Source organism: Amphiura filiformis, chromosome 6, assembly GCF_039555335.1.
Source record: "Amphiura filiformis chromosome 6, Afil_fr2py, whole genome shotgun sequence".
Taxonomy (NCBI): domain Eukaryota; kingdom Metazoa; phylum Echinodermata; class Ophiuroidea; order Amphilepidida; family Amphiuridae; genus Amphiura; species Amphiura filiformis.
The window spans coordinates 32,177,175-32,308,214 of NC_092633.1; the positions used below are offsets into that span (position 1 = coordinate 32,177,175).

Here is a 131,040-nt window from a genome sequence, read left to right on the forward strand (position 1 = left end):
TTGTTTTTACCTACTGCTATATAGTATTAATCCGATTATTACATATTACTTTGCCAGCGTATTCAAGACATAGGTTATGTGGGATAAACTGTACATGGGTATAGAAGCCCTGCATGCTTTTATCGATTGGCTCCAAACAAAGGATTTGAACCGGTGTCCTTCACCGTAATCACGGCGCAGTAGCCTACAGTCCATTCAATCAAATGTTGTCAGTGTGCGAGACGAACGATGTATAAATCTGGAGGTCACATCATCACTTACCATGCTTATTGTAAAAAGTTTGTCCAATGCATATACTGTGTGTATTGTTCCCGGTGCTGCGTGCAAAACCACATACCTTTGCAAAATATGATATTTTGCATATGCAAAATTACATACTTTCCAAAAGTATGTAGTTTTGCATATGCAAAATTACATACTTTCCAAAAGTATGTAGTTTTGCACAACTACATACTTCGGCAAACTATGTAGTTTTGCATATGCAAAATATCATACTTTACGGTCACTATGAAAAAATACAAGTTTTGCTGGGAAACCCCGTGCAGTTCGTGTTTGTGAATAAGGGCGCATGTCACAATGATTGGTAACTTATATTTTAAAAGGCAAAATATAGCGGACTGTGTATGTAACAAATGAATTAGCAATATCTGTATCTGTCTCCACAATCCTAAAGTATTAGGCTACATATAATATAAATTATTCTTTGAAAGTAGAGAATATTAGAACAGTGACCGTATGGATCCATTCTGCCCCTAAAGCGGCCGATACCGAACAACACATAGGGCCTACACGGCCTTGACCTGCGGTTGTTCTAAATTCTGAGGGATTTGCATGCTGGTCATCAGGTAGAAGATAAATAACAGAGTGGGCATAGTGACCTTCAGCTTCTCCGTGTTTGATCAGACCTACTGTATAGGCGTAGGCTGCATGGGGTGTATCCTGCATAAATTAGTGTTCTTGGTCAAACCTGAGAGTAGTAGGCCTATACCTCAGGTTCAAACACATGTTTCACACTTACGCTGCATGACTGTATGTTTCTGTTTTCAGGGATGATTATCCTAATGTCTAATAAATGATGAGGGACATTAATTTGGTGGTATGCATCCTTACAACACACATCGCGCGGTGTTTCTTTATTCAAAATAAAAGTTATGCAAAACATCATACTTTGTTAGTATGTAGATATGAATGCTATACCGGGTATTGTCAATACAGTCAAGCAAACAGGGATTATATTTTGAAAAGGCCGCTATAGTATATTCACAGGGGTGTCTTGAATGGCCAATCATATGGGACATAATCAAATTGCAGTGACTGCTTCCTTTGTTACCACATGTCAGTCATCTTGTGATTATTGGACCATGTAAACCTGCAAAAAACGAGCCAAAGTGCAGGCCCTATGACTATCCAAACGTTCATACCCCACCCCTTCAAGACCCCAATGAATGCCCCTTATTGCAAAGGTCTCAGCTTTACAATATATAGTCACGTCAATATTTGGGATACGTACCACTTGGACAAAATCTTAAGATTTACTCCGGAGAAAAGTAAGTTACTATTCCATGGAGCAGCTATTTGTTTCTTGCACAAGTTTGGCAATTTACGCTGACGAAGACTGGTGAAGGTGCTGATTGGAAACTTTCATCAGCTGTTCCTATTTTATCGACTTTCATTACATAAAATTACAAGAGTTATGAAAGGTATCTTTCCTTAGGAGTATTACTATACAGGGTTGTACTGATTGACGAAGGCAAAAAAGTCTTTATCGAACACTAGCAAAGTGGTCATGCTTTACCAGCTGTCTCCAGCAATGCAGGTGTTAGGGCGGTAGGAGACAGAATGGTGCCGGGCCGGGTGCCCCAGAATATGTGGTGAAATTTCTACATAATATTAGTGATTTTTCACTTCTTTAAATATTTCATCATACCTAGGGTATGAATCTTGGCAATAAGATATCATGTACAGTCAGCTCAATAACTGAGGTAGCAGTTCATGAAATATAACTATAGGCCTAGGAACCAGACGGGCTTGGGGGGCTCAGCCCCCTCAATAATTTTGATGCGGGGCTGGAATACCTTTAAGCCCAGCTTCCCCCAATAATCCTAGATGAAGTTAAAAAATTGTGATAAAATAGAGGGGAAATGGGTATTTGTGACCTATATTAATTTGCAAAATTTTCTTACTTCGAGGGGGGAACCTCCCTCAGCTACCCCAGGGTGACCTACCAAGAATTTTTCAATTTTCCGCACCCCATGTTGAAAATCTTCCTAAGCCAATGATAACCTTATAGCTAAAGTAAGGATTGATTACGAAAATCAAGGTGACAATAATGACAGGATGTTTTCTTTTATTTGGGATTTTTTTAATAAAAACTCGATATTTTTTTCATATCTTTTATGCTCTATTTAAATGATAATCTTATTCTTCACGGCTTTGTTCTTTATCTTTTTATATTATATAATTCAATTTTAGCATTTTCATCTCTATACTATAACAAAATCATCACGGTCTTTATCCTTCACACTTTTATAAAACAAATTTACAACTTCACCTGTAACTTAGTCTGTTCATCACAGCCTTGATCTTTGCTTTTGTTTTAATCATACTTGATCTTCGAGGGTTTTTTTATAGAATATCAATAAAAAATAAATGATAATGTCATCCGTCACAGCCTTGATCTGCCATCTTTTTATAAAATACAGTTCACATACAGCAATTTCATCTCCACGCTATAATATTCCCATCACATTGTTGATCTTTGAGTTTTTATAGAATATCGATGATAAATAAATGATAATCCGATCCGTCACAGCCTTGATCTTCATCTTTTTATAAAATACATTTCACTTTTAGCAATTTCATCTCTACACTATAATATTCCCATTCCCATCACATCCTTGATCTTCGAGTTTTTATAGAATATCAATGATAAATAAATGATAATCCCATCCGTCACAGCCACAGCCTTGATCTTCATCTCTTTATAAAATACAATTCACTTTTAGCAAATTCATTTTTACACTATAACATTCCCATCACATCCTTGATCTTCGAGTCTTTATAGAACATCAATGATAAATAAATGATAATCTCATCGGTCACAGCTTTGATCTTCAAATTTTTTTATTAAATACAAATCACTTTTAGCAATTTCATCTCTACACTATAATATTCCCATCACATCCTTGATCTTTCAGTTTTTATAGAACATCAATGATAAATAAATGATAATCTCATCGGTCACAGCCTTGATCTTCATCTCTTTATAAAATACAATTCACTTTTAGCAATTTCATTTCTACACTATAACATATATATTCCCATCACATCCCTGATCTTCGAGTCTTTATAGAACATCAATAATAAATAAATGATAATGTCATCGGTCACAGCCTTGATCTTCATCTTATTATATAATACAATTCACTTTTAGCAATTTCATTTCTACACTATAACATTCCCATCACATCCTTGATCTTCGAGTCTTTATAGAACATCAATGATAAATAAATGATAATCTCATCGGTCTCAGCCTTGATCTTCATCTCTTTATAAAATACAATTCACTTTTAGCAATTTCATTTCTACACTATAACATTCCCATCACATCCCTGATCTTCGAGTCTTTATAGAACAAAAATAATAAATAAATGATAATGTCATCGGTCACAGCCTTGATCTTCATCTTATTATATAATACAATTCACTTTTAGCAATTTCATCTCTACACTATAATATTCCAATCGCATCCTTGATCTTCGAGTCTTTATAGAACATCAATGATAAATAAATGATAATCTCATCGGTCACAACCTTGATCTTCATCTTTTATATAATGCAAATCACTAAGTAGCTATTGCATCTCTGCACTATGATATTCCCATCACATCCTTGATCTTCGAGTTTATAAAGAACATCAATAATAAATAACTGGTAATCTCATCCGTCACAGACTTTATCTTAATCCTTTTATATAATATGACTCACTTTTAGCAATTTCATCCCTACACTATAATATTCCCATCACATCCTTGATCTTCGAGTCTTTATAGAATATCTTAGAATATTAATGATAAATAAATGCTAATCTCATCCGTCATAGCCTTGATCTTCATCTTTTTATATAATACAATTCACTTTTAGCAATTTCATCTCTACATTATAATATTCCCATCACATCCTTGATCTTCGAGTCTTTATAGAACACAAATGATACATAAATGATAATCTCATCGGTCACAGCCTTGATCTTCATCTATTTATATAATACAATTCACTTTTAGCAATTTCATCCCTACACTATAATATTCCCATCACATCCTTGATCTTCGAGTTTTTAATATCAATGATAAATAGATGACAATCTCGTTCGTCACAGCCTTGATCTTCATCTTTTTACATAATACAATTCACTTTCAGCAATTTCATCTCTACACTATAATATTCCCATCGCATCCTTGATCTTAGAGTTAATATAACAACAATGATAAATAAATGATAATCTGATCCGTCACAGCCTTGATCCTCGTCTATTTATATAATACAATTTTCATTTAGCAATTTTATCTCTACACTATATTATTCCCATCACATCCTTGATCTTCGAGTCTTTCTAGAACATAAAATGATAAATAAATGATAATCTCATCATAGCCTTGGTCTTCATCTTTTGATATAAAACATTTTACTTTTAGCAATTTTATCTCTACACTATAATATTCCCATCACATCCTTGAGCTTCGAGTCTTTATAGAATATCTTAGAATATTAATGATAAATAAATGCTAATCTCATCCGTCATAGCCTTGATCTTCATCTTTTTATATAATACAATTCACTTTTAGCAATTTCATCTCTACACTATAATATTCCCATCACATCCTTGATCTTCGAGTCTTTATAGAACACAAATGATACATAAATGATAATCTCATCGGTCACAGCCTTGATCTTCATCTATTTATATAATACAATTCACTTTTAGCAATTTCATCCCTACACTATAATATTCCCATCACATCCTTGATCTTCGAGTTTTAATATCAATGATAAATAGATGACAATCTCGTTCGTCACAGCCTTGATCTTCATCTTTTTACATAATACAATTCACTTTCAGCAATTTCATCTCTACACTATAATATTCCCATCGCATCCTTGATCTTAGAGTTAATATAACAACAATGATAAATAAATGATAATCTGATCCGTCACAGCCTTGATCCTCGTCTATTTATATAATACAATTTTCATTTAGCAATTTTATCTCTACACTATAATATTCCCATCACATCCTTGATCTTCGAGTCTTTCTAGAACATAAAATGATAAATAAATGATAATCTCATCATAGCCTTGGTCTTCATCTTTTGATATAAAACATTTTACTTTTAGCAATTTTATCTCTACACTATAATATTCCCATCACATCCTTGAGCTTCGAGTCTTTATAGAACATAAAATGATAAATAAATGATAATCTCATCATAGCCTTGGTCTTCATCTTTTGATATAAAACATTTTACTTTTAGCAATTTTATCTCTACACTATAATATTCCCATCACATCCTTGATCTTCGAGTCTTTCTAGAACATAAAATGATAAATAAATGATAATCTCATCATAGCCTTGGTCTTCATCTTTTGATATAAAACATTTTACTTTTAGCAATTTTATCTCTACACTATAATATTCCCATCACATCCTTGATCTTCGAGTCTTTCTAGAACATAAATGATAAATAAATGATAATCTCATCGGTCACAGCCTTGGTCTTCATCTTTTTATATAAAACATTTTACTTTTAGCAATTTTATCTCTACACTATAATATTCCCATCACATCCTTGATCTTCGAGTCTTTATAGAACATAAAATGATAAATAAATGATAATCTCATCATAGCCTTGGTCTTCATCTTTTGATATAAAACATTTTACTTTTAGCAATTTTATCTCTACACTATAATATTCCCATCACATCCTTGATCTTCGAGTCTTTATAGAACATAAAATGATAAATAAATGATAATCTCATCATAGCCTTGGTCTTCATCTTTTGATATAAAACATTTTACTTTTAGCAATTTTATCTCTACACTATAATATTCCCATCACATCCTTGATCTTCGAGTCTTTATAGAACATAAAATGATAAATAAATGATAATCTCATCATAGCCTTGGTCTTCATCTTTTTATATAAAACATTTTACTTTTAGCAATTTTATCTCTACACTATAATATTCCCATCACATCCTTGATCTTCGAGTCTTTATAGAACATAAAATGATAAATAAATGATAATCTCATCATAGCCTTGGTCTTCATCTTTTGATATAAAACATTTTACTTTTAGCAATTTCATCTCTACACTATAATATTCCCATCACATCCTTGATCTTCGAGTCTTTCTAGAACATAAAATGATAAATAAATGATAATCTCATCATAGCCTTGGTCTTCATCTTTTGATATAAAACATTTTACTTTTAGCAATTTTATCTCTACACTATAATATTCCCATAACATCCTTGATCTTCGAGTCTTTATAGAACATAAAATGATAAATAAATGATAATCTCATCATAGCCTTGGTCTTCATCTTTTGATATAAAACATTTTACTTTTAGCAATTTTATCTCTACACTATAATATTCCCATCACATCCTTGATCTTCGAGTCTTTATAGAACATAAAATGATAAATAAATGATAATCTCATCATAGCCTTGGTCTTCATCTTTTGATATAAAACATTTTACTTTTAGCAATTTTATCTCTACACTATAATATTCCCATCACATCCTTGATCTTCGAGTCTTTATAGAACATAAAATGATAAATAAATGATAATCTCATCATAGCCTTGGTCTTCATCTTTTGATATAAAACATTTTACTTTTAGCAATTTTATCTCTACACTATAATATTCCCATCACATCCTTGATCTTCGAGTCTTTATAGAACATAAAATGATAAATAAATGATAATCTCATCATAGCCTTGGTCTTCATCTTTTGATATAAAACATTTTACTTTTAGCAATTTTATCTCTACACTATAATATTCCCATAACATCCTTGATCTTCGAGTCTTTATAGAACATAAAATGATAAATAAATGATAATCTCATCATAGCCTTGGTCTTCATCTTTTGATATAAAACATTTTACTTTCAGCAATTTTATCTCTACACTATAATATTCCCATCACATCCTTGATCTTCGAGTCTTTATAGAACATAAAATGATAAATAAATAATAATCTCATCGGTCACAGCCTTGGTCTTCATCTTTTTATATAAAACATTTTACTTTTAGCAATTTTATCTCTACACTATAATATTCCCATAACATCCTTGATCTTCGAGTCTTTATAGAACATAAAATGATAAATAAATGATAATCTCATCATAGCCTTGGTCTTCATCTTTTGATATAAAACATTTTACTTTTAGCAATTTTATCTCTACACTATAATATTCCCATCACATCCTTGATCTTCGAGTCTTTATAGAACATAAAATGATAAATAAATGATAATCTCATCATAGCCTTGGTCTTCATCTTTTGATATAAAACATTTTACTTTTAGCAATTTTATCTCTACACTATAATATTCCCATCACATCCTTGATCTTCGAGTCTTTCTAGAACATAAATGATAAATAAATGATAATCTCATCGGTCACAGCCTTGGTCTTCATCTTTTTATATAAAACATTTTACTTTTAGCAATTTTATCTCTACACTATAATATTCCCATCACATCCTTGATCTTCGAGTCTTTATAGAACATAAAATGATAAATAAATGATAATCTCATCATAGCCTTGGTCTTCATCTTTTGATATAAAACATTTTACTTTTAGCAATTTTATCTCTACACTATAATATTCTCATCACATCCTTGATCTTCGAGTCTTTATAGAACATAAAATGATAAATAAATGATAATCTCATCATAGCCTTGGTCTTCATCTTTTGATATAAAACATTTTACTTTTAGCAATTTTATCTCTACACTATAATATTCCCATCACATCCTTGATCTTCGAATCTTTCTAGAACATAAAATGATAAATAAATGATAATCTCATCATAGCCTTGGTCTTCATCTTTTGATATAAAACATTTTACTTTTAGCAATTTTATCTCTACACTATAATATTCCCATCACATCCTTGATCTTCGAGTCTTTCTAGAACATAAAATGATAAATAAATGATAATCTCATCATAGCCTTGGTCTTCATCTTTTGATATAAAACATTTTACTTTTAGCAATTTTATCTCTACACTATAATATTCCCATCACATCCTTGATCTTCGAGTCTTTATAGAACATAAAATGATAAATAAATGATAATCTCATCATAGCCTTGGTCTTCATCTTTTGATATAAAACATTTTACTTTTAGCAATTTTATCTCTACACTATAATATTCCCATCACATCCTTGATCTTCGAGTCTTTATAGAACATAAAATGATAAATAAATGATAATCTCATCATAGCCTTGGTCTTCATCTTTTGATATAAAACATTTTACTTTTTAGCAATTTTATCTCTACACTATAATATTCCCATCACATCCTTGATCTTCGAGTCTTTATAGAACATAAAATGATAAATAAATGATAATCTCATCATAGCCTTGGTCTTCATCTTTTGATATAAAACATTTTACTTTTAGCAATTTCATCTCTACACTATAATATTCCCATCACATCCTTGATCTTCGAGTCTTTATAGAACATAAAATGATAAATAAATGATAATCTCATCATAGCCTTGGTCTTCATCTTTTGATATAAAGCATTTTACTTTTAGCAATTTTATCTCTACACTATAATATTCCCATCACATCCTTGATCTTCGAATCTTTCTAGAACATAAAATGATAAATAAATGATAATCTCATCATAGCCTTGGTCTTCATCTTTTGATATAAAACATTTTACTTTTAGCAATTTTATCTCTACACTATAATATTCCCATAACATCCTTGATCTTCGAGTCTTTATAGAACATAAAATGATAAATAAATGATAATCTCATCATAGCCTTGGTCTTCATCTTTTGATATAAAACATTTTACTTTTAGCAATTTTATCTCTACACTATAATATTCCCATCACATCCTTGATCTTCGAGTCTTTATAGAACATAAAATGATAAATAAATGATAATCTCATCATAGCCTTGGTCTTCATCTTTTGATATAAAACATTTTACTTTTAGCAATTTTATCTCTACACTATAATATTCCCATCACATCCTTGATCTTCGAGTCTTTATAGAACATAAAATGATAAATAAATGATAATCTCATCATAGCCTTGGTCTTCATCTTTTGATATAAAACATTTTACTTTTAGCAATTTTATCTCTACACTATAATATTCCCATCACATCCTTGATCTTCGAGTCTTTATAGAACATAAAATGATAAATAAATGATAATCTCATCATAGCCTTGGTCTTCATCTTTTGATATAAAACATTTTACTTTTAGCAATTTTATCTCTACACTATAATATTCCCATAACATCCTTGATCTTCGAGTCTTTATAGAACATAAAATGATAAATAAATGATAATCTCATCATAGCCTTGGTCTTCATCTTTTGATATAAAACATTTTACTTTTAGCAATTTTATCTCTACACTATAATATTCCCATCACATCCTTGATCTTCGAGTCTTTATAGAACATAAAATGATAAATAAATAATAATCTCATCGGTCACAGCCTTGGTCTTCATCTTTTTATATAAAACATTTTACTTTTAGCAATTTTATCTCTACACTATAATATTCCCATAACATCCTTGATCTTCGAGTCTTTATAGAACATAAAATGATAAATAAATGATAATCTCATCATAGCCTTGGTCTTCATCTTTTGATATAAAACATTTTACTTTTAGCAATTTTATCTCTACACTATAATATTCCCATCACATCCTTGATCTTCGAGTCTTTATAGAACATAAAATGATAAATAAATGATAATCTCATCATAGCCTTGGTCTTCATCTTTTGATATAAAACATTTTACTTTTAGCAATTTTATCTCTACACTATAATATTCCCATAACATACTACTATACTATACTATACTATGCAAGCATTTATATAGCGCTCTTACAAAGAAAACCATGTATCACAGCGCTTTACAAGAGAAAATAAAGAAGAAAAAACATACAAGAACAAACAACAAATCAAATATCAAATAAATGAGTCTTTAGATTAGACCGGAAGCTTGCCAGCGTTGGAGAGTGGCGGATATGGCGAGGGAGTTTGTTCCAAAGAAAAGGTCCTGCAACAAAGAAGGCTTTATCGCCAGTTAGAGTGCGTGTATGTGGAACAATGAGAAGCCTGGTGTCCTGCGCAGAGCGTAAACCACTTCTACTGGGAATGTAAAGCTGAATTAGTTCAGTGATGTATGATGGAGATGTTGTTGAGTCCATGAAACATTTGTAGACAATGGTTAACAGTTTGAAATGGATGCGACTAGGTATTGGTAACCAGTGGAGTTCGCGAAGGAGAGGTGTGGCATGATCATACTTTTTTGCCTTGAAGATGAGCTTGGCAGCACGGTTCTGTAGACGTTGGAGTCTGTTTGAGTCTTTCGATGTAATACCATAAAGCAGGGAGTTGGCATAATCAAGCCTAGATGTTATAATGGCTCGAACTGCATCTTGACAGGCAGCTTGGTCTAGAAACATTCGGATACGCGCTAAGTTGCGAAGGTGGAAGCTTATTGAACTGCATATCGAAGAGACCTGGTTTGACATTGATAACGTTTTGTCAAACACAACACCAAGGTTCTTTATGGTAGTAGATGGAACAATAACATCAGGTCCAATATTCAGCCTCACCTCTGATATAGAGTGCTCGAATCGTGGGCTGGATATGACAAAGAACTCAGTTTTGTTTCATTTAATTGAAGCATGTTGCGGTCCATCCAAAGTTTGATATCCATGATGCAATTAGTGAGAGTGCTCAGTGCATTGTCCAGTTCAGATTTATTGCGTGGACTGAATGGAATGTACAGTTGTATGTCGTCGGCATAGAAGTGGTATTTTACATCCTTATGAACGCTGATGATGTTGGCAATGGGATGAGTGTAGAACGAGAATGACTGTGGGCCGATTACAGAGCCTTGTGGCAGGCCGAAGTTCAAAGTTTGCGAATCAGATAGTACACCGGCAACCTTCACTCTGTTTGTGCGATTACTCAGGTATGACTTAAACCAGTCACAAACATTACCACAAATACCAAAAACACTAGTCAACCTGTTTAACAGAACATCATGATCAATGGTGTCAAAAGCCGCCGACAGGTCGAGCAACACCAGGAAGACAGCCTGTTGATTGTCAATATAACTCATGATGTCGCTCTTGACTCTCAGCAAGGCTGTCTCCGTGCTGTGGCCCGGCCTGTAGGCCTTGATCTTCGAGTCTTTATAGAACATAAAATGATAAATAAATGATAATCTCATCATAGCCTTGGTCTTCATCTTTTGATATAAAACATTTTACTTTTAGCAATTTTATCTCTACACTATAATATTCCCATCACATCCTTGATCTTCGAGTCTTTATAGAACATAAAATGATAAATAAATGATAATCTCATCATAGCCTTGGTCTTCATCTTTTGATATAAAACATTTTACTTTTAGCAATTTTATCTCTACACTATAATATTCCCATCACATCCTTGATCTTCGAGTCTTTATAGAACATAAAATGATAAATAAATAATAATCTCATCGGTCACAGCCTTGGTCTTCATCTTTTTATATAAAACATTTTACTTTTAGCAATTTTATCTCTACACTATAATATTCCCATAACATCCTTGATCTTCGAGTCTTTATAGAACATAAAATGATAAATAAATGATAATCTCATCATAGCCTTGGTCTTCATCTTTTGATATAAAACATTTTACTTTTAGCAATTTTATCTCTACACTATAATATTCCCATCACATCCTTGATCTTCGAGTCTTTATAGAACATAAAATGATAAATAAATGATAATCTCATCATAGCCTTGGTCTTCATCTTTTGATATAAAACATTTTACTTTTAGCAATTTTATCTCTACACTATAATATTCCCATAACATCCTTGATCTTCGAGTCTTTATAGAACATAAAATGATAAATAAATGATAATCTCATCATAGCCTTGGTCTTCATCTTTTGATATAAAACATTTTACTTTTAGCAATTTTATCTCTACACTATAATATTCCCATCACATCCTTGATCTTCGAGTCTTTATAGAACATAAAATGATAAATAAATGATAATCTCATCATAGCCTTGGTCTTCATCTTTTGATATAAAACATTTTACTTTTAGCAATTTTATCTCTACACTATAATATTCCCATCACATCCTTGATCTTCGAGTCTTTCTAGAACATAAAATGATAAATAAATGATAATCTCATCATAGCCTTGGTCTTCATCTTTTGATATAAAACATTTTACTTTTAGCAATTTTATCTCTACACTATAATATTCCCACCACATCCTTGATCTTCGAGTCTTTATAGAACATAAATGATACATAAATGATAATCTCACAGCCACAGGTCACATCCTTGATCTTCATCTATTTATATAATACAATTCACTTTTAGCAATTTCATCCCTACACTATAATATTCCCATCACATCCTTGATCTTCGAGTTTTTAATATCAATGATAAATAGATGATAATCTCGTTCGTCACAGCCTTGATCTTCATCTTTTTATATAATACAATTCTCTTTTAGCTATTTCATCCCTACACTATAATATTCCTATCACATTCTTGATTTTCTAGTCTTTATAGAATATCAATGACACATCATCGGTCACAGCCTTGATCTTCATCTTTTTACATAATACAATTCACTTTCAGCAATTTAATCTCTACATTGTAATATTCCCATCGCATCCTTGATCTTAGAGTTAGAACATCAATAACAACAATGATAAATAAATAAATCTATTTAGGTAATACAATTTTATTTAGCAATTTTATCTCTACACTATAATATTCCCATCACATCCTTGATCTTCGAGTTTTTAATATCTTGACTTACTTGACTTATCTGCTCAGGCCGGTGTGGCCCTTTGCACTCTGCCGAGTAAGCCTCCTCCACTCAGTTCTGTCTGTTGCTTGTGTCTTTGCTTCAAGTGGGGTCATTCCCAAGTCCCTCTGAATTTGGTCCTTCCATCTGGTTGGTGGACGACCTAGTGGTCTTTTCTTGCTGAAGTCATTAATGTAGGCTTGGTAGGGAAGCCGATGTAGAGGCATTCTGAAGATATGCCCAGCCCATTTCAAACGTCTCCGGCAGATAACATCATTGATGGAGCTAGTGATGTTGAGACTCTGTCTGATGGAATTGTTGCGGATTTTGTCAAGTAGTGAAACTCCAAGCATTGCCCTAAGGCATCGCATTTCAAAAACATCCAATCTGTGTCGATCAGATTCACGTAACGCCCAGGATTCTGACCCATAGGTGGCAATAGGGAGGATGAGCGCCTGGTAGATCCTTACTTTCAACGATCTGGTGATGTCATGGTTAGACCAGATGGTATTTTTCAATCTACCAAATGCCCAGGCTGCCAACTTTGTGCGACGTTTAATATCCTCTTCTACTGAGGGCACACTACTACCCAGAAAGACAAAGTTATTTACTTTGTCAATGGGCATTTGGTTCAGCATGATATCTCTTGGATCGTCAGCCATGATCTTGCATTTTGTTGGGTTAATTTTCATTCCCCAGCTGCTGCATGCTTTTTCCAATTCATTCGTGGAGATTTGCTGGTTCTCAAAGTCATTATCCATGAGTGTGGTGTCATCTGCATATCGGATGTTGTTAATGCACATGTCACCCATCTGCACACCGGAGCCAAGATTTTGGATGTCCTTCATGACAAACTCCAGATATAGATTGAAGAGGCATGGTGAGAGAAGACATCCCTGTCTAACACCAACTAGGACTTCAAACCAATCGGTGATCTTTCCATTTACCACGACTGAGCATTTGGTTTGCTCATACATTTTTGCAATGAGGTTCACCAGTTTGGCGTCTACTCCTACTGATCGCAGACATTTCCAAAGGGCCTCCCTCCATATGGTGTCAAATGCTGCTTTGAAGTCTACAAAGTTCCAGTGTATTGGAATGCGTCTTTCTTTAGCCTTTTCAAAGATTTGGCGTACTGTAAATACCGCATCTGGAACTCCTGAACCCACACTGTTCCTCTCTCAGATGGTTATCTACAGTCTGTTGAATTCGGTTAAGAACCATCCTACAGAATACTTTTCCCGGGATTGACAGGAGGGTAATAGCTCTGTAGTTGGCTGGGTCCAGTTTGTCGCCCTTTTTGTACACAGGGGTTATTAGACCTTTACTCCAGTCTTCAGGGATTTTTCCTTCAGCCCAGGCAGTGCTGATGATCTTCAACAACATTTGTTTCAACATGGGTCCTCCTGCTTTCAACACTTCTGCTGAGATCTTATCCCAACCACACGCTTTGTTGTTTTTAAGCTTCTTGATGGCCTCTTCAACTTCACCTATTGAAAAGGGCAAACTTGCTGTAGTAGGGTTAACAGGCTCCGGGATGGAGTTAAGTATATTACAGTCTCTGGGGAATTCTGTATTCAGATGTTTACTGAAGTATTCCTCCCAGCACTTCATTACTTCCTCTGGGGCTGTTTTCAATGATAAATAAATGATAATCTCGTTCGTCACAGCCTTGATCTTCATCTTTTTATATAATACACTTCACTTTTAGCAATTTTATCTCTACACTATAATATTCACATCACATCCTTGATCGCCAAGTCTTTATAGAACATCAATGATTAAAAAAATTGCTTATCTCATCGGTCACAGCCTTGAACTTCATCTTTTTATATAATACAAATCACTTTTAGCAATTTCATCCCTACACTAAAATATTCCCATCACATCCTTGATCTTAGAGTTTTTAATTTCAATAATAAATATATGATAATCTCGTCCGTCACAACCTTGATCTCCATCTTCTTATATAATATAATTCTCTTTTAGCAATTTCATTATCTACACTATAATATTCCCATCACATCCTTGATCTTCGAGTCTTTCTAGAACATAAATGATAAATAATGATAATCTCATCGGTCACAGCCTTGGTCTTCATCTTTTTATATAAAACATTTTACTTTTAGCAATTTTATCTCTACACTATAATATTCCCATCACATCCTTGATCTTCGAGTCTTTCTAGAACATAAATGATAAATAATGATAATCTCATCGGTCACAGCCTTGGTCTTCATCTTTTTATATAAAACATTTTACTTTTAGCAATTTTATCTCTACACTATAATATTCCCATCACATCCTTGATCTTCGAGTCTTTCTAGAACATAAATGATAAATAAATGATAATCTCCTCTGTCACAGCCTTGATCTTCATCTTTTATATAATGCAAATCACTAAGTAGCTATTGCATCTCCACACTATGATATTCCCATCACATCCTTGATCTTCGAGTTTATAAAGAACATCATTAATATATAACTGGTAATCTCATCTGTCACAGCCTTTATCTTAATCCTTTTATATAATATAACTCACTTTTAGCAATTTCATCCCTACACTATAATATTCCCATCACATCCTTGATCTTCGAGTCTTTATAGAATATCTTAGAATGTTAATGATAAATAAATGCTAATCTCATCCGTCATAGCCTTGGTCTTCATCTTTTTATATAATATAATTCTCTTTTAGCAATTTCATTATCTACACTATAATATTCCCATCACATCCTTGATCTTCGAGTCTTTCTAGAACATAAATGATAAATAATGATAATCTCATCGGTCACAGCCTTGGTCTTCATCTTTTTATATAAAACATTTTACTTTTAGCAATTTCATCTCGACACTATAATATTCCCATCACATCCTTGATCTTCGAGTCTTTATAGAACATCAATAATAAATAAAATGATAATCTCATCGGTCACAGCCTTGATCTTCATATTTTTAGCTGCGGGTAGCAGCTCTATAAGTTACCATGTCTCTCCGTTAGTCCGTTAGTCCGTCCGTTAGTAACAAACGCTAAAAAATGTAACAAACGCTAAAAAATGCTGTTACGTCAACATCGTTTGTCGCATGGCTATGGTACTTGGTGAGGGGGAGGGCCTATACCGGCCCCATACTATGCTACAAGAATTAAGGGAAATTTGGGAAAATAGAGGGAAGTTAAGGGAAATTTGGGAACATTGAGGGAAGTTAAGGGAAATTGAAGAGAATTAAGGGAAATTGAGGGAAATTCAGGTGAATTAAGGGAAATTGACAAGAATTAAGGGAAATTTGGGAAAATAGAGGGAAGTTAAGGGAAATTTGGGAAAATAGAGGGAAGTTAAGGGAAATTTGGGAACATTGAGGGAAGTTAAGGGAAATTGAAGAAAATTAAGGGAAATTCAGGGAAATTCAGGTGAATTAAGGGAAATTGACAAGAATTAAGGGAAATTGACAAGAATTAAGGGAAATTTGGGAAAATAGAGGGAAGTTAAGGGAAATTTGGGAAAATGAGGGGAAATTGAGGGAAAATTGGGAACATTGAGGGAAGTTAAGGGAAATTGAAGAGAATTAAGGAAATTCAGGGAAATTCAGGTGAATTGAAAAGAATTAAGAAATTGACAAGAATTAAGGGAAATTTGGGGATTTAACACTTTTGATGTCAAGGCGCTTTTTTCCTGAAAATCGTTTGGACATCAAAAGTGTCCGAAATCGGTTTCCGAACACTTTCGATGTCAAGACGCTTTTTTCCGAAAATCGTTTGGACATCAAAAGTGTCCAAAATCGGTTTCCGAACACTTTTGATGTCAAGACGCTTTTTTCCCGAAAATCGTTTGGACATCAAAAGTGTCCAAAATCGGTTTCCGAACACTTTTGATGTCAAGACGCTTTTTTCCCGAAAATCGTTTGGACATCAAAAGTGTCCGAAATCGGTTTCCGAACACTTTTGATGTCAAGGCGCTTTTTTCCCGAAAACCGTTTGGACATCAAAAGTGTCCGGAATCGGTGTCCGAACACTTTTGATGTCAAGACGCTTTTTCCCTGAAAATCGTTTGGACATCAAATGTGTCCGAAATCGGCTTCCGAACACTTTTGATGTCAAGACGCTTTTCCCCCGAAAATCGTTTGGACATCAAAAGTGTCCGAAATCGGTTTCCGAACACTTTTGATGTCAAGACGCTTTTTCCCCGAATATTGTTTGGACATCAAAAGTGTCCGGAATCGGTGTCCGAACACTTTCGATGTCAAGACGCTTTTTCCCCGAAAATTGTTTGGAAATCAAAAGTGTCCGAAATCGGTTTCCGAACACTTTTGATGTCAAGGCGCTTTTTTCCCGAAAACCGTTTGGACATCAAAAGTGTCCGGAATCGGTGTCCGAACACTTTTGATGTCAAGACGCTTTTTCCCTGAAAATCGTTTGGACATCAAATGTGTCCGAAATCGGCTTCCGAACACTTTTGATGTCAAGACGCTTTTTCCCGGAAAATCGTTTGGACATCAAAAGTGTCCGAAATCGGTTTCCGAACACTTTTGATGTCAAGACGCTTTTTCCCCGAATATTGTTTGGACATCAAAAGTGTCCGGAATCGGTGTCCGAACACTTTCGATGTCAAGACGCTTTTTCCCCGAAAATTGTTTGGAAATCAAAAGTGTCCGAAATCGGTTTCCGAACACTTTTGATGTCATGACGCTTTTTCCCGAAAATCGTTTGGACATCAAAAGTGTCCGAAATCGGTTTCGAACACTTTTGATGTCAAGACGCTTTTCCCTGAAAATCGTTTGGACATCAAAAGTGTCCGAAATTGGTTTCCGAACACTTTTGATGTCAAGACGCCTTTTCCCCGAAAACTGTTTGGACAACACTACTGCAAAATTGAATTCCTTGTCCCGCAGCGACCGCTACGGTTACCAACGGTCCTTGTTATATAATACAATTCACTTTTAGCAATTGAATACATGAATTCAAAACCCACCCATGTCCATGGGAAGTGATTTGGGAAAAAACCTGTGTATCATTTTAATTCCTTCAGTTAGATTTACACCTGGTCAATATGGTAAGTTTTACGTGCAAATAAGTGGGTTAAACTGTATTAGGTATGACGGTTAGCATTTCAGGGACTTCGTGGGGGTTCATTTTAAATGCTGGACTTGGCTGGTTTTTTAAATCATATACAAAGACAACAGTGTTGGAATGAGATTACCACTAGTAAGATAATACAAAATAAAGCACACAGGTATGTATAATGTTGATAAGCATACTGCCATGTAATATAAACCACACACTTTCCTTGATTAAAGCCGGTTTTTTCAAAAGTCACTCTCCATGGGGGTAAATGGCTGCATGATGCGCACTTCCAACCTTTGCTTTGCTCTCCTTACCTAACCCCTCTTTCTCCCTGCATGCCCTTGCCTTTTTCCCGCATGCTGCTTACCCTTTGCTTTACTTTGATTTGCTATTCTTACTATACTTAAGGTTGTAGACGCAGGAGGCAATTCCATCAGCCCTCCTGTTCCTAATCGCCTCTCTGTAGTTACCAACCTCCACGTTCTCGAAGATTGCATGTCAATCGCGGACCACCTGTTACGGCTTTGCCTTGCGGCATAGTTAACAGACGGGGCTCTGGGGGGGGCAATAGCCTATGGCTTGAAAGGCTGCTGGAGCAGTCTGGAAGGCTATAGAATATTGCTTACGGGAAGGAAAACCGAACAAACCCATGGGGCCCTTACGTGTATATTTAAAGAGGAATCCAGTTGACCAGGCAAACTTTCAAGGGTAACCCAATTAAGTAGGCTTAAAATATAATCAAGCCAATGTTTAGTTATTGTTCACCTCTATACCAACAAACTTTACACAGCTCCTAACTTAATGTGTTTTCCAGATATTTATAGCGGCCTTTAATGCAAGTGGCTGGTGGCCCGCCCCTATGTAAGTAATGCAACAACTCACCCGACTGGGAAGTCATTGGCCGTGTGCCCGGTATGTAAAGCAGGTCAATATACGAGTAAAACCCCTATCATGAAAGTCGACCCCCCGTTAAGGCCCCGAGTCCCGGTGGCTGCTCGTCGGCAACAGAGTGGCAGGGGAGCTAAGAATCCGCCGGATGATTGGTTGCCATCTCCACAGGTACAGCCAGAGGAAGAAACAAGGAAGACAACCAGGATCAGCGTAAGTAGCCTGAGGTCGACAAAATGCCAAAATGTGACGAAAGCCTCAGCTGAGCAGGCCTCAAATACAAGAAGCCGCACTATGACAAATAAGCCAATAGTGACAAAACAGCCAACTCTAACAAAGACTGATGTAGAGGAACCTACAAAGAAAAGGAGCTCCAGTGGTATTAATATAGGAACCTGGAATGTCAGGACGCTTAGGACGGAAGGTCATTGGGAAATCATCCTTGATGAGGTTAGAAGATTGTGTCTTGACATTCTTGGACTCTGCGAAACACACCTGACAGAATCCGAGACACTCATCAACAAAGATGAATACACCATCCTTCTAGCATGTAGGAAAGATGGCATTGGAAGAGAAGGTGTTGGCTTCTAATATCACAGCCACTTCTTGAATGCCTTGTCAGCTATGAATCTGTCTCTTCTTGAATCCTAACAGCAAAGTTCAAAATGAAGGATGGAATACTCAACATCATTAATGTTTACGCCCCCACCACTACGCACAGTGATGCAGAGAGTGATGAATTTTATGATGGGCTACAACATCACCTTCAGAAAGTCAATAAGAAGGAGAAACTTATCCTGATGGGGGATTTCAACGCCAAAATAGGCTCTGACAGTAAAGCTTGGACCCCCGCAATGGGCAAGTATGGTATTGGTAAGATCAACAGCAGAGGGGAGACACTGTTGGAATTCTGCATGCTCCACAAGTTGACAGTTTGTAACACCCACTTCCAGCATAAAGCCTGTAGAAAGGTAATATGGCTTCATCATAACTCAACAGGAGAACCTAAGTACCATCCAGAATTGCCGATCATACTGCTCAGCTGATGTGGGCTCAGATCACAATCTAGTGATCGCTAAAATGGTGTCAGCACCAGTCAGAACCAAACGCCTGAAAACAACTCCAAAAAGCTATGACGTCAGTAGACTTACCAACCCCCTGATTGCAGAAGAGATCAGAGCCAAGATTGGTGGTACTTTTGAACCCCTGCTTCAACTGGAGGATACTGATGTAGAAGACCTGTGGGCTAAGTTCAGAGACACCACAAACAAAATTACTGAAGAATCAGTTGGTATTAGGAGGGCTCGCCAAGTGAAGGGATTGCCTGAAGAAGTCAGGAAAATGTGCCACTTGAGAAGAAAAGCCAGAGTCTTGATGTTAAACAACCCCTCAGCTCCAAACAAGAACTGCAATCGGAAGCTGAACAAAGGGGTCAAATATCAAGTGAAGCAGTGGAAAAGAAAACTTCTGGAAAAAGACGTTCAAGAAATGGAAGAAGCCCATGCAAAGAACATAAGCCATGATCTCTTCAAGAAAGTCACAAAACTAGCAGGTGATAAAACCAAAGTTCAAACTGTAGCCAAAGACAAACATGGTTCACTGAAATCAGCCCAGAGGAAGTAATGAAGTGCTGGGAGGAATACTTCAGTACACATCTGAATTCCCCAGAGACTGTAATATACTTAACTCCATCCCGGAGCCTGTCAACCCCGCTACAGCAAGTTTGCCCTTTTCAATAGATGAAGTTGAAGAGGCCATCAAGAAACTTAAAAACAACAAAGCGTGTGGTTGGGATAAGATCTCAGCAGAAGTGTTGAAAGCAGCAGGACCCATGTTGAAACAAATGTTGTTGAAGATCATCAACTCTGCCCTGAAGACTGGAGTAAAGGTCTAATAACCCCTGTGTACAAAAAGGGCGACAAATTGGACTCAGCCAACTACAGACCTTTGAAAAGGCTAAAGAAAGACGCATTCGAATACACTGGAACTTTGTAGACTTCAAAGCAGCATTTGACACCATATGGAGGGAGGCCCTTTGGAAATGTCTGCGATCAGTAGGAGTAGACACCAAACTGGTGAACCTCATTGCAAAAATGTATGAGCAAACCAAATGCTCAATCGTGGTAAATGGAAAGATCACCGATTGGTTTGAAGTCCTAGTTGGTGTTAGACATGATAGACAGAGATGTCTTCTCTCACCATGCCTCTTCAATCTATATCTGGAGTTTGTCATGAAGTAATTCCAAAATCTAGGCTCAGGTGTGCAGATGGGTGACATGTGCATTAACAACATCCGATATGCAGATGACACCACGCTCATGGATATGGACTTTGAGAACCTGCAAATCTGCACTAATGAATTAGAAAAGGCATGCAGCAGCTGGGGAATGAAAATTAACCCAACAGAATGCAAGATCATGTCTGACGATCCAAGAGATATCATGCTGAACCAAATGCCCATTGACAAAGTAAATAACTTTGTCTTTCTGGGTAGTAGTGTGCCCTCAGTAGAAGAGGATATTAAACGTCGCACAAAGTTGGCAGCCTGGGCATTTGGTAGATTGAAAAATACCATCTGGTCTAACCATGACATCACTAGATCGCTGAAAGTAAGGATCTACCAGTCGCTCATCCTCCCTATTGCCACCTATGGATCAGAATCCTGTGCGTTACGTGAATCCGATCGACACAGACTGGATGTTTTTGAAATGCGTTGCCTTAGGGCGATGCTTGGAGTTTCACTACTTGACAAAATCCGCAACAATTCCATCAGACAGAGTCTCAACATCACTATAGCTCCATCAATGATGTTATCTGCCGGAGACGTTTGAAATGGGCTGGGCATATCTTCAGGATGCCTCTACATAGGCTTCCCCACCAAGCCTACATTAATGACTTCAGCAAGAAAAGACCACCAGGTCGTCCACCAGCCAGATGGAAGGACCAAATTCAGAGGGACTTGGGAATGACCCCACATGAAGCAAAGACACAAGCAACAGACAGAACTGAATGGAGGAGGCTTACTCGGCAGAGGGCAATAGCCACACCGGCCTGAGCAGATAAGTCAAGTCAAGTATAAAGTCAAGTCACTCTCCAGCAATGAATGTGTTACAAGTGGACTTTTTATACATACTGGATTTCAATCAATGTGTTACAAGACTCATATCCTGGATTTGGGCCCATACATGCTATTATTTTTCACATGTTCAATAGACACAGAGGATGAATTTGACTTGGTCTTTCATACATATGACAGGCCTATGTATTGCAACAATTTCCCATGCTTAACTCAATTTGGCCAAAGTATGGACTTGGGTGGGTTTTGTATTCATATATTCAATTTTATCTCTTCACTATAATATCCCAATCACATCCTTGATCTTCGAGTCTTTAAAGAACATCAATGATAAATAAAATTATAATCTCATCGGTCACAGCCTTGATCTTCATCTATTTATATAATAGGCCTACAATTTACATTTAGCAATTTTATCTCTACACTATAATATTCACATACTATATCCTTGATCTCCGAGTTTTTAATATCAATGATAAATAGATGATAATCTCGTTCGTCACAGCCTTGATCTTCATCTTTTTCTGCCGAAAGCAGTATGTATTGGAATTGGAACATGAAACACGACTATTGGGCGAAATAATAGCCGGATTGCCATGACAAATCATTCTGTCAAGTACATTTGGGCTACGTTTTCCATGTTGCCACGAAGTTCTTACGGTACAAAATGCTCAATAAGTCTGCATTTCGGGCTAATGAATTATGCATTAGAAAAAAAAAATGGCAGGGACGGTCATAAATTCTTTATACGGGGTTGTAGTAAAATGTTTGCCTTGAAGAGTGATTATAAAAATGTTTGACTTGATTCTGGACTTTGAAAAGAATATAAAGCTTTGAATGTGTAAAGTTTTTATTGTTTTAAAGAAGTTAATCTGAAATAAGGTATCTGTGAAGGATTTTACGGATATTTAGAGGGCCTGCACAAAAATGTCGAATTATTTTGTGAACGGCACCTAAATAGTTCAGCCTGATGCGAATATTTAGGGGAGACCGGGGGAAAGTGGAACACGGGGCAAAGCGGAATCATCAGTCGGCTGCGGAGCAGGTGACTACAAGCTCCTATCTTTGGCTGCAACCTTTTTTTACTTTGTGTACTTAACCCTCTATCTTTTTAACCAAATATCCCACAGAGTCGTGCGATATGTCAAACTTTTCCTCTGGTCATACGGAACAAAAAAGTCAGTGGTCACATCTATGTAGGATCATTGGTTAATGAGATATAGTCACTTTTTGTACTTTGTGTACTTAACCCTCTATCTTTTTAACCAAATATCCCACAGAGTCGAGCGATATGTCAAACTTTTCCTCTGGTCATAAGGAACAAAAAAGTCAGTAGTCACATCTCTGTAGGATCATTGGTTAATGAGATATAGTCACTTTTTTCTACTTTCTGTACTTAACCCTCTATCTTTTTAACCAAATATCCCACAGAGTCGTGCGATATGTCAAACTTTTCCTCTGGTCATAAGGAACAAAAAAGTCAGTGGTCACATCTCTGTAGGATCATTGGTTAATGAGATATAGTCACTTTTTTGTACTTTGTGTACTTAACCCTCTATCTTTTTAACCAAATATCCCACAGAGTCGTGCGATATGTCACACTTTTCCTCTGGTCATAAGGAACAAAAAAGTCAGTGATCACATCTCTGTAGGATCATTGGTTAATGAGATATAGTCACTTTTTTACAATCGCAAATTTCCAATTTGCGAGTGTTCTGTTTTTGGTCAGTTCTTAAGTTAGGCGTGCAGCCTAACTTATTTTTTTCTTGCTGTTTGTTTCTTTCTTTCTTTCTTTCTCACAATTGACTACTAGTGCTACATCCGTGATCGGATGTAGACCAAACGCATAGCCAAGCCGTATTGGGTAAGTGGCTACAAAAGTCTTAAAATGTTTTAATATCGGAGGTCATCCAGGGGGTCACAGGGGTCAAAAATGGTCATTTTCGCCTCATATGTGCCGCACCCCCCATTATAATTAGGGGCAAAACATGGAGACATCTAGTCTAGTGTTTTGATAAACAAGAGATAACCACAGGCAATGGTTCTGCTGTCTGTGCTTCAAAACGTGTAAAATTTCGCCTGGATTCGTCTACTGCCAGGTGGTGAGTGCCGTGCATTCTCTAAATTCAGTACATTTCCATCGTCAACCGTGTGGAAAATGTCATACGGCCGGGCGGTTTCACAAGTTGCCGGCTCTATCATACCAGTCGCTGCCTGGCTATTGCAGCTACAATCCATACATCAAAACGTGTAAATTTTGGCTATTCCAACTGCAATCCATACACACTTCATGCAAGACATGACTGGAATCGTCCACACAGGGAGTGAATATTACAAACGGAGTCATCCATTGAGGTAGGCCCATTCGAAATTCACACGCCCTGTGTGGGAGATTAAGATAATGTCTTCCGGAGAGGTTGTATGAATTTCAACTGAACAGCCCAGTTGGGGTGTATGAAACCCCAAGTGGGCGATTCACACGAAACAAACTGAGGTATGTTCAGATGCCAATTTTGTTACATATCTTGAGTGTAACTTGTGATGTGATGCCTGTATGCTAGATATAAACAGCTACATCATTTCCACTGATGGCTATAGGGTGTGGGGGTGTGTGTGTGGGTGATATCTTGGCTAAAACTGCATCACGCCTTCCCATGATGCATTTATGAAAATCAATAATCCCACTATATAGTTTCTACAGATGACGCAATAATGGTGAATAAGGGGTGAGGGTAAGTAAAATGTTGAAATATGACCGCATTAAACCACAAAGGTCATGTGAGGTCAAAGGTCAGGTCAAATTTAAAGTTGCTCCGATTGGGCTGTAACTCGGGGAAAATGATCCCTGACACTTGGGGAGTATGAAACCGCAAAGGTCATGTGAGGTCAAAGGTCAGGTCAAATTACAAGTTGCTCCGATTGGGCTGTAACTCGGGGAAAATGATCCCTGACACTTAGGGAGTATAAAACCGCAAAGGTCAAGTGAGGTCAAAGGTCAGGTCAAATTTGAAGTTGCTCCAATTAGGCTGTAAGTCGGGGAAAATGATCCCTGACACTTTGGGAGTATAAAACCACAAAGGTCATGTGAGGTCAAAGGTCAGGTCAAATTTAAAGTTGCTCCAATGAGGCTGTAAGTCGGGGAAAATGATCCCTGACACTTTGGGAGTATAAAACCACAAAGGTCATGTGAGGTCAAAGGTCAGGTCAAATTTAAAGTTGCTCCAATTGGGCTGTAAGTCGGGGAAATGATCCCTGACACCTGGGGAGTATAAAACCACAAAGGTCAAGTGAGGTCAAAGGTCAGGTCAAATTTGAAGTTGCTCCAATTAGGCTGTAAGTCGGGGAAAATGATCCCTGACACTTGGGGAGTATAAAACCACAAAGGTCATGTGAGGTCAAAGGTCAGGTCAAATTTAAAGTTGCTCCAATTGGGCTGTAAGTCGGGGAAATGATCCTGACACTTGGGAAGTATTAAACCGCAAAGGTCATCCGAGGTCAAAGGTCAGGTAAAATTTAAAGTTGCTCTGATTGGGCTGCAATTCGGGGAAAATAATCCCTGACACTTGAGAAGTATGAAACTGGAAAGGTCATCCAAGTTCAAAGGTCAGGTCAAATTTAAAGTTGCTCCGATCAGGCTGCAACTTGCGGCAAATGATCCCTAACACTTGGGGAGTGTAAAACCGAAAAGGTCATCCGAGGTCAAATTTAACGTTGCTCAGAATATGAAACCGAAAAGGTCAACCGAAGACAAAGGTCGGGTCAAATTTAACGTTGCACAGTATTGCTGCGTGATGATGTCATCACAGTCATACGCCTAACTTACCTCGTGCCCTTGCAAAGGGCACAGTTGCTCTAGTTCTTTCTTTCTTTCTTTCTTCTGTCAAACTTTTAACGAGCCATCGTAGCCATATGCTTTAAGCCAATATGACCATATTTGGTCACAAGGACCATTGGGTGGGGGCACAAATGTTACATGACCAACTCGGGGTCAAAGGTCATCCAAAGGTCATTATGTCAAACTTTTCCTCTGGTCATAAGGAACAAAAAAGTCAGTGGTCACATCTCTCATTGGTTAATGAGATATAGTCACTTTTTTGTACTTTGTGCACCAAACCCTCTATCTTTTTAACCAAATATCCCACAGAGTCGTGCGATATGTCAAACTTTTCCTCTGGCCATAAGGAACAAAGAAGTCAGCGGTGGCATATCTGTAGGATCATTGGTTAATGAGATAGAGTTACTTTTTCAATTTTGTGCATTTAACCCTCTATCTTTTTAACCAAATATTCTAGAGAGTCGTGCGATATGTCAAACTTTTCGTCTGGTCATAAGGAACAAAAAATTCAGTGGTCGCGTATCTGTACGATCATTGGTTAATGAGATATAGTCACTTATTGTACTTTGTGCATTTAACTCTGTATCTTTTTAATCAAATATCCTACAGAGTCGTGCGATATGTCGAACTTTTCCTCCGGTCGTAAGGAACAAAAAGGTTGATTGGCGCGAGGTTCATATTGGTGCGTATGCACCAAATATGTATCTTGTAAACCTTACGTTTTGCCTTGCTTGCTTCGTAATCCTGTTTGGGCTGGACAAAAAAATGTTCCACTTTCCCCCGATCTCCCCTAGGTATATTCGTCTTAAGCTTACTGATTTTCTTTATTTTATTACTAGTATATTGTGAAAAACCAAGTAGCTGTGGTGTTAGCTCAATATGCTAGGAAAATATTATAACCGATGACCCCATGTTGACTTTGGCTAAATCAGCTGTATTTTTGCTGATAAAATAGCACGTACTCGATCGACATCCGCCATCTTTGTCAGGGGGCCGGCCAAGATTGGCTCAATTTTGACGTTGTCATTGGTTTTACACGTAAACACAAAAATGTCTCAAATTATTCCAAAACTGTACGTATGTTATTAAGCACTATTTTATCAGTCTAAATCCGTTGAGGTTCGCCAGTGAACCTCATTGTAAGTACTGTTTTTTTTTTTTTTTTTGTATGAATAACGCACGATATGTTTATACGATATATACTGAAAATTTCCCCTGCGTGTACAAATGAGTTTACGTGGTGTAGTGGTTACGGATCTCGCCGCCCACGCACAGGGTCCCGAGATCGATTCCCATCCCCTGCGATGATTAAAAAATTTTCTTCTTCTTTTTTCTTTGAATTTAAAATTATTTATTTTCATGTGAAAATGTATAGGGCCCCCTATATTGCACTGGGAAATATATTTTGTGCATTTTTTTTCTGTAATGGGGCCACCCGGCCAATAGAGCTAAGCACGGATCTTGGCTCCGGGAAAAAATAATTGCGTCCATCGTGCAGGCAGTGTTGCCGTCATATTGTCTGTTTTGTTTACGCTTTTGGCTGTTGCCACATTGAATAATGTAGTCCACCATCGTCTGATCTTTGTTGAATGTTTGGTGCAATCAAATATGGAATTGTCAATACGGGGATAAGTCTGTTTCACTATTGAAGTAGTACGCAATACGTTCGTCGTACATACGTACGTACATTTTAGGCTAAGTGTTACTATGTGTATTTAAAATGCCTAGCAACTGTCACTCAAACTTACGATGTGTCAACTGCCGAAAAGTGAATTCACTTTTATACAGGGATTGAATACGAGTCACGGCCCGGGGTTTAGTGTGCATTCAAATCCTTACTAGCCGTCGGAAATGATTGCAAATTACACATTTGTAATCATTTTGACCACAAAATATGATGTGAAACACAGGTAAGCAATGAGAACAAGTCCTCCAACATTTGAAATTTGTAGCTGCATGTACTCATCTGAATTCCTACTGACTGAAGACAGCCTGAAGACATAATCATAATTCATATACCATGTACATGTCAGATGTACTATAATTGTATTGGCAAATATCCACAAAAGCGTTCATTATCAATTTATTTTGATAAATTGTCACATTTTATGCCATGTATTATATTCTTAAAACTAACCGGTGGATTTGCGAACAATTTGTCGCAATAAATGACGTTCGCGGTGAAACGGTGGGCCAAAATGGGTTATATTTGGTAATATGTAGACGAATGGTCAAATTAATAGAAAAATACCTGTGATAAATTTATCTGTACACATTGTCGCACTCCGAGTGACGTATGGTATATTTGCAACCCTGGGGTGGATTTGCGAACAATTTGTCGACATAAATGACGCTTGCGGAGAAATTATTAGAAAAAAAGGGTTTATTTTGCCTAGGCCTGTCCTCCATGCTAGGCAGGGTCTTATGCAGGATCAGAAGGTTTAAGTGTGTAAATTTAAAAAACTGGGTGTGTAAATTTAAAATTTATGTACAAAGTGGGCAAAAACTGGGTGTGTATTTACAAATTTGGGTGTGTAAAACACTCCCTACACGGCTGGCTGCCTAAGCCCTTGATGCTAGGTATGATCATCAAATTTCCAAGTAGCCTTTTTAGTACTTTTTTGGTCCTGGTGACAACCCTGCAAGTAGGATATTTCACATTGAGGTGATTATTTAACTTGAAAAATGAAGGGTCAACCATATCTGTAGGAAAAAAATTAGCAAAGTTATGGACAAATGTATTTTTCCGAATTCTGTGACCATCATTAATGGTACCTTACAATGAATTACTGTACAAAAAAGCAAGTACCCATTATATGCAACATTTTTCAGCACAGCAATCAATTTTACAGAAAAGAGATTTTATTTGAAAAAATCTTACTATCACTGTATGATAACTTCTGTATCAAGGTGTACCAATTGACACTTTTTGACTTTCAACCTGAAGTTTCTGGTGTCCAAATTTCAAATTTCCTACACAGTTATTAAGCTACAGCATCAATGTATTGAAAAATGCAGGGTCCATCGATCATGTCAGTAAATGAATATTTTGTTTTGGGACTGATTATTCGGATTACCGGCATGCAAGTATTCCTGCATTAAATACATCAGAATTATTACCATTGCAAGATGGCTTAAATAAAGCTAGTTCACCACGTAAACTTGTATGGCTCAAAATTCGGACCGCTATTTTGAAACTGTTGACGTTTTAATGATCCCCGATTTCCGGTCGATTATTTTAGCTGTGTCGCGTCACGTGCATGACGCTGGTGGTAACCAGCCTAGCCTAACTTCAGTAAAAACAAGTATTCCTGAAAAAAATTGGTGTCAGTTCCCATTTAAAATGTAACTATTATTTTAATGTAATGTTAAAGAGAAGTTTTGCACTGCAGCACTGACAAGAACATTTAGTGGTAGTTCATTTTATCATTAAATAGGCCTAATTATACACTTACATAGGCCTGCGTGTTTTGGCGCAACGTCAGCCTTCTATTCTTCAAATTTTTTCACAGGAGGAAGATGGCGAATTTCATCATTCGATATCAGCAAAATATCAGGCCCTTGCAACTCCTATACCAGCGCAATACAAAAAGATTTTTGTTTAATTAACACTGGACATGCTGGATGTTTTTATGAAAATATTGTATGTGATGAAGAAGGGGCTGGTGGTTTATTTGTGTAAAGGTCAAAATAGGATTCGGATAGGGTCAGGCCTCTGTTTTGTCATCTTCCTTCTGTGGGTCTTTGAACCTGCTCATTGTCTGGTGTGTTTTTTGTGTGTGTGTGTTTTTTTTTTTTTTTGTAATTTTGATTTTGAAATGGAGCCTTCATCTTTGGTTCGAGTTGTATTTTTTCCTGAATGTATTTTAATGCTTTCTCTCCCCCACCAGCTCCAAGTACTGATAAAATACACAAAACTGAAAAAGAAAGAAAGAAAGAAAGAAAGAAAGAAAAAAAGATGTGGACACCGTCAGTTCCCCCCGTGTATTATCCGCCGGCGCCATTATCACGTGACTGTAGAAAAATGCTGCTGACACCAGATATAGGCTAAGTAAAACAGCGTATTACTATCAAGACTTATGTTTGAAAGCTGTCCTCGACCTGGAACATGACTTGCAAAACTCAGCGGTAAACCGGGCCATGATTTTAAGCTTATTGTTAATTTTGCACCTTCAAACATACAAACCATCTCAAAAGTTTTCATAAGGGTAGGTTACTTTCTCTGGCTAAATGCACTTTTAATTTCTTTAGAACAAAAACAGTGATATTGAATTAGTTTTCCAAGTGCATTTTAAAAGGTTAAAGATTTCAAAATGGCCGCTTTTTAGCTACTAGGCCTATACTTTACACCGTACAACTCATAAAACTGGTAACATTTGCACTTGATTTTACTTACGGCTAATTGTTCCCGTTAGTATCTTGCAACTATTTGATTCTTTCTATCTGACCTTTCACTTCGTAGTACAGTGATTCCAAACTCTGATTAATGGCTTTAGCCTCTTCTGTTTTTGCACTCTTGTTGGCTGTTAAATGTGCTTAGCCTTTTTGCAACAGCAATTGCCATTTATACATGCATGAAACTATCTCGCGACATGCTTTGGGAATTGGAGGTAGTGTCATCAGTTGTGGAGACAGGTTCTATCTATGTAGGTCCATCCCATGTCAGTTACTTTGGGGGAGAATTGGAGAAATGGTGACTGCTTGTTTCCAAATACAAGCCTGGTAATGTGCATACTTTGTATGAAGCCTTACTGCATCAGATGTTGGTGGTAGATTCTCCTGTGGACAACCCTTGAAATAATAGTATCACCCGTGCCTTATCGCATCTGTCCACATCATCTGGCAATATATGGACATGGTGAGCATTCTCTTGCTTTCATCAGAGCACACCGTGATGGTGTCTGGGATCTCCACTTGTATGCCTTCAGTAGGATGCTAACTTTCTTTTTTAGGTATGATCACACCACTATGCCAAATGGGGTACCACTTATATGGCAGAAATGAGCTACCTTCCACCATATCCACCAAAAGTCCTCCTTGAATTCCAGGCAGGAAATTTCGTTGTAAAGGAGTACGGGCGGAAATTCAACCAAGTATCCCCTGATTATAGCCAAGAATGGTTGAATGGTACTGGGAAGAGGAGCGGTGGGATTGTAGGTATCACAAGAAGTATCACTGCATTAGGCAGATGGGTACTCTCTTATATAACATGAGAACTTGCATATCAAGTAAATTAGGCAAGTGCTGATGATGGAACACTCCCAATTGGAAAGTTAGTATGTGTACAACAAGATTACACCATCCAGCGTGACAACCTCGATGAGGAGAAGTCGTCTCAGCTTTCGGATGATTCAATGTTTTCAGCAAGGGGTACCATCTCCTGTACTGTAGAACATTGCAACCAAAGATTTGGCCAGTGCTAGTGGCATAGATTTCTTTTTGACGACATGGTGGGGGGGGGGGTCGAAAAATTTCTTGAAGTATAGTGAATCCAGCACCTTTTGGCAACAGAATAAGATGATGGTACAAATGCACGCAAAAATTTGCACTTTTTACAGTTTTAGGCTAAAATGGCAAAATATCATGTTAATTTGGCTGGAAACACACATATACAGGCGTCAACATTGGGAGGGGGATTATGGTATGGACCACCCCCTGGCAAAATAATTGGGGGATTTATCCCCCCCTATCCCCCAATGGATGATTTAGGGTCATCCCAGGTCAATCGATGAGGAAGTTGCTTGATGACCTGATCCCAACCATGTGACAGATTCACTCTAAAGCCCCCGCTCCTGTTGAGGGACGGTTGTTCGGCTTGTAGTTGTACCCACACTTCTATGACTCACTGCTCGAACCAACATAGTTCACGGTCCAAAATGACAACTTTGTCAATGTCAAAGCTGTGACCGCTGCCGTCAAGATGTTTGTAGACTGCTGAATCGTTGCCACTTGAACTAGCGCGTCTAAGTTGAGATATATGCGACTCTGCAGGGATTGGTTGGTTATCCAATGTAAAGTGCTCGGCACTCCTGATCTTCAGCGCACTTGACACCATAAACAACACCACTAATACGGCAGATAGAAACATTCTACAGCGATTTGTGACAGCCTCTAAGGCAGGACGTACATCAACTTGGACCAGATTCTGTGATCTGCAGCATGAACTTATGCCTGTTCAAATTTCACTTGCTTCCATGAATGGGAGTCTGCATATATATAAGCAGTGGCGGCTGAGTTTCAGAGGATTGAGGTAACTTTTGACAGATACTAGCATGATTCCATCAAGACTGGAACCAGAACCAAACGAACCCGGGCTATCGACCAGTATGCCGGGTAATAGAAAACCACAACGTTCTCTACCGAATAACTGGACTAACTTTCTCTCATTTGGAGAGAATAAAGCAAATCTTGCCGCTCCTATCTCAACAGCTTATGACAAATGCTGTATCAATTGCACCCACAACACTTGTGGCTGGAGGATTTGCACATATAACAGAAGTTAGATCTTCAGATTCAGGTATGGACACAACAGCCCTAGAGGCCATTATGAGGCGGATACTCACTTTGTACTTCATTGCATTAACACAAATGCTGAAGCTGTAGTGGTTTCAGTACGTGACACTGACATACTTGTCTTGCTGGCTGCTTATTTTGACAAGATGCTATGCACTCAGCTGTGGATGAAGGCAGGATTTGTAAGAAGCCCAAATACATCCCAATCCACAAAATCCATCAGGAACTGCTGCCAATTACTAAGTGGAAGCTCTTAGCACAATTCATTTGCAAGGTGCATGCCAGATGATGTGCACAGATGCGATAAGGCACGTGTGATACGATTCTCAAAGGGTTGTCCACAGGAGAATCTACCACCAACATGCAAATGTACCAATGGATGTATAAACAATTGCAGCTGCATGAAAGCTAAGCTAACATGTACAGATGGTTGTGCATACGTGTGCATTTAACAGCCAACAAGAGTGCAGAAACAGAAGAGACTTTCAAGTCTCTTCTGTTTCTGCTCTCTTGCCTTAAAAGGCATCAATTAAAGTTAGGAATCACTGAACTACAAAGTGAAAGGTCAAATAGAAAGAATCAAATAGTTACAAGATCCTAACGGGAACAATTAGCCGTAAGTAACATTACGTGCCAATGTTGACAGTTTCATGAGTTGTACGGTGTAAAGTATAATAAGTAATTTGGAAATCTTTAACCTTTTTAAATGCACTTGGAAAACTAATTTCATACTAAATTAAAATTAAAAGTGCATTTAGCCACAGAACGTAATGTACCCTTTATATGAAAACGATGACAATTTTGTTTTTTGAAATACACCCAGAAATTGCCAAATGAATGGCAGCCATCTTAGAATTCTAAATGGTGGCAACCTTAACTAGTTACAGCAGGTAGTAGGTAGATAATTTGTAATCCATGGTATCAAAATGATGGGTACTGCCATCATTTTTTAAACTTCTATGTTGCCTACTATCCAAGTTATAACATGAAATGCAAATGGCGGCCATCTTGGAATTCTAGATGGTGGCAACCGTGACTAGTTACAACATATAGTAGGTAACAGATAATTTGGAATCCTTGGTATTAAAAACATGGGTACTGCCATCATTTTTAAACTTGTAAAGTATAATAGGTAATTTGGAAATCTTTAACCTTTTTAAATGCACTTGGAAAACTAATTTCATACTAAATTAAAATTAAAAGTGCATTTAGCCACAGAACGTAATGTACCCTTTATATGAAAACGATGACAATTTTGTTTTTTGAAATACACCCAGAAATGATTGCCAAATGAATGGCAGCCATCTTAGAATTCTAAATGGTGGCAACGTTAACTAGTTACAGCAGGTAGTAGGTAGATAATTTGTAATCCATGGTATCAAAATGATGGGTACTGCCATCATTTTTTAAACTTCTATGTTGCCTACTATCCAAGTTATAACATGAAATGCAAATGGCGGCCATCTTGGAATTCTAGATGGTGGCAACCGTGACTAGTTACAACATATAGTAGGTAACAGATAATTTGGAATCCTTGGTATAAAAACATGGGTACTGCCATCATTTTTAAACTTCTATGCTGCCTACTATCAAGTTATAGCAGGAAATGCATAAACTTGATGAAAATGGCGGCCATTTTGGAATTCAACATGGCGGCAAAACCATACCACTTGAAACTTCAGTAACAATCAATTTGGGTTCCTCTGCATCATAAACATGAATATTGCCACCATTTTTAACCTCCTATGCTGTTTAAAATTAAAGTTATTATTAAAAATATCTTGAAAATGTCGGCCATTTTGTTTTTTGAATTTTGAGGGCTAAGACTCCAAAACTGAACTGGTTAAACAGCATTTACAAATTCAGCACCCTCGAATTATCTTAAAAAGCTTGTTTAACCACTTTTAACACGAAATGCCTCCAGTAAGCACAAATTCTCAAATTTTGACTTGTCTATCACAGAAATGTGACAGAATTGACCGTGTTTCCAGCGCTGCAGTGTTGGTATTGTAACGGGATTTCCCCTCTATAAATAGCTTGTTGTGGGGATTTGGGCTCCTTGCACAAAGTCCACACAAACAGATGTCTCATGTGTTTCTTGTATACAAAAAAGCAGACAAACGAAGTATTTTTTTTCAGTGACACTTTCAGGATATGTCAAGTGTGTGCTAATGATGAAACCTATTAAATTTGAATGGTAGTCGACATCTACAAAAAGAATAACGAAGTATTCAGAATTGTACTAATTTAGTTGGACGTTCACAAAGTCACCCAATATTATACCTTATTAATCTGCATTGGCAACTCGTATTCTGTGCGATCCAACCAGAGGTTGGTCCATATAGTCGTGCACATAGTCGTGCATAGCCGGTTTTGCCTACCGTTGCCATTGGTTACGAATTTATACTTCTATCTCAGACTGGCTGAGGGCCAATCAAGTGGAAGTTGCCCAATAGTCATGATAGTATATCCCCATTGACTCGGTCGCTTTTAGAGTCGTAACGATGTGGTATAGACTTGCCAGTCTCGTGTACGCCGTTTGTACACAGAGACTGGCTTATGCCACTGTGTGTGTCATTGGGATCTATACAAACGTAGCAACATTTTTTTTTTTTGCAATTGAGTCAATTTATATAAAATTGGTACTCACATATCTGATTTCTAAATCATAATTATCCTGTTTAATGTATCCAAGTACCTTACACTTGGAATTTGTGATACTTCAAAGATAATTTTTGAGCCATCGACCTTACGAGATGAAACAATGCAAGTCACAAGATCTCGCGAGATGACCCACCTCTTTTACAGCCGGTTTCTGTCTTCAAGTCATGTTCGCGATACAGCCACGTTGCACTCTGGGGTCGAGACTAATCAGTTACGTCGTTAACAACGAGTAAACAAAATGGCTGGGAAAACGGAGAAAATTGTGTCCTTAAAAGTGTTTCAGCGTGACGATCAGAAACCTCAAAAAACTATTTTTGTTGGGCCGCGCTTGATATGCTAATGATATACAGGTACATTGTAGGATATAAATTGGATGGTAAATAAGCCAAATATTGCAAGAAATCTACTCGCTAGAATCCTAGCGACCCCAAAAAAAAAATGACCGTCCATGCGAATGTAATATTGAAATCGTAAAATCCCTACTAGTAATAGACCTACTTGTCACTAATCGTGGCGCGTGATCAAGTCGTGATAAAAAGGTCATAGTGGCTGATCAATGTGTGGGCAAATGTTCAAGTGGCTTTTTGACCAATCGGCTTTCTAGCAGTAAAATATGGGGACCAATCAGGTTGTATCAATGTGATACCAATAAACTATGATGTATGACTCATCTTGTTAGGCCTACTAAAAATAAAATTCGGTTTCCCCTTCCAGTAACCCGCCCGCCCTCTTTTTTGGTGCCGCAAAAAAATAATTTATGCCACTTTTGGAAAAAATAAAAATTTTCAAGAGTCGTCCGTGTCGAAATTCTGACATGAAATAATTTATGCCACTTTTGGAAAAAATAAACATTTTCAAGAGTCGTCCGTGTCGAAATTCTGATATGAAGTTGTTGGAAATCACATTATTTTATTTTCCCCCGACTTTCTGCCATTCAATGATTAAAGAAATACAGTTGAATTGATAGATAATATTTATCGCGATATAGGCCTAGGCCTATGCACAACTATTTTATTTATGAAAACAGCGTGCAGCAGGACTCGTAATATTAAGTAGGCCTACAACTATTGAAAAACTATTGAACTACCCAGCAAACACAAAAACGTTTTAAAAACGTTTTAAATAAGTTAGGCCTATATTTTGGCTTTTGGTTTAGCTAAAAACGTTTTAATAACATTAAAATGTCGGGTTATATAAAGGTCATGATAACGTTTTAAAACGTTTTGTATGAAAACACAATACAACAATATTTTTCAATGTTTTCAAAAATGTTATTGTAAACTATTTTACAAACATTTTTGCCAAATATTGTGTCAATACTTAAATAACATTATGTTAAAATGTTTGAACCCAGCAAACACAGAAATGTTCTTAAAATGTTTTTTCAAAACCTTTTAATAACATTTAAATGTCGGGTTATATAAAGGTCATGAAAACGTTTTAAAACGTTATTGAAAATATTTTGGGCAAACATTTTTTCGCAAATATTTTTTCAACCCCAAAATAACATTCTGTTTAGAATGTTTTGTATCAAGTTTTCAAGAATGTTTTTGGAATGTTATTAAAACGTTTTTATACCCTTTATATAACCCGACATTTAAACGTTTTCTGTAAAACATTTTTGTTTGCTGAGCAGTAGATTATCAAAAAAATGTTTTTTAAGGTTATGAAAATGTGTTATACTCTTAATATACCCTTTATATAACCCGACATTTAAACGTTTTCTGACAACCTTTTATAACCTTTTGCGAATGATGTCGAAAACGTTTTGTGTTTGCTGGGTATTTTGTCTGTGTCCGCAAAAATTTGATAAAAACGGTAATAGTAGGCCTAACACTATAAGACAAAGGCCTAACGCTCATTAAATCGGTGTTGTTGTCGAACTAATTCCCATAAAGCTCGTATTAAAAAGAGCAAGTAATAAAAAAGTTAAAATGCTAAAAATGATATAGGCCGAAAAATTGTGTAATCTTGTCCTAGACACTCAACGATAAACCCCTATCAAGTATGAATAAAAGACTGTTCATTTCAATTTATAAACGTTGAGGAAGTTGTGCATTTTGTCAGCACCGATATAATAAAAATTAAAATAACTAACCTGGCAGATTTCAGGATTAACCAACATTTATTTTCTCATGCCGCTCGCCCAGGCCTGCATATTATCCCGTCAAGAAACTCAACCCTAGGCCTACCTTTTTCAACATGTAAATATAATTCCATAGCGATAAATAGTGAACGTTGCATTGAAGATGAGGATACTTGGATGATACAGATATTAAGCACATGTTAAATGGGGGGTATGGGGATGTCCCAGTTTGTTTTACAAGGGCAATTATTATTTGACCCAAACTTTTTGGTGGGTGGGTTCATCATGACCCGAGACAGAACAAGTTTGTATTGGTTAATGGGTCAAGGTCATCCAGGGGTCATCTGAGGTCAAATTAGTAAAAACTATCATATGGGCATGAAACTTGATAGGGTAGATTCAATATTTAGAGCCAAATTTGTGGAGGGTAATTTCGGGGTCACCAAAGGTCAAATTAGAAAAAACGGTCACATCACATGGGCATGATACTTGGTGGGTACAGTCAATATTTAGAGCCAAAATTTTGGAAGGTCATTTTGGGGTCACCAGAGGTCATCTGAGGTCAAATTATTAAAAACTGACATATGGGCATGACAATTGGTTAGTACAGTCAACATTTAGAGCCAAATTTTTGAAGGTCATTTGGGGTCACCAGAGGTCATCTGAGGTCAAATTAGTTAAAACTGTCATATGGGCATGAAACTTGGTTAATACAGTCAACATTTAGAGCCAAATTTTTTGAAGGTCATTTCGGGGTCAACAGAGGTCATCTGAGGTCAAATTAGGTTAAACTGTCATATGGGCATGAAACTTGGTTAATACAGTCAACATTTAGAGCCACATTTTTTGAAGGTCATTTCGGGGTCAACAGAGATCATCTGAGGTCAATTAGGTTAAACTGTCATATGGGCATGAAACTTGGTTAATACAGTCAACATTTAGAGCCAAATTTGTTGAAGGTAATTTTGAGGTCACCAGAGGTCATCTGAGGTCAAATTAGTTAAAACTGTCATATGGACATGAATCTTGGTTAGTACAGTCAACATTTAGAGCCAATTCTTTTAAGGTCATTTCGGGTCACCAGAGGTCATTTGAGGTCAAATTAGTTAAAACTGTTATATGGGCATGAAACTTGGTTAATACAGTGAACATTTAGAGCCAAATTTTTTAAGGTCATTTTGGGGTCACCATATGTCATCCGAGGTCAAATTAGTTAAAACTGTCATATGGACATGAAACTTAGTAAGTACAGTTTACATTTGAGCCAAATTTTTTGAAGATCATTTGGGGTCACCAGAGGTCATCTGAGGTCAAATTCGTTAAAACTGTCATATGGGCATGAAACTTGGTCAATACAGTCTACATTTAGAGCCAAATTTTTGAAGGTCATTTGGGGTCACCAGAGATCATCTGAGGTCAAATTAGTTAAAACTGTCATATGGGCATGAAACATGGTTAGTACAGTCAACATTTAGAGCCAAATTTTTTGAAGGTCATTTTGGGGTCACCAGAGGTCATATTAGTAAAAACTGTCATATGGGCATGAAACTTGGTGGATACAGTCCATTTAGAGCCATATTTTGGTAAGGTCATTTGGGGGTCACCAGGGGTCATCTGAGGTCAAATTAGTAAAATGTTGTATTGGCAAGAAACCTCTGTCGAGATTTGATCCCCAAGTCAGGTAAACTTAAAAAATTGGTTTGATTTACACTTATTGATTTCACGTTCAAGTCATTAACTGTTTACAAGTTAATATTATATTTGACTATTTTTGGATCCCAAAAGTTTGGTTATGGACCCCTATTTTTTTGATTTAAGATAAGAGGGTCCATTTGGAGTTTGGACTCCTTACTTTTTTCTACCCCTAATTATGGTCATTTCAAAATATTATTTTATCTGTTTAGTGTTTTGTATTGCATAAATTTCCAAATTGTATGTAGCAGTTTTCTATAATTGCACAAACAGAAAAAGCTTTTATATATAGACAAGAACAGTGAATGACAGAGAGTAGGTAAATGATATTGGACAGTACGACACACTTGTGTAGTATGAGAAGAGCTTTTTGCGATTGAGACCCGAGTCATACTGTTTTTCTATTGGCTAGCCTTCAAGTGTTAAATTGGGTCGAAATTTCAGTATGTGTACAGTGTAAATATTTTTTTTTCCTTCCTTCCGTCCCAATTTTTTCAGAGCATGTTACCGGAAACATCATTTTATTTTTATTTAGCCTTATTTATATTATGGCGTAGTACGTTTTGTGCATTGCCGTCCACGGGATATTATAAAAGAAAAATCGATTTTGCCCAAACCTGTATAATAAACACATCAAGGAAATTGGTACTTGACTTGATGAATGACTCATCGTGTTGAGCGAATTGATGATGATGATAGCGATTACGTAACGCTATGACACAAGTTTTTGTACATTGAAACGCCTACAATGTTGTATCGGTAAATAATTAATTTAAATGATGTTGCGCACGCCTATGCTATATTCCATGTTTTTGTTTACACCACGCCAAAGAAAGCGTCACATGCGCCCGTCAGTGAGTGAGGATTGCCAAACCCGCGATTTGGTAGCCCAATTGGGCGACGTTGGAAGATTTGCCCCGCGACTTTTGACAATTTCCTGTCCCATAGAAACCAATGGTTAAGAAAAAAATTGGGCGACTTTTCAACATTGGCTCCCGCGACTTCCGATCATTTCATGTCCCATAGAAACCAATGGTAAAGAGAAAAATTGGGCGACTTTTTGATTATTTGACCCGCAATTCGGGCTGAAATCTTTTGGCAACCCGGGCCGTCACTTCCCTTCAAAGTATCCACTGCAGACAGACGTGTAATTAATTCGGTCAAATCGGTCTCATTCATCAACAAACATTATACATTCAACTTCTATTCAACAACTATTTCACCAGGCCAAGTGTCCATGCTCCTATGTTTTCCCTTCAACCTTTACAAACCTCTACCGTCTACCTCATTTTAACTCTCTAACCTCTCATTTTCCCTTCTTACAAACATTTAACTAATTACCCCCACCCATCGACTCGCCAAATCCCCACAAGGTTCTGAACAGAAACAAAACATACATCACCCAACCTAAACCAATCAATCACAAACACCATCAATGATCACCCAAACACATGTACCATTCAGTACCAAAACAAACCACCAAAGCAGAGAACCGCGAAGCCCGAGAACCGCTCTAGTTTTTCCATTATTTTGCAAGCCAAATGATCACGTGTTTTGCGGCCACATCAAGGTATTTTTTGTACCACACTTAAGTTGTTATTGTAAAGTTCTCCATTGTGTTCAGCGCATATGGCAACATCAGTCAGGAAGCGGCTTCGCCCTTTGTGAGGATTTGGAAATCGCGGACGCTGATTGGATGGAGGTCAGCTGATCCAAATTTTGGCGTGGGTTTTCAGCTGGGCGATTTAAGAAACTTCTCAGACCAAGACGAGAGACTGATTTAGGCAGACTGACGACGACTGTGTGCGGACCGTGTTACGTGATGATGGATAGGCGAGTAGAAAGCGACGAGAGAAGACAATATTTCGACAAATGGACGGATAATATTACTTTTGTATGTTTTTCTGGAGGAGTAAGACGAGAGTTTGGAAGATATGGAAATTACCGTGACAATATTTTCGTGTGTAAAAGACCGAGCAATGGACGACACAAATTACCCAATTGACGAGTTTTAATTGCGACGACACTTTAATGCTTCAAAGTATGCTGAGAAATGGGGACAGATTCGCATTATTTGAGTGGATATTATCGCCTGGATTGAGGTTATGTCTTCAATGGAGTTTTGGCAGCTCATGACGTACGCAATGGACATGGTATTTTAACGAAGTGATTAGCAATTAGGGAAGACGTCATTTTCTTGCATCGCAATGGACATTTCGCAGTTAAAAAGCTGGCCAGCAAATTATCGGATTTATTAATTTCTTCGAAAGTGCACTCGCGACAACGGCAGACAAGCATGATCAACAGGCGACGACATCATGGACATTGTGTGTATATTTTTGATGTGAGTTTATGATTTTGATATGCATATTTAAATGTAAACAAACAATTTGTGCTTCTGTGGGGGGATGAGTAAAACAAATGTTTGCCAAATTGGGATGTGTTTGTTTTGAGCAATGTTTTGGGTTGTATTTGTTTTGGACATTGTTTTGATGAGTAAAAATATCTGAAATTGGGTCAGAGTTCAAGTTCAGGTCATTGTTTGGCAGGGATTGGGACAAAACCTTGTGGAAAGTAAATTGGGTTAAAATATTATGTTTTGCAGAACAAGCAGCACAGATGATTGGAAATTGTCATGACATTTTGTGTACAGAAAGTCAAAGTTTGTGTAAATAAATATTTGAAGCTATTTCATCATGTTGATTGACATTTTGTGGCTAAAGTATGGTGCGCCAAAAGCGTCATAATTGCGATTGTGAGCATGGTTCAGATATTGTGCACTTTGCGTAAAAGTAGGTCAGGTTGAAATAATGTGTGACTTTAAATAACATGTAGTTGCATAATTTACCAAATTTGTGCATGCTGATTGCGTAATCATATTTCAGGTTTGGCTAAATGCTTTGTGTAGAGGTATATTAGTGCACCATTTGATTCAAGATTTGTAGGCCTATAAAAATGTGTTGATAAAAATGTGTATTCATGCTTTGTAAATAACTTGTGTACAAGTAAGAAACCATGTTGTGTACTTTGGCAAAACACTGGTAAATACAATTGTGTATTTATAACTTGGTCATGGCAAGCCATTGCTGACAAAATTAGCATTGAAATTGATGATTGGTGTGTGACAAAATTAGATCATTAAAAATGTGATGAATGATGCAGCCATTGTTGAAATATTGTACAAGTGTGTATAAAAAGCTTGTTTTTGTATAAAAAGATTGTCTTTCAAGTGGAAATCTGCGCAGTGGTGCAGAATGTGTTGATGTGGCTCCCAGCATTAACTCCCGAAGGTTGTGCGCAACATATATTTCCATGAGGACATTCACTAAACATGTTCAGTGTGTAGGCGTAATATGATTTCAAAAATAATGCTTACAGTGTGCATTCATAACATCATTTGTGAAATAATTGTAAATGTAATATTAATGTTGGCAATTGCGCTTTTGTGGTTTATGCATTAAGGAGTTGCAGATTAGGCGAGTTGTGAGAGAGCTTTAGTAAGAGTTTAGGGACGTGAAGGCTTGAGTTCAAGAAGTGCGAGTTACCATGTACGTGAAAGAGTCGTAATGTATTGCATGGATTGTGTGGTATGAAAAGATTTTACATGTACGTGAAAGAGTCGTAGTGTAAATGTATTGCATGGGATTGTGGATTAAAACAGTTATCGCGGGTACGGATTTAATAATGAAAAATGGTTTGATTCATGTGTTTGGTAAACTTTCGGGTCATGTGACCATTAAAAATGATTCAACCTACGTGTTTTAATTAACTTTCAGGTGTGACATTAAACATGGTTCGACCCACGCATTTTTGCCAACTCCCGGGTGAGACCATTAAAATAGTTTAGGCCCAGGTGTTGCGGGTAAAATTATTAAAGGAAAGAAAGGTGATGAAGTTTCGAAACAAGGGTTTCGGGCGAGAATATTGGGAAACGAGAAGTACAGTTGTAGTGAAGCCATATTGAGTATAGGAGTAAGGTAAAAATCAATTGTTGGAGGTTTGGCATTTTAAATAGACAGGTGCATGAAGTTAATAGTGCAGTGACCTTTGTTTATGTATTTACTTGTGTAAGATGCTTTGAAAAAAAAAAAAAAAAGTATTCTTTGTTTATGTAAATTGTGAAACTTTATGTAAAATGATGTAATGCGTTTAATCATAAAAAGGTATGGCAGGCCATTTGGGTCATAATACAGGTATGGTATGCCATTTGCGTCATAACACAGCAGATAAAACACACTGTTGCTAATTGTTTAATTAAACAGCTGTGCATTTTAAAATCAAATCATTTCTTTCAGCCAGGTATGGTAAGCCATTTGTGACATAAACTGTTATTCATGTAGTAGAGTAAGATGCATTTTGTAGAGTAAGAACTTTAATAAAACTTGTTAACAAATTAATAATATTCATTGTTATTGTGTTTTTAAGCCTGACCAGGATTCCTTTGACGGATACCTCGGTGTGTTCTGCCACACCAACTTACCCTGATGGTGGCAGTATTTCTGTTCGCATAAAATCTGCGCTTTTAGAAACCAGTCTTCGCTACTTTTATATTTTACCCTAAAAGGAGGGGTGGCGCTGCTCCAATTAATTTGGCAAAACCGCTCGGCCATTCAATAAAAATAGGGTAAGCCAGCGACCGCCCCCATCCCTTTTACAGTATTAACTTTGGGCTTCTTATGAATTGATTGTCAATACATTACAGGTATATACATTAAAACTCAAACGGGAGAAAGAATCGCGCATACGCACGTTAGAATATTTTAAACATTGTTTTAAAATTGTATTATTACAATTTATTTACATTAACATTGTACCCTAAATAACATGGACATTTGGGTGATATATTGATGTAGTTACGGGCCATATTTAGTGCCGATTTGTCCCAATTTGCTTTTGACTTGCCTGGCAACACATGGCTTGTCGTGTGAAGAAGCTTGAAGACAAAGTTGGAGACCCATAAGGAATTATATTTGTTCTCAAACGGAATCATGATAAAAATCGTAAGTAAAAGTAATTAAATAACATAGCGCTATTAGCTCGCCTATGAACCATGGTATTCGTTAGTTAACCGGATAAATAACTTTGGCAAAACTGACAAATTTGTACCAAAATTGGTGTTAACTCGTTACTGTCGAAAATGCACAAAATATGGCTTCCGTGAATCTAAACAAATTGATATTTAAAAATTGGTTAATTGTATTACCATAAATCGAACATGGACATGCAGGATGGTATCTCTAGAAGTCTTTTTGCCTAAAAAATGGGAATTTTGTTGAATTTAAAGTAACAAAATAACATGCGCCAGACAGTGGTCGACGAGAGTGTAAAATCAGGTAGTATTTTGTGTATTGACGAGCTTCGAACATGCCTTCGTTGCATTCCGAAGTCGCAAATATCTATCATAATTCTTATTTCAAGGTCCTGTAAATACCTCAGCAAAAAGATAGGGTCATCGTCCAACACGGACTGCTCGAAAAGAGTTCACCTAATAATATTAAGATTGCTAAAATATTAATCTTTTAATTAATTAAAGACTTCAATCTTAAATGTGCACCATAAATTTTGCACCTGAGATAGATATTGCTAGGCAAAATTTCACAGCAAACATGGCAGTTTTCTCCCATTTCGGAGATATTTGAGACAATACAGCTCGACCCCTTAATACAGAGAGAGCAGCTGGTGGCTCTCTCGCACCCTGTTGGTGTAGGACTCATTCTCTCCGTAGCATTGTACATAAATGAACCAAAAGAGCATAAACTATACGCCATGGCGCATAAATAACGTACAGGAGAGAAAACATAATCGTGTTATCCCGTTAATTTTAGAAGTGTATTATATCGCTCCTCTGTTAAAGGGGCATATCGTGATCCACAGCCTCATCCCCCAAAAAAAAAAAAAAAAAGTTGAGATTTTTATATCACTGGAAACCTCTGGCTACATATTAATGTTTATGTACAAAATATTTCTTGCAGATTAATTCGTTTTGCAAAGATATCGTAAAATTTGAATTTCGTTCTGGTGCACCAGAACGACTTGAAATTACAACGCATTGTCTATGGAGCAGTGTAATACACATAATCATGCATAACTCGCAAACGCAAAATCGGAATCAACTGAAATTTTGGGAATAGGCTTTTTTCGTGGATATGTACTGAAAAATGTCATAAAAGAGGATGCTAGGATCATGAAATCCTCCTTTAAGAATGTAAAATGTTCAATATTTATACGTCACAATCTGACATCTTGTAATTGAAGACATTGTTTGGATTTTCATGTGCTGATACGAAATCACACTTAAATACATTTTACATGTTTACCTTTCTTATATTATAACTTGATACTGAGTATTGCATAAAAGCAGATTTAATTGGAACAACCGCGAAATACAAGCTATGGCGTATAAAGTAGTCGTGTACATGTAACTCAGGGAGAGCAGCCAATTGTGTTTTTGGTCACTCTCTCTCTCATGACCTGTTCATTCATTCTCTCATACGTATGCGTAGTTATTCTCAGAGAAAGCAACTCAATTTCTTTGGTTTTTCAGGGGTAATAATGAGGAAAATATTTCAATATAATAATGAAAAACAAGTATTATGATTAGGGGGCCTACATTTCATGAACAGACCATGAAACATGATGACAATTCTGACAATCAAATCGGAACTATGGTGATGTTGCACCTTCCTTGTGAATGCGAGCTAATGCGTACCCCTCTTACAGTTTTACACTTCAGTTTATACGTCACAATCTGATATCTGGTCAATGAAGGCATGCATAATAAGCCAAATCGCTATTGTAACTTCCGGTTTTTTTAGGACACTTTGCCCTTTGACCTATCTGGAAAATTCGGGTTTTGTGCGTACAAAATATAATTTAAAACTTGTTACTAGAATAAAAACAAACTTAAAAACCTTATTATTAAATTAATTAATTATTTAAATATTTTTAATGATAACATTATGACAATAATAAATAAATTATTAATAATTACAGCAATTTTCCCGATAGGTCAAAGGACAAAGTGTCCTAAAACTGCAAAAACTGTCCCACAATGCATTGCAAACTTCCAATGCCGATTGGGCTTATTGCTCTCCACTATGTTATCATCAAAACATGTTAATATTCCATTTACAGTTTCACCCACTTTCTTTTAACATTGCATGATTTTCAGGTGCTCTTTTGAAATCAGACTTCAATGCATTTTACATTTCATCTTAATTCTATCATGATAAAACTTGATACCACTGCTTTAATAGGGTATATTGCTGATCCATTGATTATCCTTTTCTGGTGCATTGTGGGATAGAAAAGGGGGCAAATCGATCGCTAATTTGCTCCCTTTTCTATCCCACAATGCACCAGAAAAGGATAATTAATGGATCAGCAATATACCCTATTGAAACCATATAGGGTATAATCTTCTTCCACGGTAAACCAAACAGCTTCCGTGGTAAACCTTATAGCGCCATCGCTTGATGAAAGTACGTTATTAATAGGCGTGAGTTAAAAGCTATCTGGGCTAGAACTATTTCGACTGTAGGGGTGAGCTTGCCTACAGGTAAATACTCGTGGCGGTTACATTTAGACTGCTGCCCTCAGTCGTCAACCGTCTGGATTGACGACTGAGAAAACTACATGGAAAAAAGTGACGGATTTTGCAACAGGATTCCTGTGGCATAGAGCGTGCGCAGTTGTGTCCAAATTGACCTTTTGACCGAGTTTGTTGTTTTTAGAAGTTCTGAGCGCGATCTTGTCACAGCGGCGCGGTAAAGCGACGCGGTACACGGGCGCCGCTAGTCAGTCGCGCTACGGCGCATAACCAAAGTCGCATTGAATAGTTTTCAGAAGTCCGTCATGATTTTGGCTGTAAGATAATCAGTCGTCACTACGAAGCATGACAGTACATGCGAAGTGTAGACGGCTGATTGGAATTAGTCTAGGTTACATTATACACGTATAGTTTAGGGCAACGGGGGGGGGGTGGAAAGGAGGGTATGCCTACTACGGGGATGTGCGACAGAATCGGGGTGCATTTTGGTTTCTTGATGGCCCTCAATTTCATGAAAATTTGGTTATTTTTTTCAGCCCTCAAATGAACAAAATCTCAAAAATTTTACAGATTAGACACTAACAGTGACCACCTAAATAACATATTTGAACTCCCATGGCCACCAAACACAACCCTCTCCTGTATAGTTTAAATAGGCCTATTAATATAATTTTAAATGCTATTTTATTATTTTGTTACTAATTGAAAATCTAGAATAGTATAACATTGTATATGATGCCTTAAATTAAAGTTTAAAACGTTCTTCCAATATTAAAAACTATTATTAAATAATCCCTAACATCTCAGACAACACCCCCCTCTCCAACACACACACCTACACACCCCTACACCAACAACCACATGCCAAGTACATCGTGCAACCGCGCGTGCACCCAGCATTGCCCCGCTAAATACACTACCCTATTACGAGCAATGGAATAGCCCGTCAATCATACACAGTGGTTGCTCCTGGAAGGAAGATTATACCCGATATGACGCGGTTGCTCATGGAAGACAAGAAGGATTATACCCCTTTTCATTGAAACAGGTCTATAATTCCAGAAAGCACGAAAATACAATCGGCGACGTATAAAAAAAGTCGTTTAATACAGAGAGAGCAGCTGGTGGCTCTCTCGCACCCTGTTGGTGTAGGACTCATTCTCTCCGTAGCATTGTACATATAATGAACCAAAAGAGCATAAAATATACGCCATGGCGCATAAATAACGTACAGGAGAGAAAATAAGTTTCGTGTCACCCCGCACACCGACACCGCCTGGCTAATAATTATTTGGTGCAGAAGGGACACTAAAATGAATACACGGGATCGATACACGTGAATTGCTATGCACGATTTTGATATCAGACGAAAATCTTCTGATACCGGGTTAGAAAATGATGAATATCTCCGTCATGATTTTTTCTCAAGAAACCAGATTTGGTCTCATAAACTTGGAAATACGTGTTGAACAGATATGATAGTCGCTAGAATGCGCTTTGAAAATTGGCCGTGCGCTTTGAACTCAAAATTTGACCATTTTATATTGCGTTGGTCCTGTTATGGACTACAGCGTGCAGCGTGTAGTACAGCTGCACTCACTGTAGGCAGTATAAAAGTCGATGACCATTGACCTCAATGGGGTATACAAGCTTAATCACGCACAACCAAGATCGATTACCCGGCTATTGTGAGTAGCCTTAGTTATGTCCCTCGACTAATTATTAGTTTAAAAGAGCTTTAAAGGTTTGAACCAAATGGCTAATCGTGGCTGTGGATTTAACCTACCATGGCGATTCCTGCCATGAAGATATAGGGTCGAAGACACTGTGCCCCGTTAATTTTAGAAGTGTATATATATATCGCTCCTCTGTTAAGAATGTAAAATGTTCAATATTTATACGTCACAATCTGACATCTTGTAATTGAAGACATTGTTTGGATTTTCATGTGCTGATACGAAATCACACTTAAATACATTTTACATGTTTACCTTTCTAATATTATAACTTGATAGTATTGCATAAAAGCAGATTTAATTGGAACAAACGCGAAATACAAGCTATGGCGTATAAAGTAGTCGTGTAGGCCTACATGTAATTCAGGGAGAGCAGCCAATTGTGTTTTTGGTCACTCTCTGTCTCTCATGACCTGTTCATTCATTCTCTCATAGAGAAAGCAACTCAATTTCTTTGGTTTTTCAGGGGTAATATGAGGAATAATGTAGGTGTTGGTGTAGGACTCATTCTCTCCGTAGCATTGTAGGCCTACATATAATGAACCAAAAGAGCATAAAATCACAGCCTTGATCTTAATCTTTTTACATAACACAATAATTCACTTTTAGCAGCAATTTCATCTCTACACTATAATATTCCCATCACCCGGGCCCATCACATCCTTGATCTTCGAGTCGAGTCCGGGCTTCGAGTCTCAGAACATCAATAGACGGATCACTACTCAAAATATTGGCCAGCCCATCCATTAGGCCTATGACACGATATTGTATAGGCAAAAGACAAAATCCTATCTTCGGAGTATTCTCTAAATATCATTCATAATGTTCACCATCCCCGTCACCATCTGGCTGTGATTTCAGGTAGGCCTAGTTTATCCTACCACGCAATCTCAATTTACAATAGGCCCCTACTCAAATTTCAAACTTGATAGGATGAGTAGGCCTAGGCCTACTACTGATATTGTTCAAGCCAAACCGGTCCAGTGCTTATTAGTTTTTCTATAGAGCAAGGCCTAAACTTTTCTCAGATATTAAACATAGGCCTATTACTTGGAGCTTTTCAGTCATTTGATAAACCATAGACCATTTTTTTAAATGGTCTATGGATAAACTAAGTTGATAAAAATCCTGTAGTGTCATTAATGGTTGACTTCAGTTGCAAAAGGAGTTGCTGTTGGTATATTGGTTAAGAGCCAATCTCCCTTATTATGTACGGATTTGCGATACAAAAAAAATAGAATTGTCTCTAAAAAATAATTTTGGTACATATTAGCACCAACAACTCACATGTAAAATATGAGCGTGCACAGCGCCCTCGTTCAGCTTGAAAAAATTCTTGAAATTTCAGCTTCTCTGAGCCTTACTTGCAAATGGTAAACTTTGGAGGTGCATAACATCGTGCGCCATCATCATCCCAACCTGCATTTTGCATTTTTTTAAAGTACCAAATGGTTACATTACAAAACCAAGAAAAAAAATTGGGATCTTGATGGCGCACAAAATCAACAAATCCAATGATTTGATAAAAAGCGCCCTCGTGCAAACTTCAAAGCATCATAACGGGCTGCGCCATCAAGATCCCAAGTCCGAACAAGTTTGAAATTAAAGACCTCCATGGCAAGTTTCATTTTTCAGTAAAAATTTTTTGGGATTTCGTTGGCGCACAGAGTTAACAGAGGTCAAAGGTCAAAATTTCCTATTTTCGCACATTTTTGCACGCCTGTATTATTGCGCGCCAACGTCACCTGACTCTCCGAATAGGATTTCATCAAAGAAGAGGTAATTCTCTGCAAGAACTGAAAAAATTAGCTTGGGATCTCTTGATCTTCATATTTTTCTGATTTTTTGAAAATAGACTTAGCCTCATTTTGGAGGTCAATTTGACCTCTTTTTCCCACTCGCTGCATGCACAATGTGGGCTTTTTACTGCATCACAAAAAGATGCGCCAACAAGATCCCAATTTTATTTTTCATCGTCTAGCTTCTTTGGCGACCAGTAGACAAAAAAACAAGCAACAGCTAATTGGGATCATGTGGGCGCACTAATATAAAAGAGGTCGAAGGTCACGCTTTGTGCCAAAGTGATGCATATTCCCCTATGTGCAGCACGAAAGTGGAACTTTGACCCGCAATAAAATTGTGCGCCAACAAGATCCCATCTTACTTTTTGGATGATTGGATAAAGGGGCTTATGTATAACTGATAACAAGTAAAAAAAGTGGGATCATGTGGGCGCACTAATTCAATAGAGGTCAAAGTTCATACTTTGTGCCGAATTGGCATTACTTTGCCTATGTGCAGCACAAAAGTAGAACTTTGACCCGCAATAAAAATTTGCGCCAACAAGATCCCATCTTACTTTTTGGATGATTGGATATAGGGGCTATGTATAGCTGATAACAAGTTTAAAAAAAGTGGGATCATGTGGGCGCACTAATTCAATAGAGGTCAAAGTTCATACTTCATACAAAATTAACCGATTTTTAGCCTAAAGTTGCCGAATTCAGCAACCTTTCACTCAAATTTTGCAAAATATGACTAAGTATTTTGACAAATTTTTTTTTTACTCTCACCAACTACCATGATGGAATCAGCATCATCTGAAATGCACTCACACAAGTTTCTATGAGACATGTCTGGTGGTGATCCCCATTGAAAAAAAAATTCGGCACAAAGTATGAACTTTGACCTCTATTGAATTAGTGCGCCCACATGATCCCACTTTTTTTTTACTTGTTATTAGTTATACATAAGCCCCTTTATCCAATCATCCAAAAAGTAAGATGGGATCTTGTTGGCGCACATTTTATTGCGGGTCAAAGTTCCACTTTTGTGCTGCACATAGGCAAAATAATGCCAATTCGGCACAAAGTATGAACTTTGACCTCTATTGAATTAGTGCGCCCACATGATCCCACTTTTTTTTTACTTGTTATTAGTTATACATAAGCCCCTTTATCCAATCATCCAAAAAGTAAGATGGGATCTTGTTGGCGCACATTTTTATTGCGGGTCAAAGTTCCACTTTTGTGCTGCACATAGGCAAAATAATGCCAATTCGGCACAAAGTATGAACTTTGACCTCTATTGAATTAGTGCGCCCACATGATCCCAACTTTTTTTTTACTTGTTATCAGTTATACATAAGCCCCTTGATCCAATCATCCAAAAAGTAAGATGGGATCTTGTTGGCGCATTTTTATTGCGGGTCAAAGTTCCACTTTCGTGCTGCACATAGGCAAATATGCATCACTTTGGCACAAAGCTTGACCTTTGACCTCTTTTATATTAGTGCGCCCACATGATCCCAATTAGCTGTTGCTTGTGTTTTATCTACTGGTCGCCAAAGAAGCTAGACGATGACTAATAAAATTGGGATCTTGTTGGCGCATCTTTTTGTGATGCAGTAAAAAGCCCACATTGTGCAGCGAGTGGGAAAAGAGGTCAAATTGACCTCCAAAATGAGGCTAAGTCCATTTTCAAAAAATCAGAAAAATATGAAGATCAAGAGATCCCAAGCTAATTTTTTTCAGTTCTTGCAGAGAATTACCTCTTCTTTGATGAAATGCTATTCGGAGAGTCAGGTGACGTTGGCGCGATAATACAGGCGTGCAAATATGTGCGAAAATAGGAAATTTTGACCTTTGACCTCTGTTAACTCGGTGCGCCAACGAAATCCCAAAAAATTTTTGCTGAAAAATGAAACTTGCCATGGAGGTCTTTAATTTCAAACTTGTTCGGACTTGGGATCTTGATGGCGCAGCCCGTTATTATGCTTTGAAGTTTGCACGAGGGCTCTTTTCATTAAATCATTGGATTTGTTGATTTTGTGCGCCATCAAGATCCCAATTTGTTTTCTTGGTTTTTGTAATGTAACCATTTGGTACTTTAAAAAAATGCAAAATGCAGGTTGGGATGATGATGGCGCACGATGTTATGCACCTCCAAAGTTTACCATTTGCAAGTAAGGCTCAGAGAGGCTGAAATTTCAAGAATTTTTTAAGCTGAACGAGGGCGCTGTGCACGCTCATATTTTACATGTGAGTTGTTGGTGCTAATATGTACCAAAATTTTTTTTTAGAGACAATTCTATTTTTTTTTGTATCACAACCCCCCTTATTCATGTACATAATAAGGGAGACTGGCTCTTAATAAGTTCTAATTCTGTAGGCTTACTTCTCCCTCCCGATCTGATACTAACTATATGCCATGGGGCAGGGGGAAGAGCTGGGAAGAAACGCCACGTAAACCTACATCAAGCTGATGTTACGATTATTTCGATTATAAATGCTGTCGGCTGCTAACAAGACCTAAACAAGACCGTTCAAAAAGTAGTCATAGCGCCATCTGCTGGTTTATAATTGACTTCTTTGCACTTTGCTTTCAATACTTCACAGTGTAATTGTACATCGTAAATCGTTGTTCAGTATACACTAATATCTATACCAATGTAATAGACGATGCTTAGCATCTGTCTATATGCCACGTAAGAGGCCATCTTGAATTTACCGTATCGAAGTGTACATTGAACTCTACGGTGGCCCAAAATCAACACAGATTGTGGCTATTTTTGGTCTTTCCTTACTCAGTGTAAACTTTTTGATCATCTTGATGCAAAAATAACCGTGTCACGATAGAGTTCTTTGAGCTAACTGATCTCAGCGATTGCATTTGGAGCTCATTGCAGCCCGAAGATTACGCCAGTACCAGCAGCGATAGCGACAGTGATTCCAACATGGGAGGCAATCAGAGTGTAGAAGTACCAGGGGGAGGAACGGAGGGGTACCACGTCCTCAGAGTGAGTCTAGCCTAGGGTCTAAAGTACTTCAGTTAACAATCATGAAAATGATATGATATCAGATATCTATATTTAATTATATCGCACAGGTAAAGTTTGATCAGATGTCCTGATCATGTCATCAATGTCCCAATGGATGATACATACTATATTCAATATTATATCCTTCATTAATATATTCTCGTTCGTTAATTGGTTAAACGAGTATCATGTGACCAAAAATAGTTTTGCTATTTTACAAAACAGTCAAAAAGCCGATTGATGAGGGAACGAGGTACTATTCAAAGTACTATTTCCCGGAAATAGTTTTACTATCTCCCTCTGAGCGCGATGACCTCATATCCGCGTGCAGCCGACCTAGTGGTCCGTGCAACTCGCCACATACGCGGGATCACAGCCGGTTCTGGGGTATTAATGTGTCGCAAGTCATGTTGTCTTACGTAGCACACAAGCAGCACAAAAGTGCAACTAAAATACGGCGGTTTCATGCCATAATCTGAGTTACACGTCCAGGATTAGTATCTTAATATTGACGGCAAAATACTGACAGAGAACATGGTTACTCGTTTCACGGAGATATATATGAAGTGTGAAATTGTGACAGCAGGCACATGTACAATGTACAGTACACTACTGTATGTGACCCCCAGATGACCTCCTATTCTTTACTGTAAGAAAGCTGTTTTTGATGGTCTTGATTTACACACAAATTGCTTTTGCGCTTTAACAAGTGTCGACTTGGTGGAACATAGATTGCACTATGTGATAGTTTATGAATCCAGTAGGGCCTATTGCCAGTACCAACGTAAGTCAACATCACTAGGGTTTTGGTTGTCAAAATTAATTTTTAGTGATTTTTTCCATTGAGCCCCACAGTAAAGCCATTTTTGGACCGTACATGTACATTCCACTTCCCTATGGACAAATAGCGCCACCTATAGTGTGTGATGTGAGCCTGCCTACCAAGGGGCCGCTTGTGGCCCGAGGGCATAAACAACCATTTAGTCATGAAAATATATATAAATGGACCCCGTTCATACATACCAGGACATTTTGTGATTCTTTGGTGCTTTTAGCATGTTTAGCTTTTACTTTTAGGGGCCATTTTATGAATGATTCCGCTATTTCACAAAGCGTGTTTGCCTGGCATGTTCCGGGAATTATAAACAAAATTAAACACATACTGGGGTAATTTTATCCCAAATTTGTAAAGGTACAGGGTGGTACCTTTAAGATAAAATCCTGCTTAGAGGTAGGCCTATCTCTCAGGTAAAATCCTGTTTAGGGGGTAAAATTTGTTGTTCACCACCATGGCCATGCTAAATTCCTGTTTAGGTGTGTATTTTGCTCAAAAATCTCTGGACGCATGTGTACACTGCGAAATTTGAGTGGCATGGCCCTGGGTGGCCGAGCAAATGAAATCTATGGGGCGCATGCCAAATTGCCAACCCACCCCAAAAGCTCCAAAAAAATAAATAAATAAACTGAGAGAAGAGGGGGCGAAAGGAAAAAAGGAGAGCAACAGGTGGGGAAGGGGTGGTACGTAACCAAGGCATTAGCCAGAGAGGTGTCCAGGTGTCATTTGGACACCCTGTTTTAAATTTGGACACCCTAAAATTCTGATTTTTATAATGGAGTGAATAGGAAGTGGACGCCCTGATTTTGTAGAATAAGGTATTTTTGACCATTTTGGACACCCTAAAGACACCCCTCTGGCTAATGCCTTGTACGTAACTATGGTTCGCCTTTGAAAAATATAGATTTTTTTTCTTCCAAGGATCTACATCTGCATCTATGACATCACTGCCATACATTTCCTTTGGCTTTGTTTAATACCTCTATAGAACATGAGAAATTGCAGGGCATATATGATAAAGTAAAAGTTATACATGTACTTATACATTGGACCAATGCAGAGATGGGTCTGCTTTGAAAAAGTGTCCATGCTGCATTTGCGGAAATATTGCACAGTTTTTGAATAAAACTATTTTTTAAACCTAAAAATCAGGCTTAGATCAGGGGGAGGTCATCACCCATTGTATAATGTATCACATAAATATTACAATGTTTTTCCAAAATAATTTTGACCATTATATATTTACACTAGCTTCAAAAATGGCAAATTTTGTGCATTCAATATACATATTTGAACATCATTATGTAGGCCTACCTGCAAGCCTGTTGATAAGTGGTTTTTTTAAAGTTTTTTTTTAGGTGAGATGATTTTCATGTTAAAAGGTTTTTGAGGAGTTTTAACTATTTTGTCCCTAGCTACTGATATCAATGTACCTCATTTTTGGAAAGATTTTATGTTTTCTTAAATTCAGAAAATCTTTACTTTTGCTATTAGTTGTAAATTCTGAGTGATTCAGTGTAAAGTGATGCGCGATCCTTGAAATTTACTGACGAAACGCAAATTTAATGAGTCTTGGACTTCTCAGCAACAATTGGTATCAGTGTGCCAATTAAGGGGGTACTACACCCTCGATAAATTTGTGTCTATTTTTGCATTTTCTCAAAAACTAATAACACAGTGGTAACAAAAGTTATGTATATTATAGGGGCAAGGAATCCAATTACTACACTGGAATTTCAGTGACCCAAGTCAAGCGGTTTGTCATTTATGGTAAGAAATAAGGTACCGCTAGGATGTACCTCGTTTCCTATCATAATATATACTGAACCGCTTGTCTTGAGTCACTGACATTTCAGTGTAGTAATTGGATTCCTTGCCCCAATAATATACATAACTTTTCTTACCACAGGGGTGTAGTACCCCCTTAAGAAAAAATATCAGGTCATCCGGTGGATGCCCAGGTCATGAAATCTGTTCATTCCCCAAATATTTTACTGTAATTAAAAGCACTTCAGGTTTAGGCTTTCACAGGGTATTTACATTTGTAACTATACCAAAAAGTAGAAATTCACAAAATCATTGAGGGTGTCCTTGTGAGCAAATTATACATTATTCCTTTAACAGCTGATTTTTTATTATTTGTGGGTGACAACTATAAACAAATTGTAAACAGGTATCACAAGGGTAAATTTTAAAAAGTACTGGCAACAAAATTATTCTTGGGGTCCAGAAGTGGTATTGTCAGGGTGCAGTCTCAAAAGCAGTTTTATTAACATGAAACTTGCAAGCAGGATAGAAAGCATCCATGGAATCTAAATGTGAACTTTTTCTCTATTTCACAGTCATTGGAAGAGTAAAAAGGTTGCTTCATTATCAAATGTATTAGCTTCCATTCACAGGTTCAAAAATTCTCAGTTACCGGTACTGAACATACATTTACTTGAGACCTGAAAATACATGTATGATAAATAAATGGTTAATATTTTCCAAATTTCATTGTACAAGAAACAAGGCTGTCAGAGTGATAATATGGAGTGAAACTGGTATTGAAACCAGTCAGCCAGTTGTGAATATGTTTTGGTTAATACTGGCAGACCTACTACTTTTTTTTTATCAGATCGCAAATATGATGATGAAACAGGAATTGTAATTCACAAACTCATGATTTGAAAAATTATACTTGCAGAAAAACTAAAATGCTATTAAGGTTGTACTGCAATTTAATACCAAACTTACTTGAAGTTGCATAACCTCAATGTCCTACTGTACTATGGACCTTGAATTGTCCTGCAGTTTGAAAAACCAAAATGTGTCAATATATTATTGCTGATTGGAATTTTTGTGTAAACTATAAAGCTAGAGGTTTGAACAGGGTAATATTGCAGTAGTTATCAAAGGTCAAGTAGGTTGGTTTACAATTATATTATATATTCCAAGCAAAAGTGGACATGACTCAAAAAAATGAAATTGCCAATATATATTTCTTTTAACTTTTATATTATTCCAAACAGATGTAAGGTTCAAGTTATAAACTTTTTTCGGCATTTTTCTAACATTTTGGTGGTTTTTTTAAAGTTTCTTTGGAGAGTGTATTTTAAGTGAAAAACTCCTGTTCAACTTAGATATTTTCCAAGTGGGCCTATTTTATTAAACATGGGCACTTTTCTTTTAAATTTGATACATTTTATATCTCTGAAATATGGTCTTCAAGAAACATCCAACACATTTTAAATAATCCCCACTAATTTTTTTTCTTTCATTGCGTTTTCATAGCACTAAATATGGCGTAGTACGAGTTACCGAAAAGATGCATTTTTTTATGTATTTTCAAAATGTTGGCAATGTAATTGATGCCACTTATTATTTTCCTTCTACTAGTAGTGCCTTGAGTAAAAATAAGAAATTAATATACAAAACACTATCCATCACATAATAATGACCCATTAAAAACTGTAGCACGAGTTACCAGTAGCACGAGTTACCGATGTAGCACGAGTTACATAGCCCACTTCCCCCTGTACCAGCAAAGGTAATGCAAAATCTACCACTTGGCAGCAATAGAGGATCTCCCAACTACATGAATATGCATTTATATGTGACCATGGTATTGGTAACTATTTTTTTTTTTTTTTTTTGTTTTCATAGCACTAAATATGTTGTAGCACGAGTTACCGAAAGATGCATTTTTTATATATTTTTAAAATGTTGGCAATTTAATTGATGCCACTTATTATTTTCCTTCTACTAGTAGTGCCTTGAGTAAAAATAAGAAATTAATATACAAAACACTATCCATCACATAATAATGACCCATTTAAAACTGTAGCACGAGTTACCAGTAGCACGAGTTACCGATGTAGCACGAGTTACCATAGCCCACTTCCCCCTGTACCAGCAAAGGTAATGCAAAATCTACCACTTGGCAGCAATAGAGGATCTCCCAACTACATGAATATGCATTTATATGTGACCATGATATTGGTAACAGCTTTCTAGCAGCAGTGTAGCCAGTGTGGGGGGGGGGGAAGGGGCAGCCTGCCCCATGACAAACTAGAATTATGCAGTTCGTAATTAAGGAAAAGAAACTGTTCAATGTCATTGACAGACTTCTTCAAAAATCTAAAATAACTGTGCTACCGTCTTCTGATTCTGATGAATCACTTGCAATTAAATTTGCTGATTTTTTCCGTGAGAAGATAGAAACCATTCGGATAACATTCATTATCAAACCTATCTGTGCTACATCAAATCCATGCTCGTCTGTACCAAAATTGAATTCTTTCGCACCCACTGATTGTGATGAGGTTAGAAAAGTCATCATGAAATCACCATCGAAATCATGTGAATTAGATCCTCTACCTACATCTCTAATTAAGGACAACATTGATATTTTTGTGCCATATATTACTGACATTGTCAACAAATCGCTTCTTACAGGAATTTTTCCACAAAGTCAAAAAACTGCTTATGTCCGTCCTCTTATTAAAAAACCTACTTTGGATAAAGAAATCTTCAAAACTACCGACCTATATCCAATCTCAAATTTCTTGGAAAGACAATTGAAAGAATTGTTTCTAACAGAATTTCAAACCATATCAATAAATTTTCCCTATCAGATCCCTATCAATCAGCTTATAAACACTACCATGGAACAGAAACTGCTCTTCTTCGAGTTAATAATGACATTCTCACATCACTTGACAATGGCCAAATCACAGCTTTGATTCTTCTCGATTTAAGTGCTGCATTTGACACTGTTGACCACAATATTCTTCTTTCCCGTCTTCACTATTATCTTGGCATTCAAGATCTTGCCCTGGACTGGTGTAAATCATACCTTACAAATAGGCAATATGTTCGCATTGGCAATGCTACTTCTCATTCTACCATTCTTGATTATTCTGTGCCTCAAGGCTCTGTACTTGGACCTCAGTGGTTTACCATTTACACCTACCCTGTACGGAATATCATTCTTCGCCATCAATTGAATTATCATGTTTATGCGGACGACACACAACTTTATTTTATCATTTGAATCTTCTCAACATAGTGCTAATTCTGCAATTGCTTCTCTTGAAATTTGTATTGATCAGTGAAATCCGTAATTGGATGAAATCAAACTTCTTGAAATTAAATGATGATAAAACAGAATTTCTTCTGTTTGGATCCCACCAACAGCTCTCTAAAATCAACATTGAAAATGTTTGCATCGGTGACTCTGCAATTGCCTTATCTTCCAAAGCACGCAATTTAGGTGCATTTTTTGACACTCACATGACCATGCAACCTCATATCTCTAATGTCATTCGTTGTTCAGCGCTTCAACTACGTAACATCAGCCGGATCCATAAATACCTAAGTCGCGATGCTACTGAACAAATTATTCACTCATTCATCTCTTCTCGTTTGGATAACAACAATGCACTTCTTTATGGATTACCAGCAAACCAACTCTATCGCCTTCAGAAAATTCAAAACACTGCCGTCAATTCTTACTTTCACCAGAAAATATTGCCATATCACGCCAATCCTAAAGGAACTGCATTGGCTTCCTGTCACACAAAGAATTGTTTTTAAACTTATGTTGATTGTATATAAATGTATTAATGATATTGCTCCGTTATATTTATCTGAACTCCTTTTACATTATGTTCCCACCCGCACGCTTCGATCTGGAAACATGCAACTTCTTCAAGAAAGAAAATCCAACCGCACATGGGGTGACAGATCATTTGCAACCGCAGCTCCACGTCTATGGAATGAACTGCCTATTTATATCAGAACTGCTAAAAATGTAACTGTGTTTAAAAAGTTGTTAAAAACTCATCTTATGTCAGAGACATTCTGTAATTCTTAAGTTATGTTTCTTAATTTAGTTCCAGTTTTCTTTGTCTTGTTAGTTTTTGTTTGTTTGTTTTGTTTTAGTGCCTTGAGCGCTCTTAATTGAGTGGATATGTGCCTTGTCGCTATTATTATTATTATTATTATTAAGGTGCCCATACACACACACACAAAAGTGTGTAAATAACAAAGGTTTGTAAATATAATAATAATATGCAATATGCAAATAAGCTCATTAATATTCATAAATATGCAAATAACATGACACAAAATTATACAGCACATCAGGCCACCATATCCAACCAAACCAAGTTTGAAGTTGATTGGTTATTGTGTTTATAATGCTGCAAAGTGGATTAATGAAAATGTAGGCAAAATTTGTAAATAAGCTCATTAATATTCATAAATATGCAAATAACATAACACAAAACTACACAGCACATCAAGCCACCATTATTCTATCACCATACCGGTACCAAGTTTGTAGTTATTGTGTTGGAGCTGTACAGTGGATTAATGAATTTGCTTCCGCCCGGACAGCCAAAGAAAGAAAGAAACAAACAAACAACCAGGCAACCACACATGTGTGAAAAAAAAAAATTAAAGAGAAAAGTGACGTCCTGTCGCAGGGAAAATTAAAGTAAAAATATGGAAGGCAAAGATAGAGATAAGATTCAAGGAGCCAGTTTCCACCCGATCATGTGCCAAAATAGTGTAAATTTATTTATACCAAATTTTTGCACACACCAATAAAGTCCTTTTTTAAGCTCAAAGACTTTACATTGTACAGTCTCTCTAAAAAACATGCTATTTAGCATATATCCCACGATCAATACCTGGTCAAAATGATGCAACCAAAATTTTTAGCCCTCCACCCCCCTAGGATCTAGCCTAAGAACCAACGCAATCAATTAATATGGGCCTCGTGGAAGAACAGAGGATACCTTAAAACATCCACTGAATGAGTAACCCAGGCAAAAAAAAAAAAAAAAAAAAAAAATAGATACTGGAAATCCTGAGATTAACTGCCACAGTGACATTGTTGATACTGAGATTTGTATAGTTCTGAGATTTGTATTGGAAATTGGTTTGTTGTTGAGTGTAATGAGGCTCATTTTCCAGCTTAGTGAAGTGATTGAAATCGGGCAAACTATAGAGTATTTGCACCAAGCAGGAAATGGTCTCAACCAAAAGATGACCAAACATTCTATAAACTCAGAAAGTAATTTTTAAAAAACTTACAGAGCAAATAACCATGAACATTACAAGTTTTGTGAGGGAATTTAGAGTCAAATAACATGGAAGTAAAAGTTTTATCAATTGTTGACTGTTCAATTTAACTGTTTAAATTTAAGCCCTAGAATAAAATATCCAAACAGGATCAAGCAAGGCGTATGTAAGGCTGGGATGTTTGTATGTAATGTGATTGTGTGTGGTACATTGTATGCTGGTACATACACTGAATAGTGTTATTTGTACATAGATGGGTTATTTGGGGGGTTATTGTACATAGATTGAGTTATTTGATCATTACACCAGTTGTTGAGGAATTGTTATCAAAAAAATTTGACATTTAGATGAACAATACCATTTTATATATGGCCGGACAAACTGTAGCACGAGTTACCGTAGCACGAGTTACCATGTTTTTTGCCAGTCAATGTAAAACTCTGAGGGGCACAACTTTTTAAGGTATACCAAAACAAACCTTATTATAGCAATTACTTATCATATAATCAATAAGGCTTTAGTGTTTTTTGTTTTAGCACACCATCAAAATAAAAATGAGTGATTTTTAAGCATGTCCTCTGCTCAGTAGCACGAAGTTACCGATTTTACAGCTGTCCCATACATACAAAAGTTGATATCCTGAATTAGCAATACTATGAGGATCTAGCCTTGAATGTTGGGTATTAAAATACAAAAAATATAGATTCCAATCAAATCAATTTAAAAGCTGGAGCACAAAGTATGTAAAAGGACGCCATAAAGTGTAGCACGAGTTACCGTGGAATTGCCCATTATATTGAATATATATATTTGAATCAGGGACAGTGGATTCTATTTAACAGTCACTCATTGAACCTTTTGTGATCTAAACTTGCAAAGAAAGGATATTTAAAAAAAGAACTTCATTATTTATATTGTCTAAATATAAATTGCACAGTATATCTACTTAGGCCTAAAATAAATTGTTTAATTGGCGTAACCTGACCTACCCTAAAATTAGGCCAGACCCTAGACTTTTTTCTTTTATTTTTGCAAAATAATTAATTAGTTAAAAAAAAGGAAATAAAAAATTTGATTTTACAAAAGGTTCCTAGGCCTTTGTCAAATGCAATTTACAGAGCTCTTTAATTTTGCATTGGTAACTTTTTATCACAGAGAATGTCCTTGAATATACTTTACAATTTTTTTTAAAATCCCTACCTACTGTACCTACCCTAATTTCTTTCTAATGTTACACCAATCAAATAATTTTTTGTAGGCCTTAGTGGGATTTGCAGTTGGGCAAAAGTGTAATATGAGCTATCTGCAAAAGATGTAGATTTGTAACTGAGTCTTTTTATATAAATCAAGTTGTCGAATATTTTGTCACATCCATATATTAATCTGGAAAATCTTAATTTTTTCCCATTATAACAGGTGCAAGAGAATTCTCCAGGGCATAAAGCAGGACTGGAAGCTTTCTTTGACTTTATCATAGCAATTGGAAACTCAAGATTGGTGAGAATTAGTTGAATATTTAAATGATTAGGCTTGTTCAGACGATCGCTTGTAAAGTTGCTTGTAACTACATTCGAATGTACACTTGCATGCAGTACCCGTCTAAACGCACTCACATGTAGCTACATGCAAGTTACAAGTGACGATTTTACATGCAAGATACATGTATCTTACATGTAGCGAGCTACATTCGAATGTAAGGCCAGTGTGAACAAGACTTGCATGTAAACTCGCATGTAAGCATGACCTTGATGACCCAATCCTATTCTGATTGTGCATCATGGCATAATTTACCAGTGAAGGTCACTCTTACTTTTGAGTTGGCTTACAAGTAAGTCCTGTGTGGACACACACTCGCTTGTAGCATAATTTAATTGCTGGCTCGCTTGTACATGTAAGTTACATTCAAAAGTAGGCTACCGTCTAAACACACCTATTGTAAAGTATACTAATGTAATTACATCAGAGGTCACGATTTGTTAATCTTAAGTTATCATCCAATGTTTGGTTCTGATATTTGAGTTTATGTGCCCTACTTTTAAATATAACTTGAAAATAATTAATCCACATGTAATGAGTTTGTCAAATAAAAGGCTGATTTAGTTGTGCATGGTTGGTGGTTATCAGTAAAACCTGTTTCTAAAAGCATCCTTCAAATCATAATCCCGAGAAGTTTTTATTAAGTGTGTGACTGGCGTGCTATTTAAAGAAAATTAAGTAAGCACAAGTTGTGACTTTATTCATGTGCACACACATTTAAACAAACTGAATGATTTTCACATACTTGCAAGTTGTACAAAGTATTGCCACTTCTTAGAAGCTTAAAATTGGTCATCTAGCTGTAATACATTAATTATGTTTTGATTGTTTATTTCACAGGACAAAGATGATGAAACATTGAAGAGATTATTAAAAGAAAACGAAGGGCGTCCAATACGGATGTTAGTGTACAGCAGCAAATCTCTCAAAGTTCGTGAGCTGACGTTAACACCTAACAACCAGTGGGGAGGTCAGGGGCTACTGGGGGTTAGCATTAGATTCTGTTCATTTGAAGGAGCCAACGAGAATGTCTGGCATGTATTGGTAAGTTTGAACGTATTGTAATTTATCAATTTTGAATTCATGTGAACAGGGATATACATGGTGGGTTTGGGTCAAATACTTTGAAATATGAATGAGGCCTGCAGATTATTTCAATTTTAGCCGTATTACTCATTGATTTACACAGTGTATTTCATCCAGTCACATTTTATCATTTGCAAACTAAACTGAGCTCAAAAAGAAACTTATAATTTTTCACAAGGTCATATCTTGAAATCCTGTCCATCAAATTGAACCAAAATTACACACAGATTTATTTCAATACTCTACTCTTAACACATGTCAGTAACCAAGCAGTTATCCAACTGACACAACAGCAAAATGCACTGACATGGGACAGCTTCCTGGACCACATTCACAGCCCAGCCCTGTTTCATGAAAAAAGTGTATGAAAAGCAGAAAGCAGCACCGCTTTTATCATCTGTGCAAGGATCTTGTGTGCATTCTCACAGATTTTTTGTCCTGGGTGCCAAATGTTGGGCTGTGAAAGTAAAGGAAGTCCAGGAAGCTGTCCCATGACAGTGCATTTTGCTGTTGTGTCAGTTGGACAACTGCTTGGTTACTGACATGTGTTTTGAGTAGAGTATTAAGGTAATCCTGTGTGTAATTTTGGTTCATTTTGATTGACAGTATTTTAAGATATGACCTTGTGATTCACAAGTTGTAAAAAATTATAAGTTTCTTTTTGAGCTGGCCATGCGTTTTGAGTTGGGCCAGTAAATAGGTGGAGATGTTACATGCGCGCGACATTTTGGGGTTCATCTTTTTAATTTTCTCAGTTAATATGCAGCCTATGTAGTTAAATTTGGTGTCAAATTAAAGCTTGTGATGAGACCAATACAGTAAACCTTTAAAAGTTGTAAAAGTTATTAACATTTGAATAATTTGCATCTAATTAGCATAATGTGAGGGGTGGAGGAGGATCAGGAGGAGGAGGATCAGGAGGAGCAAATTTAATAAAAGTGACCCCCAGGGGTCATATGATGCAAGAGGTCCATTTCTTTTTTCACATTTTTACAATTCACTTTAAACTGCATACTATAACACCATACAATCATATTCCAGGTAATTTAATTTGCTTTGAGAAGCAATTTTGCATATTTTATTTTCCGTTCGGGTTACACATTGAAATCAATGGGAAAATATGCCTTGAAAGAGGCTGGCGCAAAATCATTTTAATTTTATTGAACCCTATGATGTTATATATGTATTTAAAGCTCTGACTGAGAGGAATTCAAATATGATACTTTTAAATATGTGGGGTGAAGCTAACTTTTTTTTTTTACTTTGTCAAATTTTACATTTTTTCCCTAAAATATTTGGTATTTTCAGTTTCATAACTCCTTAGTGTTACACTCTATGTCGTTTTAAAGTGCATTTTTGGATTCCTTGGTTCATTTGCAGCCAGAAAATGTATACTTTTATATATGTTGGGTATAATATGTGAAAGATATTCATATCTAAACGAAAAACATGCAATTTTCATCTTGCGAAAACATGTAACGCATTACCGGCCCAACTCAAAACGCATGGCCAGCTCAGTTTACATTGTGTGCATCTTTCTAGATGTTTTAAGTGCCAGATGAAATAGTAGTTTCGGAAGTGTTTAGTAAAGCATAGACAAGGCCACATAAAATTAAAAGATATTTCGATTAGGTACAAGTATGGTCAAGATAATCTGGATGAAATTTTTTGATCCTTTAATTAATTACTTTGAGGAGTGTACATTGAACCCATGACTGATCCTATGTTATAATCCTTTTCAGGCTTTCTCAGTTTCTAGTTCTCGGAACTAATTTTGAACGTTTTTATTTTACAGGATGTGCAACCCAATTCCCCAGCTTCAGCAGCAAACTTCAGATCAAACACAGACTACATCATAGGTGCTGATTCAGTTCTTCATGAGGTTTGTATCACATTCATTTAAATATGGTGGCCCTAAATGTTAAGGGTGCATGCCACCTTAGGCTAATGCAATGAAATGATTAGTTTCCCATCACATTTTTTTTTCAGTGAAATATGAGGTCATGATTTCATTATTCATTATTTTGAAAAATTTCATTATTGTCAATAATGTCTAAACTTTCATTTATATGGCTATTACCTATATTGTTGATGAAACACCATCTCAAAACAGGTATTAATGCTCAGATCATCATTACAGACATTTTGCAACAGATTGAGAAAAGATTTGAATTCGTTTTTATTAAAATGAAAAGAAATTTGCAATTTTTGTAATCACTAGAAACATGATGAGGTAATCTTTAAATTTCCATTATTTACTACAGAGTGTCCCAGAATGATTTATACCGTACTTGAACAAAATATCAAAAATATATAGTCAACAGTGTGTCTAATCTTAATAAGTGCAATACAATGCCACACATGTCTCCTACTAATTCTGTGACTTGCATGGAAATAGCTCGTTTTGGCGTGACATTGCTATTAGTATTACTGAAAATGGACGAAAACTGCATGTGTGTAATTTACAGTGCAAAGGCATCGTAACACATGGATCCTTTATCACCATTGCCCAGCCGCACTGGGCAATTGGAGAAATCCTGCATTCTTTTATAGGAAATACACCAAATTTGGCACAGATGTAGAGCTTACTTTATTGTAATTTTATAGAGTTGTATTTGTATTATCTTGTAAAGCGCCTTGTGGTTGCGTGCAATATAAGGCGCCTAATAAATTGTATGTATTATTATTATTAGCTTACAATGCTAAATAATTCTTAATATAAGGCTAATGAAAGTTGACTCCCAGTTTCCCGTTACCCGACTCCGGTCAGAAAAAAATGCCGATCAAATATTTCATTATTTTCCATTATTTCATTATTTCACATTTTTCAAGTTTTTAAGAAAAAAGGATAGTTTTAATGTCATCTTTCACGTCCGACACGTATTTTAAGCACTTTTACGCCGACCCTGACCGGCCCGAATAGTCTTTGTAAACGCTGGGTTAAACTACGTGGTAAAATGGCAATATCGAGGCGCATTTACTGGAGACTAAAAATTCCCTGCATCTAAGTTTCTCCTACCACTAAATGGATAGACCGAACACAAAGAGAGGCAGCCAAGTTTGCGGGAACCAGCGTATGAACAAATATGAAAGCATTTCTACCGTGCACTATGTAGCTGGCGCTATATATAGACAACATCAAAATAAATAAAATAAATAAAGTTTGAAGTCAAATTTATTCTGCTTTTCTTACAAATATATGTATTTAATAAAATAAACTTATAAATAAAATGATTTATTTGTCAATTTCTTGCATGGTTGTTTTATTATTAACACGTGTACCCTGTGATGATTTTTACCAGCAACCTCCATGCGAACGTTCGAACTTTCATTTGTTGTGCAACCTAAATTGGAAAACAATACAATTTCCATGTATAAAAGTTTACTTTCAAAGATCTGCTTTAGGACCTGTGTCAAGTATTAAAGTTTTGACAGAACAGCTACAATATTTTATTGTGCAACCTAAATGATCAAAAACAGTTTGTGCAAGTAGACAAACTAATTTCCGTATAAATATTGCTTCCAAAGATGTGCTAGTGGAGAGTAAGTTTGGTTTGTAAAAAGTAGTGTGCAATAGAACACACAGACACAGTGTATTTATATGGAAAAGTGGTTCTCCAAAGACTATCATGGACTTCTGGTGCTTTCATATGTTGCACAACCTATAGGTTACAAAGAAGATTCCAAAGAAGATGTGCTTAATTAAAACTTGTTTTGAAGACTAAGTTGGTAAAATATTTGAGTGAAGCATGGTCATTACTATACTTTATTATTTTATTTGGGCCTCAAAACATAGCATTCCGTAATTAACTTTGCACCGATAATGAAAGTTTGAAAATAATGAATAATGAATAATGAAACAGTCACCTACCCAGTCATGAAAAACTATGTAACGGGAAACTGGGGGTCAACTTTCATTAGCCTAAGATTAAGTGAAACATTTCAATATGACATCAGATATTTAGGTTGAAAAACATACTTTTTATGTGATTTTTACCACAATTTTTACCCAAAAATGTCATTATTACAGAGGATATAACTTCCTCAAGGATCCTCCGCAGTAAATTTTAATCTTCTTCATTACGTAGCCGTGGGCTTGCCCATATACTGTGGACATAAATGCATGATGTGACACTAAAGACGAACTTCTCTACACTTTTATGAAAAATCCATCTCTGTCGGCATTTCAAATGATGAAACTCACACACCGCAATAATTGTCTTCAAAACTGCCACCAAAGAAAGAATAGTTTAAGGTCACTCAAGCGTAGCAAATCCTTTATTCCATACAAGGATTGCTTTGTAACATCATAAATAAACGATAGATATCGACTATTTAATAGAATAGGACACAGAAAATATACTGCATAACATTTTTCAAATAACTTTGTGCTGAACGGTTAGTAATTTTACAGATTTTCAACATAGGTTGCTTTGTCAAAACTTGGAATTCACCATTTTTACGCAATCCTCTCTAACTTCTACTAGAAACGTCCAATTTTTGAAATCTAAAAAATCTGAGAAAGCTAAATATATGTAGCACTTAAAATGCAAAACAATATGACCAATAGAACTGTTGTTCATACCTAAAAAAAATCCATCTTTTCCGGTATAAATCATTCTGGGACACCCTGTACATCATCTACCCCTACAACTAAGACAAACTGCTGATTATGATCAGCAGGGGATGTCAGACATTTTGAGAGTTTCAATTTTCATTATTCACATCTCAATTTTCAGATAATTGACTTTTATATGAAAATAATGAAAGTTTTGGTCAAATTGAAAAGGTTATGCGGGCGGGTGACGGTAAACTAATCATTTCATTTCATTAGCCTTATCTATGGGCATTTGTTTAAAACAAATCTTGGTTAAATCCAAATAATTTGGCTATTATTAATTAATTGCTTGTTTTCATCACAATGTGGTGCAATTTTGTACAGTTAGCAACATTTCTCTCAAGGCAGTGATTAACTGTTTCAACTGGAATACTATTCAACCAGCAAACATCATTAAAAACACAACAAGACTAATTGAATTACCACAACACAGATATTAGCCCTAAAATAAACCCGGCGAGATATTGCAAACTTTTATTTCCCAGAATCCATCATTCTAATACAAAATGACACTCTTGTTTTGATTTCAGTCGGAAGATTTATTTTCGTTAATCGAATCCCATGAAGGGAGGCCGTTGAAGTTATATATGTATAATGTGGAAACAGATGGGTGCAGGGAGGTAACAATCACACCAAGTAGAACGTGGGGAGGAGAAGGCAGGTAAGTCAGGATACGATAAAACTATAGTCTGTCCCATCTGAAGTAGAGAGTAACGCCATGTTGGATTTTGAAGTGGTAGATTCGAATCGTGGGCACTAACCTAATCCTTCGGGTATATATACACATGCGTAGGAGGGGGATTTGTCCATATGTTGGCGGCAAAATCCAACATGGCGTTACTCTCAACTTGAGATGAGATACACTATAGTATTGTTTTTCGTCTCATTATAATTGCTTAGGTAGGTCAAGAGATACTTACAAAAAACAGTAAATAGACCAAAATCAAAGTTTTATATCTCATTAATTAGAAAGAATTGAGTTCTGTAGGTTGGTGGATTTGAAGAGCTCCAAAAGGTATTGCTATACACCAATTTTATCAAAAATTTAAAAAATCGCAAATAGAACAGTATGTGATGCAACGATTTGTCATAAATGTATTTTTATTTTCTTATAAAAGTGTTCGTCTATATACAAGAATTCACTTCTTTATTTTAATCTTCTTTCTGCATCAGTTTTCTTTTTAAACATCTGACAAGTAAATATTGTTATGAAATTTCAATTTTTTTCAGCCTTGGATGTGGAATAGGTTATGGTTATTTGCATAGAATTCCGACGAGATCATTCCCTGAGGGTCGTAGATTAACCTTTTCAGAACATCTCAACAAACCTCCATCAGAGAGTGACTTGACTCAAATTGTATCAACGACGGGCCCCATACCAGATGGTTTTTCAGAAGTAAGTCTTATTGGGAACAATTGAGAGGGGGAGAGAGAGCAGGCTTCCCGTTAGTGTGCGTCATTGCGTCCAGACGCGTATTTTACAAATTTGGACGCAAGTTCACATGGCTAATCAAGTATTTTGCGTCCATATCACATGCATGTGGACGCAGACAAAACTTCGAAATTTAATCATTAATTGATGATAAAAATAAGACATTTTATTTTTTTATATTTTTAAGATAATAAAAGCCCCAAAATTTTGACCCACCTGCTTAAGAATTGTAGTAAATTCTGCAATATTTGTAAATGCAACGTCAGGAAATCGTGCACTTTTGCAAGCTTTCCGTCACGATCGCTGTTTGATGGGAAAGTCCCCATTGATGCTTTGTTTACAAAGCTTGCTGGACTGATGACGTGCGGCTACCGTGCAGTTGCTGTTTATTTAATTATTTATCACAAGCTGACAATATTCAGTTTTTAATGTTTTAAGTTTATTTTCTCGTAAATAATCTACGTTTCCTTTATTAGCATTATTGTTACGATGAATAAAAGCAATTTTAAAGACAAAATCCAAATGATAACCTTTTTTTGTATTATTTGTGGCAGCACGTGTTTTAGCTTTTATAGCATCAACAACACGTTTAAAATTAAAGAAACCCGGAAGTAAAAGTACAAAAATTTACTGTTTTTGCAGCTGTTTCTGACCACGTTTCCAACCAAAACTGACACAGAAATGAGGAATATCACGGCGAAAATGCACTTTTATTTTATTTTAACAATCAACATTTGATGAAGTGTAGACCGGTACGGGTGCGTGTGTTAGCAACAAGGGCTGCCGTTCTGATCATGAAATTCGCATAGCGTTTCCGGTATGATTGATCGTGAATTTCAGATGGACGCACAAATATATGTCTGGACACAAGTTTTTTCAACCTTGTCAGCAAACTTGCGTCACACATGACGCACATTTTTAAATCCTTAACGGGAACCCTGAGAGAGAGTGTGATTTCTTATGCCTACGTCTATGTAACTTCTATGTGAGCACAAATTACATAAAATAAAGATCACTATAATGAGACTAGTTATCAATAATGGACTTAACTGGCAAGAAGTTATCATATGATTAATAAGTACTTGTATGTAAGCACAAATTACATAAAATATGTAAGCACAAATTACATAAAATATATGAGCACAAATTACATAAAATATGTGAGCACAAATTACATAAAATAAAGATCATACTGAGACTATTTATCAATAATGGACTTAACTGGCAAGAAGTTATCGTAGGATTAAGAAGTTGCAATCGCACAGATAACCGAGTCTTTGCAATTTTTCATAATGATCAATAACATTGGGCCAGACAATAGTTAATAGGTTTTTAAGCTTCTATGTGAAATCACAAATAGATAACAAATCAAAGCTGGCCTGTATAAAAAAATTGCAATCTCTTACATTTTGGAAATAACATACATTGAGGGGTCAGTGACACAAAGACATAACTCCATTTTGAGAAAAATGAGTTTAAAGATAATGGTCCACATTGACTTATGTAGTTAAGTCTATGTTTTATTGGCCATTGATTTCAATTGGGTGCAAAATGGAGTTACTTCTATGTGTTTATTGGAAAGTGCTCGTTTCTGAAAAGTTTGATAACAAAATCTCATTTTCATAAAAAGTGGAGTTGCGTCTTTGTGTCACTGATCCCTCGACAGGTTAGTTTATTAAACAGTGCATTCAGGATCTGAAGTTAAAAAAAGAAGCCTCAATGTTGTATTCATATTGACTAATGTATATTGTTTAGCTGTCTCAAGTATTTTCTGTAATTTATCAGCTATGATTCTTCTTACGTTGTACAGTGTGTACTTATTGCTCTATTAATACTTGCATTGTTCAGGTATCCCTTGCATCAACACCAAATGCAACCGGTCTGGAGGATGGTTTAGCTGGCGTCAGTATAAGCACATCAGCTGGCGGAGCTCCCCCACCAGGTGCACCTAGTGTGAGTCCGATGCAGGCAGGACTGCCCACAATGCCTGTAGCTTCACCCAGCACACAAGAAAGCACCCCAGATTTAAATCAAACTGCTCCAGCGGCTTTGTCAGGCCCAGGTTAGTATACACATTTTAAAACTTATGTAAGGTTTCGTAGGATACCAACATTATCCAGCTACTGTGCACCAACGTGAATACTGACTATTACCAATTTGAGAGTTGTCATTAGTTCTTCAAAGTTAGAGCTGTTGTCTTGTGTCAATGACTATATGAGACACATGACCTAACCTTATGATGATTACATTCACAAGTTTCTTTAATCCTTGCATTAATAAGATATAAAACAGGTGGAATGTTGCTACACTGTCTTGCAGAGAAGAACGGTACTTGTTTACATTTTTGTTTTCAAGTAGGGTTCCGATTCACTAATTCAATTGTCTGACAATCATAACAACATACCGATCATCTGATTGCCAGATTGCGCATCAAAGAAGTGAATGGTGCAGAGCGGTGCTCATCAAAGCCTGGCGTATGTTGCTGATTAACAGGGCAAGCGTGTCAATTGGAGCAAGAGAGTGCCGTATGCCGTACTTCTCTGGAAGCTAATGTAGATGTTGATTCCATGTGACAATTCATCATTGGGCAGGAAAAACCCTATGTGCTTGTGGCCCCTGAACATGTTTAAAACAAAAGTGCCAACAGGTTACATAGGAGGTTTTGCTTCAAACATGTTCAGCGGCCAATGACACATAGGTTTTTTCAGCCCAGTGACAAATTTTGTTCTACTACAACTAACAAGCTTTTAATTTCATTCTGAACACTAAACAGTATCAGATGTGTTGCCTCCAGTCAGTCTGGCCAATATTCCTGGTCTTCCTCCACTCAACATATCGTTACCACCACCATCATCTTTGAACCCTGCACTTGCTGGCAGTACGACGCTGCCACCTCCATCCAACTACACTCTGCCCGCTCCATCTAGCACTATCCCAGGTGGCATCACGATACCAGGACCAGCACCCTTGCCAAGTCTACCAACTGGATTAACCACAACGCAGCAACAAGATACTACTGGATCATCGTAAACTTTGGGATATGAACTCAAATTAATTGTCAATGTGTAATACGGAGAGAAATGTGGGTGTATACTTTTTGAAAGAGAGGTGGGACTTAGTAGTAAACAATCCTGTATATTCCCTATTCTCAGACATTAAGGATACTCTCACAAATGTCACTCTTGAGACTAAGTCAAGACTATTATTTGAATATCAATTATAGATGATATGACAAAGTACATCATAACATGCTTGCAGGTGGCGTTATTTTGACAATGGTGTAATTAGTATGTGCTTACTATACGTAGACCAACTCAGGAATGCAGCGTAATTTAAAATGGACAAGGCTAATGCCAAAATGGTATTTAGCTCATATATACACTGCAGCTGTTAAGATAAGTCACATCATCTATATTCAATGCTGAATTTGAGAGCCTTGTATCGGCTCACTTTACGCATGCTCATTTCTTGTAAATTGCACTTTATTAACAGCACATTATGCATTGTTTATGTAAGTGGTATTATTGCAGTATTAGGCCATCTTAATTTTATAGTTTGTCTCAAAGCCCCCGCTTGAATTCGTAAAATCATCTGCTTTTTGCACGTTATTCCCACTGGATTGAGTAAAGTTCAGTTTTTTCCAGTTTTATTTTCCAAATCCACCACACAAAAATATCACGTCTGACATCGTCAGACGTCAAAAATAGCCAAAATCATTAATATCAATAAAATTCTTCATCTTGACCACAGTGAAACAGCCTTGCCAGATGAGAAAGTGGTCAATTCTTGTCAAAAAGCTCGTCCCGCAGAAAAAAATTTAAGTAAAAAAGAAAAAAACCTAAAAAATTCCGCATTAGGTTGTCAACTTGGGAAGGGCTTTGAGACGAACTATTAAGATGGCCTTAGGTGATCACAGTTTTATACAGTGACTTGTGAATCACATGCAATGGCATTAGCTGGAAACAATGCATAATCATACTGTGTCAGGTACTGTGTCTAGACTCACAGCCTGGACACTTGTGGGATAATTCTGTAACTAATACATTCTGTTTTGTTTGGCCTAAAATTGGATAACAGTTGGATTACTGTCCCCATCAGAGACCTTTTGCACCTATTTCCATGATTGCGAAAAAACAAATGCACCTTCAGCAAATGAGATGGCCAGTTATCAGGACCCCCACTGTCATATTACACAATTCAGTCCAACCTCTTTTATCCAGTTATGATGGGTCCAAGCACTTGTCACATAAGAGAAAAATTGGGATAAGTGACTTGCGGATGTTTAGTTCTTCATTGAATGTGCAAAGTGCAAAAGATTACTCAATATGGACTAATTTATATCACAGAAACTGAGATGGCATTTGACTACTGCTATACACAAAATAGAAATGAAAATAAGCATCAAAGTATTTAAAAATATATTTTCCTATAACATAATAAAGATCACCATGCCAGCTAAAAAGAGATCCCTATAAATGAGGATTCAGATAAAGGAGGTTGGACTGTATATTTACTACAATGGCCAGAAAGTGCAAAGAACGCGGATAAACATAAAAAAAAAATGTTGACATTTATACAGCGCCTTTCATGTGTATCAAAGCGCTTTACATTAATTCCACTGTCGTTAGAATATGTCAGCTGCCATACAATACCCAAAGCATTCTCAAACCTTTGGGTGGTACTGAATGGACAGTCTTGCCCAATTGCACAACACGATGGCACTGCTGGGACTTGGAACTCACAACCCTCTGATTGCAAGGTAGAGCCTGTACCGCTGCGCCACCGTGCCCCCAAGACTAAATTGTCTTTAATTATTCCAGTTGAAATGCCAGACCCACTGGTTGGAAACCCTTGCTCTAAATTCTTCTAAGATTAAATTCATCCCCAGCAGCTTAGAAATCGGAATAAAGGAGACAGAATAAGCGAGGTTGGGCCGTTTTCATTTTTTGTTTGTCAATTATTCATAATTATATGTGACAAATAACTGGATACTTAACAGTCCAAAATTATGAATATAACTTGAGAAGTTATTTTGTATTATAAAATATGGAGAACAAATTATTTAAAATATAGTATTATTATTAGAATGCTTTTGATTCATTAATGGAGGTCTGGATATTCTATTTGTGTCAAATGACATTTTAAAGCATTTTTGGATTTGAATTCATCTCAACATGTAGTTTGTACCAAAAAAAACCCAAATGAATAGAGATTGTAAATCCAACATAGGTATTGTTTTTTGTTTGTTTTTGTTTTGTGTTGTTATTATAAAACAAAACTTTCCCATTTTAAATGCCAGACCTTGAACATTCCCAACCCCATGTGAAACTAATATTTACATACAATTTCACAGTGAAAGAGAGTTACAAGAATTTCAGTGAAAGAGAGTTACAAGAATTTCACAGTGAAAGAGTTTCAAGAATTTCACAGTGAAAGAGAGGTACAAGAATTTCACAGTGAAAGAGTTACAAGAATTTCACAGTGAAAGAGAGGTACAAGAATTTCACAGTGAAAGAGAATTACAAGAATTTCACAGTGAAAGAGAGTTACAAGAATTTCACAGTGAAAGAGGTAAATGAATTTCACAGTGAAAGAGAGGTACATGAATTTCACAGTGAAAGAGAGGTACATGAATTTCACAATGAAAGAGAGTTACAAGAATTTCACAGTGAAAGAGAGTTACAAGAATTTCACAGTGAAAGAGAATTACAAGAATTTCACAGTGAAAGAGAGTTACAAGAATTTCAAAGTGAGAGTTACAGGCTTTCGAAAAATGATCCATATCTTAAGTGGTGAACTTTGTCTTGAAGGTTTGTTTATTTTTGTAAAATATCTAATTTTGCATCAATTATGTTTGGGTCTTTTCATTTTTTTGGTAAAAGTGAAAGTTTTATACTTTTGTTTATCTATTTGTTGTTGTTTACCAATTTTGAAATATCACAAGAACTTGTATACCTATTGGGCTATCCAGTTGAAATCCATATACAGCCCCAATGGAAGACATGACCTTAATCTTCCACACAGGGGGTGTGAATTTAAATTGGGGTTACTTGAACAACTACAAAATGAAATGAACATGCTATTTTCCACATATTTCAAAATATTTCAAATAGTTGAGGGTTTTTGTATGCACTTTTCCTGGTTTGGTACATCTAATAATTACTCTCTAAACCCTGGATATTTTGAATGAATACATTTTATATTTGTAACCCTGGATGAGGTGTGAACTTAATTTCCAAAGATTTTTCTCAGTTATCGTTTTGAAGTCGGCTCGGATCTATTTTATTGCATACACACTGTACTTGTTAATTCACCAATTTGGTGGAAACTTTACAGGAGAAACAATGCTATACAACAATATGAAGTTAGAAAGAAGAGAAGAGATGCTCAGAATGCGCACTGACATCATTGCTTGGCCAAGAAGAAAAATAGTGTATACGAGATGTTATTACTTATTGCTGATAACATAACAATTAAAGTAGAAATGGAAGAAATGCACATCTTTTAGCTATATCGAGTCATTTAACTTGATAATATTTAATAAACATACATATATATATTGTTTGAATGATTAATAGAATTTATTGTGCAGGTTTGGATGAATTTTAAACCTATACTGTAATACACAAAGCTAAATTTGTAGCTCACCTTGGTAACACTATAGCTTGTGTACTCTGATAGCATTTGCTCTGTATACTTCAAACAATCCTCTTCAACATAAAGACATCAGTCTTCACCAGATCATAGGGTGGAGAAGGTACCTCAAACAGACAAAGTGTGCTCTATTGTAGATCAAGGAGTTGGTGCACAATCGGAAGGTTGATATCCAGCAAACGCAAACGTTCTCGTAACATTTTCAGAAGGGTGCACAAAGTTTGCCAGAAAATGTTTTAAACGTCAGGTTATACATATTTATAGGTTAATAAACATTCATGTTTTTAAAACATTTTCAAACAGGTTGACAAAATATTTATAAAAAATGTTTTAAAAATGTTTCCAAACATATTTTGTTTGCTAGGTATTGCAGCTGACATAATATGTTACTTCAAAAACTTACATTATAATCAATTAAGTTTCTTTTGAAAAAACATTTACTGCTTGTGTTAAACTTTGTATAATTTTCTACATATTTTGTTTCACATTACCATTTCAGTTAAGTTAAAATACAGATATCTGTAAATTACTGGCTTGCAGTCATTAACAAGATAACTAAACAAATGTCTTTGATCATTATTGATTTGAATTGTTAATTTGATCATATATACCATCTAATGTTGCATATGAATTAACTTCAAATAAAATTTGAAGGTGGAAATATTTCCAATGATACTTACAGTTCTCATGTGTTTGTTTCTTTGTAGTGTAGTTTACTTATTTGATATTAGTACTGTACGTTAAAGCCATATTGTTACATTTCTAAAGAACAGATTAATATTTCTTTTCCATAAAACGTTATCTTTTACTGTCAGATATGTCCCTGTTTAATTTTGAGCAGAACAACTGAGGCTATGCAAAGAAAATTGGAATTTGCTAGCTGCGCCAATGCGTGTTACTCCGTCGGTCGTGCTACGGTGCGGCCCTTTGATGTGTGTGTATGACCATTCTGCACATTATATATGTACTGTGTTATGAACATCGCATACACTTTGGACTAATATTTCCATTTATTGTAAACCTTCAGTTTTTAAAAATCCCCTCAAATATTAAATAATGCTTCTTCAGTTAGGGGACATTTGTCAGTTTGACTTCTGGATACTTATTAGACATGTTAGATAATCAATTTAAGACTAGTCTTGCAATAAAATATTAATTCTAAGTGAAAAACATTGATTTTTGGAACAAATCTGTAAAAATCATCATTAAAAAAAAAGCAAATTTAATTGTGACCCTGATTTTTCAGGATTTAGGGTTGTTCGATTGAGGGCAACACAACAATTTTTTTTCTGGCCTCATAATAATAAGCCGTCTTGTTCATAAGGCCAAAAAAAAATTGTTGTGTTGCCCTCAACCGTCAGACCCTAAATCCTGAAAAATCGGGGTCGCAATTTTTTTTTTTGAATGATGATTTTTACAGATTTGTTTTTACTTAAAATTAATATTTTATTGAAAGACAAGTCTTTAATTGATGTCTAACAAGTATCCAGAAGTCAAAATTGACAAATGTCCCCTAATTGAAGAAGCATTATTTAATATTTGAGGGGATTTTAAAACTGAAGGTTAAAAAAAAAAAAAAAATCTGACCGTCCGACCCAAATTTCCCACTTGAGGGCAACACAACAATATTTTTTTTGGCCTAACGTGTATTCAAAATATTGCTTTTTCAACACATGGCAATTGCCCCCCACCCCCATGGGGGTGCTTATATACTTTGTGTTGCCATCCTCGTGTAGGCCCTCAAATTTCCAACCTAAAATGCTGACCTGCTTTATTTAAAAATACCAAGCCTTATCACTGACCTTCCTTGATATCTCCTTTTCACTAACTGACTACTGTTTTGAATAAAAGATTTTATTTGTCTGTGTGTGAAATTCAGGGTGAAATAGACAAGAAAAGATAGCCCTATCACCCAGCCCTATTATTATTAAAATGCCTACCCTAAACTGATTTGCAGCTCAATTGTGCCATTACCCTACTCTTTTTGGCAAAAGGTGCCTGAAATAGTGACCCTAAAATTGGGTCCCTACAGGGTCATTGGGTACAAGAATCAAGAATGCACCCTTAATTTGTTTCACTGGCCTGGCAATCGAATCTTTGTGTATATATGACTTGGGCTGATTGCGTCATCGCATCATGTGGAATTCATGCATGCGCAGTGGTTTTGCTTTGTTGATTTTGTTCAATTTAGCATGGTTATGGTTAATTCTGGACACTAGTTAGTTTTCAGTAATACTTTGGTAGGAGGGTTGGAGCCTTCAACATAATATATTTTGATTGCCCCTTTATCATGTTTATGCAGTCTTAAGATTTTTGATATCTCTTTTTATGCATGCGCAGAATTTTGTAGGTTGATGCGGGGGGTAGGCTCTTGCTTTGCCCAACTGACTTCACACAATTTTCCCTGTCTTTACTTTTTATCATAAAATTTACTGGCTCTAATTCTCCCTCCCCTGATGTACTGTGTAAAACTCTAGAGGAAAATTGTTCTGCTGCCCTGCTCTCAAAATGTTTTTAAGAGAAAATCCAAATCACCATAGAACGTCAACAAAAATATAACTTTCGCATCAATTTTGATCTTAAACAGGCTCCCAAAGCAGGGACGTGCCTAGGTTATGTGGCGGCTGGCCGCCCAGGGCAAGAATATTGAATGGTGTCCCCGGTTTTGTTTACATGATATTTTGGCGTGTTTCTGTTCACTCTGAGCATTATTTTGAAGTCACAATTTTCCACCAAATGTTTATAACCATCCCTTTTAAAAAGTACAACTTGTGACACTATCAATCAGAACAATGACATTTTCCTTACTTAAGACTCATCAACTAAGAATTTATTTATTCACTGCTTCACCATTTGTACAAAGAAAGGGCTATTTTAGTTGAAATCCATACACCCCCTATGGAAGACATGACCGTAAATTCCCACACAGGGAGTGTGAATTTCAAATGGGTTACCTGAATGGTTACTCCATTTGAAATCTACACCCCTGTGTAGGAGATTGAGTCATGCTTCCTATAGGGGTATATGATTTTAACTGGAACCTTAATATTCCAATACATGCATCACACAACTATTGACTTTTAGATTTATGAATCAGAGATTTCATCGTCCTCATTACATACTGTCTTATCTCAAAAGGATGCTATTTGTGATTTTATTACCATTGTTATATTTCAGCATACCTCTGTCATTTATAAATGGACATGGGATTGTAATAATACCTCGAAATGTGTATATAAAAGTATATTTTACAATTTAATCTTTTCACAATTAGATGACAGTAATAAAAAGAATCACACAAGGCAGCCTTTTGAGATATGACCACAGAATTAGAGAAGGAGAACCGGGACTCCCTATACCGCCACGTACAATCGCGCCGTCAACTATGGGGAGAAAATTGGGGGTATTCGGGTCCTTGCCGACGATCTTGGAGACGAACGAAAACAATTCTGCGTCTCATCTAAAGCGTCTTGGTACTCGCGTGCAGGTCGCATCAAGTGCGTGTCGCGCTTGCATGACAACGAATGCCTCGAGTGCATTCCGAGGGAAACCGAATACCCCCAATTTTTGCTCCATGCCTGTATCAAGATGGCGGTCGAGTCCTGGTTCTCTGGTTTTAATTCTGTGGATATGACAGTGTGTGGAGAGGACAGCAATTTCAGGCATGAGAATGGCTTTTTTGAAAACTGACTGAAAAAGCGCATAGATTCTGCCAAAGGCCCAAAACAGGCTGCAAAAAATAAAAATGTAAATCTGGACAACAAAACTGCCTGAATTCAAGCAAAAGGCTGAAAATTCTCATGGCTGTAATTTATATGATGTGATCACATGATTAAGATCACTGGACTTACAACAGAGCGTTGCCAATCAAGGTGGTAAAATATACTCCATAAACTATTTATCTAGCAACACAGAAACTACCCAAATCAGTTTATGTTTAGGATAACCTTTGTAATCCCAGAATTTGCTTATCAGAGACACTAAGCAGTTGTACTTTCTTGCAAATGAAGTCTCGGGTAGCTCTTGGGTATAATACCATTTATTCAACCCAACAGAGGCAGTGTCCTAATCAGTATATTATCTAGAGGGTAGCCTACCCTCATGCTTTGCAACATTTTCAACATAACCAAGGGGGTAGCTGGCCCCTTGTGGACCATCTTGTACCCCCCCCTTGTGGGGTGATGGCTGCCATGATATTTTAACCATTTTTGCTTTTTCCCCCCCCCCCCCCTCTCCTTTCCTGGTCACCTTGGCCTCTCTGAAAAAATCCTGGCAATGCCACTACTGCACACAGTACACTGCTACTTCCTTGCAAAATTCTTGTCTAGAGCTGCTTTAGTTCTCTGTATATTATGTATATTACTTTTAATACGATCCTCAACAGAACTGCTTGCTGGTAACTTCATTGTTCTGAAATAAACAGAAAATTACAACAAGAAACATGTATTATTATTATGATGATGATAGTTCTCCTTTTTATTGCTTGCATCTACACAACCAGCTTCTGTGAGGTACTTGCTCTAAATTATGGGTACTCCTTGTGTATTCATATCTTTCTGGCCCTACACCTACTCATGCTGCAACTCACCTGCCCAGAACACACTTACCCATCCTTTTGGCATAAATATGTAATAACATACTATTGTGACTAGCTACACACAGAGAGTATTGGTTTCTGCAGCTTTGTTTTCCCACAAATCAAGTTTATGTACAGCAATATCATGAGGTTCGTAAGTTCTTAAGGGGGTACTACACCCCTGGCCAATATTGTGCCTATTTTTGCATTTTTCTAAAAAATTATAGCACATTGGTGACAAGTAAGATATGTATATTATAAGGGCAAGGACTACAACTACTGTACTGAAAATTCAGCAACTCAAGGCAAGTAGTTATTGATTTATTGATCAAATATTGGTTTTCCCTCATTTTTGACTGTAACTCCACAACTGTTGTCTGTGCTGAAATAAAATATCCAGTGCAGTAGTTGTTGCCCTTGCCCTTATAATATACATAATCTTACTTGTCCCCAATGTGCTATAATATTTGAGAAAAATGCAAAATAGCCACAAAATTGGGCAGGGGTGTAGTACCCCCCTTAAGCCATAATGTACATTTTATATTAATATGAAATTGATTTTTTTTAAACATGATTTTTGTTGTGTGTGCATATTTGTAATGTTTACACTTGTCTCAAATACATGGAATCAACCAAACTTGTTAGTGTTTGTCAGGTCAACAGAGCAATTTTAACATGTCATAATCTGACATTAAGCATCCCATACATGTAGAACTCCATGTTAAAAAAAATTTCCTGACAGTTATTACTAATATTATTTTAGCATTTTGAGTGAAGAAAAACAAAATTAAAATGTGATGGAAATCGTACAATTATGGCTTTAAGGGCGTACTACACCCATATATTGATTTGATTGGTCTAAAAAAACATTTTTTCATTTATAGCTAGGCGATATATGTACGGATCATGTGAAATAAAAAAAATTATGAAAAAACATCGTTTTCACCTATTTGTCTTAATTTGTTGATTGGTTGATAGGACGCTTATTCATCCCTTTTAAGGGATTTTTATTTAGCGAGTACGAGTCAATCTCCATAGGGATGGGCGATACCAGCTTTTGGTACCGGTTGTCGATCTAGAGCAGTCAGGTGGTGTGGGTCGAATTTGTAGAAAAAATAAAATAAAATGAAAAAAAAAATGGCTGGAGCGCGCTTTGCCTTGACTTGAGGGGTTGTCTGAGGAGGATGTTCCCCCTCAGAAAAAAAAAAAAAAAAAACGTGTGCAAAATGAAGATCTAATTGAAGCGATTTGGTGGACAATTTTGGCACTATTATGCCTAGGCCTACTAGTGTAAAATTTTAGTTTGGCGGCCGAAAATTTGTGAAAGCCTTTCGTGGACAAGTTTCCCTATTATCGTAGGCCTATAAATTGTTTTAAACATAAATCGGCGAAAGCAAGCGAAAATGGCCACTTGTATATCGATTACGAGGGGAGGGTAAAATGAAGACTAAATTGAAGTGATTTGGTGGACCATTTTGGTACTAGTGTGTAAAATTTTAGTTTGAAAAAGCCGCACATTTGTAAAATGACGGTCCATGAAACCTTCCGTGGACAAGTTTTCCCTATAAATTGTCAACATAGGAAATTAAATTTTAAAAAAAAGGGCCGAAGTCAATTTGCAAAATTCGAGATTCGTAAACATGGTAAAACATGCATAAATCGATGAAGTCGGTATGGAGTCCGTCTTAATAATGACTTTGGTCACGGTGGCAAAATGTAGCCGGACCCTGCATATCGGCAGGCCCGTATAGTAATTTTCACATGCTTTTACGATGCGGACCCGCCTTCAAGCAACACGGTGGCGGCCAGGTGGTGGCGCATTGCATTCTCTAAATTCAGTAAATTTTCATCGTCAACCGTGTAATTGAATGGGATTATTTTGAAATTTTAAAACCGTCACAAACAAATAGGCCTATGTTGATAAATAATATAAATACAAGCTAAAACCGTTGGGGTTCGATAATGAACCCCACAAAACTAACCGACTATATTGGAAAATGCCCACGGCCGAGGCGGTTTCACAAGTTGCCGGCTCGATCATGTCATCCGCCGTCTTGTGACGGTGGTGAGGCCATTATTATAGGACCTACTTCCGATCGACCCGACTGTGCGGGTTTTTATTAAGCATGGGTCTACTCAATTACGTGAAATTTAACCTTTTCTCTCCACCTTTTCTCCCTTTTCTCTTCTCCTTCCCCCCCCCTTTCTCTTCTCTTCTCTCCTTTCCTCTTTTTTTTTGGGGGGGGGGGGGTAGCGGGCCAGTCGGCGCTCTCCCCCCTGAATCCGCGCCTGATGTGTTGGGATTGCAGAGTGCACGTGTGGCTGTAGGCCTACCGTACAACATTAACGAACTAAACTTACTCTTCGTGGGATTACGAATCGTAAACACAAACAACACAGGTGATAATAAAACCAGTAGCAAACATCGATCACTTTACCAACAAGATGCAACAACTTTCTTTTAAATTAATGAAACAAAGCTTATTTTAAGATGCTAGCCGAAGTCAATAACTTTGCACATTCTTTGCGTTCCTTTGTTTCAACTCTTGTTAAAAGATGACATAAAACTTGATGATCAGCTGACTCTTTCTGTTGACAATTTAAGTTTAAAACATTATTAACACAATTTTTGTGTTGAAAATAATTGTAAACAAAACCAATACAATTGGCTAGTTTCAAATCTTTCGTAACATTATATTAAACCGTGTTTTTTGTAAAATAGTTTGTAAAAGATTTGCAATTAGGCCCTACTTTTATTGGGATCGAACATTGCCACTTTACAATGATCAAGGACACCAAAACTTTGGGTGTGTGAAAAATCCTATTGTTAAAAATTTTATGAAATGAGAATCCCTAAGCGTAAACTAGTTTCTATACACTTTTAAATTTGAATGACAGGGCGCTGCTTTGTGACGTTTCAAGTACATTAGAAAACAATTGTTATTTAAAGTAACATTTTTCAAAATCGAGATTTTTAATTGTAATAGGCCTAAATATAACATAACAAACAGTGCACACCCTGAAATGTTTTATCGTGTACATGCGCCGCTTATGCTCGCCATGATGTACCGCTGAGTGCAATATCCCATAGACAATTCATTTGATTAATCAAAACACTATACAGTGTACAATGCGACGTAGGCCTCAGCTGCGAGATCTGGATCTGGATCATTTATACTTCAAGTAAGCAGTGAATTCTGCATCACACTAGAGTTGGATATAGTCTAGGCCTACCACACAATTTATTCGCTACCTGAAGTCGCTAATAGAGAATGAAAGATTAGAATATTCGTTTATTTTTTGTTTTCAATTTTCGAATATTTTTTGTCAATACGTTCCATAAAATAACTCTATAGGCCTAGGCCTATTCTGTAAAGTATACCGTATCGTATACGCGTATCGGAAAATTGACAGTGTCGAGTCCCTCCTCGCCTGGTTACGATTGTAGCGTTGAGGAGTAATTAAGCAGAAGAAGCAGAAGATACCGCCCAACCTTAACCAATTAGTAAATCAGTAGTAAATATGGCGTCGCGCATTTTTGTCTTCCGAGCTGTGAGTGCACTGATTTTAAGTGTTTTTCACCGTGATTTAAACATGGATTTTCTCAAATGGAAGGAATAATCGTAGGCAACAGGTAAGTGACGAAATATAAAGAAGTAAGGGTGTTCCATCAGTTTAATATCGAGTTGTTACCATTGTGAACATAGCCACACACATATAAATCGCGTTTAGTAAGCTTTTCTATTTTCTCAGAAAACTAAGCACAAATTCACCCTAATACTGAAAACCAAGGAATTGACTGTTCTTTAATTTCAACCTTATGAAATCTGAAACAAATGTGCTGCCTTGCGAACACAAATTTTGCATATCATTGTCAACTGGAAGGGGAAAATAAGTTTAATTTCATTGATAACATGAAATTGATGCATAATTTTTCTTTTCAAAGCTGTGCATAATTAATGCATTTCCAAAAAAAAAATATTTTGGTACTTTTAGAGTCTACCATAAGTGATAATATGTGTGTGTAAGTTGATTCACGATATCAGTTCTGAAATAGTTAAAATTATCAAAATTGTGACAAGGTCCTCATGTACCTCTCTTTGGCTTGTACCATTAAAAGCATGTAAGCTACATTATTATCAATGCCACCAATAGAGCGAGAAGATTTGCCCTTCATTTTGCATACCACTTTGACCAATTTTTTTTCTCATTTCTTCGCAAAATGCAAAAAACCTGCAAAAAAATGTGATGGGTGTAGTACCCCCTTAAGTGCACACTTGCTTAATTATATTCACAACTCAATATATGAAACATAGTCATGGCTCCAACCACATACTGACAAAAACTCTTTTCTCTTTATGATTAGAGGGCAGCATTTTCAATTTTTGTTGCAGTGCAAAGCTGCCATGGTCGTTCCTCACACCTGGTGAATCATGTAAGTCAAGGGCTATGGTTATAATAATCTGATATTCATCAGTTTGTGGAACTCGCAATAATATACAAGAGTGATTACAGTTACATACAGTTCAGAAAGTATTGCATGATTTCCTGAAACTTGTTTTTTAATATTGATTTGATACACATAAGCCTCAACTTTGAGCATTGTTTTGAATTATCTAACCTGTCACTGTCACATTAAGACTCCATAACTCACAAAGAGATTTGTCATTATTTGGATATCCCATAGAAAATTGACAAAAGGCATACTTACTTCAAGAACTTTGCACTCTTTGATTTCTTTTTCTCCGCCTCTGCTTCAGCACTCTCTTCAGCCTTAATGATGGGGAAACAAGAGGATGACATAATAAGGTTTTGTAGTCCAAAATAAATGGATACTGTAACATAATAGTACAAACTGTATTTCGTCGGTCACAACAAATAGTGGCATAGTGTGATTTTTCCCAAATTTTCCGTTTCACATAATGGCGTAAAGGTTTAGAGCTAGCTATTATCCTATAATCGTTATTCCTTGTTAACTATTAAAGATACAGTTTAATAGTTTGAACATTAAACTTCCCATTTCAAATGGAATTGGGCCATTGAGAGATAACAGTGGAAGAGTTACTAGTAGTATATCCTTTAAAAACGTTTTGCTCTGAAACATATTTTGTCCTTCACATATATGCCACAATATGTTGCAAACGACGATTTATTCTGATAAGCATGCATCATGCATTTATCAGTTTACACCACAAATGATGAATCTGTACATCTCAAAGATATTACACTTATAAAGTACAAACTCCGCCAAGTTTGAGTGTTGAGTGGCTGGCAAAGAATGGTACATGCACACTATTTTGGTCTAAATGTGTGACAAATCAATATGGCGAATTAAAGACCCATTCAGTGATCCCAGCGCAAGTGTAAAAAAATTAAAATTGTTTATAAATTGCTTAAAAGTGAAGGATAAGTCATTCAAATTGTCATTTGGTATTTTGAAATGACAAATTTGGCAAAAAACAAAGAAAACAGCAGTACTAACGAAGTTGAAGCCCCATTCAAATACATGTAGCTAATTTAGATACTGTCAGTATCTAAATTACAGACTTGTGTAAAATGTCTTATTTTGTCTTAAATACACGGCTTTCGGCTGAACCACTCGCAGGCTGTGTTAGCACATCTACGACAATGACAAAGGTACCAAAAAATTTTACGATCGTCCGGATGAGCAAATCACTGAATGGGCCTTTAACTATAGCATTATGCACTGGGCAATTTGGATTCCGGACTACGGAAATTGGTATCATTTGCTACAATTTATTTACACAGAGAGAGGGAGGGAGGGAGAGGTGTGAGGGGACACGAAAGATGGGACAGACAGGGATAGACAGACAGGCTGACACAAGAAGATTGAAAGAGAAAACAAGACATACACAGAAGCTAACGGAATGTGTACGAGACAAATAAAAAAAACAAGAGAGGAGATAAACACAGATAAGTTTGTCACATACCTCAAACTGCTTGACCCGTTCTTTGCGCTGGTCATCTCTCCATTTGGCATTTTCCATCATCTCTGCTCTTTTCCTTGCCATCTCATCCGAGTCCATCTTCTTTTTTGGTTGTGACTTGTGTCTGGTGGTCTGGTTTGGAGAGACACTTCTTGACCGTCTTCTTTGGTACTTTGGTGACCGACTTCTTGACCTCCGTGGTGGACTTCTTGACCTCTGTGGTGGTGGACTTCTTGACCTCTGTGGTGGTGGACTTCTTGATATCAGTGGTGGACTTCTTGACCTCTGTGGTGATAGACTTCTTGATTGTCTTCTTTGATGTCTTGGAGAAACACTTCTTGACCTTCTTCTCTGACGCCTTGGCGACAAACTTCTTGATCGTCTCCTTTGATATTCAGGTGATTGGCTGCTTGACCTTCTTTGTGGCGGACTTCTTGACTTCCTTCTCTGCTGTCTTGGAGATCTGCTTCTTGATCTTCTGTGTTTTGGAGGACTTCTTGCCTGTCTTCTATGTTGCCTTGGAGATGGACTTCTTGATGTTTTCCTTTGTTTAGGGGACACACTTCTAGGATATCTTTGTCTCTTTTGTGGTGATCTTGATCTAGACCTTGAATGACGCCTCTCTCCCCTACCTGTTTCTCTGTATTTGTCCGTGTGTCTTTTTACATCAGGGGAACTTTGTCGCCTATTTCTGTCTCTATATCTTTCATGTTCACTTTTGTCTCCATGATTACTTCTTTCATGGTACTTGTGTACTTTTGTCTGTCTTTCTTCAGAGGAATCTCTATCTATTCTATGTCGCCCACTGTCCTCCCCATTTCTTTTGCTCTGAAAAAGAGAAACAACATATACTACATTTAGATCTAGCTTAAAGAAATTAGATGACGATGACGAACAGATGATGAACAGATGATGTTCAATTTTAACATTGCTCAGACACTGTCCTTAACATGACCAACAACCAAGACAGGATAAAGAATCACTCCCACTTAAAGAACAAAAGCCAAGCTAGTGGGAGTTCTTTTAAGAACTGACTTTTAAAGGCAGTGCCTTCATGCAGTACACAGAATTGTGTGCATCACAAATTTGTGAATGCAGTCATATATCCAGGGAAGAAATCAAATGATTTGAAACAATACATTGGACTCATTGTTAGATTGGAGTGGAGGAGTGTGTGGTTCAAACTTGTGATGCAGCTAAAGATCAAATAAACACAAGACTTAACATTGTAATATGCTTCATGTGGCAAAAATATTGCAAGTAGTAAGTAGCAGCATCATTTTTGTATATGATAATTTGTTTCTGCACAGCACAGATTGTAAATATGGACTAGAAGTGGGTTTTTTTTACTCATTTTGGAACACTGTCCCATTTCTTGAAAGACTGACCACTCACAAACTCATGTCAAAATGGTGTTACATGGCACATCTGCATTCCTGGACCATTTTGCTACACCTACGAATGGGGTCAAAATCTACTGTTTGGGAACCCCTAGACTAGAACATATTTGGGGGCGTATCCAGTTGGTGCAGAGGGTGTACACACACAATGTAATGGGTGTTTATGCCAAAACATGCAAAATCAGTCAATTTTGGGCTATAAGCATGATCAGGAGTCTTTCTGCCCTCCAGAGTCCACCATTCCTGGGTATACTATTGATATCAATCTGCCCTACTTACAATAAGTCCATATCCAGACTGTCTGTGACTAGCCTTTTCTACACCCTGATGATGCCTAGATGATCTAACTGGTGACTCTCTATCTCTCCTACTCCGTATCTTCTTTGGACTTGATTCTTCTTCACTGGTGCTATCACTATCACTGTCTGATGATTGGTGTTTAGATTTGTGATGTTTCTTCTTCTTCAGTTTCTTCTTTTCCTTTTTCTCTTTCTTTCTCTTCTTCTTGTCTTTTTTACTCACTTCTTTCTTGAGCTGCAAGATGGAATGATATGTATTAGTATGCTTAAAGTGTGGTAAATATGTACATACTATGTACAGTTTATACAGCTACTTTATATCTTGCTGCTGTTTAATCTTCCTTACTATAGATCCACATCAACCTAGTTCCACCATTATTTAAGCTATCATAGATTATTCAAGGAGTAAATCAATCAGGCATGAGAGTGGGCTTTGATAAAAAAACTCTGAAATATATCAATGCAAAGTCAAATGGCCATGTGTCAACAAGCCATCAGCCTATCCATCATTTCGGACAGGGAATTTCAGGGGCGTAGTAAGAGCCTCGGGGGCCCATGGACAAGGAAAGTGCAGTCCCTTTTAACATCTCCGTTATCAGCCCTATCCCTAACCCACATCATTTTCACTTTTGCAGGGGCCCCTGGACTTCATCCACCTTGTCCATCTGCTTGCTACACCCCTGGGGAGTTTGCTCCTGAGACAGGCAAAGTAAATGCCTTGGATAGCTGCTAAATTATTCTTGTTGTAACACTTATTCAACTTTGAAGTAGATCAAATCTTAAATGAAGGCCATGACAACACATTTTGAACTCACTGAACCCCACCCCCCTCCCAGTAGAGTGCTGGAACCTGGGCTACGTTTCACTCAACTTTATGACGTATTGTAAATCTAAAGATCCATTGTCAGTTGTGGTGTATTGTAATGTCCTTTAAACAACGAAAATTTACAATCAGTGGCGGCACCAGGAATTTGGGGGGGGCATTTGGGGGAAACATGAATTTTAGGGGGGAAAAATTAACAAATTTTGCACAAAATTGATGCAAAAAGTGGAAATATTTGTAATTTTGGATTTTTGCCTTTAAAGTGGGGTCGCAAACTGGGAGGGGGGAACAAAAATAGTAGTGTCACCACTGTTTACAATTGGTATACATTGTAAATAAGAAACTTCTAACAGGAACATATCATAATGTTACAATCAGTCAACAGTACCTGTAACTTTATGACAGGTTTCTTACATTATGATGGGTTAAAAGTTTAATGATTGCAAAATCAAATCCTGAATACAGTCAGTGCCATGTTGTGCCCGGGGTTGTGCCACTTATTCAATGTTGTCTAGGAGATTTTTCTTACCAATTGCTGCAATTGCTTCATTCGTATTGGGTTGTTGAGGAGTTCCTTTCGACCACTTATCTCACGCTTCCTGATAGAGAACAAGATCACAATAAAAGTCATATATAGCGGTAAAACAACCCAAAGTGTAGATTAATCAACCCCACCAAATCTGAACTAGGCAAAGTAAGTAAAATCATGCTCGACAGAATTAATGCTGAAATAAGGGGAAAATCTACAGTAAATCAGTGGCCCAATACTACAGCCGTGCTGGACTGGTTCAATAGCTTAAACAACAAAAAGAACCTTTCTTTCCTTGTATTTGATATAGTAGATTACTATCCCTCGATTTCAGAAGAGCTCCTCTTAAGGGCTGGGGTATGAACGTTTGGACAGTATTTATTTTGGGACATTAGAGCACATCAGACATATCGAATTGCATTCTGAATACGAAGAATGTCATTCTGATATCAAATAATTTTGAATTTTTGAAATTCGCAATTTAATACACATTTTATGGCAAATCATTAAAAATTGATATTTTTGATATTTAACAGTACTTGAAGTAAACTTTATAAATCTGATGATTTATACTTAAAGTGTATGTAGGTGGGTTGAAAAGCCGACGATCAATTGAAAATGTTGACCTTTTCATTATTGAAGATATGGATTTTTTCCCAAAACACCAAACAAAATTAGGTCTTTTTGGGAAAAAATCCATATCTTCAATATGAAAGGTCAAAATTTTCAATTGACCGTCGGCTTTTCCTCCCTGCTACATACACTTTAAAATATATCATTAGATTTATATAATTACTTCGAGGACTGTTATATATCAAAATTAGAAAAAATATCAAATTTTATAATTTGTCATAAAATTTGTATTATATTGTGATGTTCAAAAAAAGAAAATTATTTGATATCAGAAAGACATGCTTCGTATTCAGAATACAATTCGATAGGTCTGAGGTGCTCTCATGTGCCACAAAAAATACTATCGAAACGCAATAAACGCTCATTTTAGATCCCTTAAAAACCTTGGAATGGGCAAGGCAATTTACTAGCATATCCGAGCTAGAGCATAACACAATTATGCACGCAAGGAAAACTGTCATGTATGACGGTAATGGCAAGCCATGGATCAAGAGAGGCAGCGCTAGTGCATTTGACGTAGCGATGGGTGCCTTTGACGGCGCAGAAATTTGTGAGCTAGTCGGCCTATTTATCCTTCATGAGCTCAAATCCAAACTCGGGGCTCATAGCGTTGGCTTATACCGTGATGACGGGTTGGCAGTGCTTAAGCAATGTTCTGGTAGTGAGGCAGATCGTACAAGGAAAAGAATCATACAAATATTCAAGCTGTTTGATCTGAAAATTACTGTAGAAACTAACCTCAAAGCGGTCAACTTCCTTGATGTAAATCTGGACCTCAGTACTGGTATTCATAAACCATACAGAAAACCAAACAACCCCCCCTATGTACATAAATGCTAACTCGAACCACCCCGTCTATAATTAAGAATATACCATCAGGTATTGGGAAGAGAATATCCAACATCTCTTCTAGTAGAGACGTCTTCAACAATGCTGCGGATATTTACAATGAAGCGCTTAAAGATAGCGGCTACTCGAAAGAAATAACGTACGAGGAGAGCAATCAAGAATCCAACACAGCAAGCAATAGAAGAAGTAATAACAAACATAGAACAAGAAAAAGAAAGACAATTTGGTTTAACCCGCCATTTAGCAACAATGTAAAATCAAATGTAGGAGGAAAGTTCCTCAAATTAATCATAAAGCATTTCCCTGCGGGAAGCAAGCTAAACAAGATCTTTAATAAGAACAGTATGAAGGTCAGCTATAGCTGCATGCTTAATATGGGCTCTATAACGAGATCGCATAACACTCGTATCAGGAATAAAGCCAAGAACACTCCTAAGAAGGAGTGCAATTGCAGGACTAAAAGCAGCTGCCCCCTTAAAGGGAAATGCTTAACAGAGAGCATCATATATAGGGCTACCGTCCAATCGGGCAATACATCTATGTTTTATGTGGGCTTATCGGGGGGAAAGTTCAAGGGTCGCTATAACAATCATACTAAGTCATTCAGGCACAGTAAGTATGAAAAAGAAACTGAGCTATCAAAATATATCTGGAAATTAAAGCAACAAAACAGTGATTACAGCATCAATTGGGAAATTGTGCACAAATCAAATACTTGTATGAGGCAATCTGGTAACTGTAATTTATGCATTGATGAAAAGCTGGCAATCCTACTTGCCAAAAAAACCAATAGCTCAAGTGCCCTCAATAAAAGATCTGAGCTAGTATCTAAATGTCGTCATGGATACAAACCAGCCAACCGTGCTAAGAAAAAATAAGACTGTGTGATCATTGTCATATCATTCCACCTGATGATTGCTACATGCTTGTAGCATGAAACTCGGAGTAGTGGCCATGATGTGTTAATTAAACTTATTTAATTATTTTATAATTAGCTCTACTGGCAGTAATGTTAGTATTGAGCACTCTTGTATAAGGCCTATGATAACTTTTTCATTTGATATAGCGGTTAATATATGTATTCTACAACATTTGATTATTTTAAACAGCAGCAAACATGTACATGTAAGTAGATCCAAACGCATTACAATATTCTTTTCTATAGGACCGATTCAAGGTACCATAAAACAAAATAGTGAAGAAACATACAACTAAGAAAAATACGAACAAACAAGAATCAACTCAAAATGTACACCATCCATATGTTAACCATTAGGTAAGATTGTGCCTTTTTGACAGACACAAAAGGAGGGCGACATTTTTTTCAGGTTTCAAATTTCCAAGGAATTTCAAAAGGCTTTATAAATCCAAACTGAACATCGCCCTCCAATTGTGTCCGCCATCTTCAAAAAGGCTTATAGAGGCAATGTGATATACAATTTAAAAGCAATCCTCTGCTGAAAAGTGTGACACTGGACTATAGTTTAGCAGAGAAGCTGAAAGTATACTTGACTGATCACAACCAGAGAAATGTCAGCTAATGACTTAACAACAAAAGCAATTTGTGGTTTTGGCCCATTTATAGAGTGATATGTGTGTATGCATACATGTAGATTAATAAACATACAGATTGGAATTTTCCATGCCTGTGCCCTCTAAGCGTACTCAAATTCAGCTGATGCTGGTACAGCATTCAGACCTGGCAACATCGCTTATCATACACGCGAAGTATCTTTTGTCTACTCTTTGCGCTATTTTTAAGTTCGCTCATGCAAACCTGACTTAGCATTGACTCCCATAGGCAACATGCCTACTTTCCGCGGTATGTGTGTATATATGGCTCAAAATATGCTAAGGTGTCATATTATAGCCATATATTTTGACATCTTTTTTTAAAATAATAATTATAGAAATGGAATATTTGCTAGTTTAGTGGCAATTTTAGGTCGTAAAGACATAGCATACACAATTTAAGTAAAATCCTTTCACTCTAAATAATAAAAATAATAAAAATAGCTGTAAAAATGCCTATTTTTACACTTTTATTTGTAACATGCCAAGAGATGCCTTTTTTCAACAGCTTTTAATTTTTTTTATGGATCCTTATAGAAATTCATGTGACCTGTTTTCCAAAATGGTGCAGTAAACCAATCAAAAAAACAGAAAGAGGCATTATGAATTATAAGTTAACAGATCAAAAAAAGGATTTAAAAGTTTGCCTTGCGTATGTTACTATTGTCTGTCAAACTTTTGATTGATTTTGAAGTCCCTCAGTTTTTTATAAACAAAGACTTGAAGCATAAACTAAAGGGTAAATCTATTGTAAATAACTTCATTTCTCCATATTATAATCAATTTGTAAGTGGCTGCCATCTTTTTTGAACATATAACAATTTTAAAATTTTTCTTGAAATGTCTGTCAAATAGTAACATACGCAAGACGGTGCTGTAATTCCTGCTAAACTAGGGTAATACAGCTAATTATGCTACATGACATAGGGTCACTCCATATCAAATCAAGGAGGCGCCCACCTGACCCCCTCAGATTTGCTTTATATTTTAGTCATATGTTGTACCTGTAAAAATATTAAAACCTGCAAATTTGAGGTCTGTAGCTCTTACGGATTTTCTGTGGCAGCCATTTAAAGTTGGAGTAGGGGGGTCTAAATTTGGACCCAAAAGTTGCCCTTTAAATAAATTTCATCTTTGGGCGTTTGTGCCTTCTTTATAAAAAGTAAGAGAGGTCTGAAACTTTGCATACACACTAACTGCATGCCCAATTTGTCAAAAAAATAAAAAATAAAAAATTCTGTAATTGCGTGTTGTGTCACGGGGTAATAAAAAATGAAAAAAAAAATGTAATGTTTTGTAAACTGGCAAGTTTAGCCACCCTAAATTCACATTTTTTGTCAGATTAATTATTTTTTGTTGTCACCGATGCTATATATAGGATAAATACAGTGCATACCCAAAAAATTTGGGTCACAACTCATTTACATTTCGAACAGCGCCCTCACGAAGATGGAATTTATTGCACATTCAACATTTTCAGGGGGCCCAAAGTCGATGTGGTCCACCTTCAAAGTTTATAAAACATCACTTTTATATAACTACAAGTCTTAAATTACAACTTTGCTAAGTCCCAGTAATTGTATAGGTTGACTTTATATAAAATGACAAGCCCAAAGTTAACCATTTTCTTATGATTGCATGTAGTGCAAAAAGGGTGCAAATGTGCCGAATTCGGAAGGTTGAAAGTCAAATTGACCCCAATATTGAAAATAAAATGGAAATAAAAGTAAATAGGGCCAATAACTATGCATCTAGTCATTTATTTTCAATATTGTGGCCATTTTGACTTTTAAACCTTCCAATCGCACATTTGCAGTACATGCAATCATAAGAAAAGCGGTCAACTTTAGGCTTGTCGTTTTATATGAAGTCAATCTATAAAATTAATGGGATTGAGCAAAGTTGCAATTTAAGACTAGTAGTCATATAAAAGTGATGTTTTATAAATTTTAAAGGTTGACCACATCGACTTTGGGCCCCATGAAAATGTTGAATTTGCAATAAATTTCATCTTCGTGAGGGCGCTGTTCGAAATGTAAATGAGTTGTGACCCCAATATTTTGGGTATGCATTGTATTTATCCTATATATAGCATCGGTGACAACAAAAATAATTAATCTGACAAAAATGTGAATTTAGGGGGCTAAACTTGCCAGTTTACAAAACATCTTCGTGAGGGCGCTGCACTCCAACTTTAAATGGCTACCATAGAAAATCTGTATATATTGAAAGCGAAATGGAAATACAAGTAAATAGGGCCAATAACTACTCATCTAATCATTTATTTTTAATATTGTGGCCAATTTGACTTTCAAGCCTTCCGAATTCGGCCCATTTGCACTACATGCAATCATAAGAAAATGGTCAACTTTGGGCTTGTCACTTTATATGAAGTCAACCTATACAATTACTGGGACTTAGCAAAGTTGTAATTTAAGACTAGTAGTTATATAAAAGTGATGTTTTATAAATTTTGAAGGTGGACCACATCGACTTTGGGCCCCCTGAAAATGTTGAATTTGCAATAAATTTCATCTTCGTGAGGGCGCTGTTGAAATGTAAATGAGTTGTGACCCCAATTTTTTGGGGCTGTTTTGTATTTATCCTATATATAGCATCGGTGAGAACAAAAAAATATTAATCTGACAAAAAATGTGAAGTTAGGGGCTAAACTTGCCAGTTTACAAAACATTACATTTTTTCTTGCATATTTAATGACCCCGTGAAACAACGCGCAATTACAGAATTTTTTTATTTTTTATTTTTTGACAAATTGGGCATGCAGTTAGTGTGTATGCAAAGTTTCAGACCTCTCTTTCTTTTTTATAAAGAAGGCACAGACTCCCAAAGATGAAATTTATTTAAGGGTAACTTTTGGGTCCAAATTTAGACCTCCCTACTCCAACTTTAAATGCCTGCCACAGAAAATCCGTAAGAGCTACAGACCTCAAATTTGCAGGTTTTAATATTTTTACAGGTACAACATATGACTAAAATATAAAGCAAATCTGAGGGGGTCAGGTGGGCGCCTCCTTGATTTGATATGGAGTGACCCCATAGCATTTAGCTCCACCTAGCTTTGTGGCACTATCACTTTGTGAGGAGAAGCTTTTTTGATGACACAATCCATTGTTAAGTGTTGTCTGTCAAACATTTGTACACAAGTAACATACGCAAGATTTGTATGTGTCTGTCAAAAGTAACATACGCAATACGTTTAAAAAAATTAAAAATCACTTGATGTTCACATTATGATGATAGTTTAGAGTTTATAAAAGTGTTTTAAAACATGTGATTTATAAACTGCATGTGATCTTTATTCAATTTCCCATCTTGAACTACTGTTTTTGCCAAATTATTATTCTGTATGTTACATTTGACAGACATCTTGCGTATGTTATGGCTTGACAGACACACATATTTTATTTATAACAATTTATCCTCCTTATTGTAATATTTGGACACATTTTTTCCACAATCAGTTGCTGTAGGTCCTACACCTAAATAACCACAAAATACCTTATGTAATACTTTATAAATTTTTATTTGATTGCAGAAAATCATCAAAATTTGTGTCTGTCAAATATAACGTCACGTAAGGGCTAGAAAATTAAATTTGTGAAGTAAATGGTCTATAACTTATCTTTCTTTTAGTGTACTATGAACGATATATGTGCATACTATAATTTAAACCTGGTTGGAGACCAAAAGAAAAGAGCTGGAAAAATAATTGTGTGTTACACTTTTATGACACCTTAGCTTATTTTGAGCCATATATATCAGCATAACCAATATTTCACATACCTTTGCTTTAGGATTAATGTGTAAGTTTGGGTGAGGACTAGGGTTACAGTTGGGGTTAGTGTTTATGTCAAGTTAACATTGTAGTTAGTAAGTGCATCATTATAAAGAACAATAATTTGCTTACTTGATAGCAAATAGAGGATCCTCCCTGACCTTAACTGCAATGTCAACAGTCACACTCTGTGCAGGTACTGATTCACTGGCATCTTCTGTAGGCTTCTACAAACATAAAACATTAATGTACAGACAATAAGTACATGCATACTATGCAACATTGATTTAGGTACAGACAAGAACCAGAGGAGGCTTAAAGGCATTCCTACAATGCACTATAATTGGGAAATTTGATCAATATAATCTAATTTTAAAGGCAAAGTCCCCATTGCCACACACACAAAATGGTAATTTTAAAACTGCAGCCAACGAGCTAATAGTTGAGACTTTATATTTGATTTTCTTACAGGAAACATTCATATTGTCCCACTGCATTAATTTTATTCATAAGTCTCAATGTTTTGAATGTTAAATAATAGGATGAAAATACCAGATATTTGCACACAATCCCAATGCAAGGTATGGTCAACTGTAGTACATGTGTACAAAAGACCGACATACCAAGGTCAGAAACCCCATTGGGTTATGGGAATGTCTTTAAACATCCTCTGGACAAGTACCTAAATACAACAATCAATTGGTAAAATTTTAAAAGTTGAATCATTAAATCAAATGTAATACAAATGAACTGGAGCTTTCAATGGCTTACTGTCATACTGATCTAGCATGCAAAGGGCACAGGGGGTACATGATGCACTTAATGCGACCTTCAAGAGGCAATAGCCAAGGACATGAATGACAACATTAACCAACTGCTGCAATGAATATTAAAAAATCCATGCATCCTGCCAGTGTGGGGTGACCCTGCACGTGTATCACACAATACAGGCTACTTATTAGGATGTGTTAAATAAAATACATGTATCATATATGTACTATTATTACTATGCAGCTTTCAAAAGAATTTTGCAAAGAAGTGTCTCAAGATGTGTGACCTTATAATGGATATTTGCATGGCAATCATCTCATTTAATATTTCCATATGTCAGTTACTTACAGTAGGTGGCTTGTCCATCACAGCTGTGTCAATTTCTTTACCCAGTAGATAGTCTTCTCTGTTGACATTGTTTCCAGGTCCTTTGTACATCCAATCAAGGCGATCTTTTTGCTTTCTAAAAAATAAATAAATTCAAAATAAACATTCAAAAAAGTTTGTTTTCATTTTTATTACATTGTAGATTAATTTAAATCACCACCCATTTCAATTTTTATTGAGAAATCCACAAATTATATTAATCATGCATAACATGCTTAACAAAATATTTATCTCAAAGAGTTTACAAGTGAGATGATATCAATAACACACATCAAACACAAATCATAAATCTACCTAGTATATTGCCTTTTTACTATTTTTCACTTTGAACCTACACTGTACTTTGCAACTGATTTGACACAAATCCTGTAGGCAAAAACAAGATATTTTCTGACTTAAATAGAAAAGATGACACATGAGCAAACTACACATTGGTCCGACTGAAGTTCAGTAGTGACATACTTGCATATTTCCCTGGTTGCAATATAGAATGGCATGCGCACGTAAAATCAATCTCGCATAGTGTACACACACATGCACAATGGTGGTTTATTGGCACACTTGCAGCACAACCTTGAATAAGCACTGACGTCACTACGCAGGTGAACCACAAAGAATAGCTTGTCTCTAAACAAAGATTGTATACAAGTTTATGCTTATATACGCTGTAATAACCAGATTAACTACCATAGCAATAGGTGAAAACAATTTTTGAATATACCGTGCTGCACTGGTACGTTCAAGCGGGACCTCTGCATTGAACCATATCATGCTGATCACTTGCACCTGTAAGATTAGTATCTTTGAAAAGACTGGTACCGTATTGTAACAATCACAGGTGATGATTGCAACCTGCTTGTAGTGTAGCGCAATATATTCAAAATTGTTTTCACCTATTGCTATGGTAGTTAATCTGATTTATTACATCACTTCATCAGAGTATACATTTATGAAATTTTAATAAGTAATAAATCAAATGAAAATAAGATGAAATCATAATGAAAATCCTACAGTTGTGGCAGAAAAATATTATTAAATCTTACTTGAGAACACCCATTTCCTCTCCTCGCTTTCTCATTTCTTCAACACTCCTTTCTTCTTGGATCTCTCGTCTCAATTCTTCCATTCGTCTGCGTTCAGCCTTTTGTGCTTCTTCTCTCTGCCATACTTTCTCCACATTATCCAGACGCTGAGGATGCCAACTCTTCTTCATATTCTACAATTGTCAATGAAATGAAATATGTTGAAATGATATGTCAATCTTATCTCAAAGATACTTCACTTCAAACCAGTGATGTAATCACAGAATAAAGTTCATAAGTATAATCATGAAAACATACAACATAAAATATTAAATGACATGTAACATTGACCGGGTAGCCATACAACTACCTGGATATATTACGTATGTTTGCAAATGTTAGATCACACATGAACCTGACCTTATATGCATACCAAAATGACTCATTAGCTTTGAAAGCTGAAGTAATACCAGAACGTTAAGCCTAATGGCGCTATGGACTCCTTGATATAACTGGAATTTTAGACACAAACTAAAAGTGCTCTCCCATAAAAATCCAATCAGAAAATAAGGGTAGGTACCCTTAATTCTTGTTGGGATTTTTAGAGGATGGGGCTCTCTATTTGTACATGAAATTTACCCCAAGGCAAAGGAGCCCAGGTGCGCCATTAGGCGAACGCTTACGGTATGGTACCATTATTTTATGTTATAACTATTATTAGCTTGTGCAGGATACATTACCCCATTACATGTACCTACTTTACTTGTATAATGCAGGGGAAAGCGATAAAAAGAAAACATCGTAAGCCAGGCCAACTGGCCAGGGAGGTGGCACTGGCCAACATCTGTTTATTCTAGGATTTGGGCAGGTGACCTTGCCCTTACATATATCACAATGTTCTTTTACACTGGTCTGGACCTTTGCAAGTTGGACACTTCAATTATCATGGACAATTATCATGCCACAAAATACATTTTTAGAACATCTAATTGCTGTCAATAAGTATTGCTTATTGCTTTGAATGAATTCGTCACAGAAAATTAGTAATTGAAAAAGGTAAATTAATTAGCAAAATAGTTGGTTGAAAATGATTGGTTGATACATTCACATGTCAAGTGACATCATTGGGAAGCTGAGATTTCTTCAACTTGCCTCAGTGATTTGTATTGATTGATCGGCTTCAGCTTTATAGTACAGTAACTCGATTTTCAAAAATGCCTCCTTTGGACAAGATTCTGTCACATACCGGTACAGTCATGTAGTTACCAACAACTGTATATCATTTATGGCTAGCAGAGGCCACATTTGTAATACTAAGAAATCACTTACCAAATCTCCACCACCCATGATGACTGCAGCTCCTTTTCTTGTCTCTAAGTAAACAACTCAATCTAGATGTTTTTCTGAAATGGATCAAGTTAAATGATATTTTAGCTGTATGTAAAATTTGCCCAAATTTGGGCTGAAGTGGATTGATTTTGACAGATTTTTGGAAAAAAATTCCGACAATTTTAAAAATATTTTTTGCCTTGTTGTTGCTCTAACGAAAGTATAAAGCTATCGGAGAACAAATTTGAACCTAGACTTCAAGAACAAAGCTAGGCCCACTATACAATAAGATATTAGTCACAATACAAAAATTAAATCAACTTGGAGTTGAACAAAAAAGCTACATAGTACATGTTTAAACAACAACAACAACAACAACAACAACAACAACAACAACAACAACAACAACAACAACAACAACAACAACAACAACAACAACAACAAACCATGCTTTTTTAGTTATAGGGCTTTACACTACTTGAATATTCAGTCCCAGAACAAAATTCAATTACTGACAGTGACATGATAATGTTCTGGGCCAGGGTTGTAGCCACGGTGGTCTGCGCTGGTCAGCAGTATACTACTCGGCCTGACCGACCGGCACTAAAGGGAATTAGTCTTGCCTCAAAACAGCTGTCAAATGCCATTACTGTCAAGTAACTGGCATTCTGATAATCTGATTAAATTTTCTCTTAATTTTAGCCGGCACTAAAATTTGGCTAGCTACATGTACAACCCTGTTCTGGGCCTGAACTGTTTCCATTCAAAATCTTGATGGTGAACTAGACAAAAGAAGCACATGGTCCTGGCACTTCACAGCTTTTAATCCCCTATTCGTGCTGCATAAATCACTCGATTGTGGACCATACTTCTACTACTTATTTTGAACAACCGGAACAGTTTTGAAACTCTGTTTGTAAACAGACAAGAAGGATGACAAAATTGTCATCCTCGCCAAATCGTAACAGAGGTTGTACACCAACTACTTTACACCAAAGTCCCTTTAAGCGCTAAAGGAAAGATACATTATAATTTTATATATACAAAATTAAACAAAAAAACATTAGAATTTTATCAAATCATTTAATACTCCCCCCATACCCGTCACGTGTGCGTGTGCATATGTTAATGTAGGACCTTGCGCAAAATAATATGAGCTGGATGGTTTAGCAACTTATGCTTTAATTTGTAAAGGAAATCTGTAAGCTATGGCAATAATATCAAAGGTTAGGGGCTGTGCAATAATTATGAGCCCTGGGGAGGGTAAAATTGGGGGGGCAAGAAATTTTGGCGAGCCGAAGGGGGGGGCAAGCAATTTTGGCAAGCTGAGAGGGGGCCAAGCGATTTTTGGCACACATTCTTGGGACGCCTTTTAAGGAAAACCGTACAGAAACCCTTAAATATGCACATTTTCCTGCTCGCTCGCGCCGCAACATGATCGAGCCGAAGGGGGGGCAAGCAATTTTTGGCAAGCTGAGAGTGGGGGCCAAGCGATTTTTGGCACACATTCTTGGGGCGCTTTTTAAGGAAAACCGTACAGAAAGTTCGGAAACCCTTAAATATGCAAATTTTCCTGCTAAGCTGCTTTTCATAACATGTATATAGACCATTTAAAGTTTGCAAATCGGGATCCCAAAAATTTGGCATATGTGCAAGGCCGGGGGCAAATATTTTTTGGCGGGCCAAGAGGTAGGGAGTCTGGCACTTTTTGCCTTTTTTTAAGCGAACCTTATCAAATTTGGTATCACTGCAAAGAGAATTTAAAGAGAAAACCAACAGTCTTTAAATCAGCTCAGTAGCTTGAAGTGAAATAAAGTTGTGTGCGTATAGGTTTTGGTGTCTGTCACTGCGGCCAACTGGAATGTGTGCAACAAAGTCCCTATTATGTCGATTACTGTCTCAAAATTTATTTGAAATCTAATAAATTTGGAAAGGGAGTTAAAAAGACAACTAGTTACTGTAATATCATATTGACAATTATTGAATAAAAAAAGTAACAATATGATTACATAGTATGAAGTGCTGTTGTGTGCGTTTTATTTTTTCTCAAGTCACCCCAAACTTCGGGCCTATATGCGGAAAAAAAGCAAACATTATTTTTATTTAAAGTTTAGAACAGAGATTCTTAAAATACTGGAGTTGATTAAAAGTAGTACGGTAACATAAATAATATCAATTCATTGACATGTTTTTTTTCTCATTTTTCTCTGAAGCCCTCATGCAAAATGTTCATTGTCTTTAGTTTGTGAAGCTCATCTGACACTGCACTAATAAACAAAAAAAAAAAAAAAAAAATACAAAGGAAGTGAAAATTTTTTTTTTAAATATTACACAGATTCTTAAATTATCATAGAAATGATTCAAAGTAGTAACAAAAATAATATCACTTGTATTAAGTGTGCCTTCTTCATTTTTATCCTTGCCCCCATGACCCGATAATGCGCTACATCTCCCACCCGGCGTCAACCCGACAAGGCACATGGCATGCACCATGCGACAAGGCACATGGCATGGCATGGCAACACACCGCTACACTCCCCGTACTTCGCATTTTACCACAGTACCTCCCTCTACAAAATCATGGTTCGCATTTTACCGCAACCTCCGATTGCTCTGCAACTTGGCCAACTTCTTCTTGAAAGTCTATCATTTAATCTAATACCAGTTTCATAGGTTTCATGGACTCTTTTATATTTAACCGAATTATAAGGCTTTTGACAAGAAAAATCAGAAAAAATTACCTTGATTTTGGTGCCTCAGAAATTGCTTTTGACTACCGTTCATGCTTTATCAACGGGTATTTATTATTGCCGGATGGGGAATTCTTTTGCCTATCCCATTATAATCTCAGATTTTGGTCTAGGTCAGAGGTTCGGGGCTGTGCAATAATTATGTGTACCCCGGGGTGGTGAATTCTCAAAGTAGTCTGCCAAAAATCGCTTGCCCCCCCTTCGACGCACTAAAAAAATCTTTGCCCCCCCCCTTTCAACGTGCCAAAAACCTTTGCCCCCCCCTTTCAATGTGCCAAAAAATCTTTGCCCCCCTTACACACTAAGATTTTAGGGAACCCTAATTTATAACCTTAAATTGTCTTATCATATAATGCGAGCGTAGCGAGCAGGAAATTTTGCATATTTGAACGTGTTCCTAATGTTTTCCTACACCTTTTTAGGGCATATTATAGAAACGATGCCCAAAATATCTGTGCCAAAAAAATCGCCCCCCCCTTTCGACCTGCCAAAATTGCTTGACTCCCCCTTTCGACCTGCCAAAAAATGCTTGCCCCCCTTTTGGCCTGCCAAAAAATCTTTGCCCCCCCTATAAATTCACCACCCCGCGGTACACATAATTTTCATTATCTAGATCAATATATTATTGAAAATTAATACCTTGTTTTTTTGCAAAAGTAATAGTTCATTCTACAAATCGTATATTTTGCAAACTTGCTTTATTGTTGTTAATGAGTTATGTACGTTTTACAAAAGTGTTGTTGTTTCAGCCCTCTTTACAACGTAACTCAAGAACCGCAGCACCTATAAAAGTATATCTGTGATATTTTAATTCTTCTACACGCTCGCTATGAATTGAGCAATGCCGTTTTTGCCAAAGCGCACTACCATTCGTAAGATGCCGTGAACTACCAAATCACAACAGTTTAAAATAATTAATAACCTTATTAAAAATAAATGAGATGTGATCCAAAAACTCCGTCACATCCGGAAGCTCAGGTGACAAGATGGCGACGAATGCATCTATTGCTAATCTGTCGCTCTGAAGGTACACCATATTTATCGCATTAATCTATGATTATATGGACTTTTTTGGAAAAAACATCATATAGTTAAGAAAGATTTTTCAAATCATAATTTATTTTTCCATTTGAATATATACAAATCATGTTTAAAACATACGACAATTCTGAATCTTGTGTGTGTTTTACGTGCTTCCAGATACAAATTCAGAAATCAGGAAACTAACTGGACTCTCTACAAGGGGGGGCAGCGATTTTTGGCGGGCCGAGAGAGGGGGCGGGGGCAAGCGATTATTGGCAAGCCGTTTGGAAATTTTACCCCCCAGGGGCTCATAATTATTGCACAGCCCCTTACCGGCCCTGGCTGGCCCAGACAGGGTCTAATTCTGCATAAAACCGGGCAACGTTATTTCTATACATGTAGATCTGCTGCGCATTCAAATTGCATTGTATTGCATCGTAATTTCATTTGTGTATATGCTAATTATGTTTACACAACATGAACTCGCGTGTTTTCAAGCAAATTCGCCGATAATAGGTGATCAAAAGCGATCGGAATGTTACAAAAGTACAGATCGCATTCAGCTTACTTCATATGAGATGATCTTTGGAAAAATATGGCATAATTTGTCTTGGTGTTTGCGGAATGGGGCGGAATGCCACGCAGTAAAATATTAATACGTTGTGGCATTTCATGATTGACAACTAACAATCGGCGTGTCCTTCCTATCCTCCACTGTCAATTTCTTACCCACTCACTAATCCTCACAAAAGCTTTGTGTTGATTACGTAATGTGTGGAGGCAAATTGCAATAAGTACAGTCAATGAAATAATGAGTAGGGCGGGCTCCGAGGCGGGTTTCTTCTTCATCTTACGTAACAGTATTGTTCTCCAAAAAAACCCGGAAGCTTGTCGTTTGGAGCTCTAGCTGAAATACAGCAAGATAATAGTAAATGTAAACCTGTATTTTAGCTAGAGTATCTCGAGCTAGGCTGGCCCCATATTGCGCACGGTTTGTAGACAAGTAAAGTATATTACCATAAATTCAGAGTCTCAAGAGAAGACTCACTTTACAAAATTTCACTGGAGAAGAAGATCTTCATGTACCGTGACTACACCCGGTGAACACATGGATTAGGTTTCTGGTTCATGGGTTTCCTGTGCAACACACACACACACATCAGGACAAAACAGAGTTGCAGAATCGTGATGTGAAGTGCACTTTGACCCACTACAATATCTGCAACGTCACCAGAAAATGTGTATTGACCCCACAGGTCTGACCTTTTGTGGGTACCAATTTACGGGGGTTGTCATCTTTAAAAAATACGGGGGATAATACAGACTTATTTTTAATGACAATTCATGCCTAATATACTCCAATTATATTAAAATTATGAAGAAATTTTATTGAAAAAAATATATAACACTAAAACATGCCTTTAGTTTAATATCATCAAAGGGTTATTTGCATCACAAATCTGGAAGAAAGACTACGATATTTATCAGGGTCTGATATTTATCTTTATGTGTCATCCCCCTGTATGTACACAGCTGTCGTAGATGTGAAACGTGCATTCATGTAAACAGTGCATCGTCAGAGCAGAGTCAGATTGTCATAGATTTTACTTCCAAGTTGTTCGTGTTTTTCAACTTTAGCAAGATGTCAGCAGCAACTGAGGTCGAGGGAGAACTGAAAGCAGGACATCCTCCAGCAGGTAGTTTGTAGTTTCTGAGTTTCACTCAGCTGTGAAACAGCTGAATGGCTGACAGAATCGAGAACAAATCGTCAATCATTATAATGTAAATTTGTATGGTGGTGCATTTACTGCATAAACTCTGAAATGTACATTGTAATTTGTACATGGTTGTAGTAACTAGGTAAATGTGAATTCAAATTTGCTATCAAACCATATCATTTTATATCAAATTAAATAAAACCCTTGATTGAGTCAAGAAAGTCAAAACTCAAACTCAAAGTCAAACTGAAAACCATTTTGTCATGTTTTCATATCATGTATTTTGTGTGGTGAACTGAAAAATGATTACAAATGTGTAATTTGCAATCATATGTAGACCAATTAAAGATTTCGTTGTTCGGACAGCTAAGCACAGATTGTAATAACTTCTGCTAAAGACCTTCATCTTTAGAAACAAACAAGTCTGTTCAACCTATTAGTCAATGACGGAGAACTTGACCCAGTTTGGACATTGACTACCCTGTGTAAAGATAGTCACTTGTGCTGAGCATGAAATTGGTCACTTATCGCTCACTGTTCAAAATGTGACATCTACACCAATTACAGTCCCGAAACTGTCTACTTTTTAGCCGACCTCAATTCAAACATTTAGTGATAGTTAAAAATGCGATCCCCAACCCTTTGGTTACCTTTGGACGAATTTTTCGAAATCTCCACGGAGTCTCCGTGTCTGAAATTCCCCGGTACAAACATCGAAAATGTCGCAATTCTCAGTTCTCGGTGATGATACTATATCCGCATCGCTGTTTTCATACATGAATATGCATATCTCTGACCCCTGTAAGTAGGGTGTCCACTGTGCAGCGCCCGGCGTGCCGTTGTTTTCCATTCACACACAAGCACACGGCTTGTTGAACGCAAAAAGCAAACGTTTTAGAATTGCTCTCATTTGTTTAATATTTAAGATAGAGCTATACAACTTCAAAAAAAAAAAAAAAAGGGATGAAATCAAATAGAAATCCAAAAAATATTGAAATCCGATGAGTATTTTTGCATCTACGATTTTCCAAAGTTGAGGTTTTTCCGACTCGAGCGGCCATGTTGGTCGGTTTTTTGCGATGGCTCCAATATTTTTCGTCAAAATGGTGATTTATATCTCAGAATAGAAACTACACATGCCTATAAATGATTATTTTTATTAATTGTATATTAAGTACAGACTTCAATGCCCTATATACTGAAATCCCTAGATTTTTTGATAAAGGGAAAGTATTTTAATATTTTTTTTTTAAATGTATCACTTACGGAAATATGGTTCCCGTGGCCCAATATACTGTATGTGATATCAAAATAAAGCTTGTTCTGTCGGCTACAAGATCCATTAAAAAAAATCTCTGTAAATCGCCCACGTGTATTTTCTTTCCCATACATTGTCATACCATACCCGCCCGTTGGTTTCAATGAGAAACAAGGTGAAAATCAGCTGCCGTGTTGCCAGCTAGCTCACTCTATTGCGTCCCCACTGTTAGTGCACATGACTAGCGTACGTGCAAAACCAAGGCATGTGCCTGTTCTGTATGACGGCACGCTGTCGAGTCTGCATGTGTTGCCGTATTCAACTAACACGTGGTTCGCTCGAAGCCGGTTGGGGCCGGTTCTGTGTTGGTGATTGTAATTTTAAAAAATGACTGTTCATCTTCTGGTACATTTTAGAGATGTTTTATCCCGAGTTTTATAAACAATAAAAACCAGGCAGTTATGTGGTACAGGTTTTGTTTAAAAAGATCATAGGCTTGCAGATGGTGAATAGAATGTTATTTCTATTTCTAACGCAATGATTTGTTTTTAATGCAACCACGCAAACCATTAATATGTTGTCCCTCATTAATTGTCTACTACGATTGCTGGTCAATATGGTATCACCCAACAGGCCAAGTATGCAGGATTGCAGTCGCGCGCGAGGTGTAGCTGGGCTATTCCATTGTTTGGAATAGGGGTGATGTCTCAGGGTGATGTGTATGATATTGGAGGGCACTTTTCAAAGCCCTAAATTTAGATTAGTTTTTCATTTTTTTTAAATAATACTTATTTATTTAGTATGTTTATTTTATATACAACATTTTTGTTGTTTCTTTTTTCGAATTTAAGCCCGTTTTTTTTTAAATATTTTTAAAAAAAAAAAAAAAAATACACACCAACATTGGGTGGTGAGAGGGGGGGAGGGGGAAAGAGGGATGGGAAGGGGTTTGGGGCATGAGATGTGAAAGGAAGACATGCAAATAAATCTCTTTAAAAAAGTTTAAGACTTTTAATTTAATTGTTCACAAATGTGTTTTAAATGTTTTCGTATTTTAATATAACAGGTCTCAAGTTACTGGTAATTTCATGAAACAGGAGAGTTTAAGGGGGATATGGGACTTTATCTTTGAGGTTTTTGTTTGTTTGTTTTGTTTTTTTGTTTTGAATATGCTCAATCAAGTCAATTAAAGAGTTGTTTGTTGATGTTCTTTCATATTAATCTTAGCTCTAATTTTTGGTTCACATTTTGCAAGGGTTAAATTGCTCCTCGGTCTATACTTTGAAATACCCATAAACAAAACGGAATATTCCACTCAGTTTGCAATTGAATGAGACTTGTATTAAATGATTTTTATTTTATTTTTCAACCATCCTATTTTTACATCAAATAGGAAACAAATGTACATTACATATAATCAAAACAATTCATAAAGCCTACATTTAAATACATATGAACCTAAATTGAAGTTACAAAAATCCCTCAACATGGATTGATTCACTATACTTGTTCCATGAATTGAGCAGGCCTACTCTATTATCTTCAACAAAAATATTTATACATTATAAAAATGACACAGACTAGAATTGTGTTCTTTCAAGTACAGGTATATTTTATTAGCAACATTACAATAGAAAATGTGAGCATTAATTTCATGTATCATGTGTTCCCTCAAGAGACAAAGGGTCGAAATTGAAGAACAATTAAAATTACCCCTTTAATTAAATGGAACATCCCATTTTAAGTATGTTATTTTAATTTTAAAAAGTTCATTTGAACACTCATACTTAATTCACTTCAACAATATTATACAGTTGCTGTCAAGTGTAAACAGATCCACATTGCAAACATTACCAAACAAATTTATTATAGCAAATCTTGAGCTTCATTTGTACCATCGCTGTAAGATATGCTAATTTATGCAAATTAAGCCTTAAAACTAACAAAACATCAAATTATTGAACATAAAACTTGATCCACATCATGTGTACTACCAACATGCCAAGTTACATAAGAATTGCATTTCAAATAACTTCACAACAGTACTTTAGAAAATGTATTTCAATGTAGCACAATTTTTGTTATTCCCCATAGAGATTGTACAGGCTTGATTCACAGGTGGAGCCATGAAAGCAATGCATTATGGGTAATATCAAATATGAGGCAAAACGATGTTTTTCAAAGTGCGATAACTCAAGAATGGCTATAGCTATTTGAATAAAACTTGGAATATAGTTAGACAAGGGATGAATACTTCCAATAACAAACATTGCAGTGTCAAAGAAACAGTAATTTTGTTTACATATTGTCTACAAAAGCGCCCTCTTTTGCACTTTTTACCAAAACGACGAAAATTGCGCTTTTTTGACGCCTTAAAACGGCTGTTTCTGGGGACCGGACGGTCCAATTTTGATAATTTTTTTTTTAATGAGTGTCTTTCAACATACTCTTTAGGATAAAATTTAAAAAAATACACAATTAACAATTTAAAATTTTGACCTGGACACCCTACTGTAAGGTCAAAAACGTGGCGTTGATTTCAACCAATCCGATCCACCGTTTAATAAGCAGCTTGATACTGACGTCATATCTGAGGTGACCAGGAGGCAGGAGCTACCATTTTGGTAAACTGAACTCGACTCGCATGCGTTCTTTTGGTTCACATAAATCGAACAAAATTTTCAATAACGGGTAATAGTATGATTTCAATTTTTATTAATGAAGTTACTTGTAGTTTTGAGGAATGACAAAGTTGTTTTGGAAACTTAGATGTTTGTTTCAACTGATGATGTAGGATCGCAAGGTGAGTGAATTCGTGAAGAGATTTGCTTGTTTGAGTGATAGTAGGATACGGGATGTAGGCTAGTCCTCTGTGTTTGACCGGCTCCGACGTCTCAATTCACAACGTCTCAATTCGTACCTGCTTACCAGACAGCAATACTGCGTATTGCTGTATGGAACCAGATATAGACATTGACCTAGTCACTGCTAGTTGTGAACTTTATGCTAGCTAGGCACAAATACAATGTATGGGCAAATCACTTGACTGCTTGCTTGTAGTTATTAGAAATAAACATATACCGTAGTAAAAATGAGTAGATTGTACAACATGACTTGTAAAAAATGAGTAGATTGTACAACATGACTTGTGTATTTCTTCATGAACCCAATCAAATATGTGACACGGTCTGGTCCATGGGGGCCAAAGGAGGCATTTTTGAAAATTGAGTTACTGTAATTATTTAATACATTATTATACATTTACTGAAAACACCAAAGGTCTAGCATACTTGGTTCTAGAGTTATGAAGTTTTTTGATGTTTATTTTCTTATGTATTTTCTTGTTTTTTTACTCCATATTTTTACCTTTATCTCGGTTTCAAATTTGCCGCCTTTGCTTTGGCCCCATGGACCAGATTGTGTCACATATATAACACAAATGTGAATGCACACTATAAACATGATAAAACCCGCGGCGACACATACACAGCACTTCTTGGAACTCCCGGTCGGAGCCGGGACATTTCAATTATTGGAACTGCATCATATCTGTCCTAGAAGTTAGAACAAAACATTCACTTACTGACATGATCATGTTCTGGGTTTGCTTCTAGTCCTGCCAGCAAGACTTCAGTCTTTATCATAAACATAATGACATCTACGGACCTGAAGTCTTGCAGCGGTACATATATAGGGATGCACTGTACGTTTAAGAAATCCAAACTTCAAGCATCAAGAAATATATACCTTGTATTTGTCAGTTTTACCTCAGAGATGCTGTAGACCCTCTCTACACAGTGTAGAAACATCACAAGTAGAATGCTGCTCAATATGATAAATCCAAATCATGAAAATCAAGATATTTTGCAGAGCAATATTTTGACCACTTTTGCACTAAGTACCGGTAAATTACTCCCATGAAGATTGCAGGTTTTGCCAACTCAGGGAATTTTGAACTCACCCAAAAGATGAGATCAATGTAGATCAATTACCTCAACTTTGTGAGTATAGACTAGTACAGTGGGATTAAAATCATCCACGCACGCCCAAACCCTGGTACAATGGGATTAAAAAATCATCAGTGCATGCCCAAACTGTCCTTGAGAGAGTTCCTCAGCTTCATCCTTAGAGCCCAAAAGGAGCCCACATATTGTGATGTTTCTTATTTGTGGAATAGATATTAATAGAGTGCACTGTAACTCTAGGTACCGTACAACGAGTTACAGTTATTGGAACTAGGTTTGCTTCTAGTTTGTAACAAGTGAATGATGATGGTAACTGGACAAAAGAAGCATACTTCACAGCTTTTCAATCCCCTATTCATCACTGTTTATGGCGTGAATCATTCTATTGTTTGCGATACTGAATTATCATTCAGTAAGGGCGAGGTAGCCTAGTAGTGGTATAGGGAGATTTGTGCGAGGGGTCTGTGGTTCAAACCCCCATCCTGCCCAATCCTTGTTGCTCACTATAGTTCCATTAGGCCAATGAAAGTCAATTCCTTGTTTCCTGTTACACAATTTTTCATGACTGTGTAGGTAACCATTTCATTTTTCATTATTCATTATTTCATACCATTTCATTATTGCAGCTGTTACAGGTGTAAACCAATAACTATCCATGTATATGTGATAAATCACAGTTTGTAGTTTACAGATGTAGTTTACAACCACATGAAGGTGATTGTACAACTATTATCAAAAGTTTCACAATATTTTTTACGGGATGAGATCAGAGCAGATCAAAAAGTGTGGGACAGAGAAGTGAGTAGGTATTCATTATTAATTCATTATTAACCATATGCCATGCTCCTACTGCAAAGAAAATCCCTGAAAATCAACAGAAAGAGATTTATGATATATTTAAAACCACAATTATTTATTGGTATGTCAAAGTTTGTTAGAAATCAATGTTTTATTCAAAATAATGAAATATTTGGCCAGCAATTGGTTTTGAGCGGAGTAGGGTAACGGGAAACAAGGAACCGACTTTCATTAGCCTTAGGTCGGAAATTTCATAATCATATTCTCTCTCAGTCGAGTAGAATATAATTGTGATAATTTCTCCTTGCTCCCTGTGTAGAATGTGCAGGCCTGTATACACAGTGGGTGCCCGGCGTCTTGTGGTTCGAAGGGTCACATAAAATGGCAGTTCCGTGTGTCAGATGCATGATTCAAACCTGAGCACATAAAAAAGTTGCAGGCCTTATCGAAAAGAGTAGGGGCATCATCCCAGGCTTGTTACCTGTACCCTTCCTAGATCCCAGGGCAGTAGTACGGTACCGTAGTTGTGTGTTCAGGTATTAGATTAGTTCAGTGTATTAATTGTAATGTTGTGAAATGGTGATATAGATAGATTTACACTGCTGAGCCGTGGTGCGCCTGCCCTGAAATAAGAGGCGGGATTTCCAGAAATTGATTTGATTGATTATGGACCATCCTTTTGATACTTGAGTTTTTAATGTTTGATTAAACCAGAACAGTTTTGACAGGTCCTTTGTCTACTTCTCTGTAATTTGTAAACAGATAACTTTAGAGGACAAAATAGAAAAAGTAACAGGGGTTGTACATCCACTATATCAATTATCATGATTCAGAATAGAAATCATCCCCGCTAGACTAGACTCACTTCCAGTCCTATATGCTGTATGTATATATTTATGGCTGGCACACACCATTTTGTGTATGGGAAATATGTGATCTATTGCGAAACCAACCATTCATAAAATCCAAGTTAAAAAAGGCTACCCTTGAGTTTCTGTGTGCAAGGAATGGTTTTTAAATTCATGGTGATAATAATGTGGTGCACTTGTGCAATATATCCTTTGAAGTATTGTAATGGTCAATTAGCATTTTGATAGTGTGTACGGTACCCTGAGCTGAATGGAGCAGGGTACACAGAGTTAGGTATTTAAGGTTATTAATTATTTTAAACTGTTGTGATTTGGTAGTTCACAGCATCTTACGAATGGTAGTGAGCTTTGGCAAAAATTGCATTGCTCAATTCATAGCGAGCGTGTAGAAGAATAAAAATATCACAGATATACTTGGCGTTGTGAAGAGGGCTGAAACAACAATACTTTTGTAAAACGTACATAACTACTGTAATTAACAACAATAAATTAAGCAAGTTTGCAGAGTATACGAAGTTGTAGAATGAACATCAAGGTGTTAATTTTCAAAAATACATTGATCTAGATAATGAAAATCGATTTTTAAGTTGCTTCGACCAACAATACATCGTAAACATGTGCTAGCAGTTGAAGCTGAGAATAACAATTTACACTTATAGATAGAGCAGTTTAATACTTTTTGTAGACATGAGATTTATACTGAAAAATCTGCGCAATTGTTGATCATTGGATCCCTAAAAAATAGATGTCATATACTGACTCATGTATTTTTAACATCACAATTTTGAGTCCAACATTGAATGTCAATATTGACAAGCAGCTTCCCGTCAAGCAGCTTCCCGTCAGTATACAATATCAAGCAGCTTCCCGTCAGTAACTGGCCAGGAGAGACAAGGTTTAAGAATAACTTGAGTTCAACTTCTCACAATATTATCTGTGTATATTGATTACAGTTAAAGCTGGTGGTATGCGGATTGTGCAGAGTGGTAAGACCCCAGAGAAAGCCGCAGCAGGAGACAAGCCTGCTGAAGATGATGAGGAGGAGTTTGAAGAAGCAAAAAGGTATCAATATATTCAAAGTCATTACTATATATAGTAATGACTTATAAATGCATAGATTACTGTTCGATAGCTAGTACTGGTATGTACATGTACTGATCAGGGGTTTCTTTAAGGCTGGTCTTAACCCTGGAATTATGACAACTTTTGGGCCTTATAACTGCTAAATTGTTGGTCTAAAGAATTTAAAAAATTAATTAATTTTAAAAACTAATTATAAATATCTAGGACCTGTTTATTTTATATTATTTTGAATTTTGATCAACTTCACCAAAAATACTTGAAATTGGAGCAAAAATCAGGGTTTTTATGATTTTTTGCAAAATTGATCACTTTTCAACAATTTTTGGTGACAATTTTTCAAAGGTGGTCAAAACTATTAGCTTATTACCTACCCAACAGAGTTAATGAGTAATATGGGTTTTGCGTTTTGGAAAACACTCTTCCATTTTACCCGCCAGCAGGGTTATAGCTAGCCCAAGTTGAGTGCGGCTAATTTTACTATCCAATCAGAGTGCTGGCTCGGGGCACAATCTTTTAGGGAACACAAGGGATCTGGGAATAGGCTAGGGGTATACCCCCCAAAAAAAAATTGTTTGGTTTTACTTACTTTTTTTTAGTGCTGGTCGGGTGCCGGTCCGTGCCGGTTACCCCCGACCGGCACCGACCAGCGTGGCTATAACCCTGCCGGCCAGTATCTCAACTCAAGTGATAGTACCATAGTACTTAATAAAATGAGCAGACATACATTTTGTTGTTTTGCCAGGAGGTTTGAATTCAATGTTGGGAGAATGGCAGAATTTTGTGACTTTCACAGTATGTACAATGTTGCTCTGTGTTAAATATTATTGGTAAGGAACCCTCTCTGTAGAGATCTGCGGTGTGCTCTTTTCTATTTTTTAACACTCTTTTTCTTTCTATTTTGTAATTGTACAGTCCTCCAAAGGATGTTTCAACACTACTAATATCAGGAGCGCCATCTAGGGGCAACAAGGACTTTCCACCAGAGGCTGTGAAAGCATATCACGAAAAGCCATTGCCTACGCACAACAAAAATGTATCCGTGAATAAACCGATGCACAACCTAAACCAACCAAGGAAGTAGATAGGTGCATAGTGAATAGCCAGATAACACACTCTGCGTCTTTCAGGCTAAGTTCAATTTCTTGTGTATCCAAGTATCTAATTGTTAGCAAAGAGAAGTACAAGCGTGTATCAGCCTGCAAGATGAGACTATATATCATAGTTAAGTGCAAGTAAGACAAATGAATAGATATAATGAGAGGAAAATTCAAATTTGGGAAATGGTGGAAGGGTTTTCTCTCTAGTTTTATTTTTTGCCTTTATAAAGAATAATTGTACGGTGCTTCAAAATTTTCAAATTTAGGGACGTCATGTAATAGACTATCTAGAAGCATATAGCAAATGCAACAGAATTCTGCATGAGCATATTGTAGTAACTTGCGTAATATAGATTTATGTTGTGTATTATTTTTGCTTTAACGTGAGTGGACAATCTTTTCAGACCTATACACAAATTTTATATAAAATATTAGAAATATAACTGAAGTATTCTTGGCTAAAAGAAAGTTGGGAGACTTCAAACAATATCAAAAGCTTGACAAAATTAAAATAATTGTAATTTGAAACTATTGAAAAAGAATGGAACTGCTGTCAGGAATGTGAACTAATTGTGAGGCTATAGTTCACAGAAGTTCACTTTGCAATAGGCTCACAATATACAAGGCAATTGGTTGTCCACTCACAGCTTATATATTTTTTTCTCTAATGCTTGCCAACGAAACAAAATCTTGAAAATATATATTGTAGATTTTTTATATTGATCATGTTATTAGGCAAATAAAAAAACCACAGTTCTACAGGCCTGACCGACCCCCGAGGACCAACCCAGATTTTGTGTTTTTGGGATTTTTTTTAGCTGTATGAAATTAAAACAGGCATTTTTGGCCAAAGTTGATTGATTTTTACAGATGTTTTGAAAATACATTTGTATATTTCTCAGATGTAGCAAAGCTTTCAGTGATTTTGAGGGTCATTTGGCCTAGCCAGTCCATCGGTCTGTAGAACAGGGTGTGTTTTATTCCTCATCTTACTGTTACTTAATCCATCTTTTCTAAAGATCGAGAACTTGAAGGTATGTAAATATAATTTGATTTCTGTATTGAGTTCACTAATAAAAGGTTAGGATGAGATGTTGAAAGCAGAAATACATTTCAGTTTGATATCTGCAGCTAAGTAAACTGCTCATTCATCATGTGCTCTGCCACTGTCAATATTGGGCTATTCCAGATGAAATCCATACACCCTCTATGGAAGACATGGATCTAATCTCCCTCACAGGTGGTGTAGATTTCAAATGGAGTCACCCATTCACATCTTCTATAGGGGCTGTATGGATTTCATCTAGAATAGCCCATTGAAGAAATGTCAGTGGAAAGGCAGTTTACAAGATATAGTTGGAGAGCTCCCAATAAAGGTTTTCTTTGATATGATTTCAGGCCATGATTGCCATGTAAAAGTACCTAATAGGTTGGTAATGCACTAGATAGTAAACACTTCTAGTGGTCACTGAGTATTAGTAAAATCAACTCCTATGTATCCCAGTTATATCAGCAAAAGGGTTGTTTGAGGTGCAGAAGGGCAAATACTAGAGAGCTTGCAATTTTCAAACGTAGGTATCAAACACCTCAGGTACATCTATTCAAATTCCCGTCACATGAGAGTGATTTTGAATAGATACACAGGCGTATGATACATACGTTTGGAAATCGCAAGTTCTCTACTATGTAGTTATGTACTTGTAATTGAAATAGGCTGCTGTTCTATAGCTATGCTTTTGTGATTTTTTTATTCATATTTACTTGATATCATTCCATTATGAGTCATATAACAGAAACAAAATGTTCAGCAATTACATGGATATGACTCGAGATCAGTCGACATTGTATTGTAAAGTTAAAATTACTAATACTTATTTTAAAATGATTGGTCCTGTACATGTAGTCTGCTTCCTCAAGAAAGTGACCTCAGTGCTTGCTGCAGTAGTATCAAAACAATCACATTGACTCAAAGAGCTGCTATCCTTATACACGCAATCAAAGGTGATACATCTGTAACTCCAACAAAGTACTGACGTCACTCTCTCGAGGAAGCCAAATGGACTATAGTGATGTGTTTTTTGTTTTCATTTGACATAAATGTCACTAAAATGTATATGATTGTTACCATTTTGTATTTGTCTAATGTTTTGTTTAAATCACAACTCTTAACCCCCTGAGCACTACCTGTCGATCTATCATTGCCTCTGATTGGTCAATTACATGATATCTTCACTTTAATCAACAATCAGAATGGAGCTTTGCAAAAATGTCACCCCAATTTTTTGCATGGTGAAATTATTCTAACAATGTTGCTGATTGGCCCAATTGATAATGAATACTTCTTTTTGGCCAATCGGCAGGTAGTTCTCATGGGGTTAAACAAATGAGAGTAAAACTAGGTCACATTTTGGCTGCGACAACCAGGACACAATAACAGATGGTGAAGGTTCATAAAGGTGTTAACGATTTACATTATAACCCCTATCCTGTTTATACCGATACATTGATGCCTTTGTAGAGAGCCTCATAATTATCAAATTTTCCTGTAGAATATGTGCCTTGTAACTAGCATCAATGTCACTATGCACTGTGTAAGAACAACTATTGGGCTATTCCAGTTGAAGTCCATACACCCCCTATGGAAGACATGATCTTAATCTTCCACACAGTGGTGTGAATTTCAAATGGGGTTACCTGAATGGATGACTCAATTTGAAATCTACACTCCCTGTGTGGGAGATTAAGGTCATGTGTGGATTTCAACAGGAATAGTCCATTGTACTATCATCCCCAGTTGAATGAGATGTATACATTATGATGCATACTATGTACATGATTTCAGATATTGGCTTCAATGAATCAAATCAAAGTCAAAGACCAGCATCCACTGTTATACCCTATATCAAACTGAAACTTTATCCATCAGTTGTAGTATATTTTATGTGTGGGTGTGTGGCATTTTGGTGTCTACATTGCCTTAGCACGAATATTATTGGTTGATTTCCCCACCACCTGCAAAATTCACTGCCCCCCCATGCTCCCCTGAAAAAATTCTTGGGGTCGCCACTGTTGACTGCGAGTCTTTGAATGTGTACTCTTGTTTTAAAGTATTGAAACAGTCTTTGTAGCCTCTCATTCATCTGGGAATGTTGAAACTATAGGCAGAATATCTAATTCTCGATCATGAGAGCAAACATGGGTACGCACATATATATGCGTTAAGCGTACTACGCAAAGACCACACGCTTACTGAGTAAGTACAGCTTTTGAGAGTTGACCAATCACTGTCTTAGATCGTGTGATCGTGTTGTTCCACAAAAAGTATGCTGACACAGCAGTACAGAGGGTACATCATGATCAAGAATTAGATATTTAGCGTATAGTAGAATTAATTAAAGCTGGACAACCAAGCATACTTTGTTGATAGATGGACGTCAGTAGGGTTGTGATGACCCAGACAATCAAGTACCAGAAATCAAGGTCAGTATCGTCACAACTTCAGCCTTCCATTTGGCAACAAATAGGCATGATTGTCCAGATTTATAAATGGAAAACAAGTTCAGTTCAACCCACCAACCCTTGCCCATGTGATTTATAAATATTGACCCAAAACATAGATATGCTTTAATTAATATATTGATGCTAGAAAAGGGAATGCTTTAATAGTAGTCATAATATCCCAATGAAAATATATCTTTGATTTGTATACAGCTCAGCTGTGATAAAAATGTAATCATATTTGAATGAATGTCACCATTTTACAATATTCTGCATGTTCTTGCTCCTGGTGGTTTTTTTTTTTAGTTTTGGTATAAGGCAAAAAAAAACAAGTTTGTTTCAGTAGCACACGCCAAGCATTTCATTTTTGATGGCTTATTGTTGAAATTTTTTTCACTTACAAAGAAAAAAAACCTGGAAAAATCGCAAAATAAATAATATAAACCACTACTGGAGTAAACATTTACACATTACACAACAAACAAGCATAGTGAAAAACTACTGCAGGTTGAAAGGGGGGTCTTAAATATTCTTGAATATGAAGAAATATGATTTTTTTTTTTGTGTCGGACAAACCCACTGTAAATTCCCATTCCAATTTGCAGCGAAAAGGGTATTTTTTTTCCATTTCAAGAAAATAATAAAACCGAATTTCGCATTTGACTTTTTGGACCTGCTACAGGAAACAAACATGTTTTTTGGCCTAATTCATAATTCTTAAAAAATTTAGTAACGAGAAAGTGTTATACTAGTCTGGTACATATATTTTAAGTTCAGAAAATGCAAACACATTTGGAAAATGCAAATTATGACTCAAGGTGTTTATGAAAGCTCATCAGTTTTATCATTGTGTACTCTTTAGATTAATATATACTTATCCATGACAAAGAAGGCCTAAAATGATAATGGCTGATTATGAATGCAAACAAACAAACAAGTAACCACAAAGGAAGGGAGCCCATAGCACCATTAGGTGAATCTTTCCGGTATATCATAATCAGCGTTCGAACTTTTGGTTGTCCGGTTGCCCGGGACAACTAAAAAAGTCACCGGACAACCAAAAATACTGATTCGGTTGTCCGCCGGACAACCATAAATCTAGCCAAAAGTCACATTTGTAGGCCTACAGACAACCAAAAACTTAGACGGACAACCAGAAATTGTAATCTGGTTATCCGTGGGACAACCATTTATTTTTCCTAAATTCGAACACTGATCATAATGCTTGTAGACTTATGGCAATTCTGAAATGCATCTTCTTTCATGTATAATTAGGCTGAACTAATGTAATATGTGTAACCTTGATTCTTGATTGAAAGTATGGCTCAGCGAATGTTTGCCATCATTCCCAAAATACAGTGGGGTTTCCACTCTATAGTGTAGGCATGAGAATTTTCAGGCTTTTGCAGTTTTGTTGTCCACATTTTTGTTTATTTTGTGTGTTTTTTAGCCTGTCTTGGGCCTTTTAAGACCAAATTCATGCGCCTTTTTAGGCAGTTTTCAAAAAAGCCATTCTCATGCCTGATATTGTGAACAAACACAGGGCTGTCAACTTTCATGCATTGGCCGTGAGTCTCACGCATTGGGTCACTTTCTCACGGTCTCACGCCAAGGTAGTAAAATCTCACGCCCAGGTAATAAATCTCACGCAAAAAGCTGAAAAATGAGTAAAATCTCACGCATCGTTATTAATAATTTGCTGTTGACAGTCTCGAGCACCGTGGCTCAAATAATCATCGGTCAAAATGAACATTGGAGTCGGCAAATCCCGGTACGCTTCTGTCTCACGCCAAGCAATTCCAAAAAGTTGACAGCCCTGACAAACATGTTTTGATGTCCTACCTGGCTTGTATATAGCTATCATCGCGCCTATAGATTGGATGCTAAATGTCAATATATATTTGATTTTTGATACAGTAATCATATATACCAAATTGGTTTTGGCTTTATTTTTTGCTTTAATTCATAAATTATTTTCTGCAGTTGTAGCTTAATAAAAGCAGCTTTTAATTTTTGCATTTGAAACAAGTAATTTCATGTGTCTTCATTTCAGTGACAGAAAATATATTTAAAGATTGTGTTCAACATATAATCAGAAAACATTGTTTCAGCAATTGTGTAATCAGAAATTACTTGTAATGAGTAAGGATATATTAGTTATGCAGGCCTTGTCGTCTAGATTTAAAGGCGAGTGGTTAAAATCACTTGCTAGCATGATGCTAGGGGAGTAGTCAAATCACTCCCTAGGCTAGTATGATGCTAAGTGAGCTGTGGAAAATCGCGCTTACTAGGAAATCGAGTTTGGGTGAGCTAGTGCAATCGCTCGTCTCAAACAGCAAGGCCTGGTTATAAAACTTTAATAATAATCAAGTTTTTCCAGATTTCCAGATGTTTTAAATGTAGTTTTAATACATTTTAACTGAACATTATCATTGCAGTTCTAGTACTTTGAAAAAATCTGCATGTGTTGATTTGTTAGGGGCTGTGCAATAATTATGGTAATTAATAATTTAATGAAAATAATATCCAAAATAGCATGCCATTAATTGCTTACTCCTTTCTTAGCCCTCCAAAAAGGACAACATCCCCTCCACCCACCCACCACCCCCCAGCCTGCCTTCCCCTTTACACATGCCAAACTTTGGGAATCCAATTTGGAAATGTGGCACCTTTGGATGTTTTCTAGAGCCTTTTAAAAGCATTTTATATTTCAAAAAAAAATTCATGCCCCTCCCCTCAATTTATTTGACCCCGGTCGGTTCATAATTATTGCGCAGCCCCTTACCTGTTATTACTCTGATACATAATAAAGTAAAATATGTGTATTTTCTAAACAGTTTGATATTATAAATGTCAATTGACTTGTTGTTTGAATACATTGGAAGTATACATATAATTATTACTGTATAAAGAGTCTTACTGTGGAGCATATATACATATGTACAATGTACAGCCATATCAATGGATGCACAACTCAGCAGAACACTTATGTCCTCTTGTCGATATGCTAGGCATAAATTCTATTAAGAACAGATTGGGTGATTTGCGTTCTAAATTCGGGTAAATCCGCTCAAATATCCGGTATTGGAAGCTTAAAAATTGGGCTATACTTGAGAATCCAGCTTGAGAGTCAATGTGCCGCACCTTGGGGCTGCATAGTTTTGGCAACACACTGCTTTTGATATGGCTGTACATATAATTATTTGGACATGGTGATTGGATAGCTGTATGAAGCTTTACATTAGGCTGTGTAAAATAATTGTGTGGTTTATATGGTTTCTTGAGAGAGACTCGGGAACCCCAACCCAAAGGCCTCTGGGAGCAAAACATGCATGTAAAAACTGCATTTTGTTAATTGATGGGACACTTACGTTGCCTCGGACCATCATGAGCAGGTGTTGTTATTAGGCTATGTATGTCTATTGTGATGCATTGTGTATCACACAAAATAAATCACTAAAATAAAATGTACTTTTTGAGCAGCGTGCAACCCTAACCAAACAATTATTTTGCCACAGCCTGATGTACTAATAATAAGCCTACCCCCCCTCAATATAACAAACCTAACAGCATTTGCGCCTCGTTCTCAATAGTGGGGCAGGGGCAGGCAACATATAGGACACCTCCAGCTGAACAAGTTAATGTCCAAAAAAAGTGACCCCAAAAATAAAACAGAGACCATAGCAGATCATATTGGAAGGCAGATATTTCTTGCAAGATGAACCCAAACATCAAAAGAATGTTTGCTTATTCCTTTTGGAGATCATTATTTTGGGTACTACCTACCTTTGCCCAAAAGAAATTCCCCTGGATATTCCTTTTCCTATGCCAGATCTGCCACTATTCCATGTATGTACATGATCCACCAGTGGAGCTTCTGCGACCCCTACGCAGAACTTCCGATAGTGGATTATCTGCGCACGGTGGACGCAAGGAATCCACAGTCGGATTTTCGGCGCACGTGTGCAGAAACTCCCTCCGTATATAGCTCCGGTGGAGTAATTCTGCGCACGGTCGCAGGGAATCCACGGACGGATTTTCGGCGCACTTTTTTAATCATCTCATGAATTGTTATGATTTAATATTATTAAATGATAGAAAGTATGAAATATTATTTATATATATAACTCCGTGGAGTAATTCTGCATGACGGTCGCAGGGAATCCACGGACGGATTTTCGCGTATACGTTTTAATCATCTCATGAATTGTCATGATTTAATATTATTAAATGGTAGAAAGTATGAAATATTATTTATATTTATAACTCGTGGAGTAATTCTGCATACGATGCTTGGGAATCCATCTGCAGACGGATTTTTGGCGACGTTTTTAATCATCTCATGATTGTTATGATTTAATATTATTAAATGGTATAAAGTAAGAAATATTATTTTAGGGCCTATATGTTTAGAGTCACCGGAGTTATATATATAAATAATATTTCATACTTTCTACCATTTAATAATATTAAATCATAACAATTCATGAGATGATTAAACGCATATAAAAATCCGTCTGCGGATTCCTGCACATGCGGCGCAGAATTACTCCACCGAGCTATATACGGAGGGAGTTTCTGAGCACGTCGCGCGAAAATCCGTCCATGGATTCCCTGCGATCCGGCGCAGAATTACTCCACCGGAGCTATATACGGAGGGAAGTTTCTGAGCGTGCGCAGAAAATCCGACTGTGGATTCCTTGCGTCCACCGTGCGCAGATAATCCACTATCGGAAGTTCTGCGTAGGGGTCGCAGAAGCTCCACTGGTGGATAGCTTACATAACTCACTATTCTTCTTCTTTTTTTTGGTGTCTAAGTAGTAGCTCTACCTCATTATTTTGTAAAAACACAGCAGTATTGAACCAACTTATTCATGGACATTGATTTAATTATCCTACATGTAAAATGGTAACTGCAAAAGGGATCCTGCATAGGTCATAATTGTTTGATCATATTATCAGCAGTTTTCACAAAATTCTCATCTATGTGTAGAGATTCCATAGGGCTTGGACATCTGACATCATGATCTAAGTGAGGCCTAGCCTACATGTAAGCTTGAGTTGTCCAGCTTACGAAACTTATTGGTACACACTTTACAAATGCACACAATTTACAATGTTAACTTATAAAATAAGATTCAGCTTGCCCTTAAATCTATCAGCATGTTCAAAAGGTGCTGCTAAACATGCATAGCACAAGAAAATTTAGAATTCAGGTACACTATGCAGCTTTAGAAGATCTATGCGATTGGTTGATAAATTTTCATTGATGTTTATGTTTGTAATGCTAGCTTCATAATTTTCTTTCATAAGGGTTTTGCTCACGACCTCTTTTCAAATGGCCTATGACCCTCAAAAGGGTTGTGACCCACAGTTTAAGAACCACTGATCTACATGGAGGAAATATATGAAAACATGTGACACAGGAGGAAAACATTACTTTTTTGTCATATTTGGCATCAAGACAAGAACCATAAAGCTGTGTTTTCAAACACAAGATATTAGATTTCACCATTTGTGATGCAATCAAGCAAAATCAGTCGGAAATCGGAAAATATTGATTTTGAGATATCGCCAAACAAAGGCAATATTTCCTTTTGTTTCCTATTGTTTTGGAAATTCTTTAATTGCTCATATCTTTGGAACTGGTTGTTAAATTTCAATGGGGTTTTCTGCAAAATACAGCTTTGCAAATGATTTTTACTATCCTAAAGAAACTAAAAATTTAATATTTCCGAGTTCTGACTGATTTTTCTTGATCACATCACATTTATGAACTGCTATAGTTTCTATATTATAATATTAGGTATTATAATTCTGATCTGATTCATTTTCTTTATAAACTATTTTGACCTGTGCAGTGTCACTTTTAAGTAACCAAACTTTCCTCTTAGTAAACAACCTGCAAACTTGATATTTGTTTCCATCTCATATTTGTTTCAAATCATTTTCTATCAATATACTAGTACATAAATATATGAAGATTATAATAAAATACAATGAAGAACATAATTATTGTGAGTTCTTGAAAAGTTAATGTATCAATGTTGTTTTGTGGTATTTCTTTGGTAGTTTGAAAAGGTACATGCTATGTTAAATCAGGATATTTAGAAAAGGTGTTCCATAATAATTATTATGTTTTTAGCATGCTAGCAGGTTCACCATCAGACAAGTTTGGAACTGCCAAGCTTTCATCGGGAGTAGCTCTGACTTCTTTAGGACAAAGTACCTAAGAATGAGACATGTATGATGTAGGCTGACCTTGCTTACTGATGGCTCTGAAAAGAGCTGTTCACTGAAGACTGTCCCTGTCAACAGAGAACAAGCAGACCTCACCTATCTGCTAATGTAAAAAATGTTGTGGCCCTGAAAAGAGCTGTGCACTGAAGACTGCCCTTGTTAACAGAGAAAAGTTATTAAGTGGTGGCTCTGAAAAGAGTGGTTCATTGAAGACTAACTGCCCTTTTTCAACAGAGAATGACAACAGAGAAATCCGAAGGTCCTAGGTTCAAATCCTGGATGGTCAGTGAAATTTTTTCACTGGCTGTCATTTATGTATGTGTTGACTTGTGTTAAAAACCTTTCTCAGAGAATGACAAGTTCCAGTGAACAGCTCTTCTCGGAGCCATCAGTAGGCAGGGAGGCAGCCTACATGTTTCAGTCTTAGTTACTTTGTCCTGAAGAATTCGGAGCTACTCCTGAAGAAAGCACAGTTCAAACTTGTCTGACAGCAAACCTGCTGAAAAACTTGCTAATTGTTAAAGTTATGAAATCCCATCATAAAAGCCTATCCCACAATGTGATCCATAATATTATGGCAATGTTTATTGATTTGGTTGATGAGATAACATTCTCCTAACTTCCAAGGTCAACCCAAGTAGAGAGTACAGGCCTACATGTACCATATACATCAAAACCGTAATAGACTTTTTCAAAGACTTAAAAAGTTAAAAGTAGGGTCTTTGGGTGAAAATAACATCACAAAGCAGTCAATTTACAGTAAAAAAGTGTGTGATTTCCTTAAGGTTAAATACAAGTGATTTTCAAGGCTTGATTCCAGAGGGGCGTAAGTTAATAATGGAAACAGCCATGCAGAAAAGAATGAACTCGCGCGTACAATAGTGTATCAATCTGAACTAGGGCCACGGACAAACCGCGGCTCGTGAGTTATCCCATATGTTGCAGGCAGGGTTCGAAATTTTGGTTGTCCGGTTGCCCGGGACAACTAAAAAAGTGGCTGGACAACCAAAAATACTGATTCGGTTGTCCGCCGGACAACCATAAATCTGTAGCCAAAATTGACCTTTGTACATACGGACAACCAAAAACTTAGACGGACAACCAGAAATTGTAACCTGGTTGTCCGTGGGACAACCATTTATTTTTCCTTAATTCGAACACTGGTTGCAGGGATAGGGAAGGGGCGACCATGATAGGACCATATGGGCTGAGGGAGGGGGTGATTGTGGGCAGCCGTTTTCGGCAATTTTCCTTTGGATTTTCTAAATTTTCAATTTTTAAAATTATCCTGGATGATATCTGTCGTGAAATAATTCAATGCTTCTATAGGCTATAATAGGCCTAGTATGCCTATTTATACCCTGATTATGCAATATATAGGCCTACAACAATAACTACAACAACAGTAACAAAACCAATAACCAATATTTTGTTAATCTAATTTGTAAAAAATATATTCATAGGCCGCGCCTATTAGACTAGTAGGCCTATAGCCTAAAAATTCCTGAATTATATAATGAAAAAAAACCGGGCAAAAACAATCAATCGCTGCGCTGCAGTCAGAAAGAAAGAAACGAACAAGAAAAAAATGAGAGAAAAAAAAAATAAAATAGAAGGAATGGACCACATAGGGACTCGAACACGTACCAAAGTTTTCCAGCTCAAAACTATAGTATTATATAGTCAAACGTGAGTCCAGCGCGCTAACCGATTGAGCTACTGAGTGACCTGTGAAATCGATTGATCTCCAACTGACTATTATATTACGGAACAGTGCATAGGCCTACCAGGCTCAGGCTCTTATGACAAACAATCTCATCACCGCTGTAAATGTCGGAGGTATCGATGGCGAAAAACCTCGATTTTTGCAAAAGTAGCTTAAATTTGGAGTGAAATTCAAATGGTAAAGGAATCGACATACTTTTGAGAAATAATGTAGGCAGTTAGAAATCACAATTAACGTTCCACAATCCAGATATCGATAATGTAACATAACAGTGTTTTGTGGTACAAGATTCTCGAAAAATTGTTCCCAAAAACGGGCTAATAAAATTTAATCGGTATTGTATTTGGTTCTTCCCCATGGCAACATTATTTCTTTGGTCGATTTGTAGTACAATACAAACAAGAAATGTCTTTAAAAAAGACAATGCCTCCAAGATACCAGTGGGCAGCTTTTGTATAATAGTTAAGGAGACACTTATAATGCTAGCTTTAAGGTAACGCTATTGGATATAGATTTTTGTCTGATTGAAATATGTGAGCCCATTCTCTCCTGATTACAAAACTGACATTTTTTATTTTAATTGGATATTCGGTTACCAAAATATGGCCTGTCAAAATGGCACGTAACCAAGAAGTTGGCAACCACTTTCTTTTATTTTTGTTATGCAATGTTGTCAGGTAGGCCTTATTTTCTAATTATATGCAAGAATTATACAAAGTAAAATGTTCAGATCGGCTACAAAATAAAATGGATGCCTTTGGCAAATTTCCATTTGCATAATTAATTAGGGCCCTAATCAACTTTTCTAATAAGTGGCCCTAATTAATTATGAACATTGAAATTTGCCAAAACGCAACCGTAATTTTGTAGTATAGTGTGTGTTCTACCCATGTACCATGCCTCAGTACCATAGCTCTTTTAATTGTATCTGATTATCTGACATCTTTACTTTGCATAATTCATGCATGAACTAGAAAATCATCTGGCAACTGGACTTGTCAAAAATATAGAAAATAAAAAGAAAGTTGTTGCCAATTTTTTGTTTTGGTTTCGCGCCATTTTGACAGGCCATATCTCAAGAACCGAATGTAATCTACAGGGCATAAGTTTTAACATACTATAGTATTATTTAAATAGAAAGAAAATCTAAATTTGTGCATTAGCCAATAGGGCCACGGTCACCTAAAGCCATCTTGCAATCTTGCAGATAATTCTGATGTATGAAATAAGACCTTCAAACTTTCAGATATGAAGAGTTCCAGATGCAGGCAGCCGTTTCTGTTTTTTAAATATAGGCCTAAGTTGTATCAAGAGTCATTTTTGTATCAGATTCTTTTATGCTTGTTTATTATTTTGTATTCAGGACTAAAATAATATTAATATTATTATATTTAGGGGGAGTCTTTTCATAGGCCATTACTTTTTTTGTATATGGTGTAATTGAATAAAAAATCAAAAACATTATTGTTTTGTTTTCTTTCCTTCATTTGTGCTTTGTTTTGCATCGAAAGGGCCAATATCAACACCTTGTTTGTAAGAAGTATGTGTGGGGAAAGATGATTCTTGCATTTTATTTTATAAACAAAAAGCAAATTTCTCAGTCATAGTCTTGAAACGGTCATGGGTATAATGCATGCAAAAATATTGCAACAGTACTCAGTAGAATGTAAAAAACTGACATAGGCCTACATACCACCAACATGACCAACCACGCATGGGAATTGGGGAAGCAAATACTTTAAAACGAATTATTCCGAATTATATTAACGCAATAAAATTGCAATACTTTAGTACAGCAATGAAGCCGGCCATAGGCGCGGCTAGGCGTATCATACCATACATTGCAAACATCTGACATCATGACATGCCGTGTGCAGTGTTTACTCAGAGGCCGTATGTCTCAATTTTGGCCCAGTGAAAATTATTTTTGTCTCACAAAAATTTGTATTAAATGCTGTATTACAATTAGTGAATTTGGGGAACTACTGGGCCAAAATTGGGCCAATTTGGGAAGAAAATGTTTCATTTGGCGCACCCAATTTCCAGAGAGAGTAAACACTGGCCGTGTGTACGTTGAACACGGCACTACAGCACATACATCTCGTATGCAGAGAAATCAAATAGCTAGCCGGTCTTTTCAATCCCATCATTTCAACCTATTATTATGATGTAGACACGCATGCACGATGATTGCGGCCTAGTCGAGCCTAGCATGCATGCCAGTCGGCCTGCTGACTCCCGTGCTGACTCACCGCGTATTAAATGGCACAAAAATACCTCAAAGTTTGCACAAAACAATCCATGATGTCAAATTATCACATCCAAAGTGTCGCCATGAACGTCAGCTTCAACTTCTCCAGCCAAAGTTTTTCCATTGATGATAATCAGATTTCATGTAATCATGAAATTAAACCTTGTTTGATGTGTATTCCCATTGTCACGCCATATACTGTTTTCCATCTTGCCTTCAACGATAAAGCTGTTGATGAGCGCTGAGGCTACAACCTATAATTAAAGACCGAATTAAAAAAAGACTAGTTTGCGTCTGACGTCATGACAAAGGCGCGCCGTGATTGGTTGCTGGTTGACGGGACGCTAGTCTTTTTAATTCGATCTTCAATTATACAACATATGAGTTTGAAAAAATTCTAATGCATAATTCATGAACTTAATAGACCCGCACCATTGGCGCCACGTGCTAGGTGTTTCTAGAATCCCTATAGAATAAGATTAATTTTAATGCTAATTTATTGCACATGCCGAGGAAGCATGATTACCTTTTTGAACATTCGGAAATGGCGATAGGCGAATTTATGTATGGCGCAGAGAGGTGGGGATATATATTGGGCTCTCGATATTGGGCGGAAATTAGAGTACTTGTCAGAATATAAATTTGTACAATCGGCCTACATGCCGCGCAATGTGCGGCATTTTAGGTGTCAATTTCAAATCAAACTACCTCCTGGCGGAGGCAGAAAAAGGAGAAAACAATCACTCGGCGTGGTTTTATACGGAGCGAATATTTGAAAAAAACTGCATGGAACGTGTTTTTGATCTTGTGAACATGGTGCGTAAAAATGATTTAAACGAAGGATTTTCAAACGGATCCTAAAAATTTGTATAAACACAAAAATAATGTTAAGATACATCCATGCACCAACATTTGACTCACTGCGATATTTGATTGCTGAGAAAACGCGGTTTTAGAGAACAACTTTATACGTCTTTTATACGTTTTTTATACGTTTCTTCGTGTAACCTTAATCCCTTTTTGGCGCCCTCTACGGAGGCGCCAAAATATAGGCATGACTTTGTGAAAAGCTGCTAATTTCACTCTTGCTAGATTGACTTCGCAATTGTTTTGCTAAAAGTATGCCCAGCTCAGAAATAAAACCACAATTTGCTTGGATTTTATTTTATTATTGTTTTCTGATATGCACAGGATAAAATGGTGAGCGTATATTCTTTGTTTAAATACAAAATTAGGATTTATAAAAACACCAAATAAATCCTGACCTTTGTATGGGTTCAACCAGTTTACCGTGTGCCTTAGAAACCCGATAGACGGTGACATTTGACCATACATCATGGGAACAGTTCTTAAGCCCTAATACATTTGTAGGCCTACTTTCATCCTTTGAAAATTTGGGTACACAAACTCATACTCTGCAACTTGAGGTCAAATTTTGCGCTATGATTATGTAATTGAGGTTATTGGACTATGCCATTGGGATGAGACTATTGTGGTCCATAGTGATAAGATCAATTAACGAGGACTCTACTGATGGCTTTTGTTTGCTAATTACCATAGAATCTATATAGCGGTTATTGCCAAAGTTGCAATATGGTGGCACAATTGGGCGGCAAACTGTATGCAAACAACACGGCATATTAATTATACATGTTCTACATTGTTGTATTTTAAAACACTGAAGACCAAAATTGACGTTATTGCCATGATTGGACCATGGAGGTAGTACTACAACTCTGGCGGAAATTCGTTGCCACACCAGGGCCACACCAGCACGTTCTGGTGTTAAAAGCACGCAATCGAAGCTAAATATGTGATAGTTCCGTATTATTTTGTATAATAGTTGCAAATGCACATTCAGATTACACTTGCCCTTCCCCACCCCCATTTTCCAATGTTGGGAGACTGTAATGTAGAAATGATGACGATTTTGTCCAAATCAACATTGCAATAGGGGAGCGGGGAAGGATGTTGGCCAATTAACGCTCAGGTGTGGCAACATTTTTCGCCAAGGTTGTAGCTATACTACCTCCATGATTGGATTAAGTAAATAACTAAATCCTGTTATCTACCCAGCAATGTTTGCTTATCATAATAATTGTAACAAATTGTAGACAGAAAAGGCAAACAGACAGAAATTTAGAGTTTTAAATTAGAGAGTTGACAGGAAGTTGTAAGAGTTAAATTGTTATGGATATGATTGGTGTAAGAACGAAAAAGTTGAATGTCAGATCAAAGTCATCCGAGGTGAATTAAGTAATGTCAAACACAAATTGTTACAGGTCATTTGAGGTGGACTAAGTTTATATTTGCATTGTCAGAACACCTTCCCCAATCAGACACATTTCTCTTGTTTGGCTTGACTTTGCAAAGAGCGTCTAATTTCGGTCTTGCTAGATTTACTTCGCAACTGTTTTGCTTAAAAGTATGCCCAGCTTAGAAATAAAACCACAATTTGCTTGGATTTGATTTTATTATTGTTTTCTGATGTTCGGGATAAAATGTTGTGCGTATATTCTTTGTTTAAAATACAAAATTAATGGACTTCTTTCTATGCTAATATTACATTATTGTTTTAAAGAG

General features: G+C 36.5%; 3 protein-coding genes across 5 annotated transcripts; 2 read left to right on the forward strand and 1 right to left on the reverse strand.

Moving 5' to 3' along the window:
• Positions 1-52,673: 52,673 nt before the first annotated feature.
• LOC140155280 (Golgi reassembly-stacking protein 2-like) lies at positions 52,674-73,636 on the forward strand. The gene is made up of 8 exons (XM_072178049.1): positions 52,674-52,994; positions 62,338-62,418; positions 63,298-63,501; positions 65,339-65,425; positions 68,692-68,822; positions 69,392-69,557; positions 71,442-71,655; positions 72,367-73,636. The coding sequence occupies exons 1-8, from the start codon at positions 52,932-52,934 to the stop codon at positions 72,621-72,623; spliced, it is 1,203 nt and encodes a 400-aa protein (XP_072034150.1). The 5' UTR covers positions 52,674-52,931; the 3' UTR covers positions 72,624-73,636.
• A 6,109-nt stretch (positions 73,637-79,745) lies between these two features.
• Positions 79,746-105,163, reverse strand: LOC140155283 (pre-mRNA-splicing factor CWC25 homolog). 3 transcript variants are annotated; one of them, XM_072178052.1, is made up of 11 exons: positions 104,972-105,163; positions 100,182-100,255; positions 98,874-99,046; positions 97,792-97,906; positions 96,805-96,899; positions 89,823-89,892; positions 88,451-88,705; positions 87,055-87,599; positions 86,775-87,009; positions 85,535-85,596; positions 79,746-80,657 (listed from the first exon to the last, which is right to left on the reverse strand). In XM_072178052.1, exons 2-11 carry the CDS (start codon positions 100,197-100,199, stop codon positions 80,549-80,551), a joined length of 1,677 nt encoding a protein of 558 aa, XP_072034153.1. In that variant the 5' UTR covers positions 100,200-100,255; positions 104,972-105,163; the 3' UTR covers positions 79,746-80,548. The 3 variants fall into 3 exon arrangements, with proteins under 3 accessions (XP_072034153.1, XP_072034152.1, XP_072034151.1); XM_072178051.1 differs by having other exon boundaries at positions 86,775-87,599; positions 105,003-105,162; XM_072178050.1 differs by having other exon boundaries at positions 86,775-87,599; positions 104,972-105,162.
• A 326-nt stretch (positions 105,164-105,489) lies between these two features.
• On the forward strand, positions 105,490-116,855 carry LOC140155284 (death-associated protein 1-like). Its single transcript, XM_072178054.1, has 3 exons — positions 105,490-105,651; positions 113,516-113,624; positions 114,558-116,855. The coding sequence occupies exons 1-3, from the start codon at positions 105,597-105,599 to the stop codon at positions 114,724-114,726; spliced, it is 333 nt and encodes a 110-aa protein (XP_072034155.1). The 5' UTR covers positions 105,490-105,596; the 3' UTR covers positions 114,727-116,855.
• The last annotated feature ends 14,185 nt before the right edge of the window (positions 116,856-131,040 follow it).

Excerpts from the sequence above, each read along its gene's own strand:
- LOC140155284 (XM_072178054.1), top strand. The coding sequence starts at position 105,597 with ATGTCAGCAGCAACTGAGGTCGAGGGAGAACTGAAAGCAGGACATCCT. Across the intron at positions 105,652-113,515 it reads AGCAGGACATCCTCCAGCAG|TTAAAGCTGGTGGTATGCGG; the intron begins GTAGTTTGTAGT and ends TATTGATTACAG. Across the intron at positions 113,625-114,557 it reads GAGTTTGAAGAAGCAAAAAG|TCCTCCAAAGGATGTTTCAA; the intron begins GTATCAATATAT and ends GTAATTGTACAG.
- LOC140155283 (XM_072178051.1), bottom strand. Across the intron at positions 88,706-89,822 it reads TGAAGCAATTGCAGCAATTG|CTCAAGAAAGAAGTGAGTAA; the intron begins GTAAGAAAAATC and ends TCCATCTTGCAG. Across the intron at positions 87,600-88,450 it reads AGTCTGGATATGGACTTATT|AGCAAAAGAAATGGGGAGGA; the intron begins GTAAGTAGGGCA and ends TCTCTTTTTCAG.
- LOC140155280 (XM_072178049.1), top strand. The coding sequence starts at position 52,932 with ATGGGAGGCAATCAGAGTGTAGAAGTACCAGGGGGAGGAACGGAGGGG. Across the intron at positions 63,502-65,338 it reads AGAATGTCTGGCATGTATTG|GATGTGCAACCCAATTCCCC; the intron begins GTAAGTTTGAAC and ends TTTATTTTACAG. Across the intron at positions 68,823-69,391 it reads ACGTGGGGAGGAGAAGGCAG|CCTTGGATGTGGAATAGGTT; the intron begins GTAAGTCAGGAT and ends AATTTTTTTCAG.